The sequence below is a fragment of the Hibiscus syriacus genome, unplaced genomic scaffold, assembly GCF_006381635.1.
Source record: "Hibiscus syriacus cultivar Baekdansim isolate YM2019G1 unplaced genomic scaffold, ASM638163v2 tig00112159_pilon, whole genome shotgun sequence".
NCBI classification, from domain to species: domain Eukaryota; kingdom Viridiplantae; phylum Streptophyta; class Magnoliopsida; order Malvales; family Malvaceae; genus Hibiscus; species Hibiscus syriacus.
In genome coordinates this window covers 1,664,025-1,808,203 of record NW_024063263.1, presented here as the reverse complement: position 1 = coordinate 1,808,203, position 144,179 = coordinate 1,664,025, and the positions used below count along the sequence as shown (strand labels likewise).

Here is a 144,179-nt window from a genome sequence, read left to right as displayed (position 1 = left end):
AACCTTTTCAGACTGTGAATGGAAGATTACCAAAGGAGCACTCGTCATTGCTCGTGGTAAGAAGGCTGACACTCTCTATGTAACCTCAAACTTAGAGAATATCATTGCTACAGCAGATGCTGATAGAAAATCAAACCTATGAAACCAAAGGCTTGGTCATATGAGCGAGAAAGGGATGAAGACACTTTTGTCAAAAGGGAAGCTACCGGATCTAAAGAATGTAGATGTCGGACTATGCGAGGATTGCATATTTGGCAAACAAAAGAAAGTCAATTTTGCAAAGATTGGCAAGATACCCAAGGCAGAAAAGTTAGAGTTGGTTCATACTGATGTATGGGGACCATCTCCAGTTCCATCCCTTGCAGGCTCACTATATTATGTCACCTTCATCGATGATTCAACAAGAAAGGTGTGGGTTTATTTTCTGAAGAAGAAGAAATCAGAAGTCTTTGATACCTTTAGAAAATGGAAGGCCATGGTGGAAAACGAGACTGGTTTGAAAGTTAAGCGGTTGAGGTCTAACAATGGAGGAGAGTACATAAATCGTAGATTCAGAGATTTCTACGCAAACAATGGGATCAAGATGGAGACAACAGTTCCCATGACACCGCAACAGAATGGCATAGCAGAGCGCATGAATAGAACTTTGAATGAACGTGCCAGAAGCATGAGGATACATGCCGGATTACCCAAATTTCTATGGGTTGAAGCTATCAACACTGCAGCTTACCTGATCAACTGTGGGCCCTCAGTTCCTTTATATGGCAAAATACTAGAGAAAGTTTGGAGCAAGAAAGAAATAAACCTTTCATACTTAAGAGTGTTTGGTTGTATTTCTTATATACACATAGATTCTGATGAAAGAAGTAAACTTGATGCCAAGTCCAACAAATGTGTCTTTTTTGGTTATGGTGGTGATGAGTTCGGTTACCGATTTTGAGACTATGAAAATCGGAAGATCATCAGAAGCAGAGATGTTATTTTCAATGAGAATGTGATGTACAAAGACAGGGCAACCATAGAATCAAGTAGCTCCAATACCGAAGCTGAAATAAAGAAATTTGCTGAGTTCGAGGAGATTTCTAGAAATGATGTTCAGATCAATCCTGAAGCAGTTCAAGAAGAAACAAGCACACCAGAACTGAGACGCTCCTCCAGAATTCCTAAACCAACCCAACGGTATTCTCCTTCTTTGCACTACTTGTTGCTGACTGACAATGGTGAACTAGAGTGTTATGATGAAGCAATGCAAGTGGAGGATTCAGTCAAGTGGGAGTCTTCCATGAAAGATGAGATGGACTTGCTTATGTCAAATCAGACGTGGGAATTAGCTGAATTACCACCAAGCAAGAAAGCGCTCCACAACAAGTGGATTTACAGGATCAAAGAAGAGCACGATGGGAGCAAACACTACAAAGCAAGATTGGTTGTCAAAGGTTTTCAACAAAAAGAAGGTATTGACTACAATGAAATTTTTCTCTCCAGTCGTAAAACTGTCTACAATCAGACTGGTGTTGACAATTGTAGCTGCAGAGAATTTACATCTTGAGCAGTTAGATGTAAAGACAGCTTTCCTTCATGGTGATTTGGAGGAAGAAATCTATATGAGGCAGCCAGAAGGCTTCATAGAGGCAGGCAAGAAAAACATGGTATGCAGGTTGGAGAAGAGCTTGTATGGTTTAAAACAAGCTCCTAGACAGTGGTACAAGAAGTTCGATAGCTTCATGGGTAGCAATGATTTTACCAGATGCCAAGCAGATCATTGTTGCTACATCAAGAGGTTCGACAATAGCTTCATTATTTTATTCTTGTACGTTGATGGCATGCTCGTTACAGGCTCAGACATGCAAGAGATTATAAACTTGAAGCAAAAATTGTCGAAGCAGTTTGCTATGAAGGATCTGAGATGAGGATCAAGAGAGACACAAAGTCGGGGATTTTGATGTTATCACAGGCTGAGTACATCAACAAAGTACTCTCCAGGTTCAACATGCAAGATGCTAAACCAGTAAGTACACCTTTAGGTATTCATTTTAGACTCTCCAAAGAACAGTCACCAAAGACGGAGGAAGAACGTACACACATGGTGAAGGTGTCGTATGCCTCAGCAATTGGAAGTCTGATGTATGCCATGATTTGTACCAGACCAGATATTGCTCAAGCAGTGGGAGCTGTTAGCAGGTACATGAATAATCCAGGCAAGGTACACTGGGAAGCAGTCAAATGGATCATCAGATATATGCGGGGTACTGTAAACAAAGCACTTTGTTTCAAAGGTGGAGATACGATTCTGACAGGCTATGTAGATGCTGACTTAGCCGTAAATGTTGACATCAGAAAGAGCACTACAGGGTATGTCTATACTATAGGAGGTACTGCAGTGAGTTGGGTTTCTCAACTACAGAAGATAGTTGCTCTCTCCACAACTGAAGCAGAATATGTCGCTGTTACGGAAGCCAGCAAGGAGATGGTCTGGCTCCAAAGTTTCTTGGAAGAGTTAGGCAAGAAACAAGAAAACAATGTCTTGTATTGCGACAGTCAAAGTGCTATCCATCTAGCAAAGAATCCGTCTTTTCATTCAAGGACGAAGCACATACAATTAAGATATCATTTTATATTGTCTCTTCTGGAAGATGGGATTTTGAAACTTGAAAAGATCAGTGGAGCTAAAAATTCGACAGACATGTTGACAAAGACGGTGACTACGGACAAACTGAAGTTGTGTTAAGCTTCAGTTGGCATGCTAGAGTAACAAAACCAGAAAGCTGCTGCATTGATCGAGATGTGAATACAGATTAAAATCAGTCTTCAAGTGGGAGATTGTTGAAAATTAAAAAAAAAACACATGGGCTGTTAAAGAATTAGCAGCCGGCTGCTTGGAAAAATGGGGGCTGAATTATTTATTTATTTTAAGCAATGGTTAATTACATTTTAGTCATTGCACTTTAGGATATTTTCAAAGATTATTCCGAAGCTTCAACTATAAATACCCTAGCTCATTTAGCTTCAAAATCATCCCAAAATCTTCTAGTTCTCTCTCAAGTGTGTTTTGTAAACACTTGTAAATTTTCTCTTTAGTAAAAGATCTGCAACAGTCCGTATACGTAGGCAAAATTGGCTGAACTCCGTTATCAATTTCGGGTATTATTTTTCCGCTTTTATTTCACATTCTCACTAATCTGGTTATAGGGAAATTACTTGTACTCAGTTTATTTCCCAACAATTAGGAGTGAACGTTCGATCGAGTCGAGTAAAAATATTTCGAATTATTCAAGTTGACGAGTCCTATTTTATAACTCAAACTTTATTTGAAATATTTTCGAGTCTAGTTTATAAAATTTGAGTTGATTCGAGTTGAGTTGTTCATATTTCTATTTAAATTTTATTATAAATATTTATAATATTATGATATTATTTGGTTCTAATTTAAATAGTTTTTTATTTTTTTTGGTATAACCATCGGTATCCGATCTAATGATCAACTAATCGAGATCGAGTATTGGAGAGGCAAGGGCGACCCTCTCAACTCAATTTATTTCATTCGCAATTGTCAAGATTCAAACCCCTAATATTACTTGAGGGATCTGGTATCTCATCCAAATACAATACATACATATATTTAATATGTAATATATATATATATATATATACATATCATACAAAGTTCAAATACTCGACTCAAACCGAAAAATCAATCTATTAATTATTAAAAAAATAATTATTTAAATTCTATTTTATAACTTAACTTAAATTTATTTTTTCAATTAAATTAAGAGTTAAATAAAAAACTTTCAAGTCCAATTTCAGTCATCTATAGTTGTCGTTGTAACCTAGGGATGGACCTGAGACTCGAATTTGGTGGGATTCGATCTGTTTGAGTTGATTTTTTTTAAAATATTTTGGGTTGGATCATGTCGGGTTCATGTATAGGGTGAAAAATATCTGACTCAAATTGACCCGAAAAATAATATAATTTTATCTTATATATTTAGAGATAATTACAATAATATAGTTCTTTATATTATTATTTTATTGATTTAATTAATATTTTTTTTATAAATATATTTATTTTGAGTAGAATATAATTATTCTAAAATAGAATCTGAGTAGAATTCGAGTAATATATATATATATATATATATATTTTAACTCGACGGACACCTATACCACATCCTACAGAACGGCATTGCCTCTTTCATGTTCAACAAGGCTTGAGGTTTGAGGAAACTGAGTTAGTAGTTAATAAAGAAAAGGAAACACAGCTTCTCCCTCGACGCTGCACTTTATTCCATTCAAAATTTGATACTTCGCTTTTTTACTGATAACGAGGCTCCCTCTCTTTTGTTTAACAAAGAGAGGGAGAGAGAGAGGTGTTTGCTTTACTTGTTCTTATGAGCTCTCTCTAGACTTCCTTTTCCTTTTATGTTTGCCGCATTGTGTGTTTGTTCCACATCAACAATCTCTCCCTTCTTCTTCTTCTTCTTCTTCTCATCTCAACTTCATTGCATTAAAGTGCTGTCTTTGTCTCTCGCTTTCTTCTATAGTTCTTGGACCCTTCATATTTTCTGGGGTTTTAAGCTTCTTTCTTTGCTCTAACACACATGAAAGATGAAGCTAAGACAAACCCATTTATTGTTTTTGTTTCAACTATGTGTTTGTTCTTGAGCAAGTGAAAAATTCTGCTTTGGTTTTGGTGATTTGTATCAAAGTTGAGAGCTTTGAGGAAGAGTAAAAGAGTTGAATTTTGGAGTTGTATGAAACAAAAGCTTTAACAATGAGTGATGGGAAACCCAAGAAAAGCAAGGTTTGCTTTTGCTCTTTCTCTGTTTCTGGTTTTCGATACTCAAATTTGTGGAAAAAATAAATTTTTTTGGGGAGATTTTGGAACAGTGTTTTTTCTCTTCCTTCAATGGGGGTGTTCATTTGTTTTGGTGTAGCTCTCATGGTCCAATAATATGGTCAGAAAATGGTTCAATATCAAGAGCAAAACTGAGGACTTTCAAGCTGATGATCATGTTTGTGGAGGAGGAGGAGGTGAGTAATTTGAGTTTTACTTTCTTGGAATTTCACAATGATTGCTTAGTATTCATAAAATAGTTAATAAGATGGTCATTTGTGAGAAAAATGAAGAAAAGTGAATGGATTACTTGGCTATTTCAAGGCTTTACCTTTTCCTGGATTCTATTTATAAGTACTCAAGATTCTGATATTTTCTCTTGTCATGCAATTTTCTCATCAAACAAACAAGGCATCCTTGAAATATTCCTTTAGCAATTTCAATTTTTGTTCATAACTTGGATTTTTTATTTTCAATCTTCAGGAGGTGAAGTGGAATACAGGACCAGCTTCTCAGAAAGGGAGCCATGCATAATCAAAAAGAGTAAAACAGGTTCCTCATCTCATCTCACAAGTTTCTAAGAGAAAATTTTATTATGACTGCTTTTCTAAATGTTACAATGATGTGCAGAAAAATTTTGTCGGAGTACTGAGCAAAGCCGGCGAGGGAGAATGAATCTCGATCACCCTCGAATCATAGATGTCGAAAATTATAGGTATATTTTCTTTTCACTTTTATTCCTTTGTGATGATGCATCAGTACCAACAGCTCTTCTGTTTTCCATTGGAGCAGCATTTTTGTAGCAACATGGAATGTGGCTGGAAGATCCCCACCGAGTAATTTGAATCTAGAAGATTTGCTGCATGCCTCGTCTCCGGCGGATATATATGTCCTTGGGTATGTGTTCGGCGGTTTTGACCTTCATGTCTTGCTTACCAAACTTCGATTGTTCATAGAATGGTTTCCTTCCCATTTGTTTTCTTGAAGGTTTCAAGAGATAGTTCCTTTGAATGCCGTGAATATTTTGGGTGCAGAAGACAATGGTCCTGCCAAAAAATGGTTGTCTCTCATTCGAAAGACTCTAAACAATCTTCCCGGAACCAGCGGTGGTGGGGGTTGTTATACACCATCTCCTGTTCCTCAGCCCGTTGTTGAGGTGGATGCTGATTTTGAGGGGTCATCTAGGCAGAAGAATTCGTCTTTCTTTCATCGCCGGTCGTTTCAGGCAACAAGCAGCTGGAGGATCGACAACGATCCCTCGATTCCACAACCACGACTTGATAGGCGATTCAGTGTTTGTGATAGGGTAATATTTGGTCACAGGCCGAGTGACTACGAGTCCAGTTATAGATGGGGTAATAGGCCGAGTGACTATGACTCCAGCCATAGATGGGGTAATAGGCCGAGTGATTACTCCCGGCCTAGCGACTACTCCCGACCTAGCGATTACTCCAGATGGGGTTCATCGGACGATGATAATGGGATAACGGAATCACCAAGTACCGTATTGTACTCGCCAATGTCCTATGGTGGATCTGCATCCGAACAGGGATATAGGATGCCTGGGCATTCAAGGTACTGCTTAGTGGCTAGTAAGCAAATGGTTGGCATATTTATCACAATCTGGGTTAGGAGCGAGTTGAGAGACCATGTTAAAAACATGAAAGTATCTTGTGTTGGCAGAGGATTGATGGGTTATCTCGGAAATAAGGTATTACTCGACCGTAAAACAGTACTCTTAAAGAGTTCATTTTGCATATAATTGATTTGTCTTATGCTCAAGAACCAGAGGCACTCATGATTAACCGATGCGGTTTGGTTTGCCAGGGTTCTATATCTGTCAGTATGTTGCTGCATCAAACAAGCTTTTGCTTCATCTGCACTCATTTAACTTCGGGACAAAAGGAGGGCGATGAGCTAAGAAGGAACGCCGATGTCATGGAGATTCTTAAGAAGACAAGGTTTCCACGGGTTCATAATGAAGAAAATGAAAAGTCCCCTGAAACAATCCTCAAGCACGAGTAAGGACTTTAGTCTGCAAATTAGCTTCGAAACAAAGTTTAGAAATAAACTAATTACCATTTTAACATAGAATGAATTTGTTTGCATATACACCAACTATTTATATATTGATCCAGTCGAATAATTTGGCTTGGGGATTTGAATTATTTCATTGCTCTCTCTTACCGGTCTGCCAAGGCACTTGTTGAGATGCAGAACTGGAGAGCATTGCTAGAAAATGATCAGGTATGCTTTCACCTATACAAACTTCGTATCTTCGTTCGGAATAACATACAAAAGTTTAAAACCTTTCATTGGCAATATTTCGGCAGCTAAGGATAGAGCAGAAAAGAGGTCGTGTTTTTAAGGGATGGAATGAAGGGAAGATTTACTTCCCACCAACATACAAGTACTCAAGAAATTCAGACAGATATACCGGGGATGATATGCACCCAAAGGAGAAATGCCGAACTCCGGCTTGGTAAGAAAATGCCTCGTTCTGTAAGGCATGATAAAGTAGTTAAAATCATAGCTCCAAAGTGGAACAATAAAGAAAACCGGCTTAATAAAAGAAGTGTGCTGACTTAACTTTTTTATATGAAGGTGTGACCGGATATTGTGGTTTGGAGAAGGTATCCACCAATTATCCTATGTCCGTGGGGAATCTAAGTTCTCGGATCATAGACCAGTTTATGGTATGTTTTGGGCTGAAGTTGAGTCAAGCCGTGGCCGGTTGAAGAAGAGCACGAGTTACACTACTTCGAGGATTGAGGTAGAGGAGCTTCTGCCATATGCGCACGGATACACCGAACTAAATTTTTTCTAAAGGAGGCTACGACCCGCATTCAAGTATGCTTGCTCTCTCTTTCTCTCTGTGTATATTTGTGTGTGTGTGTGTGTGTGTACATTTTTACGACCCACATTCTTATTACTAAGTGATTGGTTTAAAGCAGGAGCTTAGTTTCTATGTGCTTCTACATATCAGCAATAATTTTGCATTCTGAATCAATTAGGTAAATACTTTTTGAGCTTATTTGTTTACTTTTCTTTTCTCAGTCTCGTGCATATCAAATTAGTCCGAAATAAAACGAACGAATTTCCTGCACTCGTAAACCTTTGTGATTGTGGTATTTGGACCTTAATCCTTTATTCTCACATCTTTTAAACATGGAAAAGACACTAACGTATCTTCCAAGAAAATGAACCATGGTCACTTAGCAATAAGATTGCAACCAGCTGTGAAAAAGAAAATTTACGTAGCCATAAAACGTCGGAAGTGTTCGATATTTTTGTTCTTTTTTCTCCACTGAATTTTTCTTGAGAAGAGCCATTCTTTTTCCATGTGCAGTCAAGAATCACTCTGAGGAGGTTCATTCATAAGGGTGACAGACATTCCGTTGCTCACTAACCAGAAAAGGTTGGTTCTTTCTTCTTTCCCTTTTTGACCTGCGTTTATTGGTTTCTTCGGCTAACCTTGTTTCCATGTTCGTTGATCATAGGTTGAATAACTCGAATCACGATAATTTGCGACATCAGCTTACAACATACCAATCTCAGTGCAACAGATAAACCACAAATCCACTCCCAAGGCATCTCAAAGCAAGCCCCAAACGATATCGATAAATCTTCACGACGAATAGGTTTACTTGTGTGATAATAATGTAGCTTTTTTAGGTTTTTGCAGGAAAGAAGTTTGCATTATCAAGAACTGCCGAACCGGGGGTACTTGCAGATTGTTTTGTTTGTGATTTGTTAGTTTTAGGGAATTCTTTTCGAAAAACCGAAGAAGATAAAAGGATGGTCAATACAATCATTGCAAGTTAACTTTTATTTTTGGGTTTAGGGTTTCTTGTGGATACTCATTACCAAAGCGCTAGAAGGAATGTAAAGAACAAAACCAAGTGGAAATAGAAATCAGAATGCTTTTGCTAATGATTTTACTGAGAAAAGTTGGTTTCATTGATGATGGAAACATCTGCACTGTCATTCCTTTTTCTCTTTTACTTTATTGCAGGCTTGGCAGACTTATATGGAAGCCATGACTGAAATTTCTTTCAAAAGAGTGCTCTTTATATGCATGCATGTATGCATGTATGCCTGCATGTAACATGCTGATGAGCAATATCATTAGTTTGTTCTTACTTATGTGTTGTAGAGAAAGTAAAAGAACATGAGTTTGGGGCTTCTACCTAAAAGGAAAAAGTGGGAATACTCCAATCACTTCTATATTGTAGGTCAATTTGTGTACACCATCATCGAAGTTTCCACATTTAAGCACCGGTTTAAGAAAATTGACAAGTTTCTGACTTATCGATCGTCGGTGCCGGTGCCGAGATACGAGTTGCTAAGAATCCTCCTGCAAAAGATTAGTATTTGAGATTAACAAAAGGGGAAGATGAGCAAAATGGTATGTAATTCCATTCCAAACATGGTCAAACAAGGCACCAAAAGGAGTGGGGGTATATAGATAAAGATTCTGTTTACTTCAAAGCTATCAAAGGGAGAAACCTCGTCAGTCATTAGTCGCTTTGTCTGGTACAATTCCAATTCCTACTGCAATGCTTTAGGACCATTTCATACATACATATATACATGCATGCATGCATATATACATACATATATTACGGTAAGAATCTGCAATTCTATGGCACTTTTCATCAGCATGAGGAACTAACATAATCAAACAGAACCAAAATGTTGTTATAATTATTACAGTGACAAACTCTCCTTTTCCCCTGTGAAGAATATGGTTGAAAAGAACATGCAGTTATATATATATATATATATATATATGACAATTCCGTTGGAACTATCTGATATGATCCTACTCAATATATTATATTATTTGATATATTTACAAAAATATTACTATATATCTAGGGATGGGCATGGGTCGGGTTTTTGGTCCACCCGACCCGAAATAATAATAAAATATTATTTTTATTCAATAAAAATAGTGATTTAATTGAAAAAAAATAATATATAGAGGGGTATTATTGTAATTATTCTTAAATATATAAGATAAAATTATATATTTTATGGGTCAGGTCGGGTCGGGTATTTTTCACCCTAAACCCGAACTCGACCCGAACATCACACTATAAAAGACCCGACCTGACCCGAATATGATTTTTAAAAAAAAATCTGACCCGACCCGTCGGATTCGGGTCGGGTCAGAACCCGTCAGGTTCGGGTCTCATGCCCATCCCTATATATATATTATTTAGAATTAATATTTCTCATTTCACTCTATTTCCCCCGTTTTTCTCTTCAAAATTACAGCTCTATGTTTTAAAATTACATCCCTTATATTTTTAGGATTTTATGTATGGTTCCCTTACTTTTAAGCTTGAGTTTATCATATTTTTCATTAACAAAAACAGAAATACTACCGAGTGATTTTAGTGGTTGAAAAGATGATTATCATCACTAAATGTTCCAAGTTCGAGCATCAGTGACTATAAGATATTTAAACGTTCATTGTCAAATAATTAAGAGTTTTTAAAACAGATACTACTACTACGTATAATTACTCTAAATTAATAATAAGAAAATAAAGATATATTTTCTTAACTAGTGCGATTATTACATTATACGTCAGAAGACGTTTGAACGATATAACATCTTCTTCCACGTTGTATATATGTTAATGTTATTAATGTTACATTTATGTTAAAAATCTAAGTGATTCGTGCATATTTCTAGAGTCGTCTTGTCATCCAAACATCTTCTGTTTAGGGATGGACATGGGTCAGATTTTCAGTTAACCCAACCTAATCCGAAAATATATATCTTTCCATCGAAACTCGACCTGAATTTAGTGGCAATTTCACCGAGATCTGAACTCGACTTGATTTTTTTTGAGATAAAATCCGAATCTGACTTGACCAACCCGAAATAAATATGTTTATAAAAAATGTTATTTTTCCAAAAAAATAAGGACTTAATTAAAAATAATATATAAGGATAACTATTGCAATTATCTCAAAATATAAAAGGTAAATTTATATTAATTTTAGGTCAGGTTAAGTATACTTCACCTTAAACCTGAATTTGATATGGCTCGGAATCAATTTTTTTTAAAGAAAATTGACCCAATAAGGTCGGGTTGAGTTAATACCCGTCAAATCCGGATCTCATGTTCATCGCTACTTCCTCTATACAAAATAACATTTATCGTAGATGAAAAATATAATTTCTCTAACACTCTATATAAAATAATTTTTTTCAGTATATTTTCTAATCAAATTTACCCTTTGAAAATAGTAAATAAATAAATTACGAATAATAATATTAACAGTAATATTAGAAAAGAACATGGGCCAGAATAATAATAACATAATCCACTTCAATAAATTGGGTCCAAAACTCAAATAGAAAAAGCAACTTTTAGATATTTTTGTTCGAGTACCAGTGACTGTAGTATGACGATCGGTCATTTTTAATTTTTGTCCGAAATTAAACTATTAGATATTTTTATCCTTTTTTTTATATCACATCTTTAGTTTTCTTTTGGTTTCATTTTTCAATAAAACTACCTTTATTACACATTTTTATTTACTTTTATAACATGTTTTTCTCTATATTTTGGTATGTTTTTGGTCGTTGTTTTTTATCTATCTTTTTTAAGGGTTGATTCGACATCACCACAACTAATCAAAATGACGCTTATCTGTTATCATGTTGAGTTCCCTTACTTTGGACTGTTAGATTGGATTTAGATACTTGATTTGCGTTGGTAGATAGTTTTTTCATGTCGTTTACTCTTATTTGTAATTTTTTCGGTGATCATTCAATAATTTAATACTATTTTACAATTCGTTTGTCGATGTGGTCATATATGTTGGTTTATATCATTGTTCGAGTTTTGATTAGGTTTTTTTTTAATTTTTCCCTATATGTTTCTTATGTGATCTTAAGCTACTAATTTTGCGTCAATAATTTTAATAAAATATCTTAATTATGTGTTTAATTTACTATTATGATTATAAATCTGTATTATAATTTGAGATATATTTTTTAATAAATTTAGTGTCTTCTATAAAATAAATATATTAATATAGATCACATAAATTCATAAAACAAAATATTTTAAATTTCATAATTTGTTATATATCTCAAAATCAAAATACAAATATGATTATATTTGGTTCATTTTCTCTACACCTCGTTACCATACACAGCAACGTCAACATGTGTACACCTGATGCTCTATAGGAATGGACCTAGAGACGGATAGAATAGTCTTTACTCCTAAAATTTTAAAATTATTATATATTTTAAATTTATTTTATATATTTTTATTAAAAATTTAATTTTATCTTTTAAAATTTTATAAATTCAAATTTAACGATTGAGATTTTAACTCCTAATACAAAGATCAACGTCAATGTCAACTCAATCTCAACTTAACCAACTCAACTCCAACTCACCCCAAGCCACCCACTTCCCCGTTTCAACAACTTTCAAACTCAACCGAGTTCACGGCGCCAGGACCACCATCTCTCAGCTGATAAAAGCATAATCACTTGACCACTTCCGGTTACAGAAACAACCAAGATTCCCTGCAAACAAAGGTTGTCGTAAAGCATGCCCGTACTGATACATGCATGACACGTCACAGGATAAAAGAAGATGGACTAGCTCTTCCATTTGATCCACACATGGACCAAGTCCAAACTTATGAAAGACAAACTTCAAATTGCGATTCAAACCTTCGTTAGCAAGGGGCTTCATGCTCACATGGAGATTAGAGAATTCAATGAAGGAAATTCATTACTCATTCCTACTACATCTACTTCGATCTCAACAACTCAAGTTGAAACAAGTTCAGGATCAATATATGACACAACTAGAGACAATCCTGAAAATATATTTAAAATCCCTTAAAGGATCAATTTCTAAATATTACAAAATTTCAATATTTTATTGATTATTTGTACTATAATTTAAATGTATCATCTTTTAGAATTAGATTGATTATTTTATTAGGAATTAAGATCAAGTTAAAACGTTATTCATAGTTTATTATTATTTTATTAGGAATCATGATAGACTCGAAACATTATCTTTTATTCATTAGTCATGTTACAACAAGGACTTCTCACCTATATAAAGGAGGTCCCTCCCACCATTGTAATAACATCTTTTCTTGAATATAATACAATGAAAGTTCGTTTTTGAAAGTGTTGATTGCATTGTGCCTTCAAAGTATCCTTCATCATTAAGTTCTTTCAAGTTCTTTGTGAGAGAGATCTTCATACTCCGGTTTGCCTTCTCATTGTGATTAGGAGGGCTGATTAAAGTCGATTATCGAGTTTGCCTAGTCAATTGTGGTAAGAGGGTTCGTAGATAACTATCTATCAATCATCATCATCAAATCACCATTCTCGCCCATCACCAATAAAACCCTAACTTGGCTAAGTTATTCCTATCATATTATTATTATTTTCCCTTCTCTTTATTATATCTTTAGTGTTTTAATCTTATTCTTCTTATGCAATTTCCAGTAAACCCTAAAAACTTTATTTGACACTATCCCTCCATCTCTTTCCCTTTTATTATTTGATCGAGTCTAAATCTTTCTAAGTTTGATTCTTCAACGACGAGCAACCGTTTTTTGCCCGGAGGGGGAAAGACCGAAACCTACGGGGTTTTCTATTTGAAAATCGTTTCGAAATGTGATGAGTCGCCACCAATCATTTAAGGTGAGATTGGAACACCATAAAAACCGGGTGATTTTAATAAAACATTTTATTTTAATAAAATACCGAGTTTTAGGGGTCTACAAAAATCCAGAAATCAGGTTCGGGAGTCAGTTACACGCGGGGAAGTATTAACACCCCCACAAGCGCCCAAAAATTGGTACCTAGTTGATTACCCTATATTTAAAATTGGAAATTTTGAGTTCGATCTTTATTTAATTTAAAAAATCATTAAGGATGCAAAGTTTGAAAATGATATTCGTTTATTGAGACTAATAACATTCGCCCCCGAGTGTAAATGCGGGAGATCAACTATTGTGTCTAATAACAGAATATTGCCTCATTTTTAGAAAACATGATGTGCTTTGAAAAGGATGTCGACGTATTCAAGGAATTACCAGTAGTCACCCTCTGAGCACGATCGCGGGAGATATACTATTAATTCCTTAATAAGTAAACAGTGCCTTAGATTTGTAAAAACAATGCAATCAAACAAAATTTTATTCGTCCTAATTAAACTAAAAGTAAATTAAGGATTTTTCTAACTTAAAGTGTCAAATTATGAAAATTAAGGAACTTAGGGGCTCAAACCTAAAATGTAAGTTCTAGTATTAATACTCAATGCTATATATTAAAATGGATTAAATATTCACGTATTAGAAAATTTCTTTCGATAATTTTAAAATGATCGAATATCACCCTTAGTCAATTTATTTCGATTAGAGTCAAAGGATGCTTATGAGGCTATCATGTAAAATTAATTAAGATGTCATGCAAAGCATATGTACACCTAAATGCATTTAAATGAAAATGAAAATACATCAAAATATTTAATTAAAGATAAATAAAAATAGGACACATGCACCAAAACATAATAATGAACCATCATGTGAACATAAAAAAAACAAATGAAAAAAAATGTGACCCTTAAATTAAAACAAATTATGGACAATAAATTACAATAAAGAAAATATCATGATAAGAAAGTATATTAAATCAAACAAATCAAAGCTTAAATTAGGGAAACAAATAATATAATGATTACATATATAATATTAAAAATTAAACATCATACGTAGCTTGTAACATCCTCAATACCGGGTTAGTGACTAAATTGGAAAGTTTCAGATTTTGGCGATTAAAATAGAATGAATGAATAGTATAAAGATTTATATGTAAATGATTGTGTAGGATTTAATTGAAAGGAAAAAGGAATGGAAGGGCCAAAGAGTCATTTGCAAGGAAAATTAATTAAAGAAGGGATAAGGATATATATGAGTACAAGTGGGTTGAAAATGAGAGAACAACAAAGGCTTCCAGAGTTCTCTTCTTCTTCTTCTTTCTTCCTTGTGCGTGTGAACCAAAGCAAAGGTAAGATTTCTGATTATTGAGTTTCTTGTTAAATTTAATATTGGTTTTTGATTATTAGATGATAACTAAGCTTAAGGAAAGCTTAAGTTATCTTAACATCAAAGGATGATTGAGTTATGAGAGATTTAAGATTTGAAGTTCTTAAATGAAATCTTGGAATAGAGTTCATAACTAGAATTGAAAGTTATATTTGACTAGTCATCAATCTAGTTAAGATATACGAAGTGTTAAAAGCAGAATTCAAACATGTTGATTTATTAATGTAATTCTTGAATTACATATGAAGGATAGGATTTAAAGGTTTAAGATGAAATAAATGAGTATAAATTGGTTTAAGGGTGTGTACTAGAGTTAAGAATGAAAAAAAGGATTAAACATGAAGGATTTAATCCAAAATGAATGAATTTTCGGGTTCAAAAAGAGGATTCTGGGCAGAGTGCATCGATGCACATTCATAGTGCATCGATGCATCAAGGTTAAAACCCATAAATTGTTTGAAGGTGTATCGATGCATTGGTAGTGCATTGATGCACTCTTTTAATAATGAAACATCGAATGCAATTGGTGCATCGATGCATAAGGAGTGCATCGATGCATCCCAGCAATAATAATACATCGAATACCTTTTATGCACCGATGCATCAGTAGTGCATCGATGCATACCTTCATTAAAAGATGAAATTGACTTTTCTCTTAGTCTAAAGAGTGAACCATTAGAGTATATTAGTTATAATACTGATATAAATCCATGTGTGATTATATAGATACTAAAAGTAAGCTTATTCCGGAACGATAAAAGGATTAGAATCGAATCAAAGCAAAGCTAAGGTGAGTGCATACTATATGTATATTATAATGGAATAAGACTTGTAATAAGTCTAATCCCTAAGTTGATTTTTATAATATAGTAGTTGTGAACATGCATACATGATAATTATTGTGATACATGCATAAGACATATATATGTCCATGTGATATGATATGTGATATGACATGTGATATAAGAACATGATATGAAGTGATATGAGATACATGATCACAAGAGAAATGATATGAGTACATGAACATATGAAATATAACAATAATGCCCATAGTATACGATATGATAACAATAGGTGTAATTGGCATGCCAAGAGTCGAGGGTATAATAGTCCTTCGGGATGTAGTCTTTCGGGATGTAGGGGTCTTACGGGACATAGATAATAGTCCTACGGGACGAATACTGAACTAAGGTTCGGTGCCCCATGAGGGAATTGATACGAGCTGTGGTGACAACATTAGTGCACAACCTCAATGTACTCACATACCTCTATTCTCAATAATATACATGGGCTATACAATTGAAATGCAGATTTACAGTGAAAGTGATACAAGAAGGTAAGTTTCGTATGTGCATTATATGTTATCGTGCGATAGATACATGTATATTGAAATGTCATGATCCAATGGTAAGTATGAACATTCATAAGTTTATTGTTGCATATTCATTTATTGCCTCACTAAGTCTATGACTTAGCGTGTAAGTGATTTACACTTAGGTACCAAGAATCAGGAAAAATGGAAATAGAAGTAGCACGAACATCAATACTACTAAGAGATCAGATCAGAAGTAATTGAAAAAGTATGTACTTGGTTATGTATAGAGTGTTGGCATGTAATAAGTGTTAATTACGAATACTCTGATCGATTTTGTATTTTATGATCTTATGTAAATTAAAGTATTTCGTTTTAATGAAAGTTTTAAAAATTCCCGGGATTTTCTATAAGAGTCAAGGTTTTGAAAAGTCAATGTGACACCTCAGACTTGTATTCGGGTTGGATATGAGTTAAGGGTGTTATATTTAATGGTATCAGAGCTATGGTTTAGTCGATTCTCTGTATAAACTGAAGTCTAGAGTGTCTTATAAGGTATACATGCCAACAAAATAGTGGAAACTTCTGATATGATGGAATAGTAAGTATGTTGTTTTGCTAATAGAACTATATGGTTGTATTTTTATAGATATCCGGACAAAGTAGATCTAGAAATGAAGCAGGAGGCAATAGACCCGCTGAAAGCAATAATTCACCTGCCCTGGCTGGGCAGAGTGAAGAACAGACATCCTCTGGAATGCTGTCAATGATTAAGATATATTCTTTAGAACGTTAGACGTTGTATTGACGCGTTTCCAACCTCCTGTTACTTCAACTCCAAAAATGAATGTTGCGAAAGAGTTGAAGGGATTAGGAGTTCTAGAGTTTAAAGGGGAAGCCAATGAAGGTCCTGTTATTGCGGACCTTTGGCTTAATGACATGAAAGTCATGCTTACGGGACTTCATTGTTCCGATGCTGAGAAGCTGGATGGAGTAATTTCCTTGTTGAGATGACAAGCAAGGATCTGGTGGACCAATGTTACATTGAGGATATCTAATGCCCAAGTAACTTGGTCATTATTTTTAGAAGAATTCAAGCATAAGTACATTGGAGATCAATTTGTTCGTCAAATGAAGCAAGAATTCATGAATTTGAAGCAATGGAATCACACTGTATATGAGTACGAGTGTGAATTCAATAAGTTGAGCCGCTTTGCTGCCGAGCTAGTTCCTACTAAAAAAGATGATTGTGAGTGGTTCGTAGAGGGTTTACGTCCTCGGTTAAAGGAAATGTTGATTGTCTTGAATTTATCATCATTTCAAGAAGTAGTTAACCGTGCCAAGGCTCTGGAAAGAGCTTAGAACGAGAGGTTTGAAAATTCAATAGCTCAGACAGTCAAAAGAACGAGTGTTTCTTCGAGTTCCGCACCATCAAAAAGGGACAGAGATGCTGGTTTTCGACCCCATGTTAGATCGGAATCAGTGGCATCCTCCGCTAGAGGATCAAATCAAATGAGAGGTAGACAAACTCAGTCAGTGTAATCTGGAGCTGGGAGAACTAATCAGAGTCAAGCCAGACAATGCCCGCATTGTGGAAAGAATCATTTAGGGGTATGTCAGATGATTTCTGGAGTCTGCTTTAGATGTGGAGATGCCAGACATTTCGTTCGAGATTGTCCAATGTCAACCAGTGAATCTGTACTGCCAGAGAGGTCTGTTTTTGTAGCCCAGAGGGGAAGAGGTAGAGGCAGAAGAAGAAGTCAGTCAGAGTCCTCTGCTCAACAGGAGATACACTCCATTGCTCGAGTGTACAACCTCAAGACCAATGAGGATTGTGATGACCCAGATATTATAACATGTACCTTTCTATTGTGTGACAAAGATGTTATTGTATTGATTGATCCGGGGTCTACATATTCATATATTACTAGTACGTTAGTAAGAGAATTGAACATTCATTTAGAAACTACTAGTAATGAAGTAATAGTGACAAATCCACTAGGGCACAGTGCTCAGGTAAATATGGTGAGCCGAGGGTGTCCCATATGGATTCAGGGAATTGAATTTCCTGTTAATCTGATGGAATTACCTCTTGATGAATTCGAAGTGATACTGGGGATGGATTGGTTATATCGTTATTACGCTGATGTTGATTGTAGATTGAAAAGAGTGACATTGAGAAGTTCCGAGGGAATAGAAGTTATTGTATTTAGTGAAAGATGTAATCCATTAGCAAATGTGATTTCAGTGATGACTGCAAAGAAGTTACTACTACAGGGATGTCAAGGGTTTATTGCTAATGTACTGGATGTTAGAACCAAGGAGAAATGGATTGAAGAGATTCCTATAGTCAGAGAGTTTCTCAATGTATTTCCTGCAGAGTTGCCAGGTTTACCTCCTGACAGAGAGGTGAATTCCAGATTGAGATAATACCAGGAACAACGCCCATTGCAATGGCACCATACAGAATGGCTCCAAAGGAATTACAAGAATTAAAAATTCAATTAAAGGAGTTATTGGACAAAGGGTTTATTAGACCAAGTGTATCATCTTGGGGAGCTACAGTTCTATTCATTAAGAAGAAAGATGGATCAATGCGTCTTTGTATCGATTACAGACAACTCAATAAAGTGATCATCAAGAACAAGTATCCACTTCCCCGAATCGACGATTTATTTGATCAATTAAAAGAAGCTTCAGTGTTCTCAAAAAATTGATCTACGTTCGGGTTATCATCAATTAAAGGAGTTTGTTGTGGTGTTTATTGATGATATTTTAATATATTCAAAGTCAGAAGAAGAGCATAGTTCACACTTGCAGATTGTTTTACAGATTTTACGAGACAAGAAGCTTTATGCTAAATTTTCTAAATGTGAATTCTGGTTGAATGAAGTGGCATTCCTTGGACATGTAATTTCTGCAGAAGGAGTTCGAGTGGATCCCCAAACGATTAAAGCTATTCTGGAGTGGGAAGTTCCAAATAATATATCAGAAGTTAGAAGTTTTCTGGGGTTAGCTGGTTATTATCGAAGGTTTGTTAAAAACTTTTCGATTATAGCATTACCCATGACTAAACTGTTGAAAAAGGAAGTAAAATTTGTTTGGACTCAAGAATGTCAAGAGAGTTTTGAAAAGTTAAAGAAGATTCTTACAGAAGCTCCAATTTTAGTTCAACCTGAATCTGGAAAGAACTTTATAGTGTATAGTAATACGTCTCATAGTGGTTTGGGATGCGTATTAATGCAAGAAGGCAAAGTGGTAGCCTATGCTTCGAGATAACTAAAACCGCACGAGAAAAATTATCCAACACACGACCTAGAGATGACGACAGTAGTGTTTGCTTTAAAGATCTGGCGTCACTACTTGTATGGTGAAAAGTGCTACTTGTATACGGATCATAAGAGCTTAAAATACTTGATGACTCAGAAAGAGTTGAATTTAAGACAAAGAAGATGAGTGGAATTTCTCAAGGATTATGTTGTGGTGATTGATTTCCACCCTGGAAAGGCAAATGTGGTAGCTGATGCCTTGAGTCGAAAGACGTTTGCAGCTTTGCGAACTCTTGATGCTAGATTATCTTTAAGAGAAGATGGTGCAATTTTTACAGAACTGATGGTCAAGCCCGTATGGCTAAATCGAATTAAAGAATTGCAAGTTAAAGATGAAAAGTGTTTAAAGAGGATACAACAGATAAAGAATGGAGAGAGTACGGAATTTGTATCAAAGTGTTTGACTTGTCAACAAGTCAAAGCTGAACATCAAGTTCCGTCAGGATTGTTACAACCGATTTCAATTCCTCAATGGAAATGGGAAAACATAACGATGGATTTTGGGACGAGTTTGCCTTTAACTCTGAACAAAAAGGATTCAATCTGGGTAATCGTGGATAGATTGACTAAGTCAGCCCATTTTATTCCAGTACAAACTGATTTCTCCATGGATAGGTATGTTGAGTTGTATATTAGAGAGATTATACGGTTGCATGGTGTACCTATTTCCATAGTTTCTGATCGGGATCCTAGATTCACATCACGGTTTTGGAAGTCATTACATAGAGCATTGAGAACTCGGTTAAACTTTAGTACAACGTTTCATCCTCAAACCGATGGTCAATCCAAGCGAACTATTCAAATTCTGGAGGATATGCTAAGAGCTTGTGTTATTGAATTCAAAGGATCGTGGGAAATGTATTTACTACTTGTTGAATTTGCATACAACAATAGTTATCAGTCAAGCATCAAAATGGCTCCCTATGAAGCTCTATACGGAAGAAGATGTCGTACGCCCTTGAACTGGTATGAACTTAAGGATCGAGAAGTTATTGGTCCTGAGTTGATTAAGAATACGAAAGAGAAAGTTCAAGTAATTCAGAATAATTTGAAAGCTGCAGTTGATAGACAGAAATCGTATGCTGATTTAAAAAGGAAAGAAATTGAATTTCAAGTCGGAGATAAAGTGTTCTTGAAAGTGTATCCGTGGAAGAAAGTATTGAGGTTTGGACGTAAAGGAAAGTTGAGTCCTCGGTTCATTGGACCTTATGAGATTACTAAGAGGGTAGAATCAGTAGCATATCAGTTAGTTTTGCCACCTGAAATGGAAAAGATACACAATGTTTTTCATCTCTCAATGCTTAGAAAGTATATATCTGATCCATCTCACATTGAGATTCCTGAAGAAATTGAAGTCCGACCAGATTTAACTTATGAGGAAGAACTTGTTCAAATATTAGCTTACGAAGTCAAACAACTAAGGAACAAGACTATTCCATTGGTTAAGGTCTTGTGGAAGAATCACAAAGTAGAGGAAGCAACATGGGAACGTGAAGAGGACATGAGGATTAAGTACCCCTACCTCTTTGCATAATGAAAATTCGAGGATGAATTTTCTTAAGGGGTGAGAGTTGTAACATCCTCAATACCGGGTTAGTGACTAAATTGGAAAGTTTCAGATTTTGGTGATTAAAATAGAATAAATGAATAGTATAAAGATTTATATATAAATGATTGTGTAGGATTTAATTGAAAGGAAAAAGGAATGGAAGGGCCAAAGAGTCATTTGTAAGGAAAATTAATTAAAGAAGGGATAAAGATATATATAAGTACAAGTGGGTTGAAAAGGAGAGAACAACAAAGGCTTCCAGAGTTCTCTTCTTCTTCTTCTTTCTTCCTTGTGCGTGTGAACCAAAACAAAGGTAAGATTTCTGATTATTGAGTTTCTTGTTAAATTTAATATTGGGTTTTGATTATTAGATGATAACTAAGCTTAAGGAAAGCTTAAGTTATCTTAACATCAAAGGATGATTAAGTTAGGAGAGATTTAAGATTTGAAGTTCTTAAATGAAATCTTGGAATAGAGTTCATAACTAGAATTGAAAGTTATATTTGACTTTTCATTAATCTAGTTAAGATATACGAAGTGTTAAAAGCAGAATTCAAATATGTTGATTTATTAATGTAATTCTTGAATTACATATGAAGGATATGATTTGAAGGTTTAAGATGAAATAAATGAGTATAAATTGGTTTAAGGATGTGTAATAGAGTTAAGAATGAAAAAGAGGATTAAACATGAAGGATTTAATCCAAAATGAATGAATTTTCGGGTTCAAAAAGAGGATTCTGGGCAGAGTGCATCGATGCACATTCATAGTGCATCAATGCATCAAGGTTAAAACCCAGAAATTGTTTGAAGGTGTATCGATGCATTGGTAGTACATCGATGCACTCTTTTAATAATGAAACATCGAATGCAATTGGTGCATCGATGCATAAGGAGTGCATCGATGCATCCCAGCAATAATAATACATCGAATACCTTTTATGCACCGATGCATCAGTAGTGCATCGATGCATACCTTTATTAAAAGATGAAATTGACTTTTGTCTTAGTCTAAAGAGTGAACCATTAGAGTATATTAGTTATAATACTGATATAAATGCATGTGTGTTTATGTAGATACTAAAAGTAAGCTTATTCCGGAACGATCAAAGGATTAGAATCGAATCAAAACAAAGCTAAGGTGAGTGCATACTATATGTATATTATAATGGAATAAGACTTGTGATAAGTCTAATCCCTAAGTTGATTTTTATAATACAGTAGTTGTGAACATGCATACATGATAATTATTGTGATACATGCATAAGACATATATATGTTCATGTGATATGATATGTGATATGACATGTGATATGAGAACATGATATGAAGTGATATGAGATACATGATCACAAGAGAAATGATACGAGTACATGAACATATGAAATATAACAATAATGCCCATAGTATACGATATGAGAACAATAGGTTTAATTGGCATGCCAAGAGTCGAGGGTATAATAGTCCTTCGGGATGTAGTCCTTCGGGATGTAGGGGTCCTACGGGACATAGATAATAGTCCTACGGGACGAATACTGAACTAAGGTTCGGTGCCCCATGAGGGAATTGATACGAGCTGTGGTGACAACATTAGTGCACAACCTCAATGTACTCACATACCTCTATTCTCAATAATATACATGGGCTATACAATTGAAATGCAGATTTACAGTGAAAGTGATACAAGAAGGTAAGTTTCATATGTGCATTATATGTTATCGTGCGATAGATACATGCATATTGAAATGTCATGATCCAATGGTAAGTATGAATATTCATAAGTTTATTGTTGCATATTCATTTATTGCCTCACTAAGTCTATGACTTAGCGTGTAAGTGATTTACACGTCGGTACCAAGAATCAGGAAAAGTGGAAATAGAAGTAGCACGGACAACAATACTACTAAGAGATCAGATCAGAAGTAATTGACAAAGTATGTACTTGGTTATGTATAGAGTGTTGGCATGTAATAAGTGTTAATTAATAATACTCTGATCGATTTTGTATTTTATGGTCTTATGTAAATTAAAGTATTTCGTTTTAATGAAAGTTTTAAAAATTCCCGGGATTTTCTATAAGAGTCAAGGTTTTGAAAAGTCAATGTGACACCTCAGACTTGTATTCGGGTCGGATATGAGTTAAGGGTGTTACATAGCTTACATTAGGGAGAGTGAAGAAACAAATATTACAATAATTCCATATATATTATAATCAATAAAAAACTAAACCACTATAGCTTAAATTAAGGAAATAAGTGGAGAAACAAATATTATAATAATTTCATATATATTATAATTAAAAAAACTAAACCACTATAGCTTAAATTAAGGAAACAAGTGGGGAAACAAATATTATAATAATTATATATATATATTATAATCAATAAAAAACCAAACCACTATAATTTAAATTAAGAAAACAAGTGGGAAACAAATAGTATAATAATTCTATATATATTATAATCAATAAAAAACCAAACCACTATAGCTTAAATTAAGGAAACAAGTGGAAAACAAATAGTATAATTATTCCATATATTTAAAAAAATAAAGTGAGATAAAATAAAATAATGTAATATACTACATGTAATCATGAAAAATAAATGATCAAAACAAAAATAATAAGCAATAAGAATACTGGAATCGGAAATAATAATAAATATCAGACATATAAAAGGGTTAATTACAGAATCAATTCCTATACTGAATAACATGCAAAATACGTTGAAACTAAGGAGGACTAAACTGTTATTTGAACCAATATTATATATCACTTACGAAAAAAATGGAAAAATAACAAAAAAAGATCCCCTAGTGTCCATTTTGTAAAACACGTGTAAACTATGGGGGGTATAAAACACGACTATACCATTAAATTAACTTATATATATACCACAATTTTATCATTTTTGTTTCAAAAAAAATGAGAGAAGTTCTCTCAATCTTTGGCCGATCCCTTACCGGCCAACCTAACTTACCGTCCGGCCGCCATTCCAACCACCACACACGGTGGACGGAGCTCCAAAATTCACCCAAAAAGACCCCAAAGCCTATATCTACTACCCTAGGCACCAAACAAAACCTAAAATTCCCTAAACAAACCCAAACAACCACAAAGCTAATCCTGCCTGTTCGGTTTCCTTGAACTCCGACCGCCGTGAATGTTCACTCTAACTCAAGTAAGGCCTGACCCTCTTTTAGACTACAACAACAACAACAATAAAACCCTATTCCCATATGCAATAGGGTAAGGGGGAGGTAGGGTAGTAGGCTGCCCCCAACGCATGGTTGAGAGCAGCTTCCGTGGAAGACCTCCAGCAGTCAGAAAATTAAAAATAAAGATAAAATGCAATGCTTGTATACATAAATAAATAAATACATAGTTGAACATTATTCATATGCAGTATTCATATGTGCGTCTGTAATGGGAAGTAATCTCTGCAAATAAATCCCTGCGTAAAAATCTCTGCATATAGACAGAAACGTAAGACCCGACTAAATTTAAAAATAGGAAACATGAAGAGAAGGATACACATAAGTCAAAAATAGTAAGCTATGAGAAGAAATAAGGTCAAATAGGTTAAAACCTAAACTAAGGCAACACTAATCCGCTACCCTAGTTCTAAGCCTTCATAAATTCCAATGACAAAAACGAATAAAAAGTAGAAGTCATGGAAATTACTACAAAGGCATTAAAGGAAGACAGATATGATACACCCTATGGATGTGACCCACACTACTCGGCTACCCTGGTCTTAAGTCTCCATACTTTCCAATCAGAGGTCATATCCTCGGTAAGGGCTAAATCCTTCAAATCAGATCTCAAGAAGTCTTCCCACTTCTGCCTTGGTCGTCATCTCCTTCTCGCACCGTCAACTGTAATAGACTCTACCCTCCTGATTGTATCCGGCGGTTGTCGCATAAGGACATGCCCAAACCACCGTAGTCTTCCCTCCATTAATATTTCGGATACAAGCACCACCCCCAAGGATATCCTAATAGCAGAGTTTGGTGTCATGTCCCACAGAGTCCTACCACATGCCCATCGAAGCGTTCTCATTTCTGCGGCCTCTATCTTCCTTACGTGATCCTTCTTGATTGCCCAACATTTTGATCCATACAACAACATTGGTCTTATTGTCATTCTATAAAATTTTCCCTTAAGTTTTAGAGGCACCTTCTTGTCACACAAAACTCCAGTAGCAGCCCTCTACTTTAGTCATCCCACATTTATATGGTGTGTAACGTCGACATCTACACCCCATCGTTATGTATCATAGACCCTAGGTACTTGAAATAATCCTTTGATGGGAGAACGTGTCCTTCTATGCATATGTCTACATCTTCCTCGTTTTGGTTCCCACTGAAGTTTGAACATAAATACTATGTCTTTTCAATATTGATCCTTAAACCTTTTTCTTCCAAAGCAGTCTTCCAGGTAGCCAGTCTACTATTCAACTCAGTTTTTGTTTCAGCAACTAGGACAATGTCGTCAGCGAAAAGCATACACAATGGTTCAAAACTAAAAATATACCTTGAAAATAACTCTCCTATTTTTATTGCTTTTCGAATCTGGCAGTCCCCCTTTTACATTTTTCATTCGGGTTATATAGCCGATTCTACATTAGGTTTTTACTTTTGTTTTTCTTGTTTTTTCTGAAACATCATGAGTGAAGTAAAAAATAGATTGAAATCACGGGTTTGTCTTGGTCTTGATGTTTGACTTGTGGATCTAGTTGTCAGTTGGTAGAGAAGGCTGTGATGGTGCCAGATTCTGTGGCCTGGGCTCGATCTGGACCGTTGAATGGGTCCAGATCCGACAGCTCTTGCAAGGCGATGACAACATCCAAAGGGGAAATCTTAACTGAGGTTTGTCTGGACCCTCCATCTTCCATTCGATCGGAGGGCTAGGATTAGGTAGTTGCCTTAGAACATGATGAAACCCTAGTTGGTGTTGGGTTTTCATCTTTAGGTTTGCTGGACTGTAATTTGGGTTTGGGGTATTTGTGATGCAGGGGGATCCGAGACAGATGATGCCGAGCTATCAGATTGTACCTTGATGGCGCTGAGATACCATGAATTGGCAGATCAGCGCAAAGGCATGAATTGATTGTGACATGTTCCTCATTGGGGTCGTTTTGAGTATGTTTCAGTCTTTTGGCCAGAACTTTGGCTACAGGTGTCAGAATCGCGCATAAGACCCCAATTCGGAAAGCTCTTTTCGACGCGCACGTTCCCTATACGGAGCTTAACCTTTTTTCCAACCTCAAATTCTTCCGTTTTCCCCTCCAAATCACTAGATTTAGATATTTTTTACTATTTATGGTAATATTTCGATTATCAATTAGGAAGTCAATTTAAATCTGATTTAGGCCATATTTTTTTGGAGATTGCTAATTTTATTTCAAATTTCAATTTAGAGTGATTTTCAAGATTTTACTATTTTTGGCAAAATTCGAATAAAGACGATTTTTGGCTATAACAGTCCAGCTTGTGGACTGATTTTGGATAGTTTTGAATTTATAATATTTTATTAAACCCTAGAGACTTTTTCTCTGGTTTTTTTGGGTGAATTTTCTCTTGTGAATCATTTGTTGGAGCGCTTGCAGGATAATCACTATTCTGTCTGGCGTCAGTTGGTATCAGAGCTTCAACATCTTCCTGGGAAATTTCACCAGTTTCAATGGCTGGAGGTCGTGGTCGTCATGAGCAGGTTTCGAATGAGGAAGCCCAACGTCGTGATCGTAACGTTCAGGATGTGATGATTGCGGATTTACAGAGGCAAGTCGTAGAATTAACCCAGCGCCTGGCGGCACAAGATTTCGAGGATCGTGAGGCCTCTGATCACGATACCAATTTCGCTTTCGAAAACCCATATCACAATCGTGCTCTATTCCGGGAACACCGTGGTCGGGAAGAGCGTCATGGAGACCTCAGTTTTCGGGTCGATCTCCTTGAGTTTTCTGGTACGTTACAGGCCGAGGGATTCGTGGATTGGATTAATGAAGTAGAGCGTATTTTTGAATATAAAGAAGTCCCCGATCGTGTTAAAGTGAAACTGATCGCCATCACACTCAAGGGCAGAGCATCTGCGTGGTGGGAATAGTTACGACGTTCACGAGAAAGATAAGGCAAGGCCAAGATCATTGATTGGGAGAAGATGAAGAAGAAGATTAAGGGTCACTTCCTTCCCTTCGGCTACACGCAAACCTTGTTTCAGCGACTTCATGCGTTGAGGCAGGGCGTACGATCAGTCGATGATTACACGGAGGAGTTTTACCAATTGGTTGCCCGAAACAATTTATCTGAGACGGAGGAGCAAATGGTGGCGCGGTATTTGGGGGGTTTACGCCATCCCTTACAAGATGTTATTAGCCTTCATTCACTGTGGAGTGTTTCGGAAGCTTACCAGCGTGCACTTGCTGTTGAAAAATAGCAAAACAGGAGACCAGTGATCAGGAACGATCACAACAGTCGACCAGTTCATCCTCAGGATTCCCGTCCTGCTCAACAGCCACCGCAGGGTAATTCTAACCCTACTATTAGATGTTTTCGTTATGGTGAACAAGGGCATAGGGCAACTGATGCAGGAAGCTGCTAGTCAAATGAGACTGATGATGTGCTGTATGGAGATGGTCATGAGACTCTGGTCATTCGCAAGAGTCTACTTACTCCCAAAGGCGATTCAGGGGACGATTGGTTGAGAACCAATATTTTCCACACGACCTGCACAGTTGCAGATAAAGTCTGCAAAATGATCATTGACAGCGGTAGTTGTGAGAATGTAGTATCCGAGGAGGTTGTGAGACTCTGGTCATTCGCAAGAGTCTACTTACTCCCAAAGGCGATTCAGGGGACGATTGGTTGAGAACCAATATTTTCCACACGACCTGCACAGTTGCAGATAAAGTCTGCAAAATGATCATTGACAGCGGTAGTTGTGAGAATGTAGTATCCGAGGAGGTTGTCCAGAAATTACAGTTGAAGACGGACCGCCATCCTAAGCCATACAAGTTGTCATGGCTAAATAAAGGCAGTGAGGTAACAGTTGATAGGCGATGCCTCGTGTCTTTTTCAATTGGTAGAAAATATTTTGATAATGCCTGGTGTGATGTTGCGTCAATAGATGCGTGTCATATATTGTTGGGTCGACCCTGGCAGCATGATCGCAGTGTCATTAATGATGGACGGAAGAATACATATTCTCTTAGCATCAAGGGAAAAAAGATTGTGTTGGCACCCGGGCGGGAATGACTCACTCCTACCCCAGTAACCCATAATACTACTCTGCTTTCTATGTCCAGGTTTTTAGATGAGATTGAGCATGGCGACGTGGTCTATGCCTTACTACCTTGCGAGAACAATACAGTAGACGTGAATGCAGATTTACCAGTAGAAGTGCAGCAGTTGCTAGCAGAATTCTCTAACTTGATGCCAGAGGATCTTCCTCCTGGGCTACCACCTATGAGGGATATTCATCATCAAATTGACCTTGTTCCTGGGTCAAGTTTACCAAATCGACCAGCATATCGCCTCATTCCCAACGAGGCTGAAGAGTTGCAGCGACAAGTGGAAGAGTTGTTGGAGAGGGGCTATATCCGAGAGAGTATGAGCCCATGTGCAGTCCCTGCTCTGCTAGTGCCAAAGAAAGATGGTTCTTGGCGTATGTGTGTTGACAGCCGAGCTATCAACAGAATTACAGTTAAGTACCAGTTTCCAATTCCCCGTCTAGATGATATGTTGGATCAACTATCTAGTTCTAAGGTCTTCTCAAAAATTGACCTTAAGAGCGGTTACCACCAAATCAGAATAAGACCTGGAGATGAGTGGAAGACGGCGTTTAAAACGCCACAAGGGTTGTATGAGTTAATGATCATGCCTTTCGGGCTATCCAATGCGTCCAGTACGTTTATGAGATTTATGCATCAGGTCTTGCGGCCTTTTATGGGGAAATTTGTTGTAGTTTACTTCGATGATATCCTCGTTTATAGTCCGACATGAACTTCACACTTCGATCACCTCCGTGCTGTTTTTGAGATGCTGAAAACGGAGTGCTTGTTTGTCAATCAAAAGAAGTGTTCTTTCTTCACTACTTCTGTGACTTTTCTTGGTTTTGTTGTATCTACTGATGGTGTTCATGCAAATCAGTCAAAGGTAGATGCAGTCTTGGAGTGGCCCAGACCAAAGACTTTACATGACATCCGAAGTTTCCATGGCTTGGTGTCTTTTTACCACCGATTCATTAGAAATTTCAGTACTCTGATCGCTCCTATCACAGAGTACCTCAAGGGGCGTGATTTCCAGTGGTTCGAGGAGGCAGAGGCCAGTTTTCAACTGGTCAAGCAGAAGATGACCGAGGCTCCAGTTTTGGCACTTCCAGATTTTGACAAAGTGTTTGAGGTAAATTGTGATACATCTGTCATTGGCATTGGTGGTGTTCTGAGTCAGGCAGGTCGTCCGGTTGCTTTTTTCATTGAAAAACTATCGGGATCAAAGAAAAATTATTCCACTTATAATATGGAGTTCTATGCCATAGTTCAGTCCCTTCAGCATTGGCGTCACTACCTAGTACAGAAGGAGTTTATTCTATTTACCGATCATGAGGCCTTGAAGTACATCAATGGACAACACAAGCTGAGTAGACGTCATGCCAAGTGGGTGGCATACTTGTAAGAATTCACTTTTACGCTGAGGCACCAAGCAGGGAGTTTGAACCGCGTCGCAGATGCCCTGAGCCGTCGTACCTTACTTCTCACCACCATGAGTACTAAAGTTGCAGGCTTTGAGACGTTCACAGATATGTATGTAGCTGATCCTTCATTTGGAAGGATATTTCAGGAGGTAACTGAGGGTCACCGTCATGATTTTGTTTTGCATAATGGGTTTCTGTTTCGTGGATTACAGTTGTGCATTCTAGATTGTTCATTGAGGCAGTAAATTATAAGTGAACACCATAATGAGGGACACTTTGGTCGAGATAAGACCTTGGCCCTTATCTCTTCTGACTTTTATTGGCCCAAGTTGACTAGTGATGTGGCCCATTATGTGGACCGTTGTTATGTGTGCCAGCGGTCTAAGGGAGTTCTCACCAATGCGGGCTTGTGCACTCCCTTACCTGTTCCTGAAGCTCTTTGGTTCGATGTCAGCATGGATTTTGTACTAGGCTTACCCCGCACCCAAAGGGCCTCGGATTCTATCTTTGTTGTGGTTGACAGGTTTTCCAAGATGGCTCATTTTGTAGCTTGCAGAAAGACTATGGATGCTTAGAAGTCTTTAATGTGAAACACCTGAGTCATTGTTTTATGGATTTTGATGACACTACTCTGAACTCGAGGACGAGTTCTTTCCAACCCGGGGTGACTGATGCAGGGGGATCCGAGACAGATGATGTTGAGCTGTCAGATTGCACCTTGATGGTGCTGAGATACCATAAATTGGCAGATCAGCACAAATGCAGGAATTGATTGTGACATGTTCCTCATTGGGGTCGTTTTGAGTATGTTTCAGTCTTTTGGCCATAACTTTGGCTACAGGTGTCAGAATCGCGCATAAGATCCCAATCCGAAAAGCTCTTTTCGACGCGCACGCTCTCTCCATGTGGCCTTTTTTCCAACCTCAAATTCTGCCATTTTCCCCTCCGAATCACTAGATTTAGATATTTTTTACTATTTATGGTAATATTTCGATTATCAATTAGGAAGTCAATTTAAATCTGATTTAGGCCGGATTTTTTTGAGATTGCTTATTTTATTTTAAATTTCAATTTAGAGTGATTTTCGGGATTTTGCTATTTTTGGCAAAATTCGAATAAAGACGATTTTTGGCTATAACAGTCCGGCTTGTGGACTGATTTTGGATAGTTTTGAATTTATAATATTTTATTAAATCCTAGAGACTTTTTCTCTGGTTTTTTTGGGTGAATTTTCTCTTGTGAATCATTTGTTGAAGCGCTTACAGGATAATCAATATTCTGTCTGGCGTTAGTTGGTATAAGAGCTTCAACATCTTCCTGGGAAATTTCACCAGTTTCAATGGCTGGAGGTCGTGGTCATCGTGAGCAGGTTTCGAATGAGGAAGCCCAACGCCATGATCGCAACGTTCAGGATGTGATGATTGTGGATTTACAGAGGCAAGTCCCAGAATTAACCTAGCGCCTGGTGGCACAGGATTTCGAGGATCGTGAGGCCTCTGATCACGATACCAATTCTGCTTTCGAAAACCCATATCACAATCGTGCTCTATTCCGGGAACACCGTGGTCGGGAAGAGCGTCATGGAGACCTCAATTTTTGGGTCGATCTCCCTGAGTTTTCTGGTACGTTACAGGCCAAGGGATTCGTGAATTGGATTAATGAAGTAGAGCGTATTTTTGAATATAAGGAAGTCTCTGATCGTGTGAAAGTGAAACTGATCGCCATCAAACTCAAGGGCAGAGCATCTGCATGGTGGGAACAATTACGACGTTCACGAGAAAGACAAGGCAAGGCCAAGATCATTGATTGGGAGAAGATGAAGAAGAAGATGAAGGGTCACTTCCTTCCCTTCGGCTACACGTAAACCTTGTTTCAGCGACTTCATGCATTGAGGCAGGGCGCACAATCAGTCGATGATTACACAGAGGAGTTTTACCAATTGGTCGCCCGGAACGATTTATCTGAGACGGAGGAGCAAATGGTGGCGTGCTATTTAGGGGGTTTACGCCAGCCCTTATAAGATGTTATCAGCCTTCATTCACTGTGGAGTGTTTCGGAAGCTTACCAGCGTGCACTTGCTGTTGAAAAACAATAAAATAGGAGACCAATGATCAGGAACGATCACAACAGTCGACCAGTTCATCCTCAGGATTCCTGTCCTTCTCAATAGCCACCGCAGGGTAATTCCAACCCTACTATTAGATGTTTTCGTTGTGGTGAACAAGGGCATATGGCGACTGATTGCAGGAAGCCTGCTAGTCAAAAGGGCAAAAATTTGTTGATTAAGGAAAATGCGGAAGACGAGACTGAGGAGATTGACGAACCCGTGTATGACGATGATGAGACTGATGATGTGCTGTATGGAGATGGTCATGAGACTCTGGTCGTTCGCAAGAGTCTACTTACTCCCAAGGACGATTCAGGGGACGATTGGTTGAGAACTAATATTTTCCACACGACCTGCACAGTTGCAGATAAAGTCTGCAAAATGATCATTGACAGCGAAAGTTGTGAGAATGTAGTGTCCGAGGAGGTTGTCCAGAAATTGCAGTTGAAGGACGGACCGCCATCCTAAGCCATACAAGTTGTCATGGCTAAATAAAGGCAGTGAGGTAACAGTTGATAGGCGATGCCTCGTGTCTTTTTTAATTGGTAGAAAATATTTTGATAATGCCTGGTGTGATGTTGCGTCAATGGATGCGTGTCATATATTGTTGGGTCGACCCTAGCAATATGATCGCAGTGTCATTCATGATGGACGGAAGAATACATATTCCCTTAGCATCAAGGGAAAAAAGATTGTGTTGGCACCCCGGCGGGAAGGACTCACTTCTACCCTTGTAACCCATAATACTACTCTGCTTTCTATGTCCAGGTTTTTAGATGAGATTGAGCATGGCGACGTAGTCTATGCCTTACTACCTTGCGAGAACAATGCAGTAGATGTGGATGCAGATTTACCAGTAGAAGTGCAGCGGCTGCTAGCAGAATTCTCTAACTTGATGCCAGAGGATCTTCCTCCTGGGCTACCACCTATGAGGGATATTCAGCATCAAATTGACCTTGTTCCTGGGTCAAGTTTTCCAAATCGACCAGCATATCGCCTCAGTCCCAAGGAGGCTGAAGAGTTGCAGCGACAGGTGGAAGAGTTGTTGGAGAGGGGCTATATCCGAGAGAGTATGAGCCCATGTGCAGTCACTGCTCTGCTAGTGCCAAAGAAAGATGTTTCTTGGCGTATGTGTGTTGACAGCCCGAGCTATTAACAGAATTACAGTTAAGTACCGGTTTCCAATTCGTCGTCTAGATGATATGTTGGATCAACTATCTGGTTCTAAGGTCTTCTAAAAAATTGACCTTAAGAGCGATTACCACCAAATCATAATAAGACCTGGAGATGAGTGGAAGACGGCGTTTAAAACGCCACAAGGGTTGTATGAGTGGATGGTCATGCCTTTCGGGCTATCCAATGCGCCCAGTACGTTCATGATATTTATGCATCAGGTCTTGCGGCCTTTTATGGGGAAATTTGTTGTAGTTTACTTCGATGATATCCTCGTTTATAGTCCGACATGAACTTCACACTTCGATCACCTCCGTGCTGTTTTTGAGATGCTGAAATCGGAGTGCTTGTTTGTCAATCAAAAGAAGTGTTATTTCTTCACTACTTCTGTGACTTTTCTTGGTTTTGTTGTGTCTACTGATGGTGTTCATGCAGATCAGTCAAAGGTAGATGCAGTCTTGGAGTGGCCCAGACCAAAGACCTTACATGACATCCGAAGTTTCCATGGCTTGGCGTCTTTTTACCGCCGATTCATTAGAAATTTCAGTACTCTGATCGCCCCTATCACAGAGTGCCTCAAGGGGCGTGATTTCCAGTGGTCTGAGGAGGCAGAGGCCAGTTTTCAACTGGTCAAGCAGAAGATGACTGAGGCTTCAGTTTTGGCACTTCCAGATTTTGACAAAGTGTTTGAGGTAAATTGTGATGCATCTGGCGTTGGCATTGGTGGTGTTCTGAGTCAGGCAGGTCGTCCGGTTGCTTTTTTCAGTGAAAAACTATCGGGATCAAAGAAAAATTATTCCACTTATGATTTGGAGTTCCATACCATAGTTCAGTCCCTGAAGCATTGGCGTCACTACCTAGTACAGAAGGAGTTTATTCTGTTTACCTATCATGAGGCCTTGAAGTACATCAATGGACAACACAAGCTGAGTAGACGTCATGCCAAGTGGGTGGCATACTTGCAAGAATTCACTTTTACACTGAGGCACCAAGCAGGGAGTTTGAACCGCGTCGCAGATGCCCTGAGCCGTCGTACCTTACTTCTCACCACCATGAGTACTAAAGTTGCAGGCTTTGAGACGTTCACAGATATGTATGCAGTTGATCCTTCCTTTGGAAGGATATTTCAGGAGGTAACTGAGGGTCACCATCATGATTTTGTTTTGCATAATGGGTTTCTGTTTCATGGATTACAGTTGTGCATTCCATATTGTTCATTGAGGCAGCAAATTATAAGTGAACACCATAATGAGGGACACTTTGGTCGAGATAAGACCTTGGCCCTTATCTCTTCTGACTTTTATTGGCCCAAGTTGACTAGTGATGTGGCCCATTATGTGGACCGTTGTTATGTGTGCCAGCGGTCTAAGGAAGTTCTCACCAATGCGGGCTTGTACACTCCCTTACATGTTCCTGAAGCTCCTTGGTTCGATGTCAGCATGGATTTTGTACTAGGCTTACCCCGCACCCAAAGGGCCTCAGATTCTATCTTTGTTGTGGTTGACAGGTTTTCCAAGATGGCTCATTTTGTAGCTTGCAGAAAGACTATGGATGCTGACCGGATTGCCCATCTCTATTTCAAGGAGATTGTGCGTTTACATGGTGTTCCTCGATCCATCACTTCAGATCGTGATACTAAGTTCATCAGTCATTTCTGGAAGAGCCTGTGGGGGAAACTAGGAACACAGTTGAATTTCAGTAGCGCCTACCACCCCCAGACGGATGGCCAGACCGAGGTGGTGAACCGAAGTTTGGGAAACCTCTTGAGGTGTTTGGCAGGAACGAAGCAGAAGCAGTGGGATTTGGCATTGCCTCAGGCAGAATTTGCCTACAACAGATTAAAAAACAGAACCACATGTTTAAGCCCATTTGAGATTGTCTATGGTCAGAACCCATCCGTGGTGCTGGACTTAGCCCCTATTCCACGTATAGATCATTTCAGTCCTAAAGCATATGAGATGACAAAGTATCTTCGGGGTATCCATGAGCAGGTGAAACAAACCATTCATGAGAGCAATACCAAGTACAAGACTCGGGTCGACAATCATCGTCGTCAGGTACTTTTTGATGTTGGTGATTTTGTTTGGGCTGTATTAACTCGTGATCGTTTTCCTGTTGGTGAGTATAATAAGCTTAAGGATCAGAAGATTGGACCTTGTGAGGTCGTGCAGAAGATCAATGATAATGCTTATAGGTTGCGCCTTCCCAGCCACTTGAAGACTTCTGATGTCTTTAATGTGAAACACCTGAGTCATTGTTTTGTGGATTCTGATGACACTACTCTGAACTCGAGGACGAGTTCTTTCCAACCCGGGGTGACTGATGCAGGGGGATCCGAGACAGATGATGCTGAGCTGTCAGATTGCACCTTGATGGCGCTGAGATACCATGAATTGGCAGATCAGCGCAAAGGCAGGAATTGATTGTGACATATTTCTCATTGGGGTCGTTTTGAGTATGTTTCTGTCTTTTGGCTATAACTTTGGCTACAGGTGTCAGAATCGCGCATAAGACCTCAATCTGGAAAGCTCTTTTCGACGCGCACGCTCTCTCCATGTGGCCTTTTTTCCAACCTCAAATTCTGCTATTTTCCCCTCCGAATCACTAGATTTAGATATTTTTTACTATTTATGGTAATATTTCGATTATCAATTAGGAAGTCAATTTAAATCCGATTTAGGCCGGATTTTTTTGAGATTGCTTATTTTATTTCAAATTTCAATTTAGAGTGATTTTCGGGATTTTGCTATTTTTGGCAAAATTCGAATAAAGACGATTTTTGGCTATAACAGTCCGGCTTGTGGACTGATTTTGGATAGTTTTGAATTTATAATATTTTATTAAATCCTAGAGATTTTTTTCTCTGGTTTTTTTGGGCGAATTTTCTCTTGTGAATCATTTGTTGGAGCGCTTGCAGGATAATCACTATTCTGTCTAGCGTCAATTTGAGCCGGATCTGTAAATAAAAATATTATGTTAGTAATCTTAAATAATAATAATAATAATAACTTTATAATAACCGGACGAAAAAATCGAGTGTCGACACTCGTCACCATGCATGCCAATGTCTTCAACACGTTGATGAATATCTGCATGCAAAAGCTTACCATTCACCTTCTATAAATAAAATCACCACTCTTCGCTCCATTATCATCACATTGAAAAACACACCTCAAAATAGTATAGTATATTATAATCATGGTGAAGAGTAAGTCTTTTCTTCTAGTTTTGCTTCTCTTGTGCTTTCTTTCGACTTGCTTTGCTCCGCCGCTGATCCTTCCGGCAGAAGAGGCGAGGAGGATCCAGCTCGAAAGAGGTACCAGGTCCAAGACTGCCAGAGGCGATGCGAATGGGAGACTCGTGGAGAAAGGGAGCAAGATCAGTGAGAACAACGATGTGAAAGGCGGTTTAACCAGGAACATGGGGAGCAAGAAGAGGAGGAGGAACAGTGGAGCCACCGTGATCCGAAACCGGAAGTTCCCCAGAGGAGGTTCGAGGAGTGCGGGGAACGGTGCCATCAGGAAGGACAATGACAGCAGCCACAATGCCAACAATGGCGGAGAGAATTCCAGTAACTCCAGGAATGTCAACAGAGTTGCAGGAAGAACAAAGGCCGGAAAGGAAGCAGCTGTGTATGAGATAATGCCGGGAGAAGCTCGATGAACAGCCATGAAGAAAAGGAGGAAATTACAGGAGGGAGGAAGAAGAAGAAGAAGAGAGAGGAATGGGAAGAAGAGCGTCAAAGCCATAACCCTTACTATTTCCCTAGCAGAAAATATGCAGAAGCTCGTTACCAGGAAGACAATGGCAATTTCTGGGTCCTCCAGAAATTTTCTCAGAAACATCAATTACTCAATGGCATCGACGAGTACCGATTTGCGCTCATAGAAGCAAATCCCAACACTTTCGTCCTCCCTCACCACTGTGATGCTGAGAAAATTTACTTCGTAACAAGAGGTAGATAGAAATTTCCATCCTTTTTATCAGCATATAGAACACTAAAACATGGTAATTTTTTGCAGGAAAGGGAACGCTCACGTTCTTGACGCAGAAGAAGAAACAATCCTACGATTTAGTCCCTGGAGTTGTAGTCAAAGTTCCAACAGGCAGCACTGTGTACTTGGTGAGCCAAGACGACAAGGAAAAGCTAATCCTAGCAGTGCTTCACCGCCCTGTTAACAACCCTGGAAAATTCGAAGAATTCTTCCCTGCAGGACAAGAACAACCTCAGTCATATTACCAAACATTCAGCAATGAAATTCTCGAGGCTGTTTTCAATGTATGTTTTGGTTTTTTCAGTACTAATATCAGTGATACTTTGTTGCTTCATTGATTGAATCACGTTTCTTTGTAATAGACACGAAGTGAGCAGCTTGATTGGGTGTTCCAAGGGAAGCAAAGCCAAAGCCAAAGCCAGCAGGGAATGTTCCGTAGAGCCAGCCAAGAGCAGATAAAGTCATTTGAGCAAAGGAGCCACAACGCCAAAGGAGAAAGAAGAGAAATGCGCCTTCAACTTGCTGTCCCAAAAGCCTATAAACTCCAACCAGAACGGAAAATTCTTCGAGGCTTGCCCTCGTGATTCGAACTACTCCGGAACATCGATGCCGCCGTCACAGGAATCCACATAAACGAAGTAAATTCGAAACCAAATTCCATTACAAAATCATCTCATCCATAGTATTAAATTGTAGTATGACCATATTGCGGATGTAGTTTGTGATGTCACGATAACCTTAAAAAAATATTACAATACACTTAAAAAATATTACAATACACTTGTTATACTATCTTGGGATTGTAATTTAATACTATCATCTCGTCGTACTAATCAAAACCTTAAGTCAAACCCTTTTTTATATTCTTTCTGCAGGGATCAATCTTTGTGCCGCACTACAACTCAATGGCGACATTTGTGATCCTCGTCACCAAGGGAGAGGGGCACGTCGAAATGGTTTGCCCTCATCTCTCTAGCCAAAGCTCTCGACATGAAGAGGAAAGGAGAAGTGGAGGATACAAGCTAGTGAAAGCCCGATTATCGGACGGTGACGTATTTGTAGTTCCGGCAGGCCTCGATGAAGTATTCAACAGCCCGAAGAGTCGTACTTACTACTTCGTGTCTCGACAGAGCCAACAAAATGGTGGAGATGAAGAGAGTAGGGCAAACCCTTAAGCTCGATCTTGGACTTTGCTTGTTTCTTTTAAGCTGCTGCAGTTTGTGCATGTGATGGAATAAACATGTTGTGGCCTTATGTAAAAGAGGAGAGCCTTGTTTCGTAGTGAACTAGTAGCAGCATGCATGGGGCTATCGACTATGCTCTGTGTTTTCCTATGTTCAGGAATAAAATAAAGAGGAAAATATTGGTTTTCCTTTGCTGTTTTTACCATGCGTATCAACGTCAACTCAGTCCAACTCGTTATTCTGGATATCAACTCATCCAAATCAATGGTTTCAACACTTTTAAACTCAACTGGATACTGTAAAAGCATCATCCCTTGGCTATGAAAAATGATTAGATGGATCTAACTCATCAGGTTATATATGGTTTTAACTAATAAATTTTTTTTTCAATTTTTTTTTTCAATTTTATGTTTTAAAAGTAAATATTCACGAATAAATAAGAAGTTTTCTATGGAAAATTATTTTAAATTATTTTAAAATTAATAAATGTAATTAATGAATAAGTTAATAGATAATTATTTAAAAATTATTTTAAAATTAATTCACTGAGAAATTGATAGATAATTGATGAATAAGTTAATAGATAATTGATGAATGAAAGAAAATGAAAATGAAATGAAACCAATAATATTTTTCATGAGTCTTGAAGATATATTTTCATGCCCGTATTCCTTGGTGGAAATATTGATATTAGAAGAATAGTACCGATATTATTCTTCAGATGTTAAAAACAAAGGGATTTTTGGGTTAGAACGACGCTACAGGGTGGTATCGATACCACCCAGAGGTTAATATTGATACCCAGAGGTCAATATCGATATTGAGGCGCTTAGTATCGATACCAACGAACAATTTTGGGTAAGAAACCCAAGGATTTTAAGGGATAGATTTGAGATACCCAATAATACTAGAACGCCATGAAATAAAACTAAAAGTGAGAATAGAAATAAACTAAGAACATCTAGAAACAATAACAACTATGATGACATAAAGTTAATCTTGTTTGATGTCCGAGTCACAATCAGAATGCCTGAGCTAATTTGGCAGATAATGATCTTTCAGTCTGGATATCTCATTCGGTGCCAAGACACTTCATCTGCCAACTGGGCGCAGATAATAAAAATAAATTATTAAGTAATAAATTAATCACGCCAATAAACTCAAAACCAAAACCATTTCCATTACAATCCACAGGTCGTCATGCTAATGAAAAGCTTAAGTCTAACCCTGTTTTAATTCTTTTTGCAGGGATCAGTCTTTGTTCCGCACTATAATACAAAGTCTACATTAGTGACATTGGCACAGAAGGAAACAGGTACGTGGAAATGGTTTGCCCACATCTTTCTATGCGGAACTACAAAGGAGAAAAGGAAGAGGCAGAGGAAAAAGGCCCAAGCAAGAGGAAATTGAACGGGAGGAGGAAAAGAGAGCAGGAGAATACTAAAAAATGAGAGTCCGATTGTTGGCCAGCGACGCAATAATAATTCCTGCAGCACATCCTGTCACATATGATGCATCCGAAAATCAGCACTGGAGGTTCACAGCCTTCGGACTATACCACCAGAACAACACAAGGATCTTCATAGCAGGGAAGGTTAACGTGGTGAAGCAATTTGGTCGATGACCCAATGCCTCGATCCTGGACTTTGCACGTTTGTTCTAGCTACTTCGGTTGTAGTTTGATCTCAATATGGACTTCTTTGGAAATAAAAGTTATATGATCTACTATTAAGGCACCACCTAAGTAATTAAGTACCAAATTTAGGGTTGTGAATGCGTTACCCTTCTTCACACGTAATCGATTGTCAAACTCGTTTTATTTTCATTCTCGATTGTCAAACTCGTTTTATTTTTATTCATTCATTACTCAAAATGTAGTGGAATATACAAATAAAAAAATCACATGTAGGGATGGAAAATATATTATTAAAATTTTGAATAAAAATATAGATTTAAATACAAAATTATAATTAGGGATGGAAAATGGGCGGGGCGGGTGCGAATACTCCTTCTCCTATTCCCATACCCACCTAATATTTTCGTATTCACCACCTACTTACCATCCACACATGCCCACACAGATACATTCTTAAATACATCCCCACATTCACTGCCTAACTGGATACCCACCATCCATCCCATACACGTCTATACCTGTCTATATCCACTGATTTGAGATAGGAGAAATGTCCTACTTCAATTTTAAAAGTATTTATATCATAATATTTGGTTAAATTACATGTCATGTCCTATAAAATCTTAATATTTATAAAATAATCTTTAGAATTATATCTAAATTTATAATAGTCCAAATTTTATATGGTGGATAGTTAATGGACGAGTAGATTTGGGGCGAGTGGATGTGGGGCGGGTAAGGACTTAAACCTATCACCTACTCATTACCCACGTTGGGTATGGCTTTTTACATCTACACATGCTCACTACCCACTAAACTTATACCCATCTCCGTCCCAACTAGTGCGGATACAATGCGAAATCCACAAAATTATACTTGTATGTTATCCTTAATTATAATAAGAATTTTCCAATAAGAGTTAGGAGAACTAAATTAATTTCAACCATTAGATTAAAATGAATCTTTTTTAAACGAATAGATGTCATTATAAAAATATCTAACATCCCACCGCATTTTATTTGTTTTTGGGTTAACATATTAGGAAATATTTTTTAAAAAAATTACATTATTCCTTTTTATATATTTCCTTTCCTTTTTTATTCGAAATAAAAAATCAATTACAATGAAAAAAATGAGAAAATTGAGAGTTTCAACCCTTGTAACACCCTAATTCAATATGATCCAAAGTTCAGAGGATTCGAATATCGCATGGAACCACCAAAGAGGTTAACTATTTTTTTTCATTTAAAACAACATATATTTATGAAATGACATTAGTAATAGTCATAAAATACTTTTACAAACCAGAGCTCCATAACATATAGTTTAAATCAAAATAATATAATCTCATAGTTTACAAATCCGAATACAACAAAAAGGGTCCTATGAATACACATGCCCACTACAAGTAACCAAACAATACTCTGTGAGGAATGCTGGAAATTCTGCTACGACAGTGCTCTTCGAATGGCTCGACATACTAACATGCGCACAAAAACACATTTCAAACACTTAGCTCACAAGCTCAGTGCCACACAAAAAACACAAGTATACTACATACATCCAATAAATGAGCATGCTATAGGTATTGTTATGAACATTGTATAGAGTATCACAACAACAAGAGTAAGCATCATGGTGTAACTCGGGGTCACTTAGCATCGCGAAACTCATACCTCTCTTTGCTTACTAATAACCTTAGACGAGACATGGGTCACATAACATCAACGTCTCCCTATAACTCGAGCTGAGTTCGGATTACATCGCATCAAAAACTCACTCAGCTAGTCTACTCCTCTAGAGTCCTCGGGATATGGTCGAGTCACTTAGCATCAGTACCCCATCCAACTAGCATTCATAGAGCCCAACACTAACTTGGATATATCCGGATAATTCCTTACTCAAGTAAACCAACGCCATACACAAGTAACTCGGGTGTCAACAATGCTTTCCCGAGCATCAAGCAATGCATAAGTCTTATGAAATCTTACCTTATAGAGATATTATGTTATCAAACAATTGTTAAAATTTCCACTTGCAAGCTTTTATTAGTGCTCCCCTTTGATTCTAACCATTACATGAATCCCTTGATGAAATGGGGTACAACATAGTATCAATACTTGCCTCATTGTTATCAATATCGTCTCGAGTATTGGTACAATTTGGGTATACTAGAAATTGTAAAGTTTTCTCTAGTATCGATATTGAACCCTGAGTATTGATATCCTATGAATAGTACTAAGACCCCAAGAACTGGGTATCGATACTTCTATACAAAACCATTTGATTTTCAGCCTAATAAACGAATATTATCGATATATTCCTATATTAATGATACCCCAAACCCATATTGTCATGTCTCTCACGACTGTAACACTCTAAATATCTCTTAAGACCCTCCCAAGGTCCCTAACGTTATTTAAAGCTTATGTAGGTTCAAAGATCATAAAAAGTCTTTGCATTATGCATGAATAACATCAAGTTCCCATTTTCATGCTAGAACCCAAATACACCACCCAAATGATTCATACACTCATACAAGCAACATACTACAAATATTTAGTTACAAGTAGTAAAAAAGGGTTAAAAGTGTGTTACCTTACAATTAGGAGCCGAAGAAACAACCTTAAGCTCACACAAGTACTATTTTATCCTCTCTCTTTTTTGCTCTTGAAGCCTTCCCCCACTTATGTTACTAGAACAACATGAAATGAGTCATTAACCCATCGAATAACTTAGGAGAGGTAGAAACACGATTTTAAACCTTAAAACAAGTTAGAATCACTCTAAGGTTCTAAAACCTAAAACCTCTCTAAAACCCCTAATCTTGATCACCATAACCAAAATATGAGAAAGTGGGTTTGAAATGGACTACTAGGAGTGAAGGTTGTCTTTCTTACCTCTATAAAACCGAAAAGAGAATGAGAGATATCAAAGCTTTCACCTTTTCTTAAAACACTAAAATGATGAGAAGAAGTTTGAAGTCGGAAGAAGAAGAAGACAAAGGAACATTTTTCCCTACGTGACTTAAACTTCTTTAAATGATTTTCAACCTTTAGATAACTTTAGGGGCAATTTACAACTTTAGTCCTTCTCGTAATAGACTCAATTCAAAGATTCCCTTTTCAACCGAACGAAAACAAAATCTTAGGCTAAAATGGAAGTCTTGATGCGGTTTTCTAGAAGTAAATTAAGGATTACGAGGAAGAAAACAAGGAGATTTGACCAGAATAGATATCAGATGGTCTTTCCAAGAAGTTTTGACAAGACAAGATATTGAGCTGTCTTCCCAACGAGTTTTGACAAGATTAGATTTTTGTTGTCTTCCCAAAGAGTTTTGACAAGACTAGATATTAGGTTATCTTTCCAAGAAGTTTTGATAAGACTATATATTGGGTTGAAATGATATCTTATTTTTATTTTAAAATTCATTCAGATTTACTCAAAACTACCAATTCGATATTCGGGATGTTACAAGGGTGATGGACACTTGATAGATTGGAAGCAGATCATAGAGAAATTGAGGTAAGTTTTAAATTTTTTAACTAATTTTAAATATTAGTTTAATCTAATGTAACACATCATCATATGATTTCCTGTGTTATTATAAAATTAAGTGGATTTTAAATGTTATAACAATTAATTTTTATATAATTGATGTTTTACTTATGTAATTATTGAATTTTATGTCATGTTTATATAAATCATATATATTATATATCTTTTAAACATTGAGATTTAATTTTAAAAACTCGTATAAATTGATCGTAAAATGATTATAATATTATACATCTTTAAATATTTATAAAGACACTTAAAAAGTGGTACATAAAAAAGAGAATGTTATCGTCTTTAAGTGATTTAGGTTTAATCAGTTTTACTTATAAATATACATAAATATTTTTATATTTAGACACATATGATATATTGTAATCATTTTAGAATATTTAGAAAAGTATAAAGATAAGAGATTTATCATCATCAATGCATATGATAATAAATTTTTATAATTTTAAGTAATTTTTTTCTTATGCATAATATTTAAATGGGTAAATTATGTGTTTAGCACCTAAATTATCGGTTTTGATCTGTTTTATCACCTAAACTTTTATTTTTTTAAATCATACCTAACGTTTAGTGTTTGTTCCATTTTAGTACCATTCGTTAAAAATTTAACAAGTTTGGTACCTAAATTATTAATTTTGGTTTGTTTTAATACATAAACTATTAGTTTTTTTAAAAAAAATTAAAGTTAAGTTTTTAATAGGGTACTAGAAATAAAAACCAAACATTAGACATGATTTTGAAAAAAAATAAAAGTTTAAGTACTAAAACGAACCAAAAGTAATAGTTTAGCTACTAAACGTGTAGTTTACTTTATTTAAAATTGTAAGAAAATTGATTAATTTGAAATTGATAATTTAATGACTCAAAGGTAGAGACTAAATTAGCTGATCCTTATTCTCATATGTAATATAGTAAGGGGAGGTAAGATAGTAGGATGCCCCCAACGTCAGGTTAAGAGCAGCTTTTGTGGGAGACTTCCGAATTATGAAATGCCCTCCGTGAAACTCGATCCCACGACCTCAAGATTAAGAACCTTACGTTTTATCAACTAAACTAGATGTTCATTTCAAAAATGAATGTCCCTTGTTTTCATATATAATGAGATAAGCGAATGTAAAATAGTAACCTACCAACACAGGTGGAGACTAAGAAGAGCTTAAAGTATAATTAGCTTTCCTTTCACAGAAAGGGAATTAATTGTATGCATCTCTCACTTTCTATGAGCAAAGCCAATTTAAGAAGCCGTGAGAGCCAATATGATTTTGCCACACAAGTTGCTGATTGTGATTGGTCATGCTTTTATTTTTCCTTATTCCTTTTATTTATTAAAAACAAGAAAGGAATTCATGGTTTATCTGTGTAGTTTCTCCCCCAAGTCCCTGAATTCTCTGCGTTTTGTTTTGATCTTTTCGTACCCACTCTTCCATATTCCACTGTCCACGCTTCGGTTCATCATCCACTGAGGTGAGTTTTTCTTCTTCTTTTTAATTGCTTTTCCCCCTTCAATATAGTGTTTCATGTTTACTTACTCTTTATGTGTTCCTAGTTTTTGCAGAGTATGGATTTGAAATTATGTTTCTGCTGTGGTTTTTCCCTTTGTTTTCTCTATCTTCTTCTACATTGTCATTTTTTTTGTTTCTGGGTTTATTAGTTTCTGCTTTGTGGACTGGTTTATGCTCTCCCCCATGAATTTTTACATGAACGTTATGGTTGATGCCTTGATGGTGATGTTGAATTTCAAAAATTGAAATGTTGGGATTTTTTCTGTTTGATTTCTAATGACATTTGAAATCGAGCTTGATTATCATCATCATGTTTTACCATTTCCCTCTTTTTTTAGTATCATAATCGTGGTGCGATGTCGGCTTCTTGTTGTTGTTGATGATGCTGAAAATTTGTTCTCATTCATTTTTCCATTGTAATGAACTGTATCTTATATGTGTATGTCTGCTTATATAAGGGTTTTATGATTGGCTATTGTGTTTTCTTGTTTGTTTAGAATCGGTTCTTCTCTTTCAGGTTAGTGATGGGAACGACTGGTGACAGATCCGATGACGAATATTCCGTCATTGGTGACAAAGGAGGAATAGATTTCATCGATTATGCGATTGATCAATCTGTTTGTAATTTCAATCCATTTGAGGACGGTCCTCTTGTAATCTCTACACCATTCCCATTTTCAAATGGGAATCCTCGATATGTATCTGTGGGGTTAACTGCTTTCGATTTCATCAGTATCAAAAACACCACTGATGATCCTGTGGAATGCTGGACAAAAATATATGCATCGAGACCGGAGAACTCTTTCACTCTTTCCTTGATGAAACCTCCATTGGGGAACTCTGACGAAAATACAAGCCAAGAGTTCATTGAGTTCTTCGATTTAGAGGATCGAATGATACAGCCCGGAGAGACTTTAACCCTTTGGTTGTCCTGCAAAGCAAAAGAAATCGGCTTGCATACTACGATAGTGCATTTTGATGTTGAGGGTGAAAGATTGGAAAGAGTGGCCTTTCTCTTGGTCGAAGACAAGATCTCACATTCTTTGGCATCTAAAAAGCCATACTCTAGAACTCAAAGAAAGAAACAATTTTCGGTTGATGAATATGTTACTGGGTCACGCCCGGCAAGGGCAATGGGTCGAGGTGCTCGAAACAAGCTTCCCTGGTATGGCATTCCGAATGATATCAGAGAACTGGTCGAGAATAAGCAGACTCCCGATGTTATAAAAGCCGGCCTTACAAGAGATAATTATGCAGCTTACTTAAGACATCTCTTAATCCTGGAAGAGTTACAACTAGAGGTAACTCTAATCTTCAGTTGTTTATAATATATGGTTGATTATTGATATGCATTATATGGAACTGAGAAATCCCTTTTTGTGGCTTCAGGAGGATATGAGGGCCTATAACATGGAGAACATCAACATGAGGAAGAAAGGGAAGTATTTATCACTTCAGGTCCCGGGGCTCGCTGAAAAAAGGCCATCACTTGTTCATGGAGATCATATATTCGTTAAACTCGCTTGTGAAGATGTTAGTGAAGCAGCTCGAGTTTATGAGGTCTGGTTTACATGCAAAATACTCTATGCTATTTCCTTTTAACATTAAGTTACTTCCATCCTCCTCGGCTGAAGTGTGAATTGTGATATTTGAATTATATTCTTGACAATCTGTGGACTTAATTGCTGCTATGTCATTCCGGTCTATATGTGGTTTAATGCTTAGATGTTTATCCGTTTTTAAGGTCAAGCTTCTTGGGGTCATTAAAAACTGAAGAGCAAGGTCTTTCTTCATTTTGAGCGGATAATGCATACTTGTTATTCCGATGCCATCGTCAACATAATCTGTATAAACAGGAATGCATATATCATATCTGAATAATACAAAGTTACAAACTGGGCTGTCTTAACTCTTAATCATAAATCTCGATATCTGTATGTTGTATGGTATGGATTTTCTGATATCTTTCTTAGTCTTATTCTTTCTCTTTCCAATTCCATTTTTCATTCTAGTCTTATGGGCTTTATTATTATTTTTTTGGAGAATCTTCTGGCTTTTTTGACGAGTGAATGTGGTGATTTTCAGGGTTATATCCACAGAGTAGAAGCTGAGGAAGTGTACTTGAAGTTTGCACTTGAATTTCACTCGGATCACATAGATGAAAATCTTTATAATGTGCAGTTCACGTATAACCGAATCAATATGCGAAGGCAGTACCATGCCATTGATGCTACAAAAAGACTAGACGTAAGTCTCCTTTTTCCATCTGAGTCACCCCAAAGTAGGGTGATCGAAACCACTCCACTAGTGCCCATCTGTTGTACACTTAATGAGGAGCAGATGTGTTCAATTGAGATGATACTCGGCTGCAAAGGAGGACCACCTTATATGATTTTTGGGCCACCAGGTACAGGGAAGACCATGACAATAGTGGAGGCAATCCTCCAGCTCTATCAAACCCAAAAGTCTTCTCGAATTCTTGTGTGCGCACCTTCAAATAGTGCAGCTGATTTCATACTAGAGAAACTCCTCAATGAGGAATCTGTTGAGCTTAAAGAGAATGAAATATTCAGACTAAATGCAGCTACGCGGCCATATGATGATGTCAAACCGAATTTTCTTCGGTTTTGTTTCTTTGATGAGCTTATCTTCAAATGTCCTCCGCTTAGAGCTCTGGCCTGCTACAGAATCGTGATATCAACGTACATGAGTTCCTCCCTCCTGTATGCAGAAAGTGTTAGTAAGGGCCATTTTACTCATATTTTCTTGGATGAATCAGGTCAAGCTTCAGAACCGGAAAGCATGATCCCTTTAGCACATCTTTGCCAAAAAGAGACTGTTGTTGTGCTTGCTGGGGACCCAATGCAGTTAGGCCCGGTCATATACTCCCGAGAAGCCGATGGTTTTGGACTGGGGAAGTCATACTTAGAAAGGCTGTTCCAACATGAGTGTTACTCTAATGGGGATGAGAACTATGTGACAAAATTGGTTAGAAATTACCGATGTCACCCCGAGATCCTGTATCTCCCTTCATTGCTTTTCTACAACGGAGAATTAATCCCTTGCAAAGATGACACAGGTTCGTTACTGAGTTCAGTTAAGTTTTTTCCAAACAAGGAGTACCCTGTCTTTTTCTTTGGTATACAAGGCTGTGACGAGAGGGAAGGAAGTAATCCGTCATGGTTCAATCGGATTGAAGCCAGCAAGGTTGTACAAATTGTTAATAGTTTGATAGCAACCGGGATTCTCAGCCAGGAAGATATTGGGATTATAACCCCCTACAGGCAGCAAGTCCTGAAACTACAGAAGGCCTTTGAGAGCCTCGACACACAAGATATCAAGGTTGGCACCGTCGAACAATTCCAAGGCCAAGAACGGAAAGTTATCATCATATCTACCGTCCGATCAACAATCAAACACAATGAGTTTGACAGAATCCACTGCCTTGGGTTTTTGAGCAATCCTAGAAGGTTTAATGTGGCCATTACCCGTGCCATAGCTTTGCTTGTTATTATTGGAAATCCACACATAATTGCCAAGGTATCGATTCACTTGTGGTTTTCATTTATTTTCGAGTAATCATTAGTAAGACCTTGTGTGACTAAGAAGTAAGAAGACATAGTCGAGGATCTTAGTTTTTTTTTTATACTATATTCTCAATTTGCCGGAATAATGTAGGCAAAAATTTGCTAATCCAGTATATAAATCCTCAGAATCATTGTATAATTTCATTGTTTAGCTGGTGGATGAATCATAAATGAATGGCAGGACCCATACTGGAGCCAGCTTATATGGCGTTGTGCCGATAACAACTCTTACCAGGGCTGTGCTCTGCCTGAAAAGCAAGAAGTGTACGTCGATGAAGTGCCAGCATTGGAGGAATGTCAGATTCATGATGAAAGCAGCATTGCTGAAAGATGGGGTGAAGACACAGCTGAAACGGAAAATGCCAAAACTTGGACAGATGAAGCCGACTGGTCCGACGGGTGGAAATGTGACACATGAGGGTTCTTTCACTTCTATTTTTTGCCATTCTTTTCATAGGGGGGCCTTTGCTTTGCCTGCTTTAGTTTTCACAGTGATAAATGTGATGAAATTAGGTGTTTCACTTCAAGTGACACAGTATGGCATAATGGTAAAGCAAATGGAAAGAGGACATCTTCATACATTATCATTTTGCTGATTACAAAGTGTTTATTTACATCAATAGTATAGATTGAATGAAATTGGGAAATCTACAATATTGTCATACTAGGATTGAATGTAGACTAAGAAGAAAACTCATCATTCCAAGAAGGAACCAACTTCTTTGCTTCCAAACCCGGTTTGATGCAGAAGTAAACATAGCTTGTTCTACTGAGGAACTCGGTGGTGTTGGCGGGTTTACCACAGGTTCCGGAGGCAAGTCTGACGAATCCGATGAATCGGTGGTGCTTGGCAATGGCGGCAACGATGGTACACCTATTGCATAATCATAATTAAGAATTGCACAATTACATTAATCAAAGCGTTAAAAGCCACTAGTTTTCCTAATCAAGTCAAAAGATTAAAGGCTTTTAACTTGATGAATTCTTAATCAAGAAATCAGTGAATCAAACAATTGGGCAAAAAGATGAAAACCTGAGCAGAGCGAGTCCAGAGAAGCGACGCCGTTCTTGGCCATGCAAAAAGAAGGCAGTGAAGCAACCCTTTCTTTGTTCAATGGGAACCCAAATATCAATGGCTGCCGAAGGACGTAACAGGAACAGTAACCGTCGCTGGATTCAAAAGCAGAAGATAAGACGTCGCAGCGCTGTGGAGCAACGGAGTCAGAGGCGTTGTTTGGAGGGTCCGACACGAAGGGCAGGCAGGGTGAAAACACCACCAGCTCGTCCACGCAGTTTGCGCTCTGAGGTTCTGGTGGCGGTGGCTGCACCGCCGCACCAAGGAGGAGCAATAAGAAGATGTTCGTCGCCATGGCGCTGAGGGAGAGCGAGAAAGAGAAACGGTTGGTTAAGGTTGTTAATAACGTGTTACGGAGAGGGTGTTTAAGTAAATTCGTGGAGTGTGGCGGGAATGGTCGTTAAGTTAGATCCTAATTAAAATATTTCTGTTAATTAAAAGTAATGCAATATAATTTAATTTAAGGGTAAACTATAAATTTAGTATCTAAACTATTATTTTTTTATTTTAGTATCCAAACTTTCAATATTTTCAAAATCATACCTAACGTTTAGCTTTCATCTCATAAACTTAACGCGTTTAGTACCTAAACTATTAGTTTTAGTCTGTTTTATTACCTAAATTTTTAATTTTTTAAAAAACTTAACATTAAATTTTGAACGGGATACTAAAATAAAACAAAATTTAAAGTTTTTAACAGTGGGTACTAAAATGAAACAAAAACTAAACTTTAGATATGATTTTGATAAATTTAAAAGTTTAACTACTAACATAAATCAAAACTGAGAGTTCAGATACTAAATACAAAATTCAAAAAGTTCAGCCCGTGATTAAATGGTTGGTTTACTGAAATAAGGTATTAAATTCCTTAAATAAAATTAAGGTATTAAAATAGTTGGTTTACTAAAATAAGGTATTAAGTTCTTTAAATAAAATTAAGGGTTTAAATTTTGACATTATAAATAAAGTAAATTGAATTGTGAAAATCACATTTATAAAGAATATTGATAATTCGTAATCTAAATTAATCAATCAATAGAATAAATATAGATAATTAAATAATATATATATATATATATATATATTCTATTTAAATTTAATTGAAAATTGTATATAAGCCTCAATAGAAAAATTATATTTATTAATTTAAATAAAAATTGGAGGCATTGCTGGCCTAGCAGTACTTGAATATTACAAATCCTAATGTTAACACCAAAAGGAATGGTGAGAAACTATAAGAGGGGTTGGCAGCTGATGGGGTAACACCGGCCCGGCTTCCTGTGGTGGCTGTCGAAGGACCTCCAGAACTTGCCGTCGATGATGGAGGGGTTAACGCCGGCGTGGTGTCGGAATCCGGTGCTTCAGCTGACGGAGTCGGTTCAGGCACAATGGAACCTGTGGGGCTTAAAGATGGCGAAACTCCAGGAGCGAGTGTGGGTGCTAATGAGATTGGACCCGGAGCAGGAATAGGCGCACCACCGGCGGCTGCAAAATAAAGAAATATTTTTTATTGGACCAAATGTTAAGCACATGTACAACTGCAATATTTCATGTTCAATAGATCACATGAAACTAGGATCATAAAGAGCAGGATGGACCGACGCCCTAAAAATTTTATAAATTTATCTTTTAACGTAGAATCATGTGTTTATGCCTGATCCATAGTCAATTTCAATGTTCCACGTACCTTTGCATTGTAGAGGAACACCGGGCATGTTGCAAGCTCGGGGAAGGGATATGGCAAGGGTACGGTTGATCGGTATCCGGAAAGGGATACTTCCGGTGACGATGAGGCACACGCAGTCCATGCCACCACTAGTGAGGTTCTTAAGAGAGTTGCAACAATCCGCGCTCGGCGAACTCACGTTGGCCGAGCTGTTGTTGGTAAGGAAATTCATGCAGGGCGTGAAGGTGCTGAGCATCGTGGGAGTACATGGATTGTTGATCTGCCCATAAACGGGCAACCAAAACATCATCATCATCATCGACAAGACCAGAACCGGGACATGGTCAGAAGATGACTTGGGAAACTCCATTGTCGTGATGAGAAGAGACAAAAGTCAGATGATTTGAGTGTTGGAATTGGATGGTTGGGAAGACAAAAGGAGAGTGGATTTATTTATACGCAGGGAATCGGGTTTAGTAAGAGAAAAACAGGTGGATTTGAAGCTCAACTACTTTAACTAATTATGTCCTATCTTGACTTGAATCGCTTAATCAAATCAAGAAGCAATCGGCCAAATTTTCCACTTTTTCCGCTTGGGAGGACACATTATATTTTAACATTTATGTTATATTTTTTCTAATATTCATAATTTTTTGATTCATTGATCGATTAATTTTTATTTAATATTACATAGTTCACCGTGAGGAACCTTTTCAATGTAATTTTTTTAGTTTACAACTTGATATTCAAACTGTGGCTCGTGGACCTTATTTAATAGTTCTAATGTCTCATCTAAACATTTGACTGGAACCCGATGAGTTCTAACTCGACCTTATAAGATTACTTCGAATTTCAAATGGGATAGAGCTTCCTTAAACTGGAATCAAGCCGATTAACGAATGGAGGGATATTATACTCGAATCATATTCGAGTGAACCAAAAATCTGACCTAATCTATCTCTTAATCATCCCTAATCTCATCTCCATCAACTAATAATTACATTTTAATTTTAAGTGTGCGATTAGTGTACCTTGATTGATTGGTTAATAACAACTAAATCAAAAGATTTAAATAATAAAATAGATTACCAAAACCAATATTGTTGAAGTAGGTTCTCTATCATTCTATTGTCAACTACTTTTCTTATAGATAACTAAAAATATTCCTTGGCTACGCAACTAGTTGCAACTTTTTTAAAATAATAATAATAATAATGGATGTAATAATTTTTCGAACATACCCTATTCCTTGGTTAGTAAACGCTCAATCACCTTGCTGCAATCACGGGTACTCGAACCCATAATCTCTAGGAACAACAACTATTCCTTTAACCGTTTTAGTTGGTTAATGCTAATCACCTCATATTATCTCTAGAAGTATTGGGGCAGTCCATGTAGCCGGATCATAATAATAATTAGTGGTTAATGAGTCACTTATGTACGAGATTAATATATTTTATATTTATTTAAATTTAATTTGGTTCAAAATATGAGTTTTAAATTCGCTAAGTTTAAGTCTATATTTGTTTAATTTCGCTAAGTTTAGATTCATGAAAAATACTCTATCGGGTTAATCTTACATATTTAAGGATTATTGTTCTAATATATCTCTATTTATACTTTTTTTAATTAGATCCCTATTTTATATAATAAAAATAAAATGTCAGATATAATAATTTTTTTATCTTAAAAGTTGAGTCAGATAAAAATGATTAAATTCGATACTCGAATCGGTTCAAATAGACCAAAATCCTCGTCCACCCGACCCTTCTCCATCACTCACCCACCCACCCAATCCAAACTTTTGTTTATAGGTTGGTCACGCACACATAATTTTATAAAGCCTTAAGCCTCCATTATTGAACACTTGCAAACGTGTTATATATATATATATATATATAGTTGACTATTGATCTAGTTCAAAGAGGAGCAAAGTTGGTCACCCACAACTGCCTTAATTTGCATATAATCTCCTTATAAAACCCTAACAGCAAAGTTGGTACATAATTCTCAAAAATCATCCAATAACCAATAGAGAAGCAATATGTCAAACATGAAGATGGCAACATGTTTTGTTCTAGTCCTTGTAGCCATGCTTTCTGCAGGAGCCAAAGCTCAATCAGATTGCACTAATGTATTGATCAGCATGTCACCTTGCCATGCATTTGACTCAAACAGACTCGAGTTTAAGAGTGCTACACCCTATCTAAAATTAAACTCGAATTTTGAGGTAATAATTTGCATCTGATTTGATCTAAATATATATATAAATATTAACTATTCTAATCGATACATATATAGATAAGATACACTTACATTGTGTAAAACTCTTTTAGTTTTATATAGATTTAGGACCGTTGGAGGAATGAAAATGGATGACTGAGATTAACAGTAGTAAATAAAAAGATATTCATAGTTAATCCCAACTATCTATTTAGCTACACAACGATTCTAAATCTGTGTAAAAGTAAAAGAGTTTTACACATTCATAACTCATATATATCGCTTAACGCTATTTTTGCCCTTGTAATAGACCCATCATTTTTTTCCGCATCAATTTAACCTTCAAAGTTGTTTAGGGGCATCATCTTAGCCCTCGAAGTCCTTTGACTGTATGAGTCTTATATGTATGTGGATTAAGGGATTAGGTTAAAATATTTTTTTATTTTTTAATAAATGCCAAGTCATCATCAAACCACGTCAGCAATATTAGCTGATGTGTAAATTATTGGCGTCAACAAATAGTGATACGAAAAAATCATAAGGGTAAAAATTATAAGGGTAAAAATGATAAATTAAATCTATTATAGAAATAAAAGTAGTATGGTTCTATATATATCATTTCAAGCATGAATGCAATGTAACGTTTGTTTCCTTTTATCTAAGGTGTTTTCTAGCCTAATTGTATTGAAAATTTGGTGTCCTCTCAAGGGACTTTTGAAGCAAAAGTAGGGTGATGTGAAAGCGTCTTTTGAGTCTATTGATCAATTAATGGAACTCCAAATATGAATGGGACCTAGGATGATGACTTGATCACCCTATTTGGCCTCTACCATTAATTGTGATCTAATGTTTTTTTTAATTAATCAATAGTATCCGATCTATTAACTAACTACTTCATATATTATACTACAGAGACGATGGCGACTCTTGATTTAGTAAAAAACCTAGAAAGGCATGATAAGGGTTAGTGAGTAGACCTCACTTAGACAACAAAATTTAGTACTCTTGTACACTAAATTAATTTCCTAACCAAAGATCAAGTAAATCTCACAAACTCAAAGAAGGGAATAATGAAAAGACATATGTATCCAATATATTTATTCAAATTTATTTTTTAAGTATAATATTTTTATTCAAACCCCTCTAAATAGTGTACTAATTTTTGAATTTATACCACATAACATATTTGATGACGCTAACAAAGCTTTCATTTTCCTTAATAAATAAGAAGACAAGTTCTTGGAGCACACTAAAGATTTATGGCCTTCCAAAAACTCAATAAAGTTGTTATTCAACCCCTCTAAATAGTGTACTAATTTTTGAATTTATACCACATAACATATTTGATGACGCTAACAAAGCTTTCATTTTCCTTAATAAATAAGAAGACAAGTTCTTGGAGCACACTAAAGATTTATGGCCTTCCAAAAACTCAATAAAGGCATTTGCGTAATAATATATGATAAAATAATGAAAATTAAAAAGAAAATAACACAAAAATAAATGAAACCAAAGCTCCATAGGTAAACCTATGTGTCCCAAGTAATTAAGACCTTTCAAGTAGAAGAGGGTTTAGGGTTGTATGAATAGAATAGAGGAAGAACAAGATGTAGAGGATAACATTGATGAACCCAACAATCAAAGCTCCTTGGACTTGGTTGCAGTACTTTCTCACTTGGTCACATATTGGTAGCCAACCTGCATTTGGGTTCCCTTTCTTCCCCACATAAGCAATCGCCATGGCCGCCGAGATGCTTGAAGTCAGCAACATAGTGAAAACCTTGTAAAAACACACACACACTATATTCGTTAGTGTTAAAGATAATGAAAAGCATAATGATTGCATAATAAAATAGATATCAATATTTTACATGTAAAACCCTTCAGAAAAATACACGAGTAGAAGAGGAGAAATTCAAGAGGAATTCCCGTCAAGAACTTGACATCTAACATTGATCCCTAATATTTATTGATTATGTTGAAGAAGAAACTTTCATAGTAATAAAACTACTTGAATTATGTTTCATACTCTCAATCAATATTGTTATATCTCCGGAGAATAACCTATGGGGATTTCAAATTCCTTACCAACTAAAAGCTCCTAAAAACTCACATTCTCCTAGTACAAACCCTCAAGTTAGTTATAGTGCACAGACAAGACCTAGATAAGATCTCTGGCATACTCATGTGATTTGTTAGAACGAAATTTAAGATATAACTAGCAGATGTACCTAACCTTTCGACTTACGAATAGTTATAATACTCGTATGAATGACATACACACTAAAATCCATTATAAATTAATACCCTTCAGCACAATCGACAAAGAGGATTGGTTCCCTCGACAACCACTCTTCTTCTTCTTCTTTATGATCATTCCTCTACAACTCAAAAACACAATAACAGTCGTTCTCTCATCAATTGTGATTCTTCGATCAAATTAGAAAGGGTAAACCATTCACGACCAACGAGATCAATTAGTTTCAATCACCAAAAATCAGAGGCGGAAGGTAATGGGGATTAGTGGGGGTCATGGCCCCCAAAATTTTGAAAAATTAAAGTTTAGACCTTTAAAATTTTTATAGCATTTAATTTGATCACCACAATTTTTAGAAACCTATATTATTTTTAAAAAAATTTTAATATTCTTAGTTGAATTCCTCCCATAATTTTTTAAGAATTCTTATTAAATTTCTCAAATTTTCAAAAAATATAATTATATCCCAATTTTTCTAAAAAATTGTAAAGCGAACCCTTCAAAAATTTTGAAAATTTTAATTTAAACTTCTAAATTTTTTAAAATTTGAAACTAACCCCCCCAAAACTTTATCACCAAGTTCTGTCACTAACAAAAAAAAATATGATATGCTTTATACTTTCAATCAAACTTGGTTTTCTATTTTCTACAATCAATTTAAGTCCGATCGAATTTGAATCGAACTATGTATTTATGGTAGGCTGTGAACTGAGAGACATGAACCGTCGTGTAACCCTAGAAAAGAAAAAAAGAACTTACGGCGTCTAGGGCAACAACTAGTCGCCAGAGTTGGCTTTTCGACGGAAGAAACAGAATCAAGAACCCATAGACGCTCACTATCGCATTCACAATAACAAAGTACCTACACATGCAAACCAGACATCAGTCAAACATTAACAACAAACACAAAAGAAAAACCCTAGCCAAGCCTCGAACTCACATCAATGCGGGTGTATCCGAGTACTTGGCTTCAAACGACAACGCCAAAACAGTAGTCCTCTCACGGCTAGAAGCCATTACGATAGAAGCCGAGAGCGTGGTGCAAAAGGCTATAAACCTCAGCAGAAAGGTGAAGATCCTCTTGGTTTCGGCCATGGAACCTGCAGAGAAGATTCATAAGAGGAAATGAATGAGTCAAGGGGTTTATATAGTGGAAGAAGAGACAGATGAGTGAACTTAGTACGCATGTTGGATGATTTTTCATCGGATTACTTCTTTGTTAGTTGAAATTTGCACCGACCACTGCAAAAACATTTCTACGTTGGCTGATTCAGTTGGATATTTGTGGTTAAGGGTTATTGTTGTTAAATTCTTTGTTTTGGTTAGGTTATCAGTTTGTTTTACTTTATTTCTTTATTGTTTTGTTCGACATAATCAGACACTCCCACAAAATATATTAAGAGATGAATATATAAAATTTTAAGATTTAAAACATATTATTAAAATTCACATATTTAACTTGATTCAATTTGATATCAGTTTATTTAATATTTCATGAAGATTATAAAATAATATTTATATTCTAAAAATTCGGGCGGTCGGAGTCGAATGGAGGATATATCATTTTCGAGTTGGATGGGGGATATATAATTTCTGGATCAGGTCGAATTCGAGTGGAGGATACATATTTTCAGGTTGGGTCGGGTTGACTAAAAACCAAACCCTAACTCTAACTCGACCCGTTACCATACTTATGTGTAATTATAAAATTTTAAAGATATGAAATTAAATAATATTAAAAACATAAAAAAATACTTAAATTATATATAAATTTGAAAATAAATAATATTAAAAACATAAAAATGCTTAAATTATATATAAATTTAAAATTTACAGATGATACAATCATCCCCAACACCATTTCGATCTACCTTATTTATAGTAATAATTTCCTCGTAATGTCTCATTTTGATTCTTTCTTTTTCCAACTAGGAATGTAAAAAATTATTTAAAAAAATCTAAATATCAACCATCTTTTTATTAATTCTAAATTTTTATAAAATTAAAATAGTTTACATTATATAATTAAATCGTATAATAATAATAATAATAATAATAATAATAATAATAATAATAATAATAATAATAATAATAATAAAATAATAATAATAATAATACAGATGTAAAATTAGGGTACTCTAATTTGAGGTAAAACCCCTTCAAAAAGGAAATGAAATAGGACTCCATGTTCATATTATTAAGTTAGATTTAATTATTATTTATAATTGTTTATTTAAATCAAAAGAAATAAATTATTTTGAACTATTTGAACTCACGTACATTATTAATATTAATTTATATAAAATTTATTTATTTAGTAATTTTATTACAAAGATTGTTCTATGGTTTGAATTTTTTTTGAAAGGGTCCCTTGTAGATTCTTTTCAAGTGTGTCCCTACTATTAAAATCAATCAGTAATTAAGTTTAACTCTTAGTGTTTGTTTAGTTTGAAGGATGAAAATAATTGAGGATGAAATTTTTTAATCTAATAATTAAGTTATAAGTCGAAAAAATTATTATAAACACCCGTTTTAATGTTGATTGTCGACCACTGGTTGTCTTTTTTTTTGTTTTTAATAAGAATAATTTATGTCTTTATGACATGTTTATCTCTACCTTTATGACACATTTATATTTATCTTTGTGGCACGTTTATATCTGCCTTTTGGTAGTTTTCCGTCGTTTGGACGTTATTTTCGTTTATCTTTTTTTCTCAAGGTTAGATTTGATATCGCCACGACTGATCAAAATGACGTTTATTTGTTATCACGTTGATTTTCCCTGTTTTGGATCATCAGATTGATTTGGATCATCGTTCATCATGATTTGTGATTTATCGATAGTCTTTTAATAGTTTCATCCTCTTTTGTGGTTCGTTTGTCGATGCAGTCAAATTTGTTTGTATCTTTATTTTGTTCGAGCGTTGGTTAGGTATTTTAACATTTTCCTTCTTTGGTACTTGTGTGATCTAGGTATCTAGTTTTTGTGTCAATGGTTATAAGAAAATATCCTAATTATAGTTTATTAACATTTTATTAACTGTCAAGTCAACATCTTCGTTAAATATTAACCGTCAGCGACTTGATTGACAATAATTAAATAACTAGGTGGGTTTGATTAATAAAACTAAAAGATCGGCGATAAAAGGAAAAATATTAAATAATTGAGTGGTCAATTATATAGTTTACTCAAATTTGTATATTGATTTAAGATTAGGTCATGACATTGAACGTATAAACATAGTATTAAAGTTTTTTTTCATATATTGCAAGAAATTATTTGAATATCAAAATTTTCATATATTGTATGAAATTATCTTAATACTAAAATTTGACATTAATGAGTTAGTGATCAATACTACACTTTTTTTAATAGGGTAAACTACACCATCTTTCATATAACTTTATTCTTTCTTCTATTTCATTCATTGTATTTTTAATTTTTTTAATTTACTCATTAAATTTTATAAATTAATTTTTTTATCACTCGGCCGTTTTTTCTCTAATAGTTAAATTATGTGACTTATTTAATAATATATAATTATGATATATATTTTATGAATATTCAATTATAACATGTAATATTTAAAATAAAATAAAATCTCAAATTTTACATTAAACCCTAATCCTAATTTACAACTCCACTCTCTCTCTCTACCGCCCCACCCCACCCCACCATCTTCCTTTTCTCTAATAGTTAGGCAGCTTCTTCCTCCCAAAGCTTTACATTTTCAGCTAAAGAACCACCGTTGAGGGAGGAGATTGGGTTTGTGTTGGATTACATTTTCAGCTGCTATTTTGTTTTTTTTAGAAAATGGAAGGAATAAAAAGAAGAATAAGAGAAGGAAAGAAAGAAAATGAAGAAAAATTTTATTTTTTAAATAGATTTAAAATGGCATCGTTTTGATAGAAATTTATTTTTTTAAAATGATATCATTTTGATGTCGTGCGCCATATCATAACGTCGTTAACGGCGAAGTGATCAAAACATGAGTAATGTCAAAATTCAATGAGTAAATTGAAAAAATGAAAGTTCAGTGAGTAAAATAAGAGATAATAAAGTTTAGTGATGAGTGATATAGTTTACCCTTTTTAATATTATTTTAGTTTGAGCAAGCAAATTTGTTCGATTCTTTAAGTTGTTCGTATTTATTTTCTCATATTTTTTAAGTAACTGGTTTTAGACCTATTAAGAGTATTCCCCTTCTTTCTATTATAATCTCCCTTTCCCTTTCCTCTAAATAAGATTAAGAATAAATTTTAAATTTATCAAAAATAATATTATTTTGTATTCTCGTCATAATAAGATGAATGAAGAGATATTGAGATGTAGTCACATAATTTAAAAATTTTAAACGTTGATATAATTTAAATATTATTTTATTAATAATTTAATTTTACATTCTTAAAATTTAGTAACTTTACGCTCTTTAAAATTTTAATATAAATTCTTAAATTTACACTCGTAATATAAGCTCATATATCTATCTTTACATAATTAAACACTATTTAAATTTGGGTCATTTAAAAGAAACACATATTAACCTTTACCATAGACACAAATGCATCGGGTTGGGTGAATATAGTCGTTTTTTTAAAATTTTAAAATTATAATATATTTTAATTCTTTATGTATTTTTTAATTAAAAATCTATTTTTACACATTAAAATTTTATAAATTATTTTTATTTTAAAAATTTTAAAAATTCATCCATCTTAATATAAAATCATACGTGACGATGACTCTTTATAATTTCATCAATAATTCACAGTACCTTCCTATGTTTGGGTTCGATACGTAACGTAATTAAAGAAATAATTAATATTAATTGTTTCGACACGAAATTATCAAAAATAATTATAATCATCAAGGGGTGGGTCCGGCAATTGAAATGTGGAGTTAAGGGGGACCCACTTTGAGGCTAACATTGGGGTCCCACATATTAATATGATGGGCCCCCACCTTGACACATGTTATACGAGAGCAATAATTGCTAAGAAAATTAATTTATTGAGGGTTGGTCTCGAACTTTATAGTTTAGGATAAATTACATAAACCTTACTCAACTATTAACATATGTTTGTTTTGGTAACTGCACCTTTTTATTTAATCACTAACTTTATTTAAATAAATATTGATAGAATTCATAAATATGGATAGTTAATTTATATAATAATTTAAATTATAATTAAATTAATAAAATATATAAATCTTAAGAGATAATGTTTTATTACACCAAATATATACTAGACATGTCAATAATTCAATGAACGATTTAACAATTAGTGATCAAAATGATTGTATTTTAAAGTTAGTGATTAAATTAAAAAATAATTTAATAACAAAAAATATATATACTAAACTTAGTAAAAATCCATGTTTAAATATTAGTATACATTTAATATAGTTAAAGCCTTATATTATAAATAAGCCACTAAAGTATACTTTTTTTTCTTATCGAAGTACCTAAAGTAGTTTTTTTATCAAAATAAGTACTTAAATTTATCTTTTTGATCGCAATAAATACCTAAAGTATTTTTTTGTCAAAATAAGTACCTAAAGTATTCAATTTTTCAACAAATAAGGAATAATTTAGAACATTTGAATAGTCAGTGACCATTATGAAACTTTTAATAGTTGGGGAATCGACAAAGCATTCCCCTATAATCAGGGACTGTTTTATAACTTTTCATAGTCAGAGAATTCAAAAAAATAACACCTTCTAGTTGAGGGATTATTTGTGTACTTTATCATAAAAACTAATTGATGACTTATCAATGGAAGCCCTCCAGGTCGAGGAGGAGACCATGGATAAGCTGAAATGGTATGGTTGAGCAATCACGTCAGTCAGCCATGAAAGTCTTTGTGCGCTTTCCATATAATGAGGCAAACCCTCTAGCCAAGGACATGATAAAACAACACCAATCAAATTTTCACTCACTGGTAGGACACAAATACCATCAGCAGATTGCAGAAGAAAGCAGGCAGATGAAGTAGATTTGCATAAAACATTCTGATTTAAAATCCATTTTTTTTTTTCTAAATCAGAATTTGATCCAACACTCTTCAAATAAAAAAAAAAGACTTTTTACTACTTCTCTTCTTCTTTTGTTCCTCCTCAGTCACTCTCACTTTCTGTCCTTTTTTTCCCTCTACATTTGCATGAACTAGTGGATTTCCTGAATTAAAGAACGTATCCCACTAAGAAAGAAGACTGTTTTCCCCATTTTGGGGGATTTTTTTTGTTGGTTTAAGGGTTATCTTTCTTTCCTTTTTTCATTCCCATGGTTTTGTAATTTTGTTGCTAAAAAATGGAGGCCACAGAGTTGTAGCAAAGAGTGGTTTCATTGTACCTTTTGGCCTTTATTTTCTGGGTTTTGGGAATCCTTCCTCTATCTTAAAGTTCCCTTGAGAAAGTTAAGTTCTTTCAAGTTTCAACAGCAGGGTACAGTTCCCAACTTTCTTCTGTTATGATCTTCTTCTTCTTCTTCTTCATGTAAATTTATTCTTTCATTGTTTTGCAGTTTTTCAAGAAGCAGCAAGTAGGTGTAGATTTTAATAATGGCAGACAGTGAGTTGCAGAAGAAGCCCACTTCATTCCCCAAGTTGTTTACTGGTTTTACTTTAAAAGCAATTTCTGATAACTCAGAGTCAATTATGAGTCCAAAATCCATACTTGATAGCAAGCCCTTCTCAGCTTTCAAGAACCCTTTTTGGTCTGAATCAAGCACTCATAGAACCCCAGAACCTGAAGCCAAACACAAACTTGGTTCCAAAGGGATTGGTCTTGCCATTGTTGATTCTCTCAAAGATGATTGTTCTGATCCCAACTTGTCAAAACCTGTCCTTTTTGGTTCACAACTTAGGGTCCAAATCCCATCTTTCCCCCATGTTTCTCCATCTGAATCTCCAACAACGCCAACTGATCTTAACATCATCAAGACAAGAACATCCCAGTTGAGTTCCTTCTCTTCTATCTTCATTGGTAGTAGTCTCTCAGCTTCTGAAATGGAACTCTCAGAAGATTACACTTGTGTAATAACTCATGGAACCAATCCTAGAACCACACATATCTTTGATGATTGCGTTGTGGAGACATGTTGTGGAGTTGTTGGTTTCTCTTGTTCCAATGGAATTTGGGGTGATGATGGAACAAGTTTCCAATCGGACAACTTCCTCAGCTTCTGTCATGCTTGCAACAAGAATCTTTCTCCAGGAAAAGACATTTACATGAACAGGTGTGTTTGCTTTTGTGTTATGTATTGATCTATTTTTTTTTTTTGCCATAATCTGATGACATTTCCTCATTCTGCAGAGGGGAGAAAGCATTTTGCAGCAAAGAATGCAGGTACCAGGGGATGATGCTAGAGGAAGGGACAAATCAACTAGAATCCGATGACATATTGGGGACAAGTAAAACAAGATCAACAGCTTTTGGACCATGATGAAATTTGTCAAAGCTTTTGCCTTTTAAACCATGATGAAAGTTGTTCAACACTTTGTTTACAAATTAGGCTATTAGCTCACATTGAACCTTGGTTTGTGATAATTGTAGAATTGGCTTTTCTTGCAAGTGATAATATGGGGTTTTTGTCAGTTTTTTTCCCGGTGGTAAATGACCAAATTCCAATGATCATCACTCTGATTTGTGTCTCAAAAAGAAAGCATAATGATGATATACGGTCTGCAATACATCTTTTGATTAGCCACTAACAGCCAATTACTTCATCTGAAGTATATTCTTTTTCTCTTTTCACCATGCAGATAGCTCTATATTACATGTATGTGTAGAACCCTGATGTTAGCATAATGCCAAAGGATGAAATAATTGAAACTTGAGGCCCCACCTCACCACCCCACTTTCAGGTGGATTAATTCAAGGGGTTGGGAGTAGGAAGAAGGATGATAACGTTTTTGGGTCGAGTTGAGTTTTTGATTCAATCAAATTTGATTCCAAAGTTAAATCAACTTGCATGATGCATTCAATTTGACTCGGGTATATGATGATTTCACCTCATTTGAAACTTTATTTGATTTTTTAGGTGAAAATCTGCATTTAACTCAAATATATATATATATAGAGAGAGAGAGAGGGGGTTAAGATTCATTTATTCAATGTAAAACTCTTTAGTTTTACATAGATTTAGGATCATTGGAGGAGTGAAAATAGATAGTTGAGATTGACTCATTGTTTTTTCTCCAGTAAATATCTTTACATTTTCTACTTTTAATCTCGATTTTCTGTTTTCAATCATTGAACGGTCATAAATCTGTGTAAAATTAAAAGAGTTTTACATTATGTAACATGATTATATCCCTATATAAATATAGGGATATGATTCAATTACGCAATGTAAGGCATTTTAGTTTTACATATATTTAGAATCGTTAGATGAGTGACAATAAACAGTAGAGATTAACAGTAGGAAATGAGAAGATATTCATTAAAAAAGCTTAATACAAAAATAAGTGTTCAAATTATATCCTAAATTAACTTTAGGTGCCTAAAGAATTTTTTTTCTAAAAATAGGTATGTAACGTTTTTGACGTTATATTTTTAGGTGTGTAACATTTTTGATGTTATACTTTTAGGTGTGTAACGTTTTCTACGTTACACTTTTAGGTGCGTAACGTTTTCTACGTTACACTTTTAGGTGCCTACGCCGTATTGACAGTTAAAAAACCTTAAAGTGACACATATCATGTTTGTATTTTAGCTTAATGCAAAAATAAATGTTCAAATTATATCCTAAGTTAATTTTAATTGCCTAAAGAATTTTTCGTTAAAAATATGTACCTAACATTTTCGATATTACACTTTTAGGTCATACGCAATAATGACAGTTAAAAAAGCATTAAGTGATATGTGTCATGTTTTTTATTTTTTAAAAAAAAATTTAATAATATTATTAATTTAAAAAAATCATTTTTTTCTAAAATTATAAAAAAAATAACCCTAAAATTTCTCATTTCAACCTTATTTTATCAGTTGTAGTCGACCATCACTGATAACCATTTTCATCGTAGAACAGTCACTCAATCATCGTCAGACCTCTATTATCGACCATCATTCTTGTTGTCGTCTAACCCCTTAAATCCTTAAATTTAAACTTTAATCCCTAACACTAATCTCAAATTTGGCATTCTCATCCTAAGTTAACTTTAATGATTTATTAAGACGATGGAGGAGGGTTTTGAATGCAACTGAGGAAGGAGAAATCTTTTGCGCATGCGGGTGGGATAATTTTTTTCCTTAAAAATGTTTTTTTAAATAATATTTTAACTTTTTTTAAAAAATCAAAATTTTAAAAATATATAAACATGACACATGTCAAATAACATTCAACTTTAAAGATCGTTACAACCTAGACACCTAAAAGTATACCATCACAAACATTAGGCACATATTCATAGTGAAAAATTATATATGCACCTAAAGTTAACTTCGTGTATAATTTTAGCACTTATTTTTTCATTAAGCCAAAAAATAAATATGAAATATGTCACTATTTTTTAACTGTCATTACTACATAGGCACCTAAAAGTGCAACGAAAAAACGTTAGACACCTAAAAGTGTAACCGAAAAAAATATTAGACACCTACTTTTAATGAAAAATTCTTTAGGTACCTAAAGTTGGCATTTATGTTTGCATTAAGCCTTATAAAAAAACATTGAGTTAATCCCAACCTTTTATTTTTACTCATCCAACAATCATAAATCTGTTTAAAACAAAAAAAAATTACATTATGCAAGTGGATCCTTACACACGCACATGCACACACACATATATAAAGGTAAATAAATGAAAGATAACTATAATATTATATCGAATTGGATCTTTTTACTCTAAATTCAACCTTGGTCCGATCTAAACTCAAATTATTTTTTAAAAATAATTCGACAAAATCAAATTGAATCAAAACTCGTTGAAACTAGATCAAATATTTATCCTTATCTCTTGCATCCATGTCATCTCAAGTTGACATTATTTTAAAGTTGGTAGTTTATACTTTTCATCATTTTATACATAATTCTCACTATTGTCTACAAGAATAATATATTGTGAAGAAAAATAATAATATATAGAAATATGTCTTTTTCTTTATGCTTATGGTTGATGCATCATTTCTAGATAACACTCCAATATTCTTCTTTTTCTAGCTTTTAATCTACACATTAATAATATAAAGATATATAAAGAGTGTGACCACTATATAGTAATATGTATTTTTCTTCTTTAATATTAGCTTACTAAAATACCTTTTAAGAAACTTGACATTGCTGTGTTAGGTTTAGTGGCTGATGAATCATACGTAGATAAGGTTTAATTTTTTTTTCTAGCTTTTAATCTAATTTTAACCCTTTAAAATTTTGATTATATTAATCCAATGGAGAAGTTATTAAACATGTACATGTCATATGAGTTGGTACTTAATCACCAATTCCCTTTTATCTTTTTAGTGTGTTGAAATTAGAGAATTTAAGTTTATACTTTAATTTTACGTAATTTAATTCTTTTTAATTTATAATATCATTATATAATCTTTTATACATACAGGGTTAGGATCCACTTACACTATGTAAACATAATATGTTTTCTACCGATATGTTTTTATTTTGTTTTATCCTTTTGTTTACGTTTCATTCTTTGTTCGATTTGTCACCAACCGCGCCATCGTATGGCTCACTGCCAGCGTCATTGTCTTCGTCTCGCTGTCATCGTTCGTCTGGTACTATTGGTTCACCATTCATCGACGTCGTTAACGTTGGGTGAGGAGTTTAGTTTTGAGTTTTCAAGAAAACCCAATTCCATCGTTCTTCGTTGCAAACCAACCTAGGTAAGTAGTTTCTTGTGCTTTAAAACATCACCCTGGTAATTTCCATCGCAAATTGATCACCTGCGGTGCCCCCACACGCCGTCGTGCGCGTATGAGAGTGATTATGTCAGTTCAAACATGAACCGGTATGCTGAACCAATTTGGATTGGTTTGATCGAACTAGCCCTGAACCCATTGACCCATTGAAACATTGATTGTTGACTCATTAACCATTGAGCATTGACCATTTGACTTTTTCTGAAGACCCTCAATCTTTAAATTTTTTATCATCCTGAGTTCATTTTTACGATCCGTTTTGCCAAGTTCTGACCCAAAAGTCTTGTTTTACGTCATTTATCACTTAAAGTGTTAATTATGCTAAGTAAAATGTGATATTTGGGACTCATTTTTTGGTGTTATTTTCTAAATGTGCTAATGTGTTTCTAGATTGCTCTCCAGTAGATCTTGATCACTCCCGTTCCTCTCAGTTCAATTTCGCACGCTCATCTAGAGATATGTGTAAGTGTTATTTAGTGACTTTATAGTCTATTTTTGTTTGGATATATGGTTTCGTATTCATAGGGTGGTATTATTTTTAGGTTCATTTTTCGCAAGACCTAGTGCGATTGATAGTGGAAAGTGTAAGGCTTAGTCAGTTTTGGATAGCTACTATAGATGTGTCCCCTTGACATGTTTGATACATTTGATGTGTTATGCTAATATATTATATATATAATACTATTTGTAAGCATGTTCGTAATCTAATTATATTTATCCGTGACATGTCTGATTTCTGAATAATGTTGCATCACTTATAATCTGTGTATTGATGCATTTTTTTATTATGTATGTGATTATATATTTGTCCTGATTTTGCATGGGATTATGTTCCCATCCTAATTCTTCATGGGATTATATCCTCATCTTGATTCTGCATAGAATTATATCCTCGCTCTAATTTTACATGAGAATTTATCTCGTCTTGATTTTGCATGGAATTATATCCTTGTCCTGACTCTGCATTAGATTATATCTCAATCTTGTTTTTGTTTGGGATCCTCTTCGGAGGGCTATAACTCCATCCTGATTTCTATATTCAGATTTGTGTACCTTTTCCAAGGGTAGCACCCCATATTGTTTGTCTACGGTGAAAGGTGAAGTTGTGTGCTATTGATGCTACACTCTGATGGTTAAATTTTGATGTTATTGTTTATACATTATTTGTGTTGTTATAAATATATATTGATACATATTTTACTCTAAAGGACACAATGGGCCTTATAGCTCACTCTTTTAGTTTTTTCTTTTCAGATCCTTTCGACTTTTAGGATTATGACTGGTAACTAGTGGATCATTTAGTAGCACATTTTTCTTTTATCCATCGTATGGACATTTTCAGACTTTATACTATTTATTTTTCATTTATTTTATAAATATTTATATGTGATTTTGAGATTCTATGTTTTCACATATATTATAAACTTTTATTCTTGTATTTGAATTTATATTGATTTTCTGATGATGCATGTTTTAATATGGAAGTTTCATGATTTTTGTGAAGTTGAATTATTGTTGTGGTCTCTGAGATTTGATCGTAACGTCCAGATTGGGTCTATGAGGTTAGATTTAATGGTATCAGAGCTTATGTTTAACTCTTAGACCATGTTACCTGTCAAATTTTATAATGTTCTGTAAAATAATTTTTGCATGCATCGAAAAGTTTTGGGTATGAGAAATATTTTCAAAAATCGTTTTAATTGTAAAATTTTTCTAAATGATTTTAATCTTATCTGTTTTCAAATATGATTATTCTATTTTGAGACTCTAGTATCGGATTTAACCTTGGATTATGTTTACTTTTTATTTCAAACTCCACTCTATATATAATATGCCACCTCATAGAGGTCAACATCCTTTTGCTCCATTTTGCAGAAGTGGTAGTACATGAGGCCGTGGAGGGGACCAACTAATTTTAACAGATATTCTTCATTTTCTGAGGTAGATTCGTCAAGGGGACGTACTCGAGCATCTAATTCTTTTGATCCGACTGAGAATACTAAGCATACCCCTACCACTGGAGGTAGATCCACATATAATTTAAAGGATGCTACTGTTAGTCAAGCAATATTGCGTTTATTTTAGAGATCTGATGGGATTCAGCTAGAGGACATTGTCATTACTGTTTCGTCGACTATGTTTTATAATGGGTATAGTACCTTAGAGGGCTTACTCAAGCATCCTCGTCAGTTGGGGAGTACTAGATTGAGGATACTAAGCGTATTCTAAATGAGATAGATTATCCGATAGATCAAATATTTTAGGTTATTGTTTCACTGCCGAATGATGATGCCCTGAGTTGTTGAAATTCAGTGAAGATGACTACCCCGAGGGATCAATTGACTTATGAGTTTTTCTAGAGTGTTTTTCAAAGTCAGTTTGTGGGTAGTCGTTATCTAAAAGAGTATAAATAAGAATTTATGGATATGACGTAAGGTGATATGTCAGTTCATATTATGAGTTAGATTTTTTACGTCTCAGTAAGTATGCTATTAGACTTATCACTACTGAGGAAGAAAAATGTTTACTATTTGAGAAGAGTTTACGTGTTGGGATACATAGTATGATAGCTACCCATCATGAGAGGGGCTTTGTTAAGCTTGTGGACTGAGCTAAGACTATAGAGGAGATAAAATATCTTAGTAGGGAGCAACGTAATTGTAAAAGTAAGAAGTTTGATTCTGAGGCTTTATTTGGTTCTTCTGCTCGTCCTATGAAGTATTTGAAGGATGACACTTCAAGATTTGGTTATAGGTCTAGACATGTTGCTTTTTCTGGTCAGTCTGAGAGTAGGGATTTTTTTTTTACACAAAGAGTTATTCCTACCTTTATTTATTGTAGTAGTCAGCATGATGAGTGTTGCAAAAGTTAGAAGCGTGTTTCAGGTGTGGTTTCATTGATCATTTTTTGAGAGATTTTACATAACATGCTCTAACATATCATACTGCTACTCGTTCTTAGGGATCATTTCATACACCGATGGGTCGTAGCTATATTCGACCCACCTCATATGGTCATGCATTGGGTTCTTCGAGTATGGGGCAATTTGTCGAGGGTAGAGGTTCTGTGAGGTCAAAGACTAACTTGCTCTTGTTTATACTGCAAGGTATCGTGAAGATCGGGATAAGCCAAACATCGTTGTATGCTTTTATCATTCATTCTATTCATTATTTTGCTTTACTTGATAGCGGGTCTAACCATTCATACGTTGTGAGTTCTGTAAGAAGACGTTTTTGGAAAATCTTGTGGATATCTCATTGAATGAGTTCGATCTTATTCTAGGTATCGATTGGCTGAAAGAACATCATGTTAATCTAAATTATAAATGCAAAAGAGTTATTTTAAAGGCTTCTGATAATAGAGATGTTGTTGTTACAGGTAAACATCGAGGTTATCTATCTAATGTGATATCAGCCTTGGTAGCTAAGAAAATGATTTGGAATGATACTGTAGTATACCTTTCTTATATCCTAGATTTAAGAAAGTTTATTTCTGGAATTAAACATATTCGTACTATGAGATATTTTTTGGGATGTATTCTCAAAAGAATTATCGGGTGTACTGTTTAAAAGAGAAGTAGAGTTCAGAATTGAATTGTATCTAGGTACAACACCTTTGTCCATGGCACCTTATCACATGGTACCTAAGGAATTGAGAGAGCTGAAAGTCCAGTTACAACAGTTGTTGGATCAAGGTTTTATTCAACCTAATACCTCTCCATAGGAAGCCCTATACTCTTTGTTAAGAAAAAGAATGGATCATTGTACCTATGCATTGATTATCAAAAACTGAATAAACTAACAATTAAAAACAAATACCCATTACTAAACATTGATGATTTATTTTACCAGTTCCAAGGTGCAATTATTTTCTTTAAAATTGATTTTCGGTCCAACTATTATTAGCTTAAGGTGAAAGATTTTGATATTCTGAAGACTATTTTTCATACTTAATATGGTAATCACAAGTTTTTACTGATGTTGTTCGGGTTAACTAATGACCCTGTTACTTTCATAGATATGATAAACCGTGTATTCCATCCATATCTGGATCAGTTTATCATTATTTTTATTGATGATATCCTAATTTACTCGAAGTTTGAGACTGAGCACAATGAGCATTTGAGGATTGTTATACACGCTTTGAAGGAAAAATAACTCTATCTAAAGTTTATTAAGTGTGAATTTTGGCTTAGTGAAGTAATTTTCTTGGGTTACATTATTTCTGCTAAAGGTAATTTTGTTGATCCGAAAAAAATTAAGGCTATTATGAACTGAAAACAACTTAAAAACATCGTTGAGGTCCATAGTTTTCTGGGTTTGGTAGGCTATTGTCGAAGGTTTATATGGGGATTTTCTATGGTTGATGTCCCTTTGACGAAACTTTTGAGAAAGAACGTACCTTTTATTTGAGGTGAAGCTCAATACTCGGGTTTTGAGCAATTGAAAATAGTTCTGACTCAAACACCTATTTTGATCCAACCAAAGTCAAAAAAGGATTATATAGTTTACAATGATGCTTCACACACTATTTTAAGTTCTATTTTGATGCAAGATAGGAGGGTAGTAGCATATGCGTCTCATCAGTTGAAGTCGCATGAGTGTAACTACCCTACGCATGATTTAGAGTTAGCTTCAGTGATATCTGCATTGAAAATCTAAAGGACTATATATATATTGAAAAAGTATTATATCTATACTAATCACAAAAGTCTGAAATATCTATTAACTAATAATGATCTTAATTTGAGACAACGTCGCTAGTTAGGGTTTATGAAGGATTATGATTTTAAGATTAAGTATTATTATAAAAATGCCAAAATAGTTGATGATGCTTTGAGTCGTAGAGCGATTATTGATTTGAGGGTGATGTTTGCCAGTATGAGCTTATATGATGATGGTATGTTATTAGTTGAACTCCGAGTTAATCCTACCTTAGTGGTTGAGATTAAGTTAAAGCAAACTCTTGATGCATCCTTGTTTCAATTTGCAAAACGAGCTGAGTAAAGTTTTGATTCTGAGTACACATTCGATGAGGATTGTGTATTGTGCTTTTGAGGACGTTATTGTGTTATGATTGATCCTAAGTTATAGAATGTTATTTTGCGAGAATATCATAATATCTTTATTTTATGCATCCTGGTGGTTTTAAAATGTACCAAAACTTGAAATGTACCATTGGTTTAGTTTGAAAATAAATATCACTAAGTATGTGGTTAAGTGTCTGACTTGTCAGCAAGTAAAGGTTGAGCATCCGTTTTTATGTGGTTTACTTTAACCCATTCAGATTACCGAATGGAAATGGGAGCAAGTAACTATGGATTTTGTCAGTGGATTATCATTGACACAATCCAAGAAGGATTCAGTATGGGTTATCATTGATCGCATCACAAAGTCTGCTCACTTCATTACGGTTCAGACTAATTATACTCTAGATAGATTATCTTGATGGTATATTTTCGAGATTGTTTGTCTTCATTGGGTACCTTTGTCCAATATTTCTGATTGTGATCTGGGGTTTACGATGAGAAAGGCTCTTCATGACTCTCTAGGTACCCGATTGAATTTTAGTACAACTTATCACCCACAATCTTGTGGTCAGTTTGAGCGGGTATATCAATAAGTTAGTAAGCGTAATTTCTGATACGTTATAGGGTTTTAAAATTTAGGGTTTTATAATTTGAGAAAATCTATTAACTTAAAAAACATTTTCCTTACTACACGCACATGTAAAAAAAATCAATGAAGAAAACTTAATTTCATATGTTTAGTTTTTTTTATTGTTATAAAAAATCGCGCACATTAATCCGAGAATGTTATAGAAAAATAATAATGATAATAAAATAAATATCATTATAAAATTAAAGGGAATGAAGGGGTAAGAGATAGAACGAGTTTACTCTTATCTTGAGATTGTTATCCAAAATAACAATTTATGACAAAATTAATTCTCAAAAAAATAAACCAAAAAGGTTAAACTTATTAGAATATAAGATAAAAATAAATGGAAATAAATACTCCTTTTATTTTGATCTGTCGATCGGAATCTGTTAAGGTTTGTCGCAACACAGTTTCCTCAAGACAAATTTTCGGCCACTCCTTTCGTGCTCCTTCTGGTGCTCGTGTAACACCCCCAACCCGTATTAAAAACAGAATACGAGTATGAGGTGTCACATTGACTTTTCAAAACATTTACTTGTATAAAATAGTGAGTAATTTAAAACTTTTATAACATATAATTTATTCAAAACGTTTACAAAACTATTCAGAGCTTATACAATATATTCTTTTGAATACATGCCAACTAGAACTTTATATATTAAAATACATATTATTCACCTCTCTTCTGATCTGACTTTCAGTAAGGAGAACTGACATGTCTTGTTCCACATTGCTCTTCACTCTTCTTGAAACCTACGTGCAAATCTCTTACATGCTAAGTCTATGACTTAGTGAGACAATAAATATATAATGTAAACTATAACTTGTAATCATGCATGAATAATTACTGCTATCACATCATACCCAAACATATATCCATTCATATATCAAATCCACACATGCATATAATTATCTTATTTCCTATCATTATCATCTTATTACCATTCATATTTCTATTCTCTTGTTTATATGATCTATTATGTTCATATCATATATCTTATAACATATACAATAATCATTAACACACATATATCATATCATATAATTCATATCACAAAACATATATATATATCACATACATTGTATTCAATGTTATCTCTTATTAACCCATGTACACCTGTGAGAACTGTAGATATGTGAGTCTATTGAGGTTGTGCACTATGCTGTCATCACAGCTCGTAAGGGGTCCCACTAGGGGCTATGAAATTTTATCCCGAATGACTACTATGAAATATCCCGAAGGATCAGTGTATGTCCCGAAGGACCACGTAGACCCTCGACTCTTGGCATGCCAACTATACCTATAGCTCTCGTATCATATAACATTGACATTTTCACTTATATCATTCTACATATACACTTTCATATCATATGTCATATAAGTTCATAACTTCTTTCACATATACATATAGTCACATAGCTTCTTTTTATATTATCACATAGAGGTCAACATCCTTTTGCTCCATTTTGCAGAAGTGGTAGTACATGAGGCCGTGGAGGGGACCAACTAATTTTAACAGATATTCTTCATTTTCTGAGGTCGATTCGTCAAGGGGACGTACTCGAGCATCTAATCCTTTTGATCCGACTGAGAATACTAAGCATACCCCTACCACTGGAGGTAGATCCACATATAATTTAAAGGATGCTACTGTTAGTCAAGCAATATTGCGTTTATTTTAGAGATCTGATGGGATTCAGCTAGAGGACATTGTCATTACTGTTTCGTCGACTATGTTTTATAATGGGTATAGTACCTTAGAGGGCTTACTCAAGCATCCTCGTCAGTTAGGGAGTACTAGATTGAGGATACTAAGCGTATTCTAAATGAGATAGATTATCCGATAGATCAAATATTTTAGGTTATTGTTTCACTGCCGAATGATGATGCCCTGAGTTGTTGAAATTCAGTGAAGATGACTACCCCGAGGGATCAATTGACTTATGAGTTTTTCTAGAGTGTTTTTCAAAGTCAGTTTGTGGGTAGTCGTTATCTAAAAGAGTATAAATAAGAATTTATGGATATGACGTAAGGTGATATGTCAGTTCATATTACGAGTTAGATTTTTTACGTCTCAGTAAGTATGCTATTAGACTTATCACTACTGAGGAAGAAAAATGTTTACTATTTGAGAAGAGTTTACGTGTTGGGATACATAGTATGATAGCTACCCATCATGAGAGGGGCTTTGTTAAGCTTGTGGACCGAGCTAAGACTATAGAGGAGATAAAATATCTTAGTAGGGAGCAACGTAATTGTAAAAGTAAGAAGTTTGATTCTGAGGCTTTACTTGGTTCTTCTGCTCGTCCTATGAAGTATTTGAAGGATGACACTTCAAGATTTGGTTATAGGTCTAGACATGTTGTTTTTTCTGGTCAGTCTGAGAGTAGGGATTTTTTTTCTACAAAAAGAGTTATTCCTACCTTTATTTATTGTAGTAGTCAGCATGATGAGTGTTGCAAAAGTTAAAAGCGTGTTTCAGGTGTGGTTTCATTGATCATTTTTTGAGAGATTTTACATAACATGCTCTAACATATCATGCTCTAACATATCATACTGCTTCTCGTTCTTAGGGATCATTTCATACACCGATGGGTCGTAGCTATATTCGACCCACCTCATATGGTCATGCATTGGGTTCTTCGAGTATGGGGCAATTTGTCGAGGGTAGAGGTTCTGTGAGGTCAAATACTAACTTGCTCTTGTTTATACTGCAAGGTATCGTGAAGATCGGGATAAGCCAAACATCGTTGTCTGCTTTTATCATTCATTCTATTCATTATTTTGCTTTACTTGATGGCGGGTCTAACCATTCATACGTTGTGAGTTCTGTAAGAAGACTTTTTTGGAAAATCTTGTGGATATCGCATTGAATGAGTTTGAACTTATTCTAGGTATCGATTGGCTGAAAGAACATCTTGTTAATCTAAATTATAAATGCAAAAGAGTTATTTTGAAGGCTTCTGATAATAGAGATGTTGTTGTTACAGGTAAACATCGAGGTTATCTATCTAATGTGATATCAGCCTTGGTAGCTAAGAAAATGATTTGGGATGATACTGTAGTATACCTTTCTTATATCCTAGATTTAAGAAAGTTTATTTCTGGAATTAAACATATTCGTACTATGAGATATTTTTTGGGATGTATTCTCAAAAGAATTATCGGGTGTACTGTTTAAAAGAGAAGTAGAGTTCAGAATTGAATTGTATCTAGGTACAACACCTTTGTCCATGGAACCTTATCACATGGTACCTAAGGAATTGAGAGAGCTGAAAGTCCAGTTACAACAGTTGTTGGATCAAGGTTTTATTCAACCTAATACCTCTCCATGGGAAGCCCTATACTCTTTGTTAAGAAAAAGAATGGATCATTGTACCTATGCATTGATTATCAAAAACTGAATAAACTAACAATTAAAAACAAATACCCATTACTAAACATTGATGATTTATTTTACCAGTTCCAAGGTGCAATTATTTTCTTTAAAATTGATTTTCGGTCCAACTATTATTAGCTTAAGGTGAAAGATTTTGATATTCTGAAGACTATTTTTCATACTTAATATGGTAATCACAAGTTTTTACCGATGTTGTTCGGGTTAACTAATGACCCTGTTGCTTTCATAGATATGATAAACCGTGTATTCCAACCATATCTGGATCAGTTTATCATTATTTTTATTGATGATATCCTAATTTACTCGAAGTTTGAGACTGAGCACAATGAGCATTTGAGGATTGTTATACACGCTTTGAAGGAAAAATAACTCTATCTAAAGTTTATTAAGTGTGAATTTTGGCTTAGCGAAGTAATTTTCTTGGGTTACATTATTTCTGCTAAAGGTAATTTTGTTGATCCGAAAAAAATTAAGGCTATTATGAACTGAAAACAACTTAAAAACATCGTTGAGGTCCATAGTTTTCTGGGTTTGGTAGGCTATTGTCGAAGGTTTATAAGGGGATTTTCTATGGTAGCGAAGGTTTGCTAAGTCTATGACTTAGTGAGAAAATAAATATATAATGTAAACTATAACTTGTAATCATGCATGAATAATTACTGCTATCACATCATACCCAAACATATATCCATTCATATATCAAATCCACACATGCATATAATTATCTTATTTACTATCATTATCATCTTATTACCATTCATATTTCTATTCTCTTGTTTATATGATCTATTATGTTCATATCATATATCTTATAACATATACAATAATCATTAACACACATATATCATATCATATAATTCATATCACAAAACATATATATATATCACATACATTGTATTCAATGTTATCTCTTATTAACCCATGTACACCTGTGAGAACTGTAGATATGTGAGTCTATTGAGGTTGTACACTATGTTGTCATCACAGCTCGTAAGGGGTCCCACTAGGGGCTATGAAATTTTATCCCGAAGGACTACTATGAAATATCCCGAAGGATCAGTGTATGTCCCGAAGGACCGCGTAGACCCTCGACTCTTGGCATGCCAACTATACCTATAGCTCTCGTATCATATAACATTGACATTTTCACTTATATCATTCTACATATACACTTTCATATCATATGTCATATAAGTTCATAACTTCTTTCACATATACATGTAGTCACATAGCTTCTTTTTATATTATCACATAGTTCATATCTTACAATTTGTTTTCCCATGTTAACATATATCATGTCATATGGCTCATATCTTTCTCATGCAATCACATAGTTCAGTTTCACATATGTTCATATATATACATCACATAGCACATACTTCTTATATCATTAAATACAAAAGCATGTTAACATATATAATCATGCAACATATATAATAATATGTCACCACATCGACTCATGCACACATATGAACCATAGCAAAACATGCATCTATCTAGAAATTCATGCATTTTTCTATTGGAAATAGACTTGTCGCAAGTCTTATTTCCCATTAAACATCATATACTAAATAATATGCACTCATCTGGGCCTCACTAAGTTCCAATCCACTTTTATGATTTCATTTTTTCCGATCGAATCTTAACTTGATAATCGTTCCGGAACTTGTTCGTGCTCGATATCTATATAATTATACATTGATACATATCAGTATCCAATTGATATATTCTAATCTATCATTTCTTAGACCAAAAGAAATGTCTATTTCAATTTCCCCTTTAAGTGCATCGATACATTCTACAATGCATCGACGCATTCTTTAACATGTGCATCGATGCACTACCCATGCACTGATACACCAATCACCTTCGATGTTTTCATTTTAAGGGGGTGCATCGATGCACTCCTTATGCATCGATGCACTCCTTATGCATCGGTGCACTAATTACATTCGATGTTTCTTCTTTAAAGAGTGCATCGATACACAATGAATGTGCATCGATACACCTTGCCCAGAATTTGCATTTTAAGCCCGAAAACCATCAACTTTTCACTCAATTCTTCTATTTTAAGCCCTTATCATGTCATTAAACTCAACTACCATTACCTAAACCAACTTATATCCATATAAACCATCTTTATCTTCCATATCTCATCATGATTCTTAAAATTTAAGAATCTTGCTAAACTTTCAACTTTGTTATTAATCCTTTCTAACTTCATAAATCTCTTATTCTTATTGATGGCAAGTCAAATTCAACTTTCAATTCTTATTATAAACTCTATTTCAATATTTCACTCAAGAACTCCAAATCTTTAATCTTCCCTAACTCCTTTATCTTTTGATTTTAAGATAACTTAAGCTTTCTTTAAGCTTAGTTGTCATATACTGATCATAACCCAACCTTAAATTTATCCAAAAATTATCTAAATAGAAGACTCACCTTTGATTCAAGCCTTCACGTATGAAGAAGGAAGAAGAGAAGAGAAGAGAAGAGAATTCTAGAACATTTTCTCTCTTCCCACATGGTTTCCTTATCTTATAAGGAAAATAAAAATCTTCCTTGTCAAATGACCCTTTTGCCCTTCAATTCATCTAATAATTACTAACAACTTTTATGATTTATTTCCAAATAAATCATTGAACTAATCCATGGTTCTACTCTAGTCACCAAATTGTGAAACTTTACAATTTGATCACTAACCCGATATTGAGGATGTTACAGCTCGAGTCCAACTAATGATCAGCTACAGTAGCACATCTGCACATCTACATGAACGATCATTGACAACTTGTTTTGTGCAGGAGATGTTATCTCAATGAAGTTTTGTGTAGGTTCTTCCTCTCTGGTTTTTCTTTTCTTTTCTTACCTCAAAGTTGATATGTGGTGTGCATTTTCCTCGCATCTTTTCTTTTCCTGTTCAAAGAGGGAGAAAAAGGGTTTTTTTATTTTATTTTGGCAAGATCTTAACTTTGATTCAAACATCCAGCAAAACACAATTTTCTTTAATTTTTTTCAGTGACATTTGTTTATAGTTATTGGTTTTTCTTCCCCATGCTGATGAATTCTTGGGTAATGAACAAGGAATTTGACAATGGAGAATGAGCTATTGGCTTGGTTGATTCTCAGACAGTGAAAATCAGCAACAAATCTGCACTTTTCAGTAATAAAGCAGTAAAGAACAACTTTCCACTACACAAGAAAAGACTTAAACCAACACTATTTCCATATGGTTCAATAATTTGGGCTAAATTATGGTTAATTTCCCACTACAAGCAGTAACCTTATTTTGAAAAAGTAAAGTGTTCTTTGCAATAAGATGCAAAGCCTTTCCATGATCTTGATGGTGATAGGAATATATAATCAGATAAGTTTCTACATATACATGAAGCCCTAAATCTTAAACCATATCATCGTAAGATGTACGATACGTGTTATTGACATGTTCTCGGATTAAGACAAATGTTCTACACAAGTTGGAAGCATCAAGTACCCCACATTAGGCCATCGATGTAAACAGATGCAAGACTATTGATCACAATTTGTACCATCATAAAACACCCATCACATGTTTCTTGAAAACATGCAAGAGAAAAATCTAATGGGATCATTTTGCTTAATAACAGAATTTAAGTGTCCTAAGCAGGCATCCTCAACCAGTTAGGGAACTAACTTAATCATGTTCCATGTGATTCACTAAATCAGTTATAGATCGGTCAACCTTATACTTGGTTTTTAGAGGGTTCCATGCCTAAACAGTCAACCAATGACATGGAATCAGATTCTAGGTATGCAGTGAAAGAAGAAACAGATTAGTGTTTTCTAGTACATCAATTATTGGATGCTTTCTGATGAAGGCAATTAGGATTTAAGCAAAATATTCACTAGAATCATGCAATCTCAACTTATGTACCTTTCAATACACAAGTGTCCAAGGGCATGAGTTATATTATCCCGCAAGATAACAAAATTTCGAAGAAGGATCATGTTCTTCCTAATGGATACAACATCCAATCGCAGAGAATACTTAACCATTGTAGAATTTCTGTGTTTAAGATAAAAAACCAGAAGAAAGGGTCAAGAGATGAAGTACCATTGGCCGGCACATGGAAAAACTTAGAAAAACCTGAAAATACCCGTGACAGACACATACTATCCAATACATCCGAGTAACATAGGTTTCCCCCATTGATGAGCACATAACCGAGTGCTAATTTCTCACTATGCCAAACTATGGGGATTAGGAGCATAACCTAGAAGCTTCAACTCAATAACCAGCTCGTGTTTGTTTCAATTCCTATCTGCCACTAAAAACTCATGCAAGCCTTTTCCTTAGATATACCTCTTTCTTTCATTAATGGCCTCAAATCCCAATATCTTTCCACTTCCTTTGGCATAAATGTCTGGTAATACTACAAGGATGCCATAACAATTTGGATCCTAATTCAGTCTCACGAGAATTTGACAAGCAGCCATTCGGGATCTCCAAATGACAACAATAGGTACCAAAGGCAGTTTTTTCACTACAATCTTGACAACTACACTCGAGGTTAGCATGGAAGAAACCACTGATCATGCATGGTTAAGTTCAGATTTAGGAGGGATCATGGATGCAAAATGGCTACAAGCATGAAGCACACTCATTAATGGACTCAACATGGCCTCTCTCATTTCGTGAAAGAAGCCTAGAGCATTATTGGGATCCCCATCTATACCAAGTATGTCGATCATACTGATCTAAGATTTTACATTTCTTCTTGTCATTTTCTCAAAAACTCCTCTCGCTCTTTCTAAACTCCCACATTTAAAACGCGTTCCAATCAGCACTATCAATAGGCAAAGATCCTCCAAAACCGTTCATATCAACACATACAAGTATCCATTCGGTTATCTAATACAGCAAGATGCACATAAACTAGTATATCACTCAGAAATTTTACCTGATCAGGTTTCCTTCCTAAGGCGTTCTGCCCAAACTATCAAAAAATATTCTCGAGTTCGATCACATTATCATTACAACGGTGTCAAGCATCCTCAACTTGTGTGCATCGAACACCCCGAAACCATTACAACGGTGTCACGTGACCAAACAATTGCGGAGCCATATCCATGCAACCACAACTTGCATACATAGCTATAACAGAACTATCTTTTCGAATAATGCAGTCGACCTATGTCCAGTAACTCCCATCAGATGCTCTTTCATCACCAGAGCGTTCATCTATAATCTCAAACATCCACCATGCTCATGGTCATCGATCACTATATTCGCGACTTTTGGTCCAAATTAAAAGAAGTGAACCGCCAAATGTTGGATATAGTACTACAAAATCGAAAAGTTAATACTGACAGGACAACAATAATAAAAAAAATTGAAAAGGAATTTGCAAACTGTATCGTAGTAAATTATTGCCTTAGATGCAAAGTCGGACGGATTGGCGTAATAGCTACAATGAACACGTTCCCCAAGCTTAACACAGTATTCCCGAAGCTAGTACATCCAAAACTCGGAAATGAACAAGGTGGTACTACTCAACAAAATATTTAGAAAATTACTAGCAAAATCGACGTCCATCTATGATACTACTCCATGCATCAATATTCTCGATCAGACATTCTATCAAACACCAACCAGACATTCTACAAAACCATATTTTTTTTCTTCTTATTTCCCTTTTTTTCTTGCGTCTTAACATGATCACGTTAAAAGGCATGCTTTTGGCTTTGAAGGAATGGATTGCAGATTTGAACCAAAAATGCAGAACATCACTGAAACACGATTGCATCAATGTTAAATGATTTATCACAAGCTTAAAGTATGATCCTTTTTTCTCAACTGAGCGTTGGGTGCTTCTACAGGCGGATAAAGTCTTAAAAGCAGCTAACAATCATGCCGCAACTGTGATTAGCCTCATAATAGCATCCATCACTTTTGAGAACATCAAATCTGTGATTTTTTTAATCAAATTTATCATTAACCGAACTTTTAAAAAATTAACATCTACACCCTAAATGAATTTCAACCATTAGTAAGTATTGGATGAACAGATAATAAGAATATACCCGGACAAAAGCTAAAATAAACTTTTAAAAGAATAAACTTAAAATCTTAAATCTTAAAAATTTCTTTCTGAAGGTTAAAATTTCTAAAAATCATACCTAATGTTTGGTTTTTATTTAATTTTAGTACAACCGTTAAAAACTTAACGTTAAATTTTGAAAATAATTTAAAGTTTAGGTACTAAAATAAACCAATTTTAAATTTAGGTATTAAAACTAACCAAAACTGATAATTTACTTACGAAACGAGTTAAGCTTTTTACGGTGAGGTACTAAAACAAAACAAAAATTAAACATTAGGCATGATTTAAAAAAATTGAACATTTAAGTACTAAAACATATCAAAAATGATAATTTAGGTACTAAAAGTAGAATTTACCCTATAATGAAACCCATATCCTGTTTTTTGGTAAGATATAAATAAAACCCATAATGAAACCAGAAATTAAACGAACAAAAATTGATAGTTTAAGTACGAAACGCGTTAAGCTTTTTACGGTGAGGTACTAAAACAAAAAAAAAACTAAACGTTAGACATGATTTAAAAAAATTGAACATTTAAGTACTAAAACAAATCAAAACTGATAATTTAAGTACTAAAAGTAAATTTTACCCTATAATGAAACTTATATCCTGTTTTTTGGAAACGCGTTAAGATTTTTACGGTAAGGTACTAAAACAAAAACTAAACGTTAGACATGATTTAAAAAATTAAACATTTAAGTATTAAAATAGATTAAAAATGATAATTTAGGTACTAAAAGTGAAATTTACCCTATAATGAAACCCATATCCTTTTTTTTGGAAAGATCATTGCACCTTCGCCCCCTGTCCTTGTTTGCATAACTTTCTGAATCCTTATAGCAAGTACGGAATGTTCACGACTTTAAAAAATTAGTTGACTATATTCTTATATGTAATGGGGTGAGGGGAGGTAGAGTAGTAGGTTGCCTCTAACGCCAGGTTGAGAGCAGTTTCCGTGGAAGACCTCCGACAATCAAAATTATGAATTGCCCACCGTGGGACTCGATCCCACGACCACAAGATTAAGAGCCTTGCGCTCTACCAACTGAGCTGGACAAACAATTCATAAATTAGATGACCCTATTCCCATGTGTAATGGGATAAGGGGAGGTAGGACAGTAGGATGCCCCTAACGCCAGGTTGAGAGCAACTTCCGTGGGAGACCTCCGACAGTCAAAATTTTGAATTGCCCACCGTGAGACTCGATCTCATGACCACAAGGTTAAGAGCTTTGCGCTCTAACCAACTGAGCTGGACAGACAATTCTCATAACTTTAAAGTTAAATTAAATTTTAATACTTTTTATTTATTTTTTGGTAAAATAATTATATTTATTTTAATAACATTATTTATCTAATTTTAATAATACTTTATATTTAAATTTTAAAAATATTATTATTAAAAAAATACAAACTTAAAACATTAATCATAAGATATATATTAAATACATTAAAGTAAAATAAAATCCTATCTTTCAAAAAAATTCACCCATGTGATGAATTTAATTGGATTGAAGTGTTAGGGATAAATAATTAGGGACGAGTTTTGAAATATTTAAACTCGAATTAGGTATTATACTTTTATTTATCTTTTGATTTGATTTGAATTTAGAAATTTGATTTGAAATTCGATATGATTTTAAGATGAAAATTTACATTTGATCCGATATATATATTATTTTTATTATGTAAAATAGGTAGTTAGTTAAAAATATATAAATAAAGATATATTATTACAATTATTCTTAAACATATAAGGAACAATTATATTATTAGTTAAAGAAATTACTCGAAATGTGAATCAGCCTAACTTAAAACAATTTTTTTTATAAATATTAACCTTATAGAGTCAAAAACTGTTAGATTCGAATCTCGTGATCGTTCCTAATAATAATCACTAAATAGCAGTCCTTACAAAGAAAATAAAAGGCAGTGGGGTTGATATGTAAATTTTCTAGAATTAAGGGACCATTAACCAAAACCTAGTCTCTTTGTATTCTATTTTGCGCCTATAATTTATGGAAATGTCTTACGTGCGACAACTTAATATACGATTAAGGAAATATGTTACTGAAAATATTATTATTTTTTTAATATTTTCGATAAAAATTACTTAAAATATTATTATTTTTACTGAAAATATTATTATTAGACGTTTTATCGAGTTTGTTAACATATCCAATAAAACATTATATAAAATATTATTTTTTCTACAAAAAATATTAAAAAAAACATTAATATTTTAGGAAAAAAAATAATATTTTAGATAATTTTTATCGAAAATATTAAAAAATAATAACATTTCTGATAACACATTTACTTAACATTATATTAAGGCTGATGTAGGACAAACTTCCCATAATTTATCCAATGGCTCTAAGGGATTGTTTGTTTGTCTCTTAATGAAATCATTCAGCGTTAAATGCTGAACCGTTCAGCGTTGAATGCTGAACCGTTCAACATTCAGCGCGTTTGTTTCGCACTTCCGAATGATTCAGTGTTGACTAATTCAGTAAAACAGTACTGAATGATTCAGCACATAAGTACATTTTGAATCGTTCAGAACCAGTTATCAAATAACATGTCACATTCAGAACCAAATCATTCAGAGTCTCTAAATCATTCAACATTTAAATCATTCAACGCTTAATCAAGTAAACAAACAGGGCTTAAGTATATGTTTTTTTCCTGCAAACACTTAAATAAAAAGCCAGATTTCTACGTTTCTCGAGAAAATAAATTTCCCAGTTCTTGCAAAAAGGAATCAAATTCACCCGAAATTTGGTTACCCTTTTCCGCACTCAATCTCAAAGAACTAATTGTTCTCATAATCATTCCTTCTATCTTAGTTTCCTCCCGTAACCCTTTTGAAGGTGTTGTCCAGATCTTCCGAAAGGAAAAAGAGAGAAATTTGATGAATTGACGCCATTGCTTTTTATGTTTTCACCTTTTCCACTCCACAACTTGATCAGGATTTTGATTCCTTTCCGAATTTCTTCACTTTTCTCCGAGAAAGCATCTCTATCTTCGTTTTTGTTGTTACTATTAATCTTGTTCCAAGCTTCCTCCTTTGCCTTCACTTCGAAAAGGTCAAATCTTTGTTGGGGGAAAAAACCCAGAAACCCAGCACTATGAGAATCCACCCTTTGCCGAAGAGGAGGAACATTACAATCCAATATGTGATGAACCCGAGGACCGCAAGGTCCCAAGCTGAGTCCTTGTTGAACGGCGGTGGTGTGTCCAACAAAAAGCTCCGTAGGCTGCCCCACATCTTCAGCCGCGTCCTCGAGCTGCCTTTTAGGTCCGATGCCGACGTGGCGGTGGAGGAGAATCCCAACTGCTTCAAGTTCGTAGTCGAAACCGATGGGAGGATCGGCGACGTCGTCAGGGCTCATACCGTCGAAATCCATCCCGGGGTTACTAAGATTGTGATAAGATCCGACAGTTTGGTGGATTTCGGTTTGCTGGATGATTTGGAGCTTGACATGTGGCGGTTCAGGTTGCCGGAGACCACTCGTCCGGAGCTTGCTAGTGCGGTTTACGAGGACGGAGAGCTGATTGTGACGGTGCCGAAGGGAGGAGAAGTGGATGAACGAGGAATGGGAAATGGTAATAGCAATAATAATAGGCTTGTTCTAGTACAGTAAGTAATAACAATGGAATCATTTGCCTCGATTTTACTTTAATTGCATGTTGTTTTCATTTTAGTTTTTCAAGCTCACTGGTGGAGCTTAATCCTTTTTTTGTATGGCTACCTTTTATTTTTGCTTAATCAAATCAAGAATTGCTCTTTGAATGATGGAGAATGTCATTGCTTAATCAAATCTCTATGATATTTAATAGAATATTTAGTAGAGGATGAAGCTGGCTTTATGATTTGCAGTAAAAATGGTTGTTTTTAAGTTCATGTTTGTGTATATCAGGAAAGGTCTAAGATTTTGATATGTTCATGGAAAGTACATGCTTTGCATAAGCTCTTATCCATGTGAAAATGATCATAAGCATGGCTGTGGATGTTTTTTTCTCCTTATTTTTGTTTTATTTTTAGTGGAAATGAGGATCGGCATAAACTGGTTGAAGTTGAGGTCTTCTCGGTTATCATCTCATATTTAGGCATATGGGAAGCTGTTAAAGGCCGGAGTGCGGATTGTTTTGGGTATGTTTTTGTTTGTTAACATCATATGCATAACATGTTTGTTAGCATTGGAAGGTAGTGATTACCTAAATGATTGCTTTCCGGTCTTCGTCTTTGAGATTTGTGGCATTTTACGAACCAGCATTTTCCTGTTTGCATCCTTGGTTGAAACTCAACCATAAACATGGTAAAGCAACAAGTTTAACTTTGGGGTGCTGATGTTGAGAATTGATTCCCTTTCTTGCTCAGTGGTAAAGAATCTATGCTTTTGGTCCACATGGTCTTTGATTCATTCATACATTCATTCTTTTTCATATTATGATGAGTCTTTTTGTTGATATCTTTCTTTCTTTTTAAGTAATCTTAAAGAAAGTCCATTTGTTGATTCATAATGTCAAATTGTTATCAATCTTTGCCTTTTGGTCAACAATTCATTGATCCAAAAAGACAATTGTGACATCTTTATCTCCTCTTTTTCTTGCCATTATATACTTCATATTGATTCATTGTATGATTGCCACTGGTTGCTGAACCTGCATCCTCATCTTAATTTACTGCAACACTTTCCGGAATCGGAACATATCATGCATTTCTTCCGAAGTTGACATAAACCTATCCTTCTAGCCTCCTACAGAAAGTCAGTTTCAGTTATTCAGAATATCTGTGGGGTTATTGTTGAAGCACCTAACCTTTTGGTCCCCATGCCCTGGAGGTGTGGTGGGGGAGGACCAGGGTGATGGACATAGTTTGCAAATCTGTATTTGGCATCCATGTTTGTCGTATATCTCAATACGAGTATGGCATACTTGCACGGTATATGTATTATGTATCGATGTTCCGTGTTTTCTCCCAAATCAGAATTACTGAGCTGGGATTGGTCTTTGTGGTGTTTCTGCAGATTGCTTTGGTCTATGTTGAGGTGATAGTTTGGTTATATTTGGAATGTACTTCTGATGTACTTGGTATTTAAGTAATAAAATTTTGAGACACTATTTTCCCCTTGAGCTACTTTTGTAGCATGACATTTTGATTGTGGTAGGGTTGCTGCTTTTTTGCGAAAGGAAAAGATTCTTTCACAATCACAAGTACATTACTTTAGAAGCATCTATATTCTTGTCTTGAATGATGTTAACAACTCAATAGGTGAATCCATGCTTTATGGATGCTCCATTACTTCCCTATTCTCAAGAAACGCGACTGCGAATGTTGGAATCTCTTCTATTAACTTCAGTTTCACAAGTTGTGCAGCAGTAAGTGTAGGATCCTTCTGAAATTTGGATGCTAGAGCTGCGAGTTCATCAAGGTCTTTGAAGCAAATCAATGAAGGAAAATCCATATCGAGAAGCGAAGATAGTTTCTTTCGAGCTTCAGCCATCATTTCCATATGGTAAAATGGTTCTTGAAACCAAGGCTGAACAAGAATCTCATCCAAAGAATTGAGGTAGTTGTCGAACTCAGCTGCAACCATTTCAAAAGGCAAATAAAAGGAAGGAACAAAGAACCATTTTCAGGAAAATGTATACATGCCAAATTCTAACCTCTTCCCATTTCATTGTCTAAGAAAGACGCATCAAGATCACCGTTTGTATCTTCAATTATGGATGTGGGTGGGGCGGAATCTGTAAGTCGTGGGTGAGTTTGCTGCTTAGTTTTGGCTGATCCTTTAGTTGTCTTCTGCATTTTTTTGCCATCAATGGAACTCAGAGTACTTAACGGGGAAGAGGGGGGAGGCCTCTTCCTTTCCGTTGTGTGCAGAGTTATTTGTTAATTTGTTGTTTACCATCTTCCATTCCTTGAGCTGGTACTGAATGCGTGGGAGCTGGCATTCACCACATAAAAGAAGTATTTTAGTTCAGCAATCAGGAGAAAACAAGCATCATGTAACTTCAAACTTCCCAGAAGAGTAAAGAACTATGTTTAATAAACACAAAAACCCGAAGACATTTGAATGAATATAACGTGGACGACTATCTCACCAGTTTCCCGGTCTCTCTATCAGAAAAAAACAGTTTCCCTATCCTTGTATGAAACAAGAACGAGGGGCCATTGGATCAATGCATATAAATTGCACATCATTCAAACTTGACATGATTAAATGGTTATGGATTCTTTCAGAGAACGTCTTCAAGAGTACATTGCGGCATGTCAACTTCGTTGAGAAACGAAGTTTTATTCTAAACGAACAAGATAAAACACATAAGAAAAAGAAACAATAAGAAAATAGTAATTGTAACCAACATCTGAGTGCCAACAATTATCGTGCTACACCCTTAACTATAAGTGCTATATCATTCACAAGCCATGCGGTTAAAAGTTCCTAAGAACATCAATCATGCGTAATTGTAACCAACATATGAGTTCAGATAAGGACCGGAGGGGTTTAAAGACGTATAAATGATATATCAAGGTCTGCAACCCAAGTTATAAACTAAAGAAAAATATGGAATCTAAATATTTGACTCATTCGATCCGAATTACCCTGCAAACGTTCTATGGTTAGATGCTAAGTATTATATAATCAAATATGCATTCTAAATCTCTTCCTACCAAAAAAGGGGAAAGAAAAAGGGTTATAAATCAAATTTACTCACAAAATGAATAAGGAAGCAACACAACGGCAGGAATTTTCCAAATAAATGAAGCAAAGAACGTGCTAGCATCTGCATCCGGGAAATCGGACTGGAGAAAACGTTCAAGTGCTGGCTTGCTTGAAAAGATTTTCGAGGCATTTGGCTTTCGAAGACTTTCCGGAACTTTGAGATATCTATCGCTATAGAAGCCATAACTGCTGACCTTCCTCCCCACTCTCCAGCTCCAAATATCACCCACATTTGGCCAATGCATAGGTGCATAAGGTAATCCTTCTCCACTACTACCAGGCGGAACTTGTGGAAGGGAATTATTCTCTTTAATTACAGAAGCACAACGGTTACCTCCATTATATTGTCCCCCCGGAATTTTGTGTTCCGGCTCACACGGAGTGGAAGCTGGTCCAGCATAATAACTGCAAATTGGGATAAATTTGCATCTTTACTCCGAAATTCATAGGAACATACAATGAAGCTAGTATCTTACTCGGACTCAGCTGCGAGTGTCGGATATAAGTACATTTCCCACAAGGGTTTGTCCAATTTCCATGTATTTGAGGGGCTATATAAGACACCCGTATCAGAACATGATTATCAAAAATGAAGAATAGGAGCAACATACACCGAAACAACTAAACATCCAGGGATGGATCGAGGGGATGCTGGGGTGCGGTTGCTCCCCTGAACATTTCAAATTCTCATTTTTAGGTATTTACTTTGAGTTCTCCCTTGATGATCTAACTATGCACCCATAAATTTTGCAATTTCACAGATCACACCCCCTACATTTCTAAAACTTCTTACATAAAATTGTTTCTTACATACATGCTCGCTAGTGTCTTTTGCATGTTCTAACAGTACATTACAAACCCAAATTCTCGTCAGACATCATCATCAGATTAAACTCACCCAACAGCAAAATATGTAAGAAAAAAATGAGCAAACAAAAACACTGAAACAAGCAATTGGGTGAAGAAATGAAACCAAAAACTTAAAACTTACTCTGGAAACAGATCTTGATGGATATCTGTGTGCGGAATACCCAAGTCGGTAGGGTTATTAGTAGGAGGAAGAATACCCATACGAGGAGAAGGAATGGGCACCATGAACAAAAATCCTAGTTTGACCTACAAAAATAAAGCACCCAAAGGGATCAAAAGATTGAAAATTTTGATCTTTTGAGAGCTCTCATTCCCGGAATTACAAGCTGACAGACATCGAGGTTTGGGATGTTTAGCAGCTAATCGATTTCTTCATAAATTATTACAATTTGGTGTTCCATGTAATACTCGTTTTTTTAATTATTTACGCTTAATACCAAAATTAAGAAAAATTAAGTGTTTAAATTATATTGTTTTTCTCGAATAAGTATATAAAATATTGTTTAACTAATTGCGATGTCTAATATAAAAATATTACCATTTTAAGTGTACAGATCATCAATATCATTAATTTCTTCTTTAAGTGACATATGTCATAATTTGGTGATTTTAAAAATTTTATTTAAAATTAAAAAATAAAAATTATACATTTAAAAATAAATAAAAATTTTGAATAAGCCTAAAATTTAAAAACATTCCTTTCAACTTCTAAACCCACACAAACGGCCAGCCTTTATTATTGACGAAGTTCCACTCGATCTCACTTCCTCCGGCGACAAAATCTCTATGGAATCATGATCGATCGGTGACAAATCGGCGTGTTATACTCTGCGAACCCTATAATGAAAATCATGATCCAACATGATTTTGACGGTCAATCGATGGTAACTACGGCGGCTTATGATTAGGAGAATAATATGGACTACGTCAACAGTGATGGTTGTGTCCGGAAAGGGCGGCTGCGGCAGGTAAAGGTCAGGATTTGGGGATTTTAGAGATTTTGTGACTGTTATATAGTTTAAGAAAAGTTAGTGTTTTTATAAATATCATAATATTTTTAATTTTTTAAAACAAATTTTAAAATCACAGATTGTGACACATCACTTAACGGGAAAAACTAACACCGTTGATGGTTTGAGTACCTAAAATATTAACGTTCGTAACATTAGGCACCTGGATAAGTAAAAAAATATTTTAAGCACATATTCGGAAAAATGGTATAGTTTAGACACTTGTTTTGATATTAAGCATTTTATTCACGGGGCTTAAATAGATTGGGTCAGTTTTCTCGCTGATTCAATTAAAAAAATAAGATTATCTATAAATATAATAAATATTATTATTATTTCAAAATTGTATAAATAAAAAATATTTTTTAAAATTCAAATAAATTATCAGAAATTTATATAAAAACATTTCACTACTCCGTCTATAATCAATTGTAATTTATGTATTTTTCAAATATAAAATTTTACATGCATATGTCTTTCTACTTTTTAATGTATAATTTTCATACATAAAATATTTTTCTTCAATAGTCAGAAAAAATACGTAAAATTGAAATATAAAATATAAATATAAATTTATAATATTATAATAATAATTTAATATTATTTATATGATAAATAACTAATATTTATAAAAATTAATCTCTTAGTTTTTTTAAATATAAGTGAATTTCTTCTTACATTATAAATTTTAAAAATACTTTTACCCGCAAAATGGATATGATAAAATTTTAGTATAATTAATTTTAGAAATTTCGTAATATTTTTACAGTATCATTTACTTGAATTATAAGTTAATCAGTGACGCTTGCAATATTTTTGGGTAAATTACATATTTATTACATAATTATTGGTTTGATTCATTATAGTACTTGGACTTCCAATTTTTCATAATCATACCTAACATAGTTTTTGTTTCATTTTAATAGCTCATCGTTAGAAACTTAACATGTTTAGTACATAAATTATCTATAACACCTCAACCCGTATTCAACCCGAATACGAGTCCGAGGAGTTACATTGACTTTTCAAACCGTTTCTTTTTACAAAATAGCTAAAAATTTCAATTTCACATTTAAATTTGTCGCAACCGTCTTTCGATTGGGCCCCAAAATTGGGCTTCGACTTGAAAAATGTGGATTGGAGTCGCCACCGACCACTTTAAAATGAATTTAGGTGGGTCGGACACCATCTTACCTGATCTGCGTTGTACCAGAAATGTGTCGGGTTCGGGAGTCGATTACAGTCAAGGAAGGATTAGCACCCTTGAACTGTCCTTTCGGTACTACATAATTTTCAGTTGTCTTTAATTAAGAAAATTGAAAGTTTAACCTAAAAGGTAAAATAACGATTCTGATTGCTTAACTCTGATTGATTGAAAACGTATCCTTTAAAAGTCAAAGAATGTGTTAGAAAAGAAAAGAAAAAATGAAAGGAGGTAATAAAGAAAACACAAAAAAAATGAATGAAGTAAAGAAAGTAATACAAAATAAAAAGATAAATAAAAATAACGTAAAGGTAAAAATGAATGAAATAAATAACACAAATAAAATAAAGAGTAATAATAATAATAATATACAGATAATGATAAAATATACATAACAAAAAAATGAAAAATAGGAATAGTATGATGGTAATATAAAAAAATAGAAAATTAATAGAAATATATATATATACAATATCATAAAATATAGTACTAAAAAAGAAAAATAACCAAATAAATATAATTAATATGTATATATATTAATAATAGGTAAATAAAATATTAAATAAATATATATATATACGCATATACAATAAAATAAATAATATAAAATAAAAATAATAATATAAGGGTCAATTGAATTAAAAAGTAAGTTAGGTGGCCAAATTAAGAAGAAGTGGGTTTTAAAAAATAATTTTCGGGTTAAAATAGAGTGAGTGAAGCGAAGAGGGACCAAATACGGGATTACCCCTTTTATTTCTGAAAACGCGCGGATCCAAGGGTGCAAAACAGGTCGCGCGCGGGTGGCTGGGTCGGGCGTGGGCCGAGTATTTAAGTTAAAGTTTTGTTTTAACTTTCATTTTGTTCTCAAACCCACCGAAGCAACATTTCCTTTCTCTGGGCGGTTCATGTGTTCTTGATGAACACATGAACGCCGCCGCCAAATTCAGATTCTGGCCGTCGCTACTGGCGCCGACCGCCGCTCGCCGGCGACAAAATATAAAAAGTTTCGGTTTTTTTGAAAGCCCTTCGTATGCTCGTTCCAAAAATCTAAATAGCTTACTCAAAAAACGAAGCCTCGGGGGTAGATCTGAACTCCAAAGTTTCGAAAAAACCATTCTACCCCCATGTTCATCGGCCTCTGAATCAACCGCAAATGACAACCAAACCGCACATGCAAGTGTAAAGCAACAACACCGAAGGTAAAAAAAAATATTACCCTTTTATTTCTCGTTTCAAAGTATACAAAAATGCTTGCTTTCGATTGCTATCCTTCGTATTTTGCTGGTGTTTCGTATATTTCCAAAACTTCCCCCCTCTCTCTGTTGATTACATGTATTTATACTAGAAAAAAATGACAACTTTGAGTCCTAATCAAACTCTATTGTTCTTGTTTGTTTCCGAATATCTCGGGACCGAGAGTCGTGCAGTCTTGGGAGGCGCGAGGATGATGTTTGACCGAGCAGCTGGGATGCGTGAGGCGTAAGGGCTTCTCGAACAAAGCCATGTGGCGCTAGGGTGAAGCTCTTGGCTAAGGTTTGAGACAACCCTAAATATCTCCATTATGGACCGTTGGATCTCGTCTAGATCCAACGGCCACCGTTGCTGGCGGCTGGAGGTAAGAGTGGGGTTAGGGTTTCTGGAAACCCTGATCTTCTACGGGTTTGGGCTACACGTGATGTTGGGCAGCTTGGTTGTTTGTACTTGAGCCAACCACTGTTTGGGTTTTGACTTGTTGGCATTTGGCTTTTGGACCTGTAAAACCAATGGGAACAATAATGTAATAGATATATTTATATAATATGACCTATGATGTAAATACATTATATAATGTAACGACATTAAAGGACATATATTATATAATGCAACAACATTAAAGGACAAAATTTGGTGTCTTCAAAATCAAAACTGAATAAATTACCTTAATTAAAAATATTTGGTTTTACAAAGTCTATCAGAGCATATCCAACACAAATCTCTTAGTACATGTCAACTACATTTAACATACCAACATACATATTAATAAAATACTTTTTTCTGATCTGATCATCGGAAATGAGAGGCTGACCTGTTTTGCTCCTCTTTGCTCCTTAATCTTCTCGAAACCTAATTGTGAAACATTCACACGCTAAGTCGATGACTTGGTGAGGCATACTAAACACATATAATGCAATTTATATCTCCTAACAATGCAAGCATGTTTTATGCTATTATATCATACAACTCATATACTCTTTCATGTAACAAATACATACATACATATATATCATCATTTACATTTTTAGCATGATCATATATTATTATCATTCATATCTCTTAGTCATATACTTTTGTACCTAGCATTCTTAACCAAACAATACACACATCATCATATAATTCCTGTAACAAATTTCATATCACAAAGCATATAAATCATATATAATATATTTGTTGTTATCTCTTTATTAAACCATGTACATGTGAGAACTAAAGATATGTGAGTACATAGATATTGTGCACATATATTGTCACCACAACTTGTATAAATTCCACTGAGTGGCATGTGAATTTGTCCCGAAGGACCACATAGAAATGTCCCGAAGGACCACATATAATATATATGTCCCGAAAGACCACATACATATTCCAATAGACCAAATAAGTGTACCGCAGTGCCGCATATATGTTCCAAAGGATTATATATATGTCCCGAAGGACCACATAAAACCCTCGACTTTTGGCATGCCAACTATACCTCTAGCTCTCATGTCACATAACATGGGCATTATCTTTTATATCATTTCACATATTCATGTCTCATAGGCTCATAACTTCTTATCACATAGTTTCTTATCACATAGCTCATATAACATTTTCGTATGATCTCATAGCTTATATCACTTTCTTATGAAATCACTTATATCATATCATATAGCTTATAATTTGTTCTCCTATATTCACATATATCATGTAGCATATATAGTCACATATCACATATTCTTACAATTCCTTATGACCATATTGTCATATATATATATATATCTTATCGCATAGATACATAACACTAACATACATTCATATCAAATCATATAACATGTATAATAATATACAATACATACACTCATATCAAGCACATGCTTTTATTCATGAGTTCATGCATTCTAATATAGGAAATAGACTCGTCGCAAGTATTATTTCCCTAAAACATCATATAATAACTAGTATTCACTCACCTGGCCTTACTAATAAATATTAATCTCTTATCTCTTTCTCGATAATTATTACTTGGTCGAATTATCCAGACTTTGCTTTCGATCGCTATCTTACCACTGAAACCACGGGAGGAAGAAGATAACCAAGTCTCCAAATTTTTCTTTCATTTTTCATTCCTTTCCACGTGGTTAAATCCCGTATAAAGGGAAAATAAAAATCTTTCTTATCAAATGACCATTATACCCTTTCTACTTTCAAACTTTGTTATTAACTCCAACACCAAAATTCTCCAAAAAAAATTCATGAACTTTTAATCTTTTCTAAAATTGATCACTAAATTCCAAAAACTTTTATTTTAGTCACTAACCCGGTTTTTAAAATATTACACTATCAGTTTTAGTCCATTTTAATACCTAAACTTTCATATATATTTTTTTTTCAAAACTTAACGCTAAAAGTTTAACTATACTAAAATGAAACAGAAATTAAACATTAGATACGATTTTTAAAAAGTTGAAACTTTAGACAATAAAATAAACAAAAATTGATAGTATATGTACTAAGCGTATAACTTATCTTAACCTTTTTATTATTTGGACAATTACAAAATAATATTTGTTTAGAATATTTCTTAATTATTGACAACAAACTTAATGTTCGAATCCAAAACTTATTGTAATGTTCCAAATATTCTAAAAGTTTAAATATAAGAGGTTCATAAAATCTCCATAGCAGTTCTAAATGAAGTTAAAATACAAACACTGTGAGCTCATGTTTCACCGCTCAGAATTACAATGGGAACAACTCCCTATTGCTACAGCTATATTTTAAGTACCACAATCCTCAACACCAAAGCATCACTGGTTATTATTACTCTAGGAATTAAGCACTAGTCCCCATACCTATGGTGATCAGAGGGAAAACCCTTTCAGGGGAGCGAATTTCGCGAGTATTTCGGCCTCCCGCCTCACTCCGTTCTCCTTCTTTATCTCCCATTCCGGTCTTTTGGCATTGGCGATCTGAACTTCATGTACCACCTTCGGGATCGAGTTTGCTACCACCTTCTGGTTATATATCAGTTCATCCTTGTCTCTCTTCTTCTTATCCATCAGTTTCGTGAGCTCGGCTCGACGGGCTTTGAGTTGTGCTATCTGGTTGTCGATATCTTGCACGGTTGTTGTGCTGGACTCTACCTCGGACTGTACATTTGTCACCTGTTGCTTTAACCCGCTGTATTCTTGTTTCAGTGAACTAACCTTGGCCTTGTTTTCCTCGAGGGCTGTGAAGAACTTGTCTGCCTGCTCCATTACTTCCCTATTCTCGAGGAACACCTCGCAGAATGTTGGGATCTCTTCTACTAACTTCAGCTTCACGAGTTGTTCGGCAGTAAGGGTTGGATCCTTCCGGAGTTTGGACGCTAGACTGGCAAGTTCATCGAGGTCTTTGAAGCAAATCAATGAAGGGAAATCCATATCGAGAAGTGAAGATAGTTTCCTTCGAGCTTCAGCCATTTCGCCTTCTGCTGCAAAGAAGTTATGCATCTCTGCCTGTTCGGAAATTGGTTCTTCAGACGATGGCTGCGCCTGAACAAGAATCTCATCCAACGAATTGAGGTAGTTGTCGAACTCCGCTGCAACCATTTCAAAAGGCAAATGAAATGAAGAAGCAAAACATCAATTTCAGGAAAATCTAAATATTAACACATTCTAACCTCTTCCTGTTTCATCGTCTAAGAAAGACACATCATCAAGACCATCGTTTGTATCTTGAATTTCAACTTCGGGTGGGGCGGATTCTTTAACATTCCGGCGAGTTTGTCGCTTAGGCTTGGCTGATCCTTTAGGTTCAGCTGATCCTTGAGACTTGGCCGATCCTTGAGATTTGGCAGATCCTTTAGTTGTCTTCTGCCTTTTTTGAGTTTCACTGGGACTTGGAGTTGGAGCGATGAATGGAGGTGGGGGAGGAGCCCTCTTCCTACCGGTTCTACGAGGAGTTATTTTTTCGATGTCCTTTTTATCATCTTCCATTTCCTCCGCTGGCGCTGCTTCTGCTGGCACTGGAGGGGGGACATCTGGCATTCATCACATAAAAGAGAGGAAGTATTCTAGTTAAGCAATCAAGATAAAACCGACACCGTGTAACTTCGAACTTCTGAAAAGAGTGAAGAGTTACGACTAACAGACAAAAAGAACAGACTTTCGAATGAGTATAACGTGGACTACCATGCCAACAATTTCACTATCCCTATATGAAACGAGACTCAAGGGAAATGAATCAATTTGGATGATTGCGGTTCATCTAAACTCGACATGATGAAATGTTTATCGATTCTTTCTGGGAAAATAAATGTCTGAAGCCTGAATAACATTATGTCAACTTTGTTGGGAGACAACTTCAATTTAACACACAAAACTAAAAAAGGAAGCAGAAGAAACAGTAAGAAAATAAAGAATAAAGCAACACACGATAACACCATATCTATGTGGTGTAAGGACCAAAGGACTTTAAAGACATATAAAATGCAATATCAAGGTCTGCAACCAAGTTATAAGAAGAAACAAAAGATGAAATTTAAATATTTGATTCATTCAATCCCGATACCCCTCAGACAAGCTTTAACGGTTAAATCCCATCGACATGGGTACGCTACCCAATGAAATCACTCGGGCTATAATTAAACACCAAATCTTAAATGACCGATATGCATTCTAACTTTTCAACGGAATATATGTGTGTGTGCATTCTAACTTCCTACAAAAAAGAAGTCAGAAACCAAATTTTCTCAGAAGATGGAAAAAAGCAGAACCAAAAATATAACCTAAATGTTTTTTTAGCAAACCTTTGGTAGAATGTTCCACAAGGGCAGGGATCTTCCAAACAAACGAAGCGAAGAAAGCGTCAATATCTGCACCCGGGAAATTTGATCGGATAAAACGCTCAATCATATGCTTGCTTGTAAAGTATTTTGGAACATTTGGTTTTCGAAGACTTTCTGGAGCGCTGAGAAACCTATCGAGGAAGAAGCCAGAAGCGTTGACTCTCTTCCCCACTCTCCAGCTCCAGATATCACCGGCATTCGGCCAATGCATAGGAGCATAAGGTAAACCTTCCCCGCTACTGCCGGGTAGAACCGATGCTGGTGCAGAGAAACTATCGAGTGGAACTGGTGCAAGGGGTGTGGGGAAATTATTCTCTTCAATTACAGGAGGACCATTGTTAGTTCCATTCGTGATATCACTTCCCGGAAATTCGTCCTTGTTACTTCCATTATTGATATCATTTCCCGGAAATTCGTCCTTTGGCATAGACGGAGCGGAAGCTGTACCACCATAGTAACTGCAATTGGGATAAAATTGCATTTAAGAAAACATAATTAAGCAAGCTGAACTTAAGAAGGTAAGTCTTCTACATTAATTTAAAATTCATATAGACATAAGCCGAAGCTACTAACGTTACTCAGATTCGGCTGTAACTGTCAGATAATAGGTATGCATCCGACACTAGTACATTCAATTTCCATGTATTTGGAGGCTAATATTCTATACCCATACCCGAACACGAATTAACACTTACAAAAGAAACGAAGAATCGGAGCAACAGAGGTTGCTATGCTCAATAGTAGACGATTTCGGTTCGTGAATGTAAGATTTCGTAGGCAGCTAATTACAATCGAGATCCGATCGCAGGTAATTCTTATATTGTCAGAAACAGGGTTAGATTCATGTGCAGCCCTTCAACATCAAAGTTTCAAACCAAACACTGATAATGAAAACAAAATAAAACTAGGGGTTTCCAAGCTTCCTCAAAAGCAAAGAAAAAAAGCATCCCTAAATTGAAAAACTCTTCAATTTCTGGTAACTAACCTTCAACTCAGCACAGGAAAACTATTTCAAACATAAATTTGCTAACTTTTCAAACCCTAACTTCCATTCTCTAACACAGTTCACCTTCCAAAAAAAAAACCCCAAATTCTCATGATTCCACATCAAAGCTCATCCCAACAGATTTATGCAAGAAATTGAGCAGATATAAAACAATGCAACAACATCTGGGTGCAGAAATAAAGAAGAAACAAAGCCTAAAAACTTACTCTGGAAAGAGATCTTGATGGATATCTATGTGAGGACTACCCACTTCAGTAGGGCTACCAGCATGAGGGGCAGTATCCATATGAGAACAAAAATCCAAGATTCACCTGCAAAAATCGAAGCACACCAGAAGATCAAAAAGATTACAAGTTTGGATCTTTGGAAGCTCAGTGAAAAGTCAAAAGTTTAATCTTTAACAAATCAGGGAGGTTTGGTTTACTATGCAGAACAAGTTAGGGAAGTGGGTGTTTTTACAAGATGAGAAATTTGGGGTTACCCAAGAGGAAAAGCTTTGATTGTTAGAATACCTACCGTTTAACCACCCAAAACAACAGGCTATAGCGATGGTCTCAGATCTGAGACAGGGAAGTAGGATTTAACAGGGATAAGGAATTTAAATGACTTTTATAGCCTTGGAAAATGTACTTTCCTAATTCTGTGTCTTAAGGTCATGTTTGGGATGATGGGTTCTCTTTACTTGAACTCGTCATGTTCCAATTTACTTCATTTATGCACTAGTTTTTCTAATTCTACTTTAATTTGGACTCATATTTAATGATTGTTTTCTTCTGTTTATGGGATTTATCTATTCACTTAATTTGATATTTGATATGATCTAAACAAAATTTTGGGTAAATCATTTGTTTAGTACTTAAACTATCAATTTTGATCCGTTTTAATACTTAAACTTTCAGTTTTTAAGACCATACCTAAAGTTTAGTTTTTGTATTATTTTAGTACATATGTTCAAATTATAACGTTAAGTTTTGGAGATTTTTGAAAGTTTAGGTACTAAAACGGATCAAAGTGATAATTTATGTACTAAACGCGTTAAGTTTTTCACAGTGGGTACTAAAATAAAACAAAAACTAAATGTTATATATGATTTTGAAAAAAATTAAAAGTTTAGGTTCTAAAACGGATCAAAATTGATAGTTTAGTACTAAATATGTAGTTTATCCAAAAAAATTATCTAGATTTATATTCAATTTAAATTTAAGATAAAAATTTGTATTTAATTAAATTTGATCTAATATAAATATAAAAAATATTTATTTTCGATAAAACAAGGACCTATTTAAATTATAAAAGGAAAAGTATTATAATTATTATATTTAAGTATATAAAAATATTATTGAATTTAGTTAGATAAACAATTACTTTAAATTTAAATTAAATTCGATTTCACCTATTACAACATCTAATCGGATCCTAATTCAAAAAATTGACTTTATAAAATTTTGATCGAACTAAAATTATTAAATTTGGTTTAGATTTTCATCATTAGTTTAATATATAATGTTAATTAGTATAGTTATCGAAACTGAATCAATTTTATTTATTTATTTAATTTAAAACTAATTTTTTACTTTTTTGTAAAATAAAAGTTTTTATGGTTTTGTTATGATTGTTTATCGAATAGATGTCTAAGAATATTAAATAAAGTCTAAAAAGTTTTTATGGTAAGTACAATATAGTATCTATTTAAAGATATTTATTAATTATAAAAGTAAGTCGATCTTTAATAATGACTTTCCACGAAAACCATACTGCTCCGCACGATCGTACAATCGCCACAACACCTGTGGATGAATAGCAGACTCTAGTGCACATGTTTTGGGCTTGATCATGCGGTGCGTGACAATCTCTCTTACCAAATCTAGCGATGCCCTCGTCGCTGAATCGAACTGTACTCAGACTTGGCCACTTTGAATCTCACTAGGTGCCTTGACTTGTTGTGGTTCCCCCATGTGAACTGTTTGCCTTGTCTTTTGCCGCCATATAACTCCATGATCTCTCACCCCCATGTGTGCACCTCGATTGTAGAAACCTTTTCATACTCGTTTAGTTTTGCCTCGATACGAACCCCCTCGATCATTCGGTAAAGGTTTGGATTACCCCCTTGGTTGAACTTTCAGACTCGTCGGCATCCTTGGTGTGCCCTCTTGAACTCTGAAAGGTCTTGTATGTCCCTCCTAACCTTTTTACCCCTTAACTTGATGGTTAGGTCTTTCTCGACCTACACTCATCGAAGATGGAAAATTATACTTAACAACACAAGAGTTTTGTTCGAGATGTACCTTTTTCCCATTGGTCGCATTCACCCAAAAATGCATCAGCCCTCCTTTTTCCACTGAGTCTGGTATCCTATGCATCGATGCTTCCTCCTCGAAGCTTGGTTCTCCTCATATCGACACTTTTTTCTTGAAGTTCGGTGCCCCTTGTTGCATCGATTCTTCCCCCCTTAAAGTTTGGTGCCTTTACCACCTCACACATTGGTGGTTCCTCCATGTTTTTCGAAGCCTCAGGTCCCTTTGTCCATCCCTCAGTCGTGCCCCCAATAGTTGCCTTCAAAGTGATGTTTGCCTCCCTTAGAGCATCTTCATTAAATTGGATGACCGATAATACTTTGGCCCTTTCCCTTTGTCTCAAGTCATTGGCACAACGCATGGCTAATGTGAATCAGTGATGTGCATAGTGTCTTAGTTAGGGATGATGAGAGCTTGAATTCGCTCAAGGAAACTTAACCCGACAACAAAATCTAAGTCATCCAACGTAATTACCTTGAAATCTCTCTTGCCACTCCATTCGCCAATTCGAAGCTCTACGATCCTCGTCACTCCAACAATGGGCACTTTCTTGGAGTTGACAGTCTTTATGTAACCATTCGCCTTCTCTACTTTGAGATCAAGATTTTCCGCAACTATCTTTGACATAAAAAGATCAGTTGCCCCAGTGTCCACTAGAACACTGTTTTGTTGTCCAGCAATTCTGATGTCCATGTACATCAACCCTTTCTATATTTGGACTGCATTCGGCTTGATAGAACCCATGATCATCGTGCCAAGTCGTATAGCCTCCTCACCTTTGGACTCGTCCTCTCCTTTGGACTTCTTGGCTTGATCATCCCAATCTTGCAACCTTTGTGACCCCTCCCCTTGATGGAACTTCGATTGCTCCACTTCTACCCTCGACTTGCTAACCTTGATGCTTACAATTGTGCCAAGTCTGGCTACCTCTGCTTGTGACTCATTTTTTTGACTCAAGATGGCGGCCATTTTTCCCCTCTTCGAGTAATCCCTCACCATGTGGATTCCCTCACAAGTGTAACATTTAATATAACTTTTTAGTCTCAATTCACAAAATAGGTTGGCTCTTCCCTTTTGTGGCTTCCCCTCACCATTTTGATGCTCTCTGGATCTATCCTTGAATGATTTCTCTCTGTCTCCCCCATTGTTGCCCTTGATTTTTGACTAAGATTTCAAATTTTGATAAGGCCTCGGCCAAAGCTATAGCCTTTAAAAGGTCTCTAACGTTCATCTACAACACTTATGCACTGGCTCATCGTTGTAGTCCACCCAAGAAGGCATAGTATCCCTCCTCTTCACTTATGGTTAGAATTTGCAACTTGAGCTTCAAAAATCGACTCACATACTCTCGGATTAGACCATCATGCATAAGTTCTTTCTCTTCTTTGGTGCTTTCAATTCAGCATTCACGAGAAAAAATTATCTATTGAATTCGGCCTTGAACTCACTCCACTCCCCTATGGGATTTCTCTTCGAGTATCTATGTCACCACCACAAAAGAGCATCGTCAGTCAAATAATTTGAAGCAATATTTACCTTAATGAAGTTGTCCTCTACCCCCACACCTCGGAAAACATTGCTCCATGCACCAAATAAAGTTCTCAACTTCACATGTCGATCGTATCCCCTTGAACTTGTTCGATACTGCTCGTGGGTGCAACTCCTAACGCCACATTCACCATGGCTCTCTAAAATCGAACAGCTCACTCTCGAGCTCATTCAATTCCTTCGACATATTCGCCCTCATGGTCAAGTAAAAACTCTCAATGCCCTTGGTCCCCTCATCGAACAATGAACTCACACTATCAATGAGTCATTGGGTCTCCCTTCTGAGTCATTTCTCAACAGATTCAACTGTCTCTAGTATTTCTTGGACTTCACTCAGCTCCTTCCTCAAACCCAACACCTTGACTCTCACAACATTGTATTCTTTCGTCTTTTTCTCGCCATAATCCTCCGTGACTTTGGCCTCGAAGCCTTACAACTTATTAGGTCTCCTCTCAATTGATGACACAACATCTCTCAATCTCCCTCACTTTTTCTCCAGTTGCACGGGTCTCAACTCTTTCTATAGAAACTGGGACCTCTTTTTGGTTTTATGGTGACATCTCTTCCAAAACTAGTTTGAAACTCCCGTTGTTGCTGCAATAAAATAACTATGATACCACTTGTCATGCCCTTGGAGATTTCAACTCTAGAATGTGTGACCTTAGTCGCCTTGGAACATTTCTTGAATGGTTTGACAGCTAAGTCAACCTGAAAACACTAAGTAAGAATACTTTGTAAAAACACAGAAGCACAAACGCTAGAAATGATATGGCTCTCATAGAACAAGAATAGAGGATTGAGTGAATGCTCTTTATTACTCAAATGAAGTGTGTACAAATGAGGTGGGGAGGCCTATATTTATAGTTGAATCCTTTTACAATAGACGACTAAGATCGAATTATATCAATGGCTAAGATGAGCCCCATTAATTACAAAATCTTCATAACTAAGGAAACTCCATCAATCACCATCTAATCAAATCCTCTATTTAAAGGAACATAAGCAAACCATCATCTCATCGCCTCAATTACTTTGATTCTTTCCTTGGATGGTTGTTTACACTTGATATAGTAAGATTCTCTCATAATTTCCTATGATTTGTTGTCTCTTTTCATATATGAGCTGCCTATATGGACATAATTTAATAAGGTGACACTTTTCATGTTTGTACGATCAATGTGAACGGGTTAGGGCCTTTTAGCACTTTCCACATTTTGGGCTAAGTTTGATGGGCTAGTCACGCCCAATATGCCCTTGAAAACCTCTGTCACAGACCTCAGCGCACATGTTTCCGGCTTGATCACGTGGGGCATGACAATATCTATTAACTTCTTTGAAATGATCTAAACCCTTGAGAATTTTTTTTTGACCAAACGGTTGTGGTTAAACTCCTCAAATGACGAATCGGTTATACCACTATCTGAAACAAAAAATATGAAATCTGGAAGCCTTCTTAGCCAATCAAACTAATAGGCATAGAGAATGATTATTTTCTAGTATGTTTCTGCATTTGCTCTGACTTTCTAAAAGTACTCACCGATGGACCTTGGACCATCTTTAGACACTACTTGACTGTCGAACCTTAGTCACCAGACTTCTCTATCTCTCAACCATATCCAAGCGAGATCATTGTTTGGATTCGACTATCGGATTTACTACGATTCTATATAAAAAAAGACTAATTACTGAGATCGAAAAATGTATTGGTCATGTCATCCGCATTGATTATGAAACTCAGAATGGAAGATGTGGTCGTTTAGCTCGTATGACCGTCTGGGTGGATCTCAATAAACTTTTGATATCTAATATTCTAATTAATGAACAGGTGCAAATCATTGAATACAAATCCTTCCTGTTCATCAGTTTCAATTGCGGCAAATATGGCCATAACTCTGCAACTTGCTCATTACTCCAACATGCGTCTTCTGATACCCCCATCCCAGCTAAGATTGTCCCTTCTAATGATCCAAAATTGAATAATACTGTTTCCTTCGACCCTTGGATGATGGTAGAACGCTGACCTCGAAAGCTAGCCAAGCCGTAAAATGACCAATCCTCTCAGAAAGAATACGATGTTATAAAATGTTTACGGTTTAATCCGATTTATGATGCCACTGATAATGGTTTGATTCCCATACGCAAACTGAAGTCCTCATACCGGAACCCAAGGTATCTAATGATTAAGCGAATCTTTCCCTGTCCAGAAAACCATTAAAGGGTAAAGCCTCATCAACACAACTTACTAAGATTATTCATAGGAAAAGCCCTATAGTGGCTCGTAAATCCCTCTCCATTTCATTTGGCCCTACTATGCAACATCGAGGTAGCCTCACCTCGTCATGCATAACTACTTTTGTCTAATGCCATAAAGCATCGTTCTCTTTGGTATCATCTCAGGCATCTCGTTTCCTCTATTCATTATCCTTGGATCATTCTTGGGTACTTTAATGCTACCCTTACAACCATCGACAAAAAAATATGTGCAGCTTCCACTAAGCCTAGTAAGAATTTCCAGGATATGCTACTTAATTATGGCTTACGAGACATGGAGTTCCAAGGCTTTGATTTTACTTGGTCTTACGACATGGGTCAGGCTCGCCTTGATCAGGTTTCTTGTAATACTTACTAGGATGAGTCCTTTCCTATTACTCAATTTTTCCACCTTCTTCGCATGTAATATGACCATAGACCGATTCTTCTCCAAATGGGCGAGGAAAACCGTCGAAACTCTCCTGCTCCTTTCAAATATTTCTCATAATAGATCAATCATGAGGATTTTGCCCCCATGGTCACTAACAACTAGAATACTCCTCTTTTTGAAACAATCAAATCATTCACTTTAGCAACTAAATAAGTCAGTCTTTGCATATGTCGACACAAAAAAAGAATCATTATGGCTCGCTTAAAAGGTGTTCAGAAAGCCATTTCCAGGTGCATCTCTACTTATTTAACTTCTCTTGAATCTAATATGCTTCTAGATCTTGAATGCCTCCTTGATAAAGATGAGACTTTATGGCGACAGAAAACCCGCTCTGATTGGATTACCTTTGGTGATTGCAATACAAAATATTTTCCCCGGAAGACAACCATTCGGAAGCAACGAATCAAAATTATGGCTCTCAAACTTGATGATGGCGACTGGTGTATCAATGCTGATACTCTCAAGGAGGCCACCATCAACTATTTCAAGGATATTTTCTCCCTTGATGCCGCACCTATTGACTCATTTACTGCCCCTAATCGTTTCCCTCATATTTTGGGATTTGTACTTGCTACTCTAGATGATATCCATTTCGATGAGAAAATCCACAATGTTTTGCTTTAAATGGCCCCTCTCAAAGCCCTAGGGCATGATGGCATGCACGCTAAATTATGTTTGTCGAACAATCCATGACATCTTTACCTGTGGTGACTTAGAACCAGACCTAAACAAAACGATTCTCGTCCTCATTCCCAAAGTGGATAATTCATAACACTTTTTCTGAGTTTCAACCCATCAGTCTTTGTACAGTTATCTACAAGCTCCTCACTAAAGTTATTATTCGCCGCTTGAAGGGCATTATGCCCATTCTATTTAAACCAACTCAGACGAGCTTCATTTCTGGTAGGTCCATCACCGAAAATATCATTATCAACCAAGATATTATCCACTCAATAGGGCAATCAAATAGCCAACTTGGTAGGATGGCTATTAAAGTCGACTTAGAAATAGCCTTCGATAGATTGGGGTGAGACTTCATTCATGAGACCCTTTGCTTTGCTAGCTACCCACTTGGATTAATCTGGGTAATAATGCATTGTATCTCCTCTTCCTCCATGGTGGTTCAATGACATGGATATTTAGTCGCTGCATTGACCACACTGTGAAGCTTGGAGCATATACTCCTTTACGTGTGTCTCGTCAGGGCACAAGCATCTCCCATCTCTTCTTCACGGATGGCCTCATTCTTTATGGACAAGCATCCCAAGTCCAAGCTAATATTATGAACCACGTTCTAGCCGAGTTCGGGAAACTCTCTGGTCATAAAGCTAGCAAACGAAAAACATATTTTTTCTCACCAAAAACCTCTATCGGCTCTTGCAATCCTATTTATGACATGTTGAGTTTTTAATAAGTTGATACACTTAGTAAGTATCTGATGCAGAGGGATCTGAGACAGATGATGTTGAGCTGTAAGATTGCACCTTGATGGCGCTGAGATACCATGAGTTGGCAGATCAGCGCAAAGGCGGGAATTGATTGTGATATGTTCCTCATTGAGGCCGTTTTAAGTGTGCTTCAGTCTTTTGGCCATAACTTTGGCTACGGGTGTCAGAATCGCGCATAAGACCCCAATCTAGAAAGCTCTTTTCGACGCGCACGTTGTCCACATTAGCTATGCTCCATGTGGCCTTTTTTCGACCTCAAATTCTGCCATTTTCCCCTCTGAATCACTAGATTTAGATATTTTTTACTATTTATGGTAATATTTCGATTGTCAATTAGGAATTCATTTTAAATCCGATTTCGGCCGGATTTTTTGCAGATTGCTTATTTTATTTTGAATTTCAATTTAGAGTGAATTTCGGGATTTTGCTATTTTTGGTAAAATTTCGATAAACAAGATTTTTGGCTATAACAGTCCGGCTTGTGGACTGATTTTGGACGGTTTTGATTTTATAATATTTTATTAAACTCTAGAGACTTTTTTTCTCTGGTTTTTGGGCAAATTTTCTCTTGTGAATCATCTGTTGGAACTATCCTACATGATAATCGTTATTCTGTCTGGCGTCAGTTGGTGTCAGAGCTTCAACATCTTCCTGGGAAATTTCACCAGTTTCAATGGTTGGAGGTCGTGGTCGTGGTCGTCGTGAGAAGGTTCTGAATGAGGAAGCCCAACGCCGTGATCGCAACGTTCAGGATGTGATGATTGCGGATTTACAGAGGCAAGTCGCAGAATTAACCCAGCGTCTAGCGGCGTAGGATTTTGAGGATCGTGAGGCCTCTAAACACGATACAAATTCCGCTTTCGAAAACCCATATCACAATCGTGCTCTATTCCGGGAACACCGTGGTCAGGAGGAGCGTCATGGAGACCTTAGTTTTCGGGTTGATCTTCTTGAGTTTTCTGGTACGTTACAGGCTGAGGGATTTGTGGATTGTATTAATGAAGTGGAGTGTATTTTTGAATATAAGGAAGTCCCCGATCGTGTGAAAGTGAAATTGATCGCCATCAAACTCAAGGGCAGAGCATCTGTGTAGTGGGAACAGTTGCGACGTTCACGAGAAAGACAGGGCAAGGCCAAGATCACTGATTGGGAGAAGATGAAGGGTCACTTCCTTCCCTCCAGCTACACGCAAACCTTATTTCAACGACTTCATACGTTGAGGCAGGGGTCGCGATCAGTCGATGATTACATAGAGGAGTTTTACCAATTGGTCGCCCGGAATGATTTATCTAAGACGGAGGAGCAGATGGTGGCACGATATTTGGGGGGGGTTACGCCAGCCCTTGCAAGATGTCCTCAGCCTTCATTCACTGTGGAGTGTTTCGGAAGCATACCAGCGTGCACTTGCTGTTGAAAAACATCAAAATAGGAGACCAATGATCAGGAGCGATCACAACAGTCGACCAGTTCGCCCTCAGGATTCCCGTCCTGTTCAGCAGCCACCGCAGGGTAATTCTAACCCTACTATTAGATGTTTTCGTTGTGGTGAACAAGGGCATAGGGCGACTGATTGCAGGAAGCCTGCTAGTCAAAAGGGCAAAAATTTGTTGATTGAGGAAAACGCGAAAGACGAGACTGAGGAGATTAGTGAACTCGTGTATGATGATAATGAGACTGATGATGTGTTGTATGGAGATGGTCATGAGACTCTGGTCGTTCGCAAGAGTTTATTTACCCCCAAGGGCGATTCAGGGGACGATTGGTTGAGAACCAATATTTTCCACACGACCTGTACAGTTGCAGATAAAGTCTGCAAAATGATCATTGACAGTGGCAGTTGTGAGAATGTAGTGTCCGATGAGGTTGTCCAGAAATTGCAGTTGAAGATGGACCATCATCCTAAACCATACAAGTTGTCATGGCTAAATAAAGGAAGTGAGGTAACAGTTGATAGGTGATGCCTCATATCATTTTCAATTGGTAGAAAATATTTTGATAATGTCTGGTGTGATGTTGTGTCTATGGATGCGTGTCATATATTGTTGGGTCGACCTTGGCAGTATGATCGTAGTATTATTCATGACGGACAGAAGAATACATATTCCCTTAGCATCAAGGGAAAAAAGATTATGTTGGCTCCCCGGCGGGAATGACTCACTCCTACCCCGGTAACCAATAATACTAACCTGCTTTCTATGTCCAGGTTTTTAGATGAGATTGAGCATGGAGGTGTGGTCTATGCCTTACTACCTTGCGAGAATAGTGTAGTAGACGTGGATACGGATTTACCAGTAGAGGTACAACGGTTGCTAGTAGAATTCTCTAACTTGATGCCAGAGGATCCTCCTCCTGGGCTATCGCCTATGAGGGATATTCAACATCAAATTGACCTTGTTCCTGGGTCAAGTTTACCAAATCGACCAGCATATCGCCTCAGTCCGAAGGAGGCTGAAGAGTTGCAGCGACAGGTAGAAGAGTTTTTGGAGAGAGGCTATATCCGAGAGAGTATGAGTCCATGTACAGTCCCTACCCTGCTAGTGCCAAAGAAAGATGGTTCTTGGTGTATGTGTGTTGACAACCGAGCGATCAACAGAATTACAGTAAAGTACCGATTTCCAATTCCTCGTCTAGATGATATGTTAGATCACTATCCGGTTCTAAGGTCTTCTAAAAAATTGACCTTAAGAGCGGATACCACCAAATCAGAATAAGGCCTGGAGATGAGTGGAAGACAGCATTTAAAACACCGCAAGGTTTGTATAAGTGGATGGCCATGCCTTTTGGGCTATCCAATGCGCCCAGTACGTTCATGAGATTTATGCATCAGGTCTTGCGACCTTTTATGGGGAAATTTGTTGTAGTTTACTTTGATGATATCCTCATTTATAGTCCGACATGGACTTCACACTTCGATCACCTCCGTGCTGTTTTTGAGATGCTGAAAAAAGAGTGCTTGTTCGTCAATCAGAAGAAGTGTTCTTTCTTCACTACTTCTGTGACTTTTCTTGGTTTTGTTGTGTCTACTGACGATGTTCATGCAGATCAGTCAAAGATAGATGCAGTCTTGGAGTGGCCCAGACCAAGGACCTTATATGACATCCAAAGTTTCCATGGATTGGCATCTTTCTACCGTCGGTTCATTAGAAATTTCAGTACTCTGATTGCCCCTATCACAGAATGCCTCAAGGGGCGTGATTTTCAGTGGTCTGAGGAGGCAGAGGCCAGTTTTCAACTGGTCAAACAGAAGATGATCGAGGCACCAGTTTTGGCACTTCCTGATTTTGAAAAAGTATTCGAGGTAAATTGTGATGCATCTGGCGTTGACATTGGTGATGTTCTGAATCAGGCAGGTCGTCTGTTGCTTTTTTTAGTGAGAAGCTATCAGGATAAAAAAAAACTACTCCACTTATGACTTGGAGTTCTATGCCATAGTTCAGTTCCTGAAGCATTGGCATCACTACCTAGTACAGAAGGAGTTTATTCTATTTACTGATCATGAGGCCTTGAAGTACATTAATGGCCAACACAAGCTGAGTAGACGTCATGCCAAGTGGGTGGCATACCTGCAAGAATTCACTTTTACGCTGAGGCACTAAGCAGGGAATTTGAACCGCGTCGCAGATGCCCTGAGTCATCGTACCTTACTCCTCACCACCATGAATACCAAAGTTGCAGGCTTTGAGTCGTTCACAGATATGTATGCAGCTGATCCTTCCTTTGGAAGAATATTTCAGGAAGTAACTGAGGGTCACCGTCATGATTTTGTTTTGCATAATGGGTATATATTTCGTAGATTACAGTTGTGCATTCCAGATTGTTCATTGAGGCAGCAAATTATAAGTAAACTTCATAATGAGGGACACTTTGGCCGAGATAAGACCTTGGCCCTTATCTCTTCTGACTTTTATTGGCCCAAGTTGACTAGTGATGCCCATTATGTGGACTGTTGTTATGTGTGCCAGCGGTCTAAGGGAGTTCTCACCAATACGGGCTTGTACACTCCCTTACTAATTCCTGAAACTCCTTGGTTCGATGTCAGCATGGATTTTATACTAGGCTTACCCCGCACCCAAAGGGCCTCGGATTCTATCTTTGTTGTGGTTGACAGGTTTTCCAAGATGGCTCATTTTGTAGCTTGCAGAAAGACTATGGATGTTGACCGGATTGCCCATCTTTATTTCAAGGAGATTGTGCGTTTACATGGTGTTCCTTGATCCATCACTTCAGATCGTGATACTAAGTTCATCAGTCATTTCTGGAAGAGCCTGTAGGGGAAACTGGGAACAGAGTTGAATTTCAGTAGCACCTACCACCCCCAGATGGATGGCCAGACCGAGGTGGTTAACAGAAGTTTGGGAAACCTTTTTTAGGTGTTTAGCAGGAATGAAGCCGAAATAGTGGGATTTGGCATTGCCTCAGGCAGAATTTGCCTACAACATATCAAAAAACAGAACCACAGGTTTAAGCCCATTTGAGATTGTCTATGGTCAGAACCCATCCGGGGTGCTGGACTTAGCCCCTATTCCACGTATAGGACGTTTTAGTCCTAAAGTAGATGAGATGACAAAGTATCTTCGGGGTATCCATGAGCAGGTGAAACAGACCATTCATGAGAGCAATACCAAGTACAAGACTCGGGTTGACAATCATCGTCGTTAGGTACTTTTTGATGTTGGTGGTTTTGTTTGGGCTGTATTAACTCGTGATCGTGTTCCTGTTGGTGAGTATAATAAGCTTAAGGATCGGAAGATTGGACCTTGTGAGGTCGTTCAGAAGATCAATGATAATGCTTACAGGTTGCGCCTTCCAAGTCACTTGAAGACTTCTGATGTCTTTAATGTGAAGCACTTGAGTCATTGTTTTGTGGATTCTGATGACACTACTCTGAACTCGAGGACGAGTTCTTTCCAACCCGGGGTGACTGATGCAGAGGGATCCGAGATAGATGATGCTGAGCTGTCAGATTGCACCTTGATGGCGTTGAGATACCATGAGTTGGCAGATCAGCGCAAAGGCGGGAATTGATTGTGATATGTTCCTCATTGGGGCCGTTTTAAGTGTGCTTCAGTCTTTTGGCCATAACTTTGGTTACGGGTGTCAGAATCGCGCATAAGATCCCAATCCGGAAAGCTCTTTTCGACACGCACGCTGTCCACATGAGTTATGCTCCATGTGACCTTTTTTTCGACCTCAAAATCTTCCGTTTTCCCCTCCGAATCACTAGATTTAGATATTTTTTACTATTTATGGTAATATTTCGATTGTCAATTAGGAATTCATTTTAAACCCGATTTCGGCCATATTTTTTGCAGATTGCTTATTTTATTTTGAATTTCAATTTAGAGTGATTTTCGGGATTTTTCTATTTTTGGTAAAATTTCGATAAACAAGATTTTTGGCTATAACAGTCCGGCTTGTGAACTGATTTTGGAATGTTTTGATTTTATAATATTTTATTAAACTCTAGAGACTTTTTTTCTCTGGTTTTTGGGCGAATTTTCTCTTGTGAATCATCTGTTGGAACTAGCCGACAGGATAATCGTTATTCTATCTGGCGTCAGTATCTCGATGTCCCAGTCATTCACCAACGCATATGTTGTTCCGACTACGACTTTATCATTGAAAAGATGAATCCAAACTTACTTGATGGGGTGACCCGTCCTTCAGTCATTTTCCCCTTGTCCGAGCTATTCATCGCCTCTGGCAACAAGCTTGGTCGATACAATTACCTGGATCCCTCGAGAGTACAACATGCTTGTTGATGTCATCACTAAGCTCCCTGGTGTGCCTTACAACATCAGATTGATCCTATCGCCTCCACAGACTTTGCAACCCCTTATTAGTAGAGATGTATTGGTCATCTATACCTTAAATCTGTTCGAACCTAGTCTTCTAGATTAGGCCTTTCTTATTCAAAAAAAAAATTATGAATTATTTTATATTGAATGTTTATAGTTTTGACATTCATGATATTCGAACCCGGATCTCAAGAAATAAAAATTATTTTTGTATACCCAAAAACATCCACAAGTTCATCGTTAGTGCTTTTGTTGATATTGTTGTTTGCCTACTGTCATCATCGTCATTGGAATCCGATACACTGGAACACTGCCGCCGGTGATACTTGGCGGTTATTTTTGTGCTTTGGACTCTTCTTGTTGATGTCTCAGACAGACACTGTAGTTTTGGGCGTCGTATAGCTCAGCATACAAAGAAAATGGTGTAGAAATATTTTTTTCTGGTTAAGTGTTCCTCCATAGATGAATAATGGTGATCTCTCGATTCGAACAAGTTATTTTCTACATGTTGGGTCCATGCGTGTAGTGATGGTTATTGTAACAATGATTAAAGTTTCGATTAGGATGGACACGAGATCCGAATTCAACGGGTTTCGAGTTAATTTGACTTAATTTAATCAGTTTTTTTAAATGGATTTGGATCGGATCAGATCATTTTTTTAGTAAATAAATATTTAGGCCAGGTCTAGTTCAGATTTAGGGTAAAAAAATACTCGACACGACTCTACCCAAAAAATAATATAAATTTACCTTATATATTTAGAGATAATTATAATAATAATCTTCTAAATATTTTTTTTTCAATTAGATCCCTATTTTTATTGAATAAAAAATAATTTTTTTATAAATATATTTATTTCAGTTGTGTCGAATTAACTCAGATTTTATCTCAAAAAGATTAAATCAAATTAGGGTCAAGTGAAGTCATCTCTAAACTCTAGTCGAATCAAATTTCAAACAGAGTGTATATAATTTCAAATCAAATTAGATTAACCAAAAATTCGACCTATACCCATCGATACTCTCGATTCGAAGCTTGTGCATATTTGTAGTTATTCAATGACAATCTTGGACACAAGAAAAAGAAAGTTAAAAGGAAAATGCATAAGCAAACCAAGTCTAGGACTATATATGATACTCTTCTTTCCATTTTTTAATTTTTTATTTCCGTTTATAATATATACTCGTGATCATCTTTTTTATTTTTTGTTTTTATTGATCGACGATGATACTAATTTTTCGTATTTATGTTCTTTTGTGTTTTGTGATTTTCAATGAATCTATTTATATGACACGTTTTTATGTGTCTTTGTAACGCGTCTTCTTCTACCTTTTGACATATTTTTCATTTATTTGATCGTTTTTCATTTTTCTTTTTCTAAGAGTTGATTTGATGTTATCACGACTGATTAAAATGGTGTTTATCTTATTTGTGATTTTTAATAACTTGATTCCTTTTTGGTTTGTTTGATTATGCAAACAGATATGTTTGTAATTATTTTTGTTCAAGTTTTTTTGTTAAATTTTTAATCTTTATGTGATCTTAAATTGTTAATTTTGTTTGAATGAATTTAGAAAAAATTTCTAATTATGTGTTTAATTTATGATTGTGAATGAAAATTTTTATTATAATTTGAGATATTTTTTATTTTAAATGAAATTAAACAAAATAAAATTAATTGTTTGTATAAAAAACATGAGAAAATAACCTCAGCGACCAAAAATCTCATATAATATACGATTTTAACCAACTTTTTCCGGATTTGCCAAAATGACCAACAAAAACGCAATGCGATCGCTAATTCGCAACGCGATCTCCATTATCGCAAATTCGCGTTGCATTTTCGCAATGCGATAGTTGAAAATCGCGTTGCGATAGTCTACAGTATCATTGCGATTTTCCCAATTCGCAATGCGAATAAGTAAATCGCAACGCGAATTGGGAAATTCGCAATGCGAATAAGTAAATCGCAACGCAAATTGGGAAAATCGCAATGCGATACTGACTATCGCAATGCGATAATAAAAAATCGCAACGAGATACTTACTTTCGCAACGCGATACTGACTTTCGCAACGCGATAATACATAATCGCAATGCGATTTTCAAAGCGCCATTAGTATCCTTGCCAAGTATTTTATTTTTAAATTCCAAACATGAATATAAATATATTGGAACACTGAACTGTCCACAGTATATCCCGTAATCGCAACTCATAACCTAAAACCTAAAATCACAACTCAGTCCCATCTCCATCTCTCACTCTCTCACCCATCTCCGACGAAATTCGTCCCCATCTCCGGTGAAATCCGTCTATCTAAATCTCTCAGAGCCACCCTCACAATCAGAAATGGAAAATCAACCAAATCAACCAACGAGGGTTAGTTTTTTTAATTATTTTCTTTTTGAAATTTTTGCATTATTATTAGGTTTTTCATATTGAAATTGATGATAGGTTTACTGGTAATTTCAATAATAGATTAACCATTTCACTTAGATTGCTTATTAAATCAACCAAGAATCGCAACGCGAAATGCAAATCGCAACGCGATTTTAGTTTCGCGTTGCGATTCTCTCGTTGCGATAGTCATTTTCGTGTTGCGATTTTTCATTTTCAGAAACTATTCTTCTTCTGCAAATTGAAACTTGAATGAATTGCATTACTTCAACCAAAAAATAAAGACAAATACGAAATTCACAGTGTTGCATATTTAAGTTTGAAGAATAAACTACTACTATTTATGTTTATTATTGTTTTTGGTATATCTTCACAGTGTAGTTTTTGGTATATCTAATTTAGTATGTTTATTGTTTTTGTAGAACTTTTATTCGGCTCAATTGACCTTGAGAAATAAAAGTCAGCCTGGCCAAAACAATTGCGTCGAAGCTTTCACCTGCACAAAGAAAAATGTTTGAGGATACATGCTTTGGGCCATGGCTGAAAGTACAACATCCCGGTGGAGATGCGATGTTGACACACCTGTTTCTTCAAACCATGACTAGAGATCTACCAGAGACTATACAACGTCGTGATGAAGAGATATGGTTTGATTTTCCACCGGCGTATACGTGTTTTGGGCGGGAGGAGTTTTGCTTAATCACCGGTCTACACTTCAGACACGATGATGTAGGTCGGTACACTAGACACATTACCCGCCCATCATGGCTATCCCGGGTTTTTCCTGAGCTGGAGAGGCCGAGTCTACACGTAGAATACCTGACAAGATTTTTGAATAATAAAGATGGTTTTACTCGAATGGATGACGTCGACGTTGTCCGAGTATGCCTTCTAATTCTTTTGCATGCCGGCTTTTTAGGCAGAGAGGCCAGACAACCTATTCCAAATGATCTAATCAAATTGGTAGAAGACCTAAATGCGTGGAACCTGTTTCCGTGGGGCTCGTATTTATGGAAAGCTACATGGAATAAGTTATCGTCTGCCTTGGATGATCGAAAAGTTTGCATGGCGATGGTTCCAAATACACTTTGACAGGCTTTATTTGGGCCTTTAAGGTAAGAATTTTTATATAATGTTACCAAAATTATAAGTAATTATTTAACAATTACTAATGTTTGTTATTATATTGTTTGTAGATTTGGATATTTGAGGCCTTTCCCGCCATGAAGACATATGCAATAAAAACTTCAAATAATATTCCCAGGGCTATTTCCTGGAAGAGGAAACGAACCTTGCAATGGGAAGATTTACTACGGTATACGACAATAAATAATGTAAGTTAATAAATACTACCATATGTTATAAACAAGTTATTACTAGTATACATTTAACTTTGTTTAAGCTTTTATATTGTTAGGAGGCCAACACTCCTCTACAGAGGCTGACACCCACGGAAGCTGAGCTTGCCACTGATTGGTGGCAAGCTAGTAAGCGTTTTTTGATGGAACGGTTGATGAGCAGCCTCCACTTCGGGAGCCATCACCTCGCCCAGAGCTATCACCTCACCTAGAGCCATCATCTGATCGACCCGGCTATACACCTCCACAACGACAGCCATCACCTATTCTTTCACATCATCGAGCCTCTTCTCCACCATCACCGCAAGATAGGCGACCGGCAAAGATGTCACGACGTTTATCTCCCTGTTCTCCACCTCCACCTCAACGGGATGAGTTAGGGGAGTTACGTGATGAGGTCAATGCCTTGCGTGAGGAGGTCGGTACTTTACGCAAAGACGATGGTGCATGGCGTGTTGAGGTGTCTACATTACGCGGTGAGGTAGCCGCTCTACGTGAGATGGTAGCATCGTTGCAGAATGAGGTTCATACTCTACGCAACGAGGTAAGTTTAAGATTTTTCATACTCGTAATTCATTCGGTTGCTGCCAATCTGTTTTTGTTAGTATTTGTTTTTGGTTTTGTTTTTGTCTTTTGGTTGAAGTAATGCAATCCATTCAAGTTTCAATTTGCAGAAGAAGAATAGTTTACTTTCGCAACACGAAAATGACTATCGCAACGCGGAAATGGCTATCGCAATGCGAAATGAAAATCGCAACGACAAAATCGCAACGCGAAATGAAATCGCAACGACAAAATCGCAACGTGAAATGAAAATCGCAATGCGATTTGTGTTTCGCGTTGCGATTTTGTCGTTGCGATTTCATTTCGCGTTGCGATTTTGTCGTTGCGATTTTCATTTCGCATTGCGATAGCCATTTCCGCGTTGCGATAGTCATTTCGCGTTGCGATTTTAAGTTTCGTGTTGCGAAAGTAAACTATTCTTCTTCTGGAATGTTTATATATGTTGTCCTTTTAAATGTTTATATAAGTGCTTACTTCTGGAATGTTATCTGAGCATTTTGTGAACTATGATAGAATAATGATTTGGGTGAATACAATGCTAGTTTGAAACATATTTGTCTTTGTTTAATATCATGTCTGTTTATTTACTGATTTATGTATTAATTTTTTTTAGCGGCCCGATAAGGTGGATGCTTTACGTCGGGTTTTCCTTGCACGACGGAGTTCACGCATCAAACGGCGTAGACGTGCTATTACGTCTCCGTTCACCCCAATGGTGCGAAGACTCCGCAAGAAGAAGCCCGACTCACCGATCATCCCTCAAGAGTCCCCTCCAATCGTTCAAGAGGCCCCTATTCTCCCTCAAGATTCCCCCCCACCGTTCAAGAGGCCACTGTCATCGTTGAAGAGGTCCCTCCCACCATTCCAGAGCCCGATTCACATGGGGTAATATATCGAAGTATTGAGAAACCCCCACCGGTTCCGGATATGATGGATGAGAGTTGGCTCTCGTATGAGTTACCGGCTAGTACCCTTCCGGTATCTGAAGTGGAGAGGAGACAACTACCGGAAACAATTGTGGATAATACCCTTTGGGCTAAGACCGCAGTTGATTTTTATCTACATGAGCGGAGCCAAGGGTGTTACACTGACATCAACAAACTCAACGATGAAATGTTTTTGTTGCTTGATCGGTCTTGGTGGGGTGTGCTATTAGGGGTTGAAGACAGTGGCTATTTGGATGGGGAGGTAAGACTATATTTGTCTTATATATGATTTTGATTAATTTGTTTAAAAATTAATGTAATTCACTAATATATGTATTTTTTTTGTAAAACAGCATATCGATGCATGGGTGTTACGTCTACTAATAATAAGGAAGCTTAGGAAAAATAAAAAAAATTCGCTATATACAATAATGCCGACGGCTTTTCACGCAGTTCACTTGAAGAATCAACGAGATGAATCATTTTTGTTGGGCAATGGACAAGCTAAACTTTATCCTGCATGGTGGGAGGTCGATAAGGTTAGTGTTAATTTTTTAAATTTTTTAAAGGTGTTAATAAATAATAAGTGCGCAAATAAATGAATTATTACTTATGATCACAGGTGTTTATCCCTGTTTTGGAACGTCGTCACTGGCTTCTCGTCCAACTTCAGCTCCCATCCCTGAAGATAATAGTGTATGACAGCATGATCAATTACATATCACTGTCTGATTTGAGAGATATTTTCAAGGGATGGAGCTCTCATTTGGCTAAATTCTTGGATGGGATTAAGTATTGGAGTCATTCTGGACACAAGAAGCCAAAGAAGTTCAATGTCACAGTTGTCAGAGACGAGACCGCGCCACAGCAATCGCCGGGAGCCAGAGGGGATTGTGGTCCTCTCGTATGCCTTTGCTTGGCGCGTTTGACGACGGGAAGCACAGAGTTTTTACCTCCCACCGATAGAGATAGAGCTGCAGTAGGCTTGGTTTCGGCATTATATGGCTAGAGCAATATATTCGAGACGCTGCCTACCTGCATCCGCGTTATGAAAGTGTCCATTGTTAATTGGTAAGTCAAATGCAAGTTTTGTTAACATATATACTCCTTTTGGTTTGAAAATGTTTGGTTAAGTACCTAGAATTCAATAATTTGCTGTTTGTAGGTTTTAGATGTGTAGGAAGTCTTGTTTGAGCAAATGTTTGGTTTCTGCAGGTTAATCCTTAAGTGAGCTGCGTGAAATGGATGTACGGGGTCACAAAGTTGTTGATTCATTGATTCAATAATTGATGAAGAAATAAGAATTATTATTATTTTTTGATTGTTTAATTGATTTGTAAAAGATGATTTGTAAATGTTGATTTGTTTAATTGATGTGTACATAATTTGTGTTGAAATGTAATAGTTGATTTGTTGATTTTCAATCTGCTTTATGTTGAAGGCAAAACAGACTATCGCAACGCGAAATGGCTATCGCAACGAGAAAATCGCAATGCGAAATGAAATCGCAATGCGAAATGAAAATCGCAACGAGAAAATTGCAATGCGATTATCATTTCGAGTTGCGATATTCTCGTTGCGATAACCATTTTCGCGTTGCGATAGCCATTTTCACGTTGAGATAGTCAAATGAATGTCTAATAAGTGATGACAACTGAACAGATCATAGCAATGTTCAAACTCAAGTTACTAATACATGCCTAACTGAAAATGTTAAAAGTACACACATAAAATACACATAATGCAAGTTTTGTTAACATATATACTCCTTTTGGTTTGAAAATGTTTGGTTAAGTACCTAGAATTCAATAATTTGCTGTTTGTAGGTTTTAGATGTGTAGGAAGTCTTGTTTGAGCAAATGTTTGGTTTCTGCAGGTTAATCCTTAAGTGAGCTGCGTGAAATGGATGTACGGGGTCACAAAGTTGTTGATTCTTGATTCAATAATTGATGAAGAAATAAGAATTATTATTATTTTTTGATTGTTTAATTGATTTGTAAAAGATGATTTGTAAATGTTGATTTGTTTAATTGGTGTGTACATAATTTGTGTTGAAATGTAATAGTTGATTTGTTGATTTTCAATCTGCTTTATGTTGAAGGCAAAACAGACTATCGCAACGCGAAATGGTTATCGCAACGAGAAAATCGCAATGCGATTTTCATTTCGCATTGCGATTTTCTCGTTGCGATAACCATTTTCGCATTGCGATAGTCAAATGAATGTCTAATAAGTGATGACAACTGAACGATCATAGCAATGTTCAAACTCAAGTTACTAATACATGCCTAACTGAAAATGTTAAAAGTGCACACATAAAATACACATAATGCAAGTTTTGTTAACATATATACTCCTTTTGGTTTGAAAATGTTTGGTTAAGTACCTAGAATTCAATAATAATTGTTAAAAGTTTATGCATGTTAATCCTCGTTGCCTTTTTCATTTCGCATTGCGATTCTATCGTTGCAATTTGCAGTTCGCATTGCGATGGTCAAATGATTGCCTTTCGCAACGCGATTCTGACTTTCGCAACGAGATAATACAGAATCGCAATGCGAGTTTCAAAGTTCGCAACAGGTTTTAGTTTCGCAAGCCAAATTTTTTGTGTATGTATATATACGCAGCAGCAACAACCATAACCTAAATCCCTAAATCGCAACTCATTCCATCTCCATCTATCACTCTCTCCGGCGACATCCGTTCCAATATCCAACGACATCCTTCCCCATCCGGCAACAGGTCTTAGTTGCGCATCTCGTTTGTTTAGTTACAACCATGAAATCATCTAATGTTGATCATGTTTGGATAGATTTGTGTTTTGGAGGGTCATGGGAGAATGTTCATGGTGTTTTACAATATATGCCTTTACCCATGAATCTTCAACTAAAACTGTCATTAAAGAAGTTAACTTATGAAACCCTAATGTTACGTGTTTCAAAAAAATTGAATTTAGAGCCCCTAAGTGGATTTAGGCTATCTTATCAGAGAAATGGTAAAGTTTATTTGTTAACCGACAATGAAGATGTTGAACGATTCATTGCTTACATTAATGTTTCAAGTGATGATGTTACATTGTATGTTGTTGAACCTAGAAGTAGTATTGTTGGGTCAGTAGCGGGTAGTAATCAACTAAGTGGGTCTCAAAACCCACAGCCTTTCTCTAATCCAAATCCAAATCAACTTTCAGCACCAAATTCCGGTTTTCGTATTGACCAATTAGACGATGATGAGCCAAGAGAAAAAATTGTGAGTACTAGTCAGTATTCGAAATTTGATCTTGGTCAATACCCGGACTTTGATATTGGTCAATACACGAATTTTGATGATGTTTCAGAAGAAGAAACAGACCCTGCGTGTAATGATTTTGATATTGGTCAATACCCGAATTTTCATGATGAAACACCGTGTCGAGGATGTTGTTGATGATAATGAGGAGGAAGTTACGACTGTGAATGAACATGTTGAACATCCATTCTGTAATTCATATAATCCTGAAGAAGAAAAAGAAGAAGAAAAAGTCCCCGAAGAAAAGAAAATGCCACGGGAGTATAACTGGAATATGCCAGAATTACTTCAGTTACCGGAAGAAGAGTTGGCAAAGAAAGCAGTTGATTGTTACACAAAAGTTATTCGTATCAAGAAAGATGATTGTTTTGATACAAAGGAAGACTTGAAGATAGCTTTGTATACGAAATGTGTGGAAGATGGCTATCAACTAAAAGTTAACAAATCAAGCAAAGATCGTTTCGAAACAAGGTGTACGATTGACAAAAACTGTACGTGGCGTATGATTGCAAAGAGGATAAAAGATTGCGCAATGTTTCAAGTTAGGACCTTTATTGATAAACATACATGTTCAAGAACCCAAGTTTTCCTCACCATAGACAGGCAAACAAAAAAGTGTTGGCTGGTTTTCTGGCTGAGTTAATGTTTTGAATGGCAGGGTATATCGGGGACATGAATTATGACTGACATGAATGCTCGGTTCAAGATTAATATATCATATTCTCAAGCTTGGAGAGCCAAATGTTATGCCTTGGAATTGTTGAGGGGGTCGCCAGAAGCATCGTTTGCCCAACTGCCGCTTATTGTCATAATTTAAAGCTGAAAAATCCTGGGTCGGTAACTCATCAAAACAGATAGAGATGGACGCTTTGAGTTGCTGTTTATCGCCATTGGTGCTGCAGTTAGTAAATCAATATAATTCTGTTGACTCATTTCTGTTAGTTACATGCATTTAAAATTTAAATGATTATATTTCTTGTGTATATTATTTTGTAGATTCGTTCGTTTATTACTTACATGCGCCCAGTTTTTATAGTTGACGGAGCACATTTGAAAGGTCGATACCTTGAGTAAACTTATTAGCAGTAGCCATGGATGCTAACAATGGGATATTGCCAATAGCTTACGGGGTTGGCAAATCTGAAACCTCTGATTCATGACATGGTTTATGGGGCATCTTAAGGATTGCATAGGTCCTATTAGCAATCTGACAATCATATCCGATAGGGCAACTCAATTGACAACGCTGTTAGAAGGTGTTTCCCAGATGCTTTTCATGGACTTTGTGTGTTCATTTGTATAGAAATCTAAAATCAAGGTCTGCTGGTATAAAAAAGCACAAATGGACATACTGGAAGGCTGTAAAGGCTTATCGGGAAGTGGATTTCAATAGCATATAACTGTTTAAGACGTGTTTCGCCTCAGTGTGCTCAAACCCTAGAAGATGTCGGGTTTGAAAGATGGTCAAGAGTACATCACTTGGAGCAAGATATGGTTTCATGACGTCTAATAGTGCAGAATCAATTAACGCTCTAAGTCGTCATTCCCGGAAATTACCCATTACTATGTTAATGGAGTTTTTCGAGCCTCTATTCAACAGTGGTACTACAAGAAAGAAACCATGCAGGTATTATTCTTTGAATTACAGGAACATTGGATATATTTACTAAGTATTATTTATTTAAATTTACAGGAACATTGGAACATCGTGTTACACCATGGACTGAAAAAAAGATAACGAAACGTGTTGTGAAGTCAACGTCATGGAGAGTTGAACCATGTTCAAACACTTTGTTTGAAGTACTGGATAATAACTTAAATGGGCTTGTCGATCTAAATGCAAGCTCTTCATCTAAACCAAGATGATTCAAGCACATATTCTATGGATTGCTACACTACAGAAGTATATCGACAGACTTATGCCGAGATTGTCTACCCTATTTCACATCCTTCTGAGTGGGACATACCAGATGACTTACAAACAGTTTTGCCACCAACCATGGACAGAAGGCTACCTGGCCGACCAAAAAGTCACGATCGTATACCGTCTAAAAAGTGGTCATACAAGGTTGACATGTGGATCACCATGCCATCACAATCATCTTTTCCTCTACCAAAATATAGATCATCATCAAAATCCAAAGCTCATATGGTGTCAAGAAAAAGGCAATCAAAATCGAATCATCTTTAAAATCCCAATCACAACTGCTTCACCTTTTGGGTCTGTTAACTAGGTGATTTTTAAATGCAACGTTGTATTATGTAGATTTTATGTGTGAACTTTTAACATTTTCAGTTAGGCATGTATTAGTAACTTGAGTTTGAAAATTGCTATGATCTGTTCCAGTTGTTATCACTTAATAGGCAATCATCTTAATGTCCATCGCAACGCGGAAATTACTATCGCATGCGAAATGAAAATCGCAACGAGAGAATTGCAATGCGAATGAAAATCGCAACGAGGGAATCGCAATGCGAAATGAAAATCGCAACGCGAATTTAATTTCGCGTTGCGATTTTCATTTTCGCGTTGCGATTCTCTCGTTGCGATTTTCATTTCGCATTGCGATACTTTTTGCCTTCAAACATAATGCATATTGAAATCAAAAATCACCATTACATTTCAATCAATTAAACAAGCACAAATAAGAATTATGTTAACATCAATTAAACAATCAACTTTTACAAATCACCTTTTACAAATCAATTAACATCAAAAATAAGCAATAATTATTAGAGAAATAACACTTCTACTATTGAATCAACTTTTGCAGCCATACATCATTTTCACGCAGCTCACTTCTGAGATTAACCTGCATAACCAAACATTGCTCAAACAACACTTTCTACACATCTAAAACCTACAAACAGCAAATTATTGAATTCTAGGTACTTAACCAAACATTTTCAAACCACAAGCCTATAAACATACCAATTGTTTATGGACATTTTTATAACGCGATGCAGGTAGTGCAGCGTCTCGTATATATCGATCTAGCCATATAATGTCGAAACCACAAGCCTACGCAGCTCTATCTATATCGGTGGGAGGTAGATACTTTATACTTCCTGTGATCAACGGTCCAACGCCAAGCATACGAGAGGACCACAATCCCTCTGGGTCCTTTCGTTTGTTTGTGGTGCGGTCGTCTCTGCTAACTGTAATATTGAGCTTCTTTGGCTTCTTGTTTCCAGAACGAGTCCAATAATTTATCGCATCCAAGTATTTAGCCAAATAAGAGCTCCATCCCTTAATATATCTTAAATAAGCCAATGATATGTAATTTATCATGCTGTCATATACTATTGCCTTAAGGGATGGGATCTGAAGCTCGACGAGAAGCCAATGGTTACGTTCCAAAACAGGATAAACACTGCAATCATAAGTAATAATTTCATTCATTTGCGCACTTATTTATGAATACCTTTAAACTCAATCTAAAATAAACACTAACCTTATCGACCTCCCACCATGCAGGATAAAGTTTAGCTTGTCCATTGCCCAACGCAAATGATTCATCTCGTTGAGTCTTCAAGTGACTGCGTTAAAGCCGTCGGCATTATTGTATACCGTGTATTTCTTTTATTTTCCTTAGTTTCCTAATTATTAGTAGACGTGACACCCACGCATCGATATGCTGTTTTACAAAAAAATACATATATTAGTGAATTACATTCCCCTGGCTTCGCTCGTGTAGATAAAATCAACTGCGGTCTTAGCCCAAAGGGTGTTATCCAGAATTGTGTCCGGTAGTGTTTCCTCTCCTCTCAGATCCGGTATGGTACTGGCCGGTAACTCATACGAGAGCCACTTGAATCCATCATGTCCGGCACGTCAGAGGGTTTCTCAAGAATCCTACATATGACGCCATGTGAATCGGGCTCTTGAATGTGGAGGGACCTCTTCAACGGACAGTGGCCTCTTGAACGGGAGGGGACTCTCGAGGAATGATAGGGCCTCTTCAACGATAGGAGTGGACTCTTGAGGGATGATAGGCGAGTCGGGCTTCTTCTTGTGGTGTCTTCGCACTATTGGGGTATACGGAGACTTAATAGCACGTGCACGCCGTCTGATGCGTGAACTCTGTCGTGCAAGAAAACCCGACGTAAAGCATCCACCTTATCGGTCCGCTAAATAAAAATACAAATATCAGTAAATAAACAGACATGATATTTAAACAGTGAAAACAAAGATAAATATATTTCAAACTTTCAACCAAAAGACAAAACAAGACAAATACTAACTTCACAGTGTTAAAGTAAAAAGTTTAGCAGTTTTGGCAGCAACCGAATAAATTTACCAAGCAATCTAAGTGAAATGGTTAATTTAAGTGAAATTACGAGTAAATTTATCATCAAGTTAATATGAAAATCTTAAACTTACCTCGTTGCGTAGAGTATGAACCTCATTCTGCAACGATACTACCATCTCACGTAGAGCGGCAACCTCACCACGTAAAGTAGACACCTCCACACGCCATGCACCATCGTTATCGCGTAGAGTACCGATCTCCTCACGCAAGGCATTGACCTCATCACGTAACTCCCTTGACTCATCCCGTGGAGGGGAGAACAGGAGATAGAAGTCGTGGCATCTTTGTCGGTCACCTATCATGAGGTGATGGTGGAGAAGAGACTCGATGATGTGACGGATAGGTGATGGCTCTCGTTGTAAGGTGTATAGTCGGGTCGATCAGGTGATGGCTTTGGGTGAGGTGATGGCTCTCGAAGTGGAGGAAGTGGAGGCTGCTCATCATTCGTGCCATCAAAAAACGCTGACTAGCTTGCCACCAATCAGTGGCAAGCTCAGCCTCCGTGGGTGTCAGTCTCATTAATGGAGTGTTGGCCTCCTAATAATATAAAACTAAAACAAAGTTAAACGTCTACTATTAATAACTTGTTTATATATGATAGTATTTGTGTTAACTTACATTATTTATTGTCGCATATGGTATTAAGTCTTCCCAATCCAACATACGTTTCCTCTTCCAGGAAATAGCCCTAGGAATATCATCTGAGGATTTTAATGCATATGTCCGCATGCTGGGGAAAGCCTCGAATATCCAAATCTACAAACAATATAATAACAACATTAGTAATTGTTAAATAATTAATTATAATTTTGAAAACATTATATAGAAATTCTTACCTTAAGGCCCAAACAAAGCCTGACAAAGTGTATTTCGACCCATCGCCCCGCAAACTTTTGCGGTCATCAAAGGCAGACGACAACTTAGTCCAGGTAGCTTTCCATATATACGAACTCCACGGAAACAGATTCCATGCATTTAGGTCCTCTACCAATAATATTAGCTCCTGAGGAATAGGTTGTCTGGCCTCTCTGCCTAGAAAGCCGGCATACAAAGTAGTAGAAGCATACTCGACAACATCGACGTCATTCATCTGAGTAAAACCATCTTTCTTATTAAACAATTTCTTCATGTCGTCGACGTGTAAGTTCGGCTTCTCTATTGACTCATCAGGAAAAACCCTGGATAACCATGATGGGCGGGTGATATGACGAGTGTACCGGCCTACATCATCGTGTCCGAATCGTAGACCAGTGATTAAGCAGAACTCCTTCCGCCCAAAACAAGTATACGCCGGTGGAAATGAAACCATATCTCTTCCTCACCACGTTGTATACTGTCGGGTAGATCGCTAGTCATGGTCTGAAGCCACAATGGGTCAAACTAGCATCTCCACCCGGATGCTGTACTCTCAGCCATGGCCCGAAGCAGGTTTCTTCAAACAATTTTCTTTGTGCAGGTGAAAGCTTCGAAGCAATTGTAGTGGCTAGGCTAACTTATTCCTTAATGTCAATGAAGCCGAAAAAATTTCTACAAAAAACAATAAACATACCAAGTTAATATACCAAAATTACACTGTCAAGATATACCAAAAACAAAACAATAAACATAATAGTAGTTATTCTTGAAACTAAAATTTGCAACACTGTTTCTGTCTTTTGGTTGAAATGAAATCGCAACGAGATAATGAGAATCGCAACGCGGAAATGACTATCGCAACGAGAGAATCGCAACGCGAAATGACTATCGCGACCAGACAATCGCAACGCGAAATGAAAATCGCAACCGCGAAATTAAAATCGCAACGCGAAATGAAAATCGCAACGCGAAATGAAAATCGCAATGCGATTTTGGTTTCGCGTTGCGATTATCTCATTGCGATAGTCATTTCCGCGTTGCGATTCTCATTCTCGAAACTATTCTTCTTCTGCATTACTTCAACCAAAAGACAAAGCAAACACAAATACTAACTTCACAGGCTAAACAGTTTAGCAGTATTGGCAGCAATCGAATGAATTTAATAAGAAATCTAAGTGAAATGGTTAATCTATTATTGAAATTACCAGTAAACTTATCATAAATCTCAATATGAAAAACCTAAAATAATGCAAAAATTTCAAAATAAAAATAAAAAAAACTAACCCTCGGAGGTTGATTTTCCATTTCTGAATGATTGTGAGGGATTTTGACTGTGAATGGTTGTGAGGGATTTCGCCGGCGATGGGGACGGAAATCTTCGGAGATGGGGACGGATTTCGCCGTAGAGAGTGAGAGATGGAGATGGGACTGAGTGTTGTGTTTTTGGGTTTGAGGTTATGAGTTGCGATTACTGTGGACGGTTCATTTTCCGATTTATTAAGAAAAAATACGTGTTTGGAATTTGAAAAAAAAAATACGCGTTAATACGAATGGCGCTAAATAAATCGCGTTGCGAAAGTCAGTATCGTGTTGCGAAAGTCAGTATCGTGTTGCGAAAGTAAGTATCTCGTTGCGATTTTTTATTATCGCATTGCGATAGTCAGTATCGCATTGCGATTTTCCCAATTCGCGTTGCGATTTACTTATTCGCATTGCGAATTTCCCAATTCGCGTTGCGATTTACTTATTCGCATTGCGAATTGGGAAAATCGCAACGATACTGTAGACCATCGCAACGCGATTTTCAACTATCGCATTGCGAAAATGCAACGCGAATTTGCGATAATGGAGACCGCGTTGCGAATTAGCGATCGCATTGCGATTTTGTTGGTCATTTTGGCAAATCCGAAAAAAATTGGTTAAAATCGTATATTATATGTGATTTTTGGTCACTGAGGTTATTTTCTCAAAAAACATCATCTTCTTCAATTTTAAACATAAAATATTTCATACAATTTTAAAAATTTTCTAAAAGGGTAGAAAAGTCATTTAGAGTCCGTATCCCTGTAAACGTATTTGTTACTAATCAAAGCTCTCTTCTTTGTTGAAAGACCAAAATTTGTAAAATGGCGGCGTCGCTGCTATTCCCTGTCCCAACTCCGACGAAAGCACCCGTTTCTTCTCCGATCAACTCGCAACTGAAATTAGTCACCTCCGGTCGCCGTTTAGTCTCAGTACCTCCCAAAACCTCCTCTCAAAATCACCGGCACCTCGAACAATCGTCTGCTTTTTCCCGTCAAGGCAATCGAAGAAAGCAAGGAGAGTGTCGAAGACTCGGTGACCGCAAAGGAAGCGGAGGCAGAGACGGAAGTGAGTGAGGAAAGCGAGTTGAGCGCGATTGGAACGGAGATAAAGAAGGCGATGAAAAAGAGAGAAGAGAATGGCGATAGCCTTGCCGGCGGAGTGACGGAGGAGGTAAGGGAAATCGAGTGGCCTGCGTTTGGGAAGGTGTTGGGGACCACCGGTGTTGTCCTTGGTGTTATTTCTGGATCTAGTGTCGTTTTGCTCACTGTTAATGCCGTTTTGGCCGAGCTCTCCGATCAGGTTTTCGCCGGTAAAGGCGTCCAAGATTTTTTCGGTTGAACCTATTTTTTTAATTTCAGTTTTCATGAAGATTTGCCGAAATATAAAGCGTTAATTTTTTATTTTAATAATATGAGATAAATATAAAATATTAACAGATTAAAGATAGTTTTTAATGTTTTAATATTGAACGTTAACATCTCTGATATCTGTGATATTCGAATTCAGATCTTTAAGGATAATAATAATTATTTTAATATTGATATTATTTGATTCGTATAAGTATTAAATAGTTTTAAATAATAATTAAATTAATAAAATGTATAAATTAAAAATAAGAATTATTATTATATCAAGATATATTAATTCTTTAAAGTATTAAATTGTTTTAAATAATAATTAAATTAATAAAATGTATAAATTAAAAATAAGAACTATTATTATATCAAGATATATTAATTCTTTAATAATCTAACATGATTATATAATAATATTTATTTAAAAGTATTTTAATTAATTGATAATACATACAATTTAAATACATAATTATTTGCATTCAAAATCTCTAAAAGAATTATCATTTATTTAGATTAGAATTACATATTATAATCTTAATTAAATATTTAAATATTCTCTTTTCTCAAAAGTCAACAAATAATAATTATTGTATTTCTTTTTTTGTTTTTATTCGTCATATTCTTTATAAATACTAAAATAAATATGTCGTAATCGTTTTTTAATAATAATTTTGATATCTTTTTTATTTTATATAATTTACTATGTGATCAAATTTATCTCTTAAAATTATATACTTTATCAATATAGAGCATAAATTATGAGATGAATGAATTATATTATAATATAATCGCCATAATTCAGTTAAACATATAATTTATTAATTCATAAAGCATTATCAATAGTAAAAGTAAATGTTAATTTTTCTAGAGGTCTTGAGAGCAGTGATATTGTACGTGTATAAATTGTTAATAAATTAAATAAATTCTCAATAACTATTATCTTATAACCACCTCGTATTATTAAAACAAGTAAAAAAATTAAAATTTAACAGGAGATTTTTTTAAATTTTAATTGATATTAATTATATCATAAATAACTCCAACCCTATCCTTTTTGTATATATATATAAAACATAATGGCTTAAATTAGTAAGGTCAGATTTATTTTAAGGACTGGATTTTAAAAATCTAAAAGTATAAGGGATAAAGTAATTAAGTTAAAATATAAAGACTAAATCCATAATTTATACACAATACAACTACTAATCACCAAATTTAACCAAATAGTAAAAACCTTGTCTTTTTCCCAACACCACCCACTCCCAGTCTCCCCCAACTCAGATAACGAGCTTCGTCCTTAAACGACAACAGCAACCCTTCATTTCACTCCATCTCTATCTCCTCCATTAATTCTCATCAAACCAAAACACCCCACCAAAATTCTGAAGCTCAACCCCAGAAACCACCGTGGGTCACTTCGAAAATCCTCGGCACTGATAGCAAGCTCCTACAAAGTGGTATTGGAGCACGAAGGCAAGTCTACGGAGCTAGAGGTTGAAGACGATGAGAGTATTCTATCAAAGGCGTTGGAGGGCTTGGACGTGCCGCATGACTGTAATCTGGGGGTTTGCGTGACTTGTCCGGCTAAGCTGGTGAGCGGCACCGTTGATCAGAGCGAAGGTATGCTTAGTGATGATGTTGTGGACAGTGGGTTTGCTTTGCTTTGTGTATCGTATCCTACTTCGGATTGCCGTATTAAGACTATCGATGAGGAACAACTGCTTGCTTTGCAGTTGAAAACAGCTAATGATTGAAACTCTTGTTCTTTTCTTTTCTGTTGTTGTGTGTTGGATGATGAGATTGGTCTTGAACCAATTGGAGTCGGCTTGTTTGATTTGTATTTAGAGGAATACATTCCATCAAAGTCACAATAATTTAAAAGAATTGTTATTCTTTCTTAGAAATTTTGGATTCGAGTAAATACGTCTACAAGACCTACATATGTTGTCAAAAAGCAAAAAAATTCTAAACATATATTAACTTATAATCATCTCAAACTATTTAAAAATTATCGTCACATGACATTGATGACACAAAATATATCTCTCTCGGGTCTTTCCCTCGTACCTTTTCCAATCTTTCCATACCTATAGATGAACAAGGAGAAAGATTGATCCTATAAAGGACCCATGTGTGCAAACAACCTGGTAAAATTATGAATTATTTTATATTGAATGTTCATAGTTTTGACATTCATGATATTCGAACCTAGATCTCAAGGAATAACAATTATTTTTGTATACCCAAAAACATCCACAAGTTCATCGTTAGTGCTTTTGCTGATATTGTTCTTTGCCCACTGTCATCATCGTCATTGGAATCCGATACACTGGAACACTGCCGCCGGTGATACTTGGCGGTTATTTTTGTGCTTTGGACTCTTCTTGTTGATGTATCAGACAGACACTGTAGTTTTGGGCGTCGTATAGCTCAACATACAAAGAAAATGGTGTAGAAATATTTTTTTCTGGTTAAGTGTTCCTCCATATATTAATAATGGTGATCTCTCGATTCGAACAAGTTATTTGCTACATGTTGGGTCCATGCGTGTAGTGATGGTTATTGTAACAATAATTAAAGTTTCAGTTAGGATGGACACGAGATCCGAATTCAACAGGTTTCGAGTCAATTTGACTTAATTGAATCAGTTTTTTTTAAATGGATTTGGGTCGGATCATATCATTTTTTTAGTAAATAAATATTTAGGCCAGGTCTAGTTCAGATTTAGGGTAAAAAAATACTCGACACGACTCTACCCAAAAAATAATATAAATTTACCTTATATATTTAGAGATAATTATTATAATAATCTTCTAAATATTTTTTTTCAATTAGATCCCTATTTTTATTGAATAAAAAATAATATTTTTTTATAAATATATTTATTTCGGTTGTGTCGAATCAAGTTCGGATTTTATCTCAAAAAGATTAAATCAAATTAGGGTCAAGTGAAGTCATCTCTAAACTCTAATCGGATTAAATTTCAAACAGAGTGTATATAATTTCAAATCAAATTAGATTAACCAAAAACTCGACCCATACCCATCGATACTCTCGATTCGAAGCTTGTGCATATTTGTAGTTATTCAATGACAATCTTGGACACAAGAAAAAGAAAGTTAAAAGGAAAATGCATAAGCAAACCATGTCTGACTATATATGATACTCTTCTTTTTCATTTTTTAATTTTTTATTTCCGTTTATAATATATACTCGTGATCATCTTTTTTTATTTTTCTTCTTTATTGATCGACGATGATATTAATTTTTCGTATTTATGTTCTTTTGTGTTTTGTGATTTTCAATGAATCTATTTATATGGCACGTTTTTATGTGTCTTTGTAACGCGTTTTCGTCTACCTTTTGACATATATTTCATTTATTTGATCGTTTTTCATTTTTCTTTTTTAAAGAGTTGATTTGATGTTATCACGACTGATCAAAATGGTGTTTAGCTTATTTGTGATTTTTTAATAACTTGATTCCTTTTTGGTTTGTTTGATGATGAAAACAGATATGTTTGTAATTATTTTTGTTCAAGTTTTTTTGTTAAATTTTTAATCTTTATGTGATCTTAAATTGTTAATTTTGTTTGAATGAATTTAGAAAAATTTTCTAATTATGTGTTTAATTTATGATTGTGAATGAAAATTTTTATTATAATTTGAAATATTTTTTATTTTAAATGAAATTAAACAAAATAAAATTATTGTTTGTATAAAAAACATTATCTTCTTCAATTTTAAACATAAAATATTTCATACAATTTTAAATATTTTCCAAAAGGGTAGAAAAGTCATTTAGAGTCCGTATCCCTGTAAACGTATTTGTTACTAATCAAAGCTTCTTCTTTGTTGAAAGACCAAAATTTGTAAAATGGCGGCGTCGCTGCTATTCCCTGTCCCAACTCCGACGAAAGCACCCGTTTCTTCTCCGATCAACTCGCAACTGAAATTAGTCATCTCCGGTCGCCGTTTAGTCTCAGCACCTCCCATAACCAAACCTCCTCTCAAAATCACCGGCACCTCGAACAATCGTCTGCTTTTTCCCGTCAAGGCAATCGAAGAAAGCAAGGAGAGTGTCGAAGACTCGGTGACCGCAAAGGAAGCGGAGGCAGAGACGGAAGTGAGTGAGGAAAGCGAGTTGAGCGCGATTGGAACGGAGATAAAGAAGGCGATGAAAAAGAGAGAAGAGAATGGCGATAGCCTTGCCAGCGGAGTGACGGAGGAGGTAAGGGAAATCGAGTGGCCTGCGTTTGGGAAGGTGTTGGGGACCACCGGTGTTGTCCTTGGTGTTATTGCTGGATCTAGTGTCGTTTTGCTCACTGTTAATGCCGTTTTGGCCGAGCTCTCCGATCAGGTTTTCACCGGTAAAGGCGTCCAAGATTTTTTCGGTTGAACCTAATTTTTTAATTTCAGTTTTCATGAAGATTTGCCGAAATATAAAGCGTTAACTTTTTATTTTAATAATATGAGATAAATATAAAATATTAACAGTTTAAAGATAATTTTCAATGTTTTAATATTGAACGTTGACATCTCTGATATCTGTGATATTCGAATTCAGATCTTTAAGAATAATAATAATTCTTTTAATATTGATATTATTTGATTCGTATAAGTATTAAGTTGTTTTAAATAATAACTATATTAATAAAATATATAAATTAAAAATAAGAATTATTATTATATCAAGATATATTAATTCTTCAATAATCTAACATGATTATATAATAATATTTATTTAAAATTATTCTAATTAATTGATAATACATACAATTTAAATACATAATTATTCGCATTCAAAATCTCTAAAAGAATTATCATTTATTTAGATTAGAATTACATATTATAATCTTAATTAAATATTTAAATATTTTTTTTCTCAAAAGTCAACAAATAATAATTATTGTATTTCATTTTTTGTTTTTATTCGTCATATTCTTTATAAATACTAAAATAAATATGTCATAATCGCTTTTTAATAATAATTTTGATATTTTTTTATTTTATATAATTTATTATGTGATCAAATTTATCTCTTAAAATTATATACTTTATCAATATAGAGCATAAATTCTGAGATGAATGAATTATATTATAATATAATCACCATAATTCAGTTAAACATATAATTTTATTAATTCATAAAGCATTATCAATAGTAAAAGTAAATGTTAATTTTTCTAGAGGTCTTGAGAGCAGTGATTTTGTACGTGTATAAATTGTTAATAAATTAAATAAATTCTAAATAACTATTATTTTATAACCACCTCGTATTATTAAAACAAGTAAAAAAATTAAAATTTAACAGGAGATATTTTTAAATTTTAATTGATATTAATTATATCATAAATAACTCCAACCCTATCCTTTTTGTATATATATATAAAACATAATGGCTTAAATTAGTAAGGTCAGATTTATTTTAAGGACTGGATTTTAAAAATCTAAAAGTATAAGGGATAAAGTAATTAAGTTAAAATATAAAGACTAAATCCATAATTTATACACAATACAACTACTAATCACCAAATTTAACCAAATAGTAAAAACCTTGTCTTTTTCCCAACACCACCCACTCCCAGTCTCCCCCAACTCAGATAACGAGCTTCGTCCTTAAACGACAACAGCAACCCTTCATTTCACTCCATCTCTATCTCCTCCATTAATTCTCATCAAACCAAAACACCCCACCAAAATTCTGAAGCTCAACCCCAGAAACCACCGTGGGTCACTTCGAAAAATCCTCGGCACTGATAGCAAGCTCCTACAAAGTGGTATTGGAGCACGAAGGCAAGTCTACGGAGCTAGAGGTTGAAGACGATGAGAGTATTCTATCAAAGGCGTTGGAGGGCTTGGACGTGCCGCATGACTGTAATCTGGGGGTTTGCGTGACTTGTCCGGCTAAGCTGGTGAGCGGCACCGTTGATCAGAGCGAAGGTATGCTTAGTGATGATGTTGTGGACAGTGGGTTTGCTTTGCTTTGTGTATCGTATCCTACTTCGGATTGCCGTATTAAGACTATCGATGAGGAACAACTGCTTGCTTTGCAGTTGAAAACAGCTAATGATTGAAACTCTTGTTCTTTTCTTTTCTGTTGTTGTGTGTTGGATGATGAGATTGGTCTTGAACCAATTGGAGTCGGCTTGTTTGATTTGTATTTAGAGGAATACATTCCATCAAAGTCACAATAATTTAAAAGAATTGTTATTCTTTCTTAGAAATTTTGGATTCGAGTAAATACGTCTACAAGACCTACATATGTTGTCAAAAAGCAAAAAAATTCTAAACAGATATTAACTTATAATCATCTCAAACTATTTAAAAATTATCGTCACATGACATTGATGACACAAAATATATCTCTCTCGGGTCTTTCCCTCGTACCTTTTCCAATCTTTCCATACCTATAGATGAACAAGGAGAAAGATTGATCCTATAAAGGACCCATGTGTGCAAACAACCTGGTAAAATATAGGGAGAAAAGTGGAGCGAAGAAGAGAGTAATTGCAATTTGCAAGTAAAGAATTGACTGCTTAGGGATCTCAGAGAGCAAGTGATGCTCCATAGCCCTTAAGCTTTCACTTCGCTAGAGCAAGTCACCCAAAGGTCCCCAAAACACCTTGCTTAAAGAGAGGATGGGGTCCTTTTAAAAGTCCCCACAAGAGTCCCATCTTCCATGAAAACCAACATTGCATGTTGATGTTTTCAATGGAATCAAAGGCTGTCTAGCAATGATTAAGCCATCTCTTAGGAAACACAGGATGTAAAAAGGCTTATCAGATCAGATAAACAGTAGAAACATTTTTCCTACAAACTAATCCTACGTGGTAGTCTCGAGTTTAGACATTGTTACTTAACCACAATCACCTACTACTAGAGTTCTTTGCGAGAAGCACAGCAGTTCTAATTAAACAGACATCGCTACCATTAAAACGGCTAGTGATATTACAAACAAACCATTTTAGAAACATAAACCTAGGTCGGCCGGGTAGTAGTCAGCGTAACAGTGGTTACCATCACCGGGGTGGTTGTCATCATTGTCTATCGGTAGTAAGCCTGCTGGTATGCCGGTGCCAAACTGTTACTGTAGCCCCCATATGCAGTATAGTTCATGGGAGCTCCAGGGTATGGACCAGCGAGGGGAGGAGGGGCTGCTTCTGGTGAGTAAGTATAGGGGTTGGTGGGTGGGCTCCTGCTTCCGTACATGGCAGGTGGGGATGGGTATCCAGGGACTGGAGTGGGGTACTGGGTGTGCGAGGGAGACCTTACGAATGGAGGTGGTGGAAAAGAGGAAACGTATGCATTCATCAAACGGCCAGCCTTAGCTGGAGGCATAGGACCGCCATTACTTGCACGAGTTCGCTTGTTAGCAGGGACTACAACTGGCTTTCTCTTCTCAGTCTTGCTCTTCTCTAGCTGCTCAAGGCGTTTCTTGAGGTTTTCAGGCGAGAACTCAGCCTCGAGTTTGTACTCCTCAATGCACTTGATGACAGCTCGAAGAGCTGACTGCTCTTTGCGTGCGGCAAGTTGCTGCAAAAATAAACAAAGATTGCCGTCAAAAAAGCGATAGATGCAATGACATCACCATCAATCTATGCTGCACATGCTTTATCATATAAAAGAACATCGCATGTTAGTTTATTTCAGTTAGCAGGCAAATATATGACTGAAATAAAACCGCTTACAGCTTACAGCAAACCCCAGGAGAAAACCCTTGCATCAAACATTCACTCAAGTAAAATTGGAAAATCAAAATCGTAAAGAGAAAAACAAATCATAAGAATGAGTACCGCAGCCCGGCCAGTATTATTGGGATCATCTAAGATAGAAGATGCAGCCTTCTTTGCATCCCTCAAGAAAGCTTTCAGCAGGGGTGCAGGGGGGAACTTGTCCACAAGGCCAACTTCATAAGTAAAATGAACTGCATCGAGCTGTTGTCCCTTGCTGATTAACTCTTCAATCATGTCTATATACAATAATTGAAAGTGTTATAAACTCAACCTTATAATTGTAACTTAATGGTACGAATCACTGCAATTTCATACGGTAGAAATCCATGTTTGAGTTATGCAGGATACACCACTGGTTGCAAGACCAACACTGATGAATTCACATTTTCTCTCTCTAGCATACTACCACAACTGTCAGCTTTAAAAATAAACTTCAACACATATTCAACTCCATGAACATCTAGCTTCACTCGTCTTAAAATAAAGTATCGGTTCTTAACCTATTTGAATCACAACTAGGGGTCGGAATAGGCCAGGTCGTAGGCCCCTGTAGTCCGGCCTACGACCTGGCCTACATAAAGCCTGGCCTGACCTATTTAATAAAAAGGCTAGGCTCGGGCTTTTTTAAAAGCCTAATAAATTAAATAGACCAGGCTTAGGCTTATTAAAAAGCCTGATAGGCCGACCTATATATATGTATATATGCTTGTCATAATGGTGTCTACTTTGTAAAATGTGTCTAAGTTAGAGTGAATTAATAGGCACTTTATTCTAAAATTAGTGACTAAACTAGAAATATTTGGCTAAACTATAGGGTCTAGAAGGTAATTAACCCTAAATCTAATATATAACCCTAAAACTAAACTAACCACCTCTCCCCAGTTTCACTCTCTTCAATCTCTCCCCCTCCAATTATCTCTCACGAGTGGGCCCCCACCATTGCTTCATTCTTTTTTAGTTATATTTCCATTACAAACAAAGAGAAATAACAACAAAAGTGAAACATGGACACAGTATGGGCGGCAGCTAGGGGTCGGAATAGGCCAGGCTTTAAAAGGCCGGAGCCTGGCCTACGATAAATTTTTTAAGCCTGAGCTTGGCTTATAGCCTATCAAAGGCTTTTATTTTTGGCTCGGCCTGGCCTTTTTAAAAGTCTGGTCTAACCTAATAGCCTTTTTAAAAGCCTGCTTCACATTAAACCTTTAATATTCCTTTGATAGTTGTTTTTACCAAAAAAATAACACTCCTATAATAGGCTAAACAAACCCTTAATATATAATTTGACTTAATTTTTATTCTAACGTTAATTTAGTTGGACACACATATATTGGTACCCAAAAAATTAATATAAATATTATAAACACCAATTTTTGTCCCCTATACACAGTACCCAAGGTCAGCACCATACCTTGCTGTTCTCGACGCATGCACTAACACACCATTAAATGCTGTTGCTGCCCATACTGTGTCCATGCTCCACTTTTGTTGTTATTTCTCTTTGTTTGTAATGGATATATAACTAAAAAAGAATGAAGCAATGGTGAGGGGGCCTGCTCAAGAGAGATAATTGGAGGGGGAGAGATTGAAGAGAGAAAGAAACAGGGGAGAGGGGGTTAGTTTAGTTTTAGGGTTATATATTAGATTTAGGATTAATTACTTTCTAGACCCTATAGTTTAGCTAAATATTTCCAGTTTAGTCAGTAATTTTAGAGCAAAGTATATATACATATATATAGGTCGACCTATCAGGCTTATAAGGCTTTTTAATAAGCTTAAGTCTAGTCTATTTAATTTAATAGGCTTTTAAAAAAGCCCGAGCCTAGCTTTTTTTATTAAATAGGCCAGGCCAGGCTTTATATAGGCCAGGTCGTTAGCCCCTGTAGGCCGGCCTGGCCTATTCCTACGCCTAGCGGCAGCAGCATTTGATGGTGTGCTAGTGCAGGCGTCGGGAACAACAAAGTATGGTGTTGACATTGGGTACTGTGCAGACAGGTATGGAGGGCAAAAATTAGTGTTTACAATACTTATATTATTTTTTTTTGTACCAATATATATGTGTCCAACTAAATTAACGTTAGATTAAAAATTGAGCCAAATTATATATTAAGGGCTTGTTTAGCCTATTATAGGTGTGTTATTTTTTTTTTGTAAAAACAACTATCAAAGGAATATTAAAGGTTTAATGTGAAGCAGGCTTTTAAAAAGGCTATCAGGCCAGGCCAGGCTTTTAAAAAGGACAGGCCGAGCCAAAAATAAAAGCCTTTGATAGGCTATAGGCCAGGCTTAGGCCTAAAAAAGTTATCGTAGGCCAGGCTCAGGCCTTTTAAAGCCTGGCCGGGCCTGGCCTGGCCTATTCCGACCCCTAATCACAACTGATCTTACACTTTTCACAACATGCAGCATAAGCTTTCCAATTGCTAAAACTGCATCTGGAAATTAGTTCCCCTAACTGTCACCTGAATACAGGCCATATATTCTCCGAAAACCAAAAACAATATGTAACTATTGGCAATACTCAAATCAGTCAAAAAAAACAATGAGCAAATTACACAAGCACAAACCATTTTGAAAGCATGTAAGGTAGCAAAAGAACAGGCTCATGTTTAGCTACACATTAAAACAAAAGCAGAGGCTAATCCACATCCCAGACAATAAGATACTTAACTATGCTAGTCAACTATTGCACAAGTGTACTGACATGCTTACAGACCTCTGATTCAAACCCTCAAAATACATGGAAAAACTTTCTATGAAAGTGAACATACCGCCATGTAGCACACAAAACAGGAAATCAAGACCGACTCTAGATGCAACAAAGCTCATGAAATGTTCTAAAAATCTTATCTTCATAACCAGAGATGGACCGAGGTCAAATTCTCATATAATTTAGATATTTTCTTTTGTCCTTTATATTGATAATCTGTTTTGCCTTCCCAAAATTGTATAAACTAGCCTACTTAAAATTTTATAAGTTCATCCCTAAAATAAAATCATGTGTCCCTGTTCACATCAACCATTGAGTTCAAATAAATCAGATAATATAACTACTATCATCACACCGTCGTCGTGACAGTTAAACATCAAAAAGGAAAGTCATACCAGGCATTTGACCGCCGAGGCCGAGAGAAACGGCGAGTTTGGGCATTTGTTTTCTCCAAGCAGAAGCAACAACAAGCTTCCTATAAAACTCCATATCCTCTTTCTTAACGATCCCAAACGTAACCAAATGCTGCAAAAAGGTATGAACATCAGGGGTTTTCACATTCTCAATTCCTCCTCTCTCTTCAAGGCTCTTTTTCCAAGTCTCCGCGATCTCTTTAGCCTGCTCCTTCATACTAGGCGTGACCAACATCCTTGATTTTCCGATCACCGGATCGACCACCACAGGAATCAAGCTTTCGAGAATCAAAACACAAGCCCAAGCTAAATCACTTCCTGCCTCGTTCCCTCTTTTATCCACCGGAAATACCTCTGAAATGGCCTCCATAACGAATCTCGCCGGGTCGATGCACTCCGATAAAGCTGCAGGGATTTTCTCTCTTAACAAATCGAGTTCCTTCTTTTTTCCGGTGACGAAGTTCCAGAACTCTTTAGCTTCCATTTTCAAGCACGACGACTTCAGGTGTTGCAAAAGGCCGTCTCCGTTGTCGACCTCGCCGTCCGGATTCTCTTCGAGTTCGTCGCTAAGTGTTCTCATGGCGGCTTTGGTGTTGAACTCAACTCTTCTGAGCGCGACCTTGACGCTTTCCTCGATGCTGAGTTCGCGCTTCTTGAGTGAGTCGAGTGAAGCCTTGGTCTCCGAGTCTAGCGTCTCGATCTTGCGTTTCAAGGTCTCCGACTGCTTCAACAGGTTCTGCTCGAGTGAGTTTATGTGATCGGAGAGTTCTTTCCAAAGGAGAGTGCAGCTCGTCATCAGAGAGGTCTGTCGCTGGAACTCATCGAAACTCGGCTGCGCCAACTCGGTCACCTCGCCAGGATCGGGGATCGACCCCATGGTTGCTGGTGAAACTCGTCTCTTTCCTTAACTCGTTCAGTGACTCAGTAGACGAAAACCGAAAAGAAAGAAATGAGAAACCCTCGCAATGGAGAAAAATCGGAAGTAAAAAGAGGCTGAAGAGACGATGACGTGGGTGCTTCAAAAGGAGACACGTGTAATGGCGACTGAAGAAAAAATGATGGCGACCTATGGGTGTTATAGTGCGTAGGATAAGGGGATAGGACTAAATTAGGCTGTGAGAGTAAAGGGTGCGTGGGATAAGGGATAAGGAGTTGTTTGGTTTCAGTGATAAAAAAACCATAAGAGAGTGGAGTGCTTTTCGCAAAGATCGAAGTGGGAGAGGAAAAAGTAAAGAAACAAACAAACAGGGAAAAGGCTGGGAAAAGTAAAAGGAAGGCAAGTGGTCCGGTTGGCAGTCCACGCACCCACATGGCATGTGAAGATACTAATTTTTTACCCATATCATTATCATTATTATTATTTATTATTATTATTATTATTATTATTATTATTATTATTATTATTATTAAATATATTAAATACATATATAAATAATAATTACAGACCAATTACAACTGGACCGGCCCAGTTACAAACAAACCAGAACCGGTCCAGAACAAACCAGAAACTCTAAACATTTGGGGGTTTCAGTTAGGGTTTCCTAACCCTAATCTAGCCGGCCGCCTCATCACAGCCGTTGGATCTAAGAGATCCAACGGTCCAGATTGCCCCAGATGGAAACCCTAGGGTCTGATACCCTAGGGACACGCGGCCGCCGCTGCTATCTCGCCGCCTCCGCCGCTGCCACGTCCCAACCGAAGGCTCCAGAAGCTCCAACGCCAGCCGTCCACGCCATGGCTACGGGGTGAGTCACCACTGGTAGTCCGGTGACTCACCGAGACCCCATCTTCGGACCGGTCCGATGGCCACACCGGTGGTGGCTATAAAAGCCACCACCCCAACCTGAAAAAAAGAACGGAGACAGAAAAAAAAACGGAGAGACAGAGAACACAGAGAGACGGAGAAAAAAAAACAGAGAAAAAAAAAGATATACTAAAAAATATACCAACGATCTCAGTCAACATCAACGCAGCAAGAAAAAGAAAAGGAGAGAATAGAGGAAAGAAGCTTACTCTGTCATCGGAGAACCCCAACTGTCGCCGGATACAACGAAAACCGAAGGTATTTTTGTAGATCTGCTCCGATTGGGAGCTTTTTAAGGAAAAAGAACACCGGAAACGGTTTTAGACCGTCCCGATCTATATTTTGGTGGATTTTTGTAATTTCCGGCCACCATTAACGGTGGCCGGCAGCGGTGGTCGGAGCCCGGTAGCGGTGGCTGACCGGGACGGCTTCTCTCAGTTTAGAGAGAAGCCAGAGAACTCTTCTCTCTCTGTTTGAGAGAGAAAGAAAAAAAAAGAAATGAGATAGCTGGCCCGAAGGGCCAGCCGGTTTGGGCATTAAATAGCCCTTCCCAAACGACGCCGTTTTGGGGAGGGCTATTTGTGTAATTTTATAAATGTTAAACCCTTTCCGTAATACCTATGTTTTATATGTTTTACATTTTAGTCATTAAATTGAATTTATAATATTTTTAATTCAGTCTTCGAATTTTAATTTCTTTTTATTTTAGTCCTTTATATTAAAATAATATATTTAGGATAAATAACAGATTTAATCCCTTAATTTTAATAGATAATATTTTCCCTAGTTTATATTTTTAATTATTTTAATCTTATATTCGAATTTTAAATAAGTTTATTTTAATCACTAAATTATTAAATAAGAAAATAGCATGTTTAATCCTCATAATTCTGATTAATTATGAATTGGTTTTTTTTATTTTTAATTTTACTATAATTTAGTCCTTTATTTTAAGTATTGTTTATTGCTTTTAAATATATGGCTATAATTGTATTTTTTATTTTACTTGTTTATATATATTTAAATATTTTTATTATAGTCATAAATATATATATATAATAAATAAATATTTATTTTAAATAAATTATTTTAATATTTATTTTTCAATATCGAAGAAAAGGACAGTCTTAATACAACTGGATGTCCTATTCTGATATTTTAAAATAAAAAATATATATATAAAAAATATTATCAATATCAAAGAAAAGAGCTGTCTTAAGGCACCTAGAAGTTCTTTTCTGATATTTTAAAATAAATAAATATTTTTTTATATATAATTTTGAAATAATAAAATTATAAATTAAATATATTTTGAATTTTTAAATTTTAATAATAGAGACAATTTATAATTAAAAAGTACCAATTTTGGGCGTTGTAGGGGTGCTAATCCTTCCCTAAACGTAACCGACCACGAATCCCTTTTTATTATTAAAAAGAATGAATTTTTGGTTATAAACGCAGATCAGTTCATTTTTTTTATTAGTGTTTTCTTTAAAACTCTTTAAAAAAAATAATTTTTAGGTATTCGACCTACCTGACCCAAAAGGCCGATGGCGACTCTCAAATTATTTTCAAAAACATTTATTCACATCAATTTCCCCGTCAATTATAATATTTCGTGCCCGGACGAAAACCGATTACGACAGCTTGGCGACTCTGCTGGGGACCGGTCAAACTTTTAAAAATCAATTATAAATTGTCTCTATTAATTAAAAATTAAAAATTCATATATTAATTTTTAATTCTTTCTTTTCGAATTTTTTTATTTTTTATTATTTTTATAAAATTTATATTTTATTTTATTTGCAAGTATTTATTTCATTATTTATTTTTCTGTCAAAGGTTTGAACATTTCTCCTCACACCACACTTGCATTGCATAAACATAAAGCTCTATAATTGAGTTGTCCCTTTTAAGTGGGAGTGAAAGCGACGTCTTCGTGAGAATTTATTCTCCGTGTCAGACCTAGCAAGTAACTTTCGGGGTTCATATGCTCTATGTCTTCGTGAGAATTTATTCTCCGTGTCAGGCATAGAGAAATGTATCCCCTCGAATTGAACTCGATCCACTTTAGTCTGTAATGGACTAGGGTTGAGGGTTAGCAACCCAAGGGGGCACTAACAAGGACAATTCGGGTACCTTTATTCTTAGATCTGAAACCCTGCATATAAAAAACCCTAAAAACTCTTCCGATCTGAAGTCATGCCGAAATTTTGTCCAAAATAGGTGTACACACAGGAGAAATGAATTCTTACTTTCTTGTTAATTTATTAATTAAATTACATGTTTATTTAAATTTTTTTTAAAAAGCATGTTTAAATAAAGAATATTTATGTAAATGTTATTATTAAATTTCTTTATTATGTAAACTAATTTATTTTCTTTTTGTGTGTTCTTTATTTTTTTGTTTGCATAGCATCATACAGGATAAAAGACATTGATCCTTGTGTTAATTGTCTCATTGGAAAGCCTTCATCTATGGATAAAAAGTGCTCAAATCAAGTAATTCTAAACTCAGAAGTAAGACAGTGGGCTGAGGACTTACAAAGACAAGAAGGAGACAGTCTGCAGGATGATTATGTATCTGACTTGGCCAGTTATGCTCCAGTTTCACTAAAAAGAAATGATATGCAAGATTTGCGAAGCATT

General features: G+C 35.9%; 12 protein-coding genes, 1 long non-coding RNA gene and 2 pseudogenes across 13 annotated transcripts; 10 read left to right on the top strand and 5 right to left on the bottom strand.

The window, feature by feature from the left end:
• Positions 1-4,691: 4,691 nt before the first annotated feature.
• LOC120175125 (type IV inositol polyphosphate 5-phosphatase 7-like) lies at positions 4,692-7,672 on the top strand. Its single transcript, XM_039181824.1, has 10 exons — positions 4,692-4,804; positions 4,938-5,034; positions 5,324-5,389; positions 5,468-5,552; positions 5,630-5,734; positions 5,825-6,548; positions 6,665-6,858; positions 6,976-7,084; positions 7,171-7,319; positions 7,442-7,672. Exons 1-10 carry the CDS (start codon positions 4,775-4,777, stop codon positions 7,662-7,664), a joined length of 1,782 nt encoding a protein of 593 aa, XP_039037755.1. The 5' UTR covers positions 4,692-4,774; the 3' UTR covers positions 7,665-7,672.
• A 692-nt stretch (positions 7,673-8,364) lies between these two features.
• On the top strand, positions 8,365-8,628 carry LOC120175122. The gene is made up of 2 exons (XR_005521236.1): positions 8,365-8,478; positions 8,523-8,628. It is a non-coding gene; the product is annotated as an uncharacterized LOC120175122 (long non-coding RNA).
• A 22,547-nt stretch (positions 8,629-31,175) lies between these two features.
• LOC120175200 lies at positions 31,176-39,919 on the top strand (annotated as a pseudogene).
• A 5,582-nt stretch (positions 39,920-45,501) lies between these two features.
• On the top strand, positions 45,502-78,780 carry LOC120175022 (FCS-Like Zinc finger 8-like). The gene is made up of 6 exons (XM_039181724.1): positions 45,502-45,517; positions 62,065-62,254; positions 62,334-63,047; positions 63,125-63,222; positions 69,747-69,751; positions 78,769-78,780. Exons 3-6 carry the CDS (start codon positions 62,371-62,373, stop codon positions 78,769-78,771), a joined length of 783 nt encoding a protein of 260 aa, XP_039037655.1. The 5' UTR covers positions 45,502-45,517; positions 62,065-62,254; positions 62,334-62,370; the 3' UTR covers positions 78,772-78,780.
• Positions 45,525-49,039, top strand: LOC120175021 (probable RNA helicase SDE3). The gene is made up of 4 exons (XM_039181723.1): positions 45,525-46,301; positions 46,390-46,560; positions 47,086-48,540; positions 48,769-49,039. The coding sequence occupies exons 1-4, from the start codon at positions 45,525-45,527 to the stop codon at positions 49,003-49,005; spliced, it is 2,640 nt and encodes an 879-aa protein (XP_039037654.1). The 3' UTR covers positions 49,006-49,039.
• Positions 50,822-51,736, bottom strand: LOC120175023 (non-specific lipid transfer protein GPI-anchored 19-like). The gene is made up of 2 exons (XM_039181725.1): positions 51,350-51,736; positions 50,822-51,147 (listed from the first exon to the last, which is right to left on the bottom strand). Exons 1-2 carry the CDS (start codon positions 51,696-51,698, stop codon positions 50,837-50,839), a joined length of 660 nt encoding a protein of 219 aa, XP_039037656.1. The 5' UTR covers positions 51,699-51,736; the 3' UTR covers positions 50,822-50,836.
• LOC120175024 (CASP-like protein 1C1) lies at positions 55,070-56,903 on the bottom strand. Its single transcript, XM_039181726.1, has 3 exons — positions 56,749-56,903; positions 56,568-56,670; positions 55,070-55,331 (listed from the first exon to the last, which is right to left on the bottom strand). Exons 1-3 carry the CDS (start codon positions 56,901-56,903, stop codon positions 55,098-55,100), a joined length of 492 nt encoding a protein of 163 aa, XP_039037657.1. The 3' UTR covers positions 55,070-55,097.
• Positions 78,781-84,527: 5,747 nt separating the features above from the next.
• On the top strand, positions 84,528-85,635 carry LOC120175232. The gene has a single exon (XM_039181900.1). It carries the CDS (start codon positions 84,964-84,966, stop codon positions 85,477-85,479), a length of 516 nt encoding a protein of 171 aa, XP_039037831.1. The 5' UTR covers positions 84,528-84,963; the 3' UTR covers positions 85,480-85,635.
• Positions 85,636-87,021: 1,386 nt separating this feature from the next.
• On the bottom strand, positions 87,022-89,725 carry LOC120175231. Its single transcript, XM_039181899.1, has 4 exons — positions 89,558-89,725; positions 88,559-88,971; positions 87,506-87,786; positions 87,022-87,425 (listed from the first exon to the last, which is right to left on the bottom strand). Exons 1-3 carry the CDS (start codon positions 89,659-89,661, stop codon positions 87,725-87,727), a joined length of 579 nt encoding a protein of 192 aa, XP_039037830.1. The 5' UTR covers positions 89,662-89,725; the 3' UTR covers positions 87,022-87,425; positions 87,506-87,724.
• Positions 89,726-95,518: 5,793 nt separating this feature from the next.
• LOC120175229 lies at positions 95,519-99,343 on the bottom strand. The gene is made up of 5 exons (XM_039181898.1): positions 99,240-99,343; positions 98,930-99,034; positions 97,679-98,175; positions 96,551-96,910; positions 95,519-96,469 (listed from the first exon to the last, which is right to left on the bottom strand). Exons 2-5 carry the CDS (start codon positions 99,007-99,009, stop codon positions 95,751-95,753), a joined length of 1,656 nt encoding a protein of 551 aa, XP_039037829.1. The 5' UTR covers positions 99,010-99,034; positions 99,240-99,343; the 3' UTR covers positions 95,519-95,750.
• Positions 99,344-105,677: 6,334 nt separating this feature from the next.
• On the top strand, positions 105,678-130,670 carry LOC120175199. The gene is made up of 5 exons (XM_039181879.1): positions 105,678-105,878; positions 106,330-106,533; positions 106,599-106,633; positions 115,028-115,033; positions 130,175-130,670. The coding sequence occupies exons 1-5, from the start codon at positions 105,678-105,680 to the stop codon at positions 130,626-130,628; spliced, it is 900 nt and encodes a 299-aa protein (XP_039037810.1). The 3' UTR covers positions 130,629-130,670.
• LOC120175053 (preprotein translocase subunit SECE1-like) lies at positions 127,815-128,857 on the top strand (the record flags this gene model as incomplete). The annotated part of the gene is made up of 2 exons (XM_039181763.1): positions 127,815-127,832; positions 128,516-128,857. Coding segments are annotated over 2 exons (360 nt in total), but the record flags the coding sequence as incomplete, so codon positions are not given.
• Positions 130,671-132,750: 2,080 nt separating the features above from the next.
• LOC120175198 (preprotein translocase subunit SECE1-like) lies at positions 132,751-133,272 on the top strand. The gene has a single exon (XM_039181878.1). It carries the CDS (start codon positions 132,751-132,753, stop codon positions 133,270-133,272), a length of 522 nt encoding a protein of 173 aa, XP_039037809.1.
• Positions 133,273-134,499: 1,227 nt separating this feature from the next.
• On the top strand, positions 134,500-134,992 carry LOC120175197 (annotated as a pseudogene).
• Positions 134,993-135,783: 791 nt separating this feature from the next.
• LOC120175123 (FRIGIDA-like protein 4a) lies at positions 135,784-140,691 on the bottom strand. Its single transcript, XM_039181822.1, has 3 exons — positions 139,709-140,691; positions 136,670-136,845; positions 135,784-136,409 (listed from the first exon to the last, which is right to left on the bottom strand). Exons 1-3 carry the CDS (start codon positions 140,601-140,603, stop codon positions 135,921-135,923), a joined length of 1,560 nt encoding a protein of 519 aa, XP_039037753.1. The 5' UTR covers positions 140,604-140,691; the 3' UTR covers positions 135,784-135,920.
• Positions 140,692-144,179: the final 3,488 nt, after the last annotated feature.

Coding starts and splice junctions, on each gene's coding strand:
- LOC120175198 (XM_039181878.1), top strand. CDS start 132,751: ATGGCGGCGTCGCTGCTATTCCCTGTCCCAACTCCGACGAAAGCACCC.
- LOC120175229 (XM_039181898.1), bottom strand. CDS start 99,009: ATGGATACTGCCCCTCATGCTGGTAGCCCTACTGAAGTGGGTAGTCCT. Junction 96,911..97,678: donor TGTGGAACATTCTACCAAAG/GTTTGCTAAAAA, acceptor GATGAATGCCAG/ATGTCCCCCCTCCAGTGCCA. Junction 96,470..96,550: donor AGACGATGAAACAGGAAGAG/GTTAGAATGTGT, acceptor AAATGGTTGCAG/CGGAGTTCGACAACTACCTC.
- LOC120175024 (XM_039181726.1), bottom strand. CDS start 56,903: ATGGCCGAAACCAAGAGGATCTTCACCTTTCTGCTGAGGTTTATAGCC. Junction 56,671..56,748: donor TCGGATACACCCGCATTGAT/GTGAGTTCGAGG, acceptor TTGCATGTGTAG/GTACTTTGTTATTGTGAATG. Junction 55,332..56,567: donor TAGTTGTTGCCCTAGACGCC/GTAAGTTCTTTT, acceptor TGTTTTTACAAG/GTTTTCACTATGTTGCTGAC.
- LOC120175123 (XM_039181822.1), bottom strand. CDS start 140,603: ATGGGGTCGATCCCCGATCCTGGCGAGGTGACCGAGTTGGCGCAGCCG. Junction 136,846..139,708: donor CCTCGGCGGTCAAATGCCTG/GTATGACTTTCC, acceptor TATTGTATATAG/ACATGATTGAAGAGTTAATC. Junction 136,410..136,669: donor ATAATACTGGCCGGGCTGCG/GTACTCATTCTT, acceptor TTATTTTTGCAG/CAACTTGCCGCACGCAAAGA.
- LOC120175023 (XM_039181725.1), bottom strand. CDS start 51,698: ATGGAGTTTCCCAAGTCATCTTCTGACCATGTCCCGGTTCTGGTCTTG. Junction 51,148..51,349: donor TGTTCCTCTACAATGCAAAG/GTACGTGGAACA, acceptor TTTATTTTGCAG/CCGCCGGTGGTGCGCCTATT.
- LOC120175199 (XM_039181879.1), top strand. CDS start 105,678: ATGGCTCTCAAACTTGATGATGGCGACTGGTGTATCAATGCTGATACT. Junction 105,879..106,329: donor TCGATGAGAAAATCCACAAT/GTTTTGCTTTAA, acceptor TTGCTTTGCTAG/CTACCCACTTGGATTAATCT. Junction 106,534..106,598: donor TTTATGGACAAGCATCCCAA/GTCCAAGCTAAT, acceptor TCATAAAGCTAG/CAAACGAAAAACATATTTTT.
- LOC120175232 (XM_039181900.1), top strand. CDS start 84,964: ATGAGAATCCACCCTTTGCCGAAGAGGAGGAACATTACAATCCAATAT.
- LOC120175125 (XM_039181824.1), top strand. CDS start 4,775: ATGAGTGATGGGAAACCCAAGAAAAGCAAG. Junction 5,035..5,323: donor TGTTTGTGGAGGAGGAGGAG/GTGAGTAATTTG, acceptor AATCTTCAGGAG/GTGAAGTGGAATACAGGACC. Junction 6,549..6,664: donor TGGGTTATCTCGGAAATAAG/GTATTACTCGAC, acceptor TTGGTTTGCCAG/GGTTCTATATCTGTCAGTAT.
- LOC120175231 (XM_039181899.1), bottom strand. CDS start 89,661: ATGGTGCCCATTCCTTCTCCTCGTATGGGTATTCTTCCTCCTACTAAT. Junction 88,972..89,557: donor CATCAAGATCTGTTTCCAGA/GTAAGTTTTAAG, acceptor CCCAATTTGCAG/TTATTATGCTGGACCAGCTT. Junction 87,787..88,558: donor GTTGCTTCCTTATTCATTTT/GTGAGTAAATTT, acceptor GGTGAATGCCAG/CTCCCACGCATTCAGTACCA.
- LOC120175022 (XM_039181724.1), top strand. CDS start 62,371: ATGGCAGACAGTGAGTTGCAGAAGAAGCCCACTTCATTCCCCAAGTTG. Junction 63,048..63,124: donor AAAGACATTTACATGAACAG/GTGTGTTTGCTT, acceptor CTCATTCTGCAG/AGGGGAGAAAGCATTTTGCA.
- LOC120175021 (XM_039181723.1), top strand. CDS start 45,525: ATGGGAACGACTGGTGACAGATCCGATGACGAATATTCCGTCATTGGT. Junction 46,302..46,389: donor TGGAAGAGTTACAACTAGAG/GTAACTCTAATC, acceptor TTGTGGCTTCAG/GAGGATATGAGGGCCTATAA. Junction 46,561..47,085: donor AAGCAGCTCGAGTTTATGAG/GTCTGGTTTACA, acceptor GGTGATTTTCAG/GGTTATATCCACAGAGTAGA.